The sequence below is a fragment of the Mercurialis annua genome, linkage group LG2 (assembly GCF_937616625.2).
Source record: "Mercurialis annua linkage group LG2, ddMerAnnu1.2, whole genome shotgun sequence".
NCBI classification, from domain to species: Eukaryota; Viridiplantae; Streptophyta; class Magnoliopsida; order Malpighiales; family Euphorbiaceae; genus Mercurialis; species Mercurialis annua.
In genome coordinates this window covers 8,968,915-9,112,620 of record NC_065571.1, presented here as the reverse complement: position 1 = coordinate 9,112,620, position 143,706 = coordinate 8,968,915, and the positions used below count along the sequence as shown (strand labels likewise).

The following is a 143,706-nucleotide window of genomic DNA, read 5'->3' as shown; positions in this document are numbered from 1 at the left end:
AATTATGTATTAAGCCAATTTATAACCATAAAAACAAACAAAATTAAAGAGGAAAATAAACAGTAGAGACTTATTCATAGAAAATAAAACAGTACAGACTTTTTTGATAGACCATAGATGTATGTATTAAAATATGGATAATGTCCTTATATAATTTTCTATAGGGTTAATAATTTTCTATAGGGTTAAAATATCGTATGATTTTTGCCTGAACTACTGCTTTTTTATAAATTTAAGAAATTAATATGTTTTTTTCATATATCAATTTTCTTTAACTAAAATCATTTTTTATAGAAAGTTTTGGTTATTTAGAACATTAAAGAAAAAGAAAAATAGTAATTTTTTAAAATTGAGAAGAGAAACGGTAATAAAAGCCTGAACTTATGGAAGTAATGTAACTAGTAGTATTTTGTGAGCTTTAGATTTTATTTTTCTTGAGATAATTGTGAACTTTATATAAATATAAGGCCCAATTCCTTAAAAAATCTCCGACATTTTAGTCCATTTTCAATCCTATGTTGACGTTAAAAACAGGTTAATTTTATCCTATTTCACATTTTTCGCTCCAATTGTACCCAAAATTTTTCAATTTTTGACAATTGTTTACTAAAAGGATGAAATTAATTAATTAAGTAAATTTAAAGATAAAATTAGATTCATTTCCATTCAAAAAAGTACAAATAAGTCCTTTATTTTTAAAAATTAACAAAAAATTATTATTAAATTAAAATTTATTAAAATTCTTAATTAATTCAACTAAATCCAAATAAATTTTAAAAATATACAATATACTAGACACGGAGAACGTTTTGAATTTTTTCCAAATGAAAGAAACGTCTATTTAATATTTAAGGATACAATTGAAATATATATAAAAAGATATAGGATAAAATTGGTGATTTTTCAACGTCAGGACAAGGGGTTAAAAGATCGAAATTTTTTAAAGGTCTTAATATAATAGGCTTGAATTTGAAGTTGTACTCTTTACCTTACAAACGCAAATCTCATCTCACATATGTAGTTCCATTTTTTTGAAAAATTCCAATAATTAATAGCCTTATTTTTGCATACTTTTCTTCTTCACGTACACCGCTCATTTTTCGGTATTCTGTCAAAGTCAGTTGGTCCTTTAGAGACATAACAATCAATTTAGTCACCCATGAATTGACTTAACTCAATATTATTGGGCTTAATTAATTAAGTAATTTATAAATGTGAATAATTTAAATAGTATTTGATATTTGGTATTCATATTTTGAACCATACAAATTAATATACTATCCAACCATCTAGGCTTTATTATGTGATACGATGTTGAACACATTTATTTTCTTTAGTGGTTGAATAGACAATGACATATGCACACAACATGTTCATCTTATTGCCCCATTGCACTTATTGCAATGTCACTCATCATATGCTTACTTACCACTTTCAATTGTTCACGAATTTTTTAAGTGGGTACTTAGAAAATAAAATGTTCTATACTAATAAATTAGGATCAAAAAAATTCTCCATTCCAATCAATTAGCGTTTATATCATGTCGATTATTTTAGAACATAAAATTTCATCATTTAAAAATTGTTAAAATGGAAAAAATCCAAATTACAAACTAGCACTCTCCCGGTGAAAATGTTTGACACCTTAATGTCTGTTAGTAGTTGTTTGATCGTCTTCCTCCGAGAAAGGGACGAAACATAATCAACTTTTCGGGACAGTTATTTAAAATCTTAATTATGTTTCTCTTAAATTTTGTTTGCCGATATGTTTTAAATTTTAATTAGTTCTATACAATTCTTTTTCATCTATGTTGTAAAATTATAAAATTGTAAATGTGATCAACAAAATCTTTTTTAAATAAGATTTTTTCTAATTCTCAAACTCCAAATATTTAGCAAATTTATGTATTAAAGGCAAAGAAACAAATTAAAAAAAAAAATTCTCAATATCAAAATTTCTAGCCCCATTAACCCTTTAATCTATGCATGCTAAACAAACTACATCACAAACTGAATTTCTGAAAATTCATGGATCTACCAGAAAAAAAATCTAAACGATTAATAAATCGCACTCGGGAATACTCTGCAAATTAGGCTTCCATGATTTTTGATGCGCATTAAAGGATTGATTACTAACACTAATCAACTGACCTAAAACCTGTTCTAATGATAATTCTTCCGTATCAACTCTACCAAGCAATTCTTGAAGCTGTTTCTTCGTAATCTTTATTTTGATTACTGCATTTGATCTCTTAGACTTAGCTGATGAAGATTTTATTAAGTCTCTGTTATAATCTCTGAGAAGCTGTTTGTCTTCTATATTGTCCGGCGCCGGCGTTGGCGATGACCCCCAGTCGTCGCCGCCCCATTTGGCGGAGGATTCGCGGTGCATGCAGTTACCCATTTTGATTTTAGGAGATGGATGTGAAGGTGGTGGGTTAACTTTTTATATTAATGGAGACACGAACTGACAAAGGTGTTTGTTTTCTTTCTTTACTAAATGGGGTGGCACCGAGGAAGATGGGGTCAAACCTAATTATTGCCACATAGGATAACATTGTTGGCTGACTTGGCATTACAATTAGTGTTGACCCCATGTGGACGGTCTTTAATCTTTATGCAATATTTATAAAAGCCGAGATTAAACCGGTTTTACGAAAGTTTAATTTAAATTTTTAATTTTTAAAATTAACAATAAATAAATAAATTTTATATTATATCATATGAAATTGATTTAATAATAAAAATATATTTTATGGTTTTGTTTTTTTTCGTTTATAGTCCAAAGTTTTAAAATTGACAATTTTTTTTCTATTTTTCTATATTTCAGTTTCAATCGTAGTGATTTGTTCAAATTGTAGTGTAAATAATTCAAATGTGTTTTTCGTATTGGTTTATATTGTTTCAATTTGCCTTTTAATCATCAAGAATTACAAGCATGAAAGAAATATTTGAATAATTTTTCATGCCATTTTAAATAAATGTTAAAATTAAAACTGAAAATTAAAAAATTGAAAAGATGAGATATTTTTTAATAATTAAACATATAAAATTATATAAATACTTTTTTTTGTCCAATGGAGCAGAGTAACAAAATTATCCTTTGGCAAATTGGCACCTATTATGATACTCTGCTCCACGCGGAGTGTTTATTATTATTATTCCATTCTAATATATCATGAGGAACAACGCCATGGTCGTAATAACTACACCATTCGTTATATAAAACTATTATAAGTATCTTAAGTAATTTATATATAAAACAATTATCGCGGTGTTTATAACACAAAGTTTTGATTCACAAGATCCTCGATAGAGGCAAGTAAAGAATAATACCTTTATGCCTTTTCTTGCTTATTATAAAGAGAAAAATATATAAAATATGAATTTCTAACATTTAATTACAATAACGGGGTAATAGGATAACTCCTAATAATACATGTATGATTAGCCGAGATCACAATCTCATCGTCAACATTTTATCAACCGTCATATCCTCTTAGTATTTGTTAAAATTTATAGCATTACTCTGACGTTTAGAACACGAGATTTTGATCCACGTAATCCTTAGTAGAGGCAAGTAAAGAGCATATAAATTCTAACATTTTAACTTTAATTTTTAATTACTAACATTTAATTTATTTTTATGATCATTTAAATTCTAATATTTAATTAAATTATAACATTTGAATTCTAAAATTTAAATAATAATTAAAACTTACCTCTTGAAGATCTCATACTCTGTGTAGAAAAATATAATTCAAATTTCTGCTTTAAAAATACGCAGAGTCCTCCAAAATTAAGCAAAATCTTGTTTACACATAAAAAAATTTATAGATTAGTACATAATAATATTAAAAATAAACTATAGAATTAATAATACTAATATTTTATAAAGTTTATAATTGAAATAAAAACGGTAATATTGTTTTTGAAAAACTACAATAGCTATGTGTCTTAGTAGGAGCATTTGAAAGAGGGAGAGAATGTGAAAAATTTTGAAAAACAATTCTCACACCAATAATCCGCGAACAGGTCCAAAATTCCTGCACATTGTAGGATTTTTCTGTCATATGCATGAATCTTTGACTGCCTTTAAGGTTGTTTATGGATCATTTCCGCGAACAACCTTAAAGTTTATGCTCCCACGCTGGCTGGTAGATGACATCTAGTGTGGGGTTTGATATTGTTTGCAGAACTAATTCACGAATAGTATTAAATTTGCGAGTTGTTCGTGGAATAATTTGCGACAGCCCCCCGAATAACATAAATTGAAAATTTGCCAACATACTAACTTAAATTAGGAATTTGTTTCTCTATTTGTGTCAAATAGGAAAATAGCCTAAAAATTCTACTACTCAATCAACTCTTATTACAGAAAGAGAAGAGTATAGTCAGTCACCCTTTTACCATACACATGCATGCATGCAACATAGTCGATTTAAACGTTTACATCATAAATTGCCCTTAATTAACAAATAATTTTATATTGTGGCATGTGAAAAAATTTCATTTAAATTAGAGTGTATTTTGATATTTTATTATATAACCCATTCTAGATTCACAAGCACATAATTTTACTAGAGATATTGACAAAGAAACTAAAAAAAGCTTCAATAATCATGATTTCAAATGCTGATTACAAATTCACTACATTCCATCAACAATGAAGATACTCATTTGATTACCTCAGCAACAAAAGCAAGTTATCCTTTAAAATAGCGAATACTCAGTTTTAACAATTGTGTCACCCACAAAGAAACCAATTACTAAGCCCAATTACGTTGTGAACTCACATAAGCTAAGTTATAACACCATAAAAAATGACACTAGAACCCATCTATCTCTTGGGTGTGTCCTCTCGTTGTTTTCAAGAGTTGTGTGCCTCAAAAAACTAATTGGTAACCAGTCCACTTCTCTTGTTCCAATACTCCATAGTTCTATCAAAATAATAGAACCCACGTCTCAGCTAATTAACTAACAAATTGCCTACTAATATTGACCATCTTAATGAAGTAGAGTGACTGAAAATTGAAAGAAGAAATTTAAAATATGAGATACGCTCAACTTGCTTTATATTTTTACAACCTTTGAGGTTGGACCGTAATAATCAAAATAAGTTGGGCTTTTTTGGTAGTGTTTTCGACCTAATTTCCTGAAAAGTGTTTCTAAGTGGAAGGAACCAGTATGGGTTTGGCAACAAACAGAAAAAAATATATGGGATAGTTGATTGTTCAGGTGCAAGCGTTCAAGCCTTCCTCTTTAGCTTCCGCTTCGACTTCCGCTTAACTTCCTCAACGACTTTGCATAACCAACTTTTTAATTCCTCAAAACATTTAAGATCTTTTAACCATAACTCCTTTGCATTTGTTCTTTCCAAATTACTAAATTTATCGGCCACACTTTTCTCCTTTAAGGCTAGCTCCTTTATATGAATCTTTTTAAATGAATAACAAGGCATGTCATCCAAATATTTGCAACCATACCCCTTGTCTCCACAAATGATGGGAGAGCTAACCTGAAGCAGTGGCAGATGTATGGTCATGGACCCCACCCTTTTTGCAAAACCAAAATTATAATTCAACTACAGAAAAATAGGGAACAATTATATAAAATACTTACCACTCTTACATTTTAAATTGAAAATTTATAAATAACACTTTTAAGTTTTAACTAATCTATCACATTGAAAAGTTTAATGAATGATATATTTTATTTGTTAATATTTATTAAATTTTAAAAGTTTATATTTATTCAATTATATATTTAAGTTTTATTTAATAATTTATAATCTAATATATGTATATATTTTTTATCAGTAAATTTTTAATATTTTTTATGATTATTTTTAGTCAATTATGTTGAGATTTTATAAAAAGATTCATCATCAGTCGAATCTAATAATTTTTTTTAATTATCTTGCTCGACGTATGATACTTATAATTTTGTTATTATATTAATATTATTTAGCTACAATTTATATATATATATATCATAATTTAAATTTTTAATATATATATGGACCCACGATACGGAAGTCCTGGATCCGCCACTGACCTGAAGTCCCTTAAATCACATTCATTATTACTCATATCAATTTGTTTCTCACGAACCATCTTACAGCACGTCGCCTTCTTCTTGTTGATGAGAGACTTGTGTTCTCGTTCTTTTCTTGTGACATACGTGCCAAGCCTCTCCTTGCAAAATTCTTGTAGGGTTTTTCAAGGGTCTCATAATGCACGAGCTTCCCTTTTGAATTGAGGAGATCCATGGGTGACGCATCGGTAGCCGTTATTAGTTGGAATTTCTACAACAGCTCAATTTTTATGGCCTCGCTCATTTTCTTTTTAGACATTACAGCCTCAAAACGCTCAGAATCAATATCTCCACAATTCTTAAATTTCTTGATAAAGGAATCCTTCTTATCCATCCCTTATATTTCTTTAATATAATCAAAAACATTCTCGTAGCAATGAATGAATGTCGTAACTGTTAATTCGGTGATCACCACTTTTGTACTGTTTACTTGCTCAATAACTCCTTTAACAGGATACTTTATTAGACCTATTTGTAATGCATAATATTTTACAATATATTTTTTAAAACCTATATACCAAGGCCGAATAGGTTCCAATTCTTCACCCTTCAACCAACGTCTCGTGTTGGCAATAATGTCTTTTGGATTGATTTTGGGGATATAGAGCTCCACCCGGTGGCAACTCCTATGTCATTCACAAGAACCAAAGGTATAATTGGGGCATACCAAGTAGGCTCAATCAACATGTCATCTTCATCATCTCGACTCTATTACTTTTCTAAACCTATAGTAATAGCTTCCAATCTAGTGGGCGAGCTGCAGCCATTGTACCTTTGTCACTGATCTTTGCATCAGAACCACCACGACCGCCATATTGACCATATGGAATAAGAAGATTAACATAATTATATGCCATTGAAGTGATCGCATTTTAAAGACTTAAAAATCCATGACGGTAACACATAGTTTGGCTTATAGCGCCTTGTAATGCGTCGACTTTACCACTGGTTATGACTTCCTTTAAACAGCAGAGAACTGTCTTTTTTTTAGTTATCTTCAGTCCAACAACAATGCAAGCAGCATATCTTTCTAGAGGATCCAAATAATTTAAAATAAACTTCATAATGAAAAAATCACTAAAGTTTACAGTATTTATCTCATTGTCTAATAAATTTCTAAATTTGATAGTTTTCTCTTTTTTCTTTGGTAGGTGAGTGTCATGGTTATATTTGTGAAGCCATTTTCTCTTTCCCGAGTCTTCTTCCTATTAAAGGCTCGATAAATTGCATAACGACCTTAGAATAGATAGTTCGATAATTTTTTGATTTAATGTTTTTCTTTCGAATTTCAAACTCTCTCGTAGTACGTGAGTTCTCATAACATCTTTTGTTGTTTGTTACTTAGTTCTAAATTTGATAGTTTTTTTATTTTCCTTCAGTCGGTGAATATCATGTTTATATTTGCCAAGCCATTATTTTCTTTCCCGAGTCTTCTTCTTATTAAAGGTCTGATATGTGGCATAACGACCTTAGAATAGGTAATCCGATAATCTTTTAATTTGATGTTTTTCTTTCAAATTTCAAACTCTCTCGTAATATTAAAGTTCTCAAAACATCCTTTGTTGTTTGTTACTTAAACCATCATTTTCCCCATGGGCTGCATCATCTCGACTCTATTAATTTTCTAAGCCTACAGTAGTAGCTACCAACCAAGTAGGCGGCCGTCGCAACTCGCCTCATTGCACCTTTGTCACTGGTCTTTGCATCGAAACCACTATGACTGCCATATTGACCCTCTGAAAAAAGAAGATTAACATAATTTTGTGCTATTGAAGTGATCGCATTTCAAAGACTTAAAGCCCCATGACAGTAACACATATATTGGCTTACAGCGCCTTGTAATACGTCGATTTTACCACTGATTATGACTTCCTTTAAGCAGCAGAAAACAATCTTCTTTTGAGTTATCTTTAGGCCATCAACAATGCGAGTAACATATCTTTCTAGATGAGCCAAATAATTCAAAATAAACTTCATAATGAAGAAATCTCTGAAGTTGACAGTATTTATCTTATTGCCGAATAAATTTCTAATTTTAATAGTTTTCTCCTTTTTCTTATGTAGGTGAATGTCATAGACCGAGGCGTATGCTTATACTAAATTTCTTGAAACTAAGCATCTCCACTTCATTTCCTTCATGACATCCCTCACTTCAGATAAGTAATTTTATTTTTGAGTTAATTATATTTAAATAATAAATTCAAAATATAATTAATCAAAATAAAATATAATTTAGTATTTAATTATATAAAAATTAGTCCATATTTGGAGAGAAAATTTATAAAATTTTCTTTATAATAGCATAAAAACTTATAATATTTTTTGGATAAGAATGTAAAATTTGTATAAAATTTGATAGATAATTTCTTAAGTTTGTATGATTAATTGTCTTTTCAAATTATGAGCTAATTTATTAAGAGATTAAAAAATTTATTTGGTCATAAAAAATAATTACTTTTACAAGAATCTAATGGTTGAAAAAAAAAACCTCAAACTCTTTGTATATTTAGTACAAAACTTTTAAAATTTGTAAATTTATTACATTTTGGTTGTTTCACTATAAAACTATCTAATTTTTGTACAATTAATTCAATTATCTTAATTTTTCACCTCAATTACTTACATTTTTACATCTTTAGTTTATTTTGAATTTTAAACTTACTTTTTTTACTTCAACCAGCGAAAGATATAAATTTTGAAATTGACTTTTTTGTTGTTTTTAAATTATTTTTGGGTTAAGAGTTAGATTTTATGGTTTTTAAAAAAATGAGTTTTTAAACTAAAAATTGGTATAAAACTCAAACTATATATTAGAGTTTAAGAGCTCAAAGACTACTAGTTTGATTGTGCAGCAATGTCAAATCAGAACACTTCTATTGTGGAGAGCTTTGGATAAACTTAAAAAGAAATAAAAAATGTTTAACTTTTTATCGGTTAAGCTCTTTATTTTTTATTTTTTATTTGGATATATTTGGTACTAACTACACAATTACTAACAGTCAGGGTGAGAGATTAGGGAGTTTTTTTTGGCTTTTTGTAGGCATATATGTAGGGGTGTGCAAAAACCGACCGAAACCGAATAACCGAACCGAACCGACAAATTCGGTTCGGTTCGGTTTGAAAAAGTAGAATATTTTCGGTTGGTTGGTTCGGTTCGGTTTTTAGAGTAAAAACATTTCAGTCACTTTTACACGTAAACCGAACCGAAAAACCGAACCGAACCGAAATAACCGACCGAACCGACAGATTCGGTTCGGTTTGAAAAATTAAATTTTTTCAGAATTTCGGTTCGGTTCGGTTTCTTAAAAAACCAAAAATTTCGGTTCGGTCGGTTCGGTTTAACCGAATGCACACCCCTACATATATGGGATCCTGGCATCCTAAAATTTCTTGCTCTAAGAGATGCAATGAATTGGGGGATTTCGAGGGCTTGGAAGGAGGTAGTCTTTTAAGGCGATGTCATTCAGATTACCCACACCTTTTAGTCAGGGTGTTGTCCTGATGCAAAGAGTTTGGGAATTTGTCGGGATACATGGCACATCAAATCGTCTTTCAAGACTTGTAAAGCGGTTTTTATAGGAAGATTGCAGAACAAAACACAGGTTGCTAAAGCGCAGTTCTTCAATCTTTGTTATCTGAATCAAATTAGATTAACACGATTTACTTTTTTATATATATATTAATTATGTATTTTGTTAAATTAAAAAATTAAAGAATAATATTTTGAAAGAAAGATAACAAACTTAATTTGAAATTCGAATTTTTTTTCCTTTTAAAAATAAAATGAAGAGTCTTCACATGTAGATAGCAATTTTTACTCTTTACTCTAAATTCAAATAATACAAAATCAATTAATCTTTTATTTATTGGTAAACTCTTTAAATAAAAGAATTTAATAATTTTAAAAAGTTTATTAAATATTCTCTTAGACTTTTACTTTATTTTCCTATAACAAAAAAATTAATTACTAGTATTATTTTTATTAATTTAAATTTAAAATATTGTTTCTCTCTCCAAAAAAAAGTACTGTTTTTTTCTTCAAAAGATAGATATATAGATGAAAGAAGAGTTATACAGAGACTATAAAGACTGTAAATATAAGTTTTTAACCGATCTACCTAAATTGTGCGCCTCTGTATTAAACCTTTTGTTAACATGGATCACTGAGCAATGAGGAATAGCGGAAATGAGACGCTAAATATCTTGACAAATTTCCCAAGTCTTATAATTGAAAATAATTCTCGAGTTGATAACTTGTGAAACTTGAATAATCGACGAAGTAAAATCCAGTTTGGCGATTCACGTAATGCTAAAAATTCAGGAATACCTGCATCCCAAATATGCTTGAATGTAGCATCAGAACGACCAATGATATGCCCATTAGAATATCTAGTAATAGCCGCTATAAACCCACAAGTATGATCTCTTGAAGTCGAAGCATCATAGTTAACGTTAATAAAACCCATGGACGGAGGCGACCAAGAACTTAAAAATGGCAAGGCAGAATTAGCTGAAACTGAACAGGATGAGCAATATTATATTCATCAAAAGCAGTTATGGCAGCAATGATTACTTCTAGTTTGATTTGTTGCTCATTTTGAAAAAGAGGCTTGTTGCGTCATTTCCAAATGAACCACAAGAGAAAACAACACAAACACAAAAAATTCAAAGAAGAATTCAACTCAGTCAATTCAGATACCAGTCGTTGCCAAAGCAAAGCAAATGAGAGGCGAGGCAATTGATTAGGTTGGAAACCTAATGGTGATAAAAACAAATTTTTCTGAACAAATGGGCAATAGAACAATAAATGCTCCACTAATCTAATATCACCACAATGAATACATGGGAAATTATCACCAGATCTAACAGACAAACCACTACCTGTTGGAAGTGCATTATGAATAGCTCTCCACATGAACATCCTAATCTTTGTATATATATATGCAATAGCCATAAGCATTGCCAATCTTTCTCTGTTAAACTAGTAAGAGATGCTGTCATAAAAGAGGGTTGCAAAATAGATGCTTGAAAGTGGCAAGCTTAACAGAATAGTAATCATTGGGAGCATGCATCCAAACTAATTTATCTGGCCTAGAATTGTATGACAAAGGCATTGATAAAATAGAACAAGCATGAGCAGGCAGAAACAAAATAGCGTACCAGATCATCTTTCCAAGAACCAGTACGTGGATCAAGCAAATCTGAAACGTGCATGGGAACCTCTGCGTGCTGAATACCAGTATTCAACTGAGGATGAAAATCTGGTACATTAGGAACCCTAGGATCATGAAGTGTTAGAAGATCATTTCCTGAATTAACCTGCCACAACAGCCCTAATTTTAACAAGCTATACCCATATAATAAACTCCTCCAACCCCAAGAAGGGTTATGTCCAGCATTTGCTTGAAGAATAGATTTATGAGGGAAATAACGGCCTTTAAGCAACTAAAATCGCAAAGAATTAGGGGATTGAATAAGTTGCCACATTTGCTTTGCTAAGAGAGCCTGGTTAAACAATTTTAAATCGTTAAAATCCAAACCTCCACTCCATTTACTAGTACATAATTTATCCCAAGATACCTAATAAATCTTCCATTCTTGTGCCCTTTGACCCCACCAAAAATTTGATACCAATCGATTAATTTGCTTGCACGGAGATAAAGGCAATTTGAAGCACATCATTAAGTAAATAAGAAGAGCGTAGAAAATAGCTTGTAGTAAAGTTTCCTTACCACTCAAAACAATCGAGATTTGATCCGAGAGATAATTGAAGCAAAAGTAGATGTTTTAGACCTCAATAGAACAATTGGTAACCCCAAATAAGATTTGGAAACATCCATAAAAGGCATTCTAGGTAACATAAGAATAGAAGTAGAAAGGGATGAGGTAACAAAATAGACAGAAGATTTATCATAATTAATAAGTTGTCCACTATTAGTAGCATAAAAATCCAAAGTGATTAGGATCATCTCAGCTGATTGAAGCGAAGCAGATGTGAAAATAATTGCATCATCAGCAAAGAGCAAATGCGAAATAGATGGACAAAATCTATTAACCTTCGTCCCTGTAACTGATGAAGATGAATTGCTCTATCTAGCATAAAGGAGAGCCCTTGAGCACATAACACAAATAAGATCGGAGATAAAGGACCCCCCTAACGTAAACCTCTTGTAGGCCAAATATAACCATAATCAGAAGCACTTATTTGAAAAGAATATGACACTGTAGATACACATTCCAAAATCCAAGCAATAAACCGAGTATCAAAACCGCAACAAGTAAGAATATGTTGCAAATAAGACCACTCCAGTCGATCATAAGCCTTGCTAATGTCTACTTTCAGTGCCATATAACCCTTCCTACCCAGCATTTGATGATTCATAAAATGAAAAAGCTCATGAACCATTAAAATATTGTCTGAGATAGATCTACCCTTAATGAAAGCATTTTGGGAAGTTGGGAATAAAATAGGTAAAAACTTTGAAGCCTCGAAGTCAATATTTTAGAGATAATCTTATAAAACACTAAACATAAAATTAATGCATGAAAAAATCTGTGCATGAAAAAATCTGGTATTCTTATCCCCACATTGTAACCAAGAAACATGTGACTTCTGAGCCCAATAAGTTTCTTCTTGACGATGAGCCTAAAGTAATTGAGCTTCTAAACCTTTAACATAATACCACTGAACTTGAGAACAACGTAACTGAGTAGCAATAGTCAGTTGATCTTTGAAATAAACAATACGCTTTTTTAGAAGTTGACTGAGAGCGCCAAGATAATAGTCGATGTCTAATCATTTTCAGCTTCATAAACACTAACAAAGCTAACAATTGATTAGTTGAGTAAGTGGGGAGCTACTAAGATGACAAAATAAGATATCAGTCCTAATAGAAGTAGGTTGAGCATCTGTACATGCTACCAAAAAGGAGGTGTAATACTCGATAGTAATATTTGTATTTTCGTCCCTTTTATTTAAAAATCAAATGAATTGACGGAATCAAAATTGAGATACCAAATCATTTGATTTTTTAAACAGTGGGTAACAAACTGTGAATTATGACAAATGTGAGGGTCATAGAGTAATTTGCTCAAAAAATAATAATAGCAAAGACGAGTGGAGATGAAAGAAAAATCAAAGATCGTTTCAAAATTAAAATTGGATTTATAAAAAAGAAAAAAATGTATATAAAAATGAAAATTAAATAAAATTATTGTAGTCGGAATAGGAAGGTAAGTCGATGGTTGAATGAATGCCGCCCTCCTTGCTCCTCACTTAGTTCCGCCCATAAATAATATGTTTATATAACTTCATATATTTTTTTTTGTAAATGTAATCAACAATTTTTGTTCAAAATAAATTTTTTATTCTAATTGTCATACCCCTAATAATCAGAAAATTAATGCATGAAAGAAAATTTCTGAAACTCTAAAACCAGTCAATAAACAATTGGCTTTCTATGTATATACACAATGATCAAAACCTATATATATACAGTCTCTAAACAAACAAATTGAATTCTTAAAAATTCCTTAACTAATTAATAAATCACACTCAGGAATACTCTGTAAATGAGGCCTCCATGATTTCTGATGCGCATCAAACGATTGATTACTAACACTAATCAACTGACCTAAAACTTGTTCTATCGATAATTCTTTCATATCAACTCTACCAAGCAATTCCTCAAGCTGCTTCTTCGTAATCTTGATCTTTATTTCCGTATTTGATGTCTTAGACTTAGCTGATAAAGATTTCGTCAAGTCTCTGTTTTGATCTCCGAGAAGCTGTCGCTCTTCCATGTCGTCCGGCGACGGAGACGGTGATGATCCCCATTCGTCTCCGCCCCATTGGGTGGAGGATTCGCGGTGTATGCAGTTACCCATTTTGAATTCTGTTTGGTTTGTTGGCGTAGGTGTAAAGAGATGAGCAATAAGGTTATGGAGATGGAGAGGTGGTGGGTTTTTATATTAGTGGAAAGTGTTTGTTTTTTTTATTGTTTTTTTAATTAATGGAGTGGGACCGGGAGAAGATGGAGTCAAACCTAATAATTGCCACATAGGATAAGGTTGTTGGCTGACTTGGCAATGTAATTAGTGGTGACCCCATGTGATTGCACATGTGGATGACCTTTATGTGCACTATCATCATTGTCTTTCAATATTGGTTGCTTTTTTAAAGTTGTTGATTTTAGATGGCTTGGCTTCAAGTTTTATATTTTGACTTCAAAATTAAAAATTATACTACATCACTGATTTTTAGATTACTATCATGTTGTGTTTTTTTAATTTATTGGAAGGATTCAATATTGTTATCTCGATTAATTAAGTGATTTATAATATTTGAAGAGTGATATCGTTTGTTTATCCAGAGAATTAATAAATTGTGAATATTTAAATAAAATGTACTCCCTCCGTTCTGTTTAAGAAAGGACATATCTCATTTTTATTTGTAACATCTAAGAAGGCCATATCGTGTTTTCTGTGCCAATTTATATTGAACTTCCACTTTTATCCCTTTAGTTATTTCAATATGCATTAAATACAACTCAATTTACAATACATATATTCTATTATTAGAAGAAACCATACTAATTAGGCCAAATGTTGTAAAAAGGCCAAACCTTTCATAAAAATTTCACAAAAGTCCTGACCTTTCAATTTTATCGATTTTGGCCAAAAACAAATTATTTGGTTTCAATTATGGCCAACCCTCAATTTGATTTCAATTTGCCTATGTGACACCTATGTGGTGCCTATGTGGCATGCCAAATATTGAAAGGTCAGGACTTTTGTGAAACCAAATAATCCATTTTTGGCCAAAATCGACCAAATTGAAAGGTCAGGACTTTTGTGAAATCAAATAATCAGTTTTTGGCCAAAATCGACAAAATTGAAAGGTCAGGACTTTTGTGAAACTTTTGTGAAAGGTTTGGCCTTTTTACAACATTTGGCCTACTAATTAATAGGGATAGACATGATAAAATAAACTATTGTCTTATTTTATTAATATTTGTGCAAAATTCATTTGTTCCTTCTTAAACGGGACGGAGGGAGTAATTTATTTTTTACTCTCACAATAAATGTGATAAAATTTTATCTAAATAGATAAATATGGTCTTATAAAGACTCGAGCACAAAGTTCAAAATATTTGATAGATAAGTATGAGATATGATAAATAAGTTAGTATTATATTTTCATCTAAAGTTAGTATTATATTTTGATTGAATTTTTTTATTAAATTATGAATTTTATTTTATTATGAAAAAATCTAATTAAAATTTAATAATATCAAAAATAATTAAATTAACTTGATCATGTTGTCATTCATTGCATATTCTAAACTTTATAAAGCTCCAAGTGAAAACAAAAACATCCAATAAATAAATCCATTCAATAATTTCAAGATTTACTACAAGATTTGATAATTATATATACCTCACTAAACTAATTACTAGTACTAGCTATATTTAGGTGAAAGCCGCACGGCTAGTTAGAGAGAGGTGGTGAGCCATCAAGCTAACAGGCTAAAGACTAATTACGTGGCTTGGCAAGTGTGAACACACTTCTTAACGGAATCTCTGGAATTAAAAGTAGATGTGAACGCAAATTAGGAAAGGAATCTAACAGAATATAGATGCCCGTTATCCATTACTACATTTTCACGTATGGCGCCTTCTCATTATCATCCTAATCATCACCTTAATAATCTATCTTATCCATTAAACTATAGATTCCATCCACACTAACATATACTTAAGGTACTTAAGGAAGGCAGGGGGTGTACGTTGTTAGAGCATTTCCACTCCGGTGCTAAAAATACCTCATAATATTATAATTTACTACTCCCTCCGTCCCATTTTATTTGTCCACTTCCTATTTTCACACATATTAAGAAAACATTCAATACTAACAATTTTTTCTTTTGTATCCATTTTTACTTCTTGAAAATTACTATATTGAAAATAAAAATAGTCAATATAATAATAATAACATTAAATGCCAACACAAATGCAAGAATAATATCCATAAATATTAAGGGTAAAAGAGGAAAATATGTGTATATAATACAATTGTGACGATCATTTTGGGATATCTAAATATAATATAGTGGACAAACAAAATGGGACGGAGGGAGTAGTATTTAGTATAAATCACATCTCTATTGCACTTCTATTTCATGTGCTAAATGTAGCATATGCTAAATTTTGTGCTAAATTTATTAAAAAATTTAGCATATGCCAAATTTTATTATATCTAAATTATTTACAGATTTGCCATCAATAATAATAATTACTTATAAAATTATAAATTTAGCATTTAGTTTAACATTTTGCAATGGAGTAAATTTCAACAATATATGCTATATATATATATATATATATATATATATATATATATCATTTTATCTTATTTTGTGCTAAAAATAGCATAAAAAAATACAACGTGCAATGGAGATGCTTTTAGCGTCATAATATGCTATTATAGGGTAGTATAATCTTTTTCTTTATTGATTAGTTTTACCTATATAAACTTCTTATGTTATAGAGTGTAAAGATTTCTCTTTTATTTTTAGCTTCTATAAAAAAAAAAATTATTGTCATTTTAAATGAGCAAAAGCATTTATCTACCATTTAAAATAAAATACTCGTTATGTCCCGTTTAAGAAGGAACAAATGATTTTTTCATATAAATTAAAAAAGTATTAATTATTATAGTGTTTTTTTATTTTATTTCTATTTATGATAGTGTTGTATCTTATATATGGACTAATAGTCATTAATTATGAAAAGAGGAAAAAGGATAAAAAAAGAAAATTTATATAAATTGATATAAAAATACAATATTTTCTTTTTAAGTGAGACAAATAAAAATAAAATATGTCCTTTTTTAAATGGGACGAAAAGAGTACTTATTAAATTGAAGACACGGCTATTAACTTGTTATGGAGTAGTTTTTAGTTGGTGGGTCTAAGTTGGCTCCTTCTTCACTTTCAGGAACCGCTCCTCTTAATCCACACCCACCATTATGTTTTTCTTCACTTTGATCTTCCACTTGTGGGAGCCGCTACATTTCACGAACCGGCGATTCCAATTTAAAAATATTGGTTTTCAATTCAATATAAAATAAAACTATCTTTTGAGAAATTTCAGGCTAGTTTAAAATAGGCCTATTTTGATTTATAATTTTAATTTGGTGGGTGTATTCTTTAAAATATATATTTTTTTAAAATAGTTTCACTAATAAAATTTATAAAAAATCAAGATTTTATCTATTTCAGATGTATTTAAAAATATGATTATTTATCATATAAATAAGACACACGCACGTAATTTGAGCCATTAATATAATGCACATATTCTTGAATTCAGGGAGTGTATAGCAAATTTTTTATTTTTTGGTAATAATAAGTGCTGGTGCCGGTTTCGAACTGAATTCCCGATTCCGATTTTAAAACTATAAAATTGATTAAAACCGTGAGACCTGTGATTTCAAAATTGATTTTTGTTCCAATTTTAATTAGTCTCGGTTTTGATCGAGTCGGTTTTGGTTTAAAACTGGCCCGTGGCCAGGGCTACTTCTTTGACGCTTCTTCATTTTTAAAAAAACTCGAGAATAACAAAAGTTAAAAATATCTATTATCTATTTGTACTCAATACGTTCTTTACATGTGTCACTCCCACTTTGAGAGGGAAAGGCATAATTTTGGTGCATTTTTAGTGCTCACGTGTATTGCAAAGTGTCCCTCACTATTTGTTTTGGTAATATTATGAGGTGTTTTGAACGTGTCTCAACTATAAAACGACATCTTAAATTTTTTATGTTCAGATTAATTTCTATTCAAGTCGGATAGATTTTTTGCGGGAGATAAAATTTTAACTTTATATTTTAAACAACTAGAAAAGCGCCTTAACAACTCACATGTATTTTGAGGTTAGTGTCCCCCACTTACTAAAATACTCCGTCCGTCTTAAAAATAGAGGTCATTTGGACAAATAAAAGAAAATAATTAAATTTATTAAAATTAATTTTATTATTCACCTTTTCATTTTTATTTTTTTATGTATATTAATAATATATCAATAACTAATTTTTTTATTTGTGATTCTTGTATTAGAATATGGAAAGATTAATTCATCTTATATTAGGGACATAAAACTTTCGGTGTTTAAGTTGTTTACTAATTAATTTAGAAAATGACCTATAATTTAGGACATCGAAAATAAAAAGATAACCTATTATTTTGAGACGGAAAAAATATTTTTTTTATTAACTTTCACTTATAATAGAGGAAAATAATAAAAAAATACAATGGCTAATAGAGATTATAGATAAATTTGTAAAGTTGTCTAACATACAACTCAACAACAACAAAAATAATAATAAAAAAGATTATGAATCGAAGTTAAATGGAATAACTCAACGAGCTAATATAGAATATGACATTGTCTCAATAATATAAATTTAAAGTTAGCCAAAAGCGCATTTTGTATGACATTGTGCATATACTTTGCGAAGTTTATATACATTCGATAAAAAATAATTAAATTTTAATAATATCATACTAAAACTATTTTTCAAATATAATACTTCCTCTGTCTCAATATAGTTGTCCACTTTAAATAATGTTTTTGTCCTAAAACTCTTGTCCACTTTCAAAAAGTAACTAACCTTTACACTCAATTTTCCTATATCATCCCTATTTAAAATCCACTAAGACCATCTCCAACTCATACTCACTTTTGGGTATGGGTCTTGTTTTTCAACTCCAACACATACCTACTTCGCACCTCATTTCTTTGTTTGTGAATAGTAGCAACATGCTTCTTGGTATGCACTATTCACACAAACCCATTTTTGATTAATTGAATATTTGCTTTTAATTACAATTTATATAGCTAACTTTATAAATATTCATTTTGGTCCAATTTTTCATTAAATACCAATTAAAATTTTAATAATGTAATCCAAATTATTTTTATTGAAAATAAAACAAATAAATTAAATTATTTAAATTAAATACATAAAATTTAAACAACATATTTTTTATTTAAACATAAAAATTACGTTAACAACACCATAAAGCAAGAAGCGTGTAGAAAAAATGTTGAGCAAGCATTTGGAGTTCTACAAGCACGATTTGCAATTATTGTAGGACTGGCCCGTTTTTGGAAAAAAGATGTATTACATGATATAATAACATCTTGCATAATAATGCACAATATGATAATCGAGGATGAACGCGATTTAAATGCAACAATAATAAATTCAATAGAAGGAGAAATACCGCAAGTTGAAATGGTATTAAATGATGATGCTCGATTTGAAGAATTTCTTGCTCGCCACAGACAAATCAAGAATAAAAATGCACACCTTACACTTCGTAATGACTTGATTGATCATTTATAGAGAAAATATACTAATCCGAAGGCATGAAGAAGATTGTTTTAATTGTAGTTTTAGTATTAATATTTGAATGTAATGTGTTGTTTTATTATTAACATTTAAATATAATTTGTTATTTTAATTTTAATTTTATTGTTTCAATTTTAATTATTATTTGTTTTATTTTTTATAATTGGACATTAAATAATATTAAAAAATATATTTAATTTAATATTATTTAAGCATTATTAAATAAATGAATAGATGAGGATGTATGTGTTTAAAATATAAATATAGATGTGAAATGGTAAATGGTTAAATGTAAGAGAATATATAGAGAATATTCTTTTGGTGTTAAAAATAGGGTAATGGGTTGGAGTAATAACACTATAGCAAATCTAAAAGTGAGTAAATTGAAACTCAAAAATGGATTTTGGGTTGGAAATGTCTAATGAATAAATTGAAAGTAAATTGCAAGTGGACCCTATTTTGAATAAGGTTATGACAAAAAAAGTAAGATAAATTTTACAAAACTTATAACCAATAATTGCTTTTCTTAAACTATGTGATAAAAGTAAAATGGATAATTTTATTTGGACGTAGGGAGTAGTATAGTATAATATATCAACTAAGAGTAGAATCTACGAACACTCTTTTACTCTTTTATTGACAGTCATCTGTTTATTTTATTGTCTTTCTATTACTCCATCCATCCTATTTTAAAAATGTCATACTTTATTTTGTGATGTTTTATTTTAAAAGTCCCACTTTTATTTCTAGAATATTTTTACATAAAATTTCTTTTTTTACTCTTTTTTAAATCACCATTAAATAGTTAATATAGAAAAGTCCACTATCATTAATAATAAGAGAAAAATAAAAAAAAATTATGAAAAGAGGTAGGATGAAATTGAATATAATGCATCATTTGAGGAAGGCACTACAAAAGATATTAAACTCTCAAATTATACAAAAAATGTAAAATGGATACTAAACAATTTTTCGTTATAAAATGGATACTAAATTTAGAAAAACTTTACAAATTAAAGCCTTTATCGGAAAACTCAGACGTGTTGCTGATATGGTAGCCCAATTTTATCCCCTCACATATTTTATGCCACTCATCCCAAAAAAAACCCACATCACTTAGCCACGTAACTCGTCATATTATCATAAAAAATATAATTTCTTCATCTTTTCCACTTCTCTCTTCCCTCCACCAACTTCCATAACCACCACCTTCATCTCAATCAGCCACCCCTTTCAGCCGCCGCCGCAGCCTATGCTCCGCCGCTACCCCTACTCAGCCGCCAGATCTGCCGGTTTCGTTTGTGACAAAGCTCAGACGGAGAGCTTTTTGGAATGATGTGGTATTTATGGTGGGTGATGTGACATTAAATGAATGATAGAAAAAAATTACGACTGCCACATCAGCAGAAGTGGCCGATTTCCGGTGGAAGATCTCATTTTGTAACGATTCGTTAACTTTAGATATTCATTTTGTAAAAAAAAAAAAAATATTTAATATTCATTTCGCATCTTTCGCGTAGTTCAATATCCACCTAAGTTTATTATCCCAATACTAAGGGACATGTCATAGTTTCAACAACTTGTCCGGTTCATGAAGCTTATGAAGTTATGATGTGGAGTAAGAAGAGGTGTTGTATTGCTTAATGTTTTGCATTTAGATTAGGATTATGCATTTAATTAACTGCGGAATGTGACTCATGCATTTTGGTCAAAGAATCGAGCAATATGCTGCAGAACAATCTCACTAGTGTGGCTTATATATGAAAAATCGTCTTTTAACTTGGTATTTTGACAACATTTGTTTTCTTTTGTGAGTATGACTAAGAATAAAGTAGCACATATGCTTGCTAAGTGAGCGTTAAACTTATTTATTATTCGAGTGATTACAGATAATGCCCTGATCATATTTCACCTCTCTTTGAAATGACAAGAATTGCATTTTGATGATACAATTAGGTCTTTCAAAATTAGGGTGTTAACTTTGAATCAACAAAATATATAAAAGTAGTTTAAAATTATGAATATGAACATTTTGGCATTGAATTAAATAATTTATATTATAAGATTATGAATGGTTTAAAATAAAATGAACGAAGGATCATTTTACCCCCTCAACTTGGCACAAAGTATCAAAAAAGGCCAAAGCTGGAAAACCGGATCACTTCTACCCTGAACTTGTCAAAACCGTCTCAAAAACACCCCTCCTTGTGTGTTTGTGTTGCACTTGCTGAAAAAGGAGAGTGAATTCATACTCTAATTAATCATAAGTAAATCCTAATCAAACAGTAATTAAAGAGTGAAAATTCAAATTTTAAAAATTAATTTTAATTAATTATACTACTTAATCTTAATAAACTATTATTAATCTAACATTATTAAACACCTAATCTAATTAATCTAAAATCATAACCAATAAATTCATCGGATTTGTTTTCCACCGCCCAAAAACGACCAGCCACCGCCCAAAAACGACCAGCCACCGCCCAAAACCGACCAGCCACCGCCCAAAACCGACGAACCACCGCCGCTCAAGAACCCATCTGTCCAACATGTCCGATCTGTTGGAGACGAACTGGGTTCGTCTTCAACAGATCGTATCTGTTGAAGACGAACCCAGACGGGTTCGTCTTCAACAGTTCGTCTCTGTTGAAGACGAATCCAGACAGATTCGTCTTCAACAGAGACGTTTTGTCTCTGTGAGAGACGAAGATCTCGTCTCTCTCAGAGACGAGCTCGTCGTCTCTAACAGAGACGACGAGGAGCAGCTGCCGGAGAAGAATCCGGCAGCTGCTCTGTTTTAAAAAAAAAATTGATTTTTTTTTATAAAAAGTGCAAAAAGGTTCCTTATATTTTTAATTAATATAATTTTGATATGTAAAGTTTTAAAATTAAATTATTTTTTCTAATTATTATGGACTAATTTATACAATGTTAAAAGAATTAGGATTATTTTAAACCATTTACCATTAAAAACCACCTATGAGAAAAAAACCACCTCTAAAAACCAGAGAGTGTGCTTCACTCTCTTAGGTGAGAGTGGGGAGGGGGGTTTTTGTACTAAATTTGACAAGTTCAGGGTAAAAGTGATCCTGTTTCGCTAATTTGGACGTTTTTGATACTTTGCGCCAAGTTCGGGGGGTAAAATGATCCTTTGTTCAAAATAAAATTAATTAGAAATAGATTTATAATAGGCATCTTTCTTTCTCTCCTCTCTCTTCCCCATAATTCCAAACTCTAGCGACGCCGCACACACCAAAAGAAGGTGATTGTTTAGCTATTTTTTTTGCCTAAAATCACCTCTTACTATACAAGTTTTCTCATCTCATACTAAATGAATGAGTTTCTTAATATCATATATTGTTAGTTTCGGTATTGTTCTCTTCCCCTTTTTGGTTTTGCTATTCTATATGAGTTTTTTCTTCTTCAAACACGAAGCATCTACTAAATATCGTCTAGAAATAATTCCAATTGTTGGAGCAATGATTCTAGAATATCTCGCGTTCAATTTTTAAGGTTAGTTTATGAGTTTGAAAAATTTACAATTTGATTTATGTTTTTAGATTTATTATAGATTTAGAATTTTCTTATTGTTTTTTTATTTTTGAAATTTGAGTATTTGACGCTAAAAGTATCCAAACTCTTAGCATATATTATTTTGGTGACCAAATTTTATTTTATTTTAATTTGGTTACTATATTTTAGCTTTGTCTCAACAGGAGGTTTTTCGGCAAAAAATACATATGTGACAGTCAATTTTTTTATAACTAAAACCTTGATACGTATGCAGGGACGAAGCCAAGATTTTTTTAGAGGGGGGGGGGCTAAATTTAATTTTACTAATAAAAATAATTGAGTCTAATTCAATATAAAAAAAATTAAATTTCAAACGAGAAATTTCAATCTTTTTTTAATTAATTATGCTAGCGAATCACGTAATGTGCGAATCCAGTTTATGTCTTTGGGTAATGTCCAAAATATTCTAATAATATTTGTAAAAAAATTATAGACTAAGAGAAAAATCAAACAAAAACTTTTAGAAATTAATAAGCTATTTTATGTGGAATGAGATGTTTTAAAAGAAGAGAGTGAGCTTTATTTTGTAGGTAAAAAAAAAACTTTCCACTCTCTAAGCAATGTGGGATAAATGACATTACAAATTTATCTATTTTAATATTTTATTTTAATAATTGACAACAAATATTTTATTCTAATAAAACTCTTAAATAAATAAATTAAAATTTGACTTACTAATTAATTTAATATATAAATATAAAAAATTACATTACATGTTACTAAAAATCAAATTAAGTTTCAAATAAAGTTATATTACTTTATTAGTTTTTACTCAAAATTATACAACTTAACTAAATTAGGTCTCAAAATTAGACCTAATATTAACTTTGGGGGGAGGGGGGGATATGGGGGGAGGGCAAGTGCCATTGCATGGGCCCACTGCCTCTGTCCTTGTACGTATGTATAACTTGGTCTGAATGTATAATTTGAATTTATGCATAAGTGACTATGGTTCAGAAAAATACAAGTAAAAACAATTGCGTTGTGGTAAAATCCGGCTACCACTTTATTATTTTGACCGGAAACTCTCTATTCAAATAAAATTGAAGTTCGGTAATTAAAAAAAAAAACAAAGAAAAGTTCAGCCATCAATGAAATATAGCTATAATTTAGATACCTATAAAATCTAATTTCTCCATTTGTCTAAATTTGATTATAGATTCTGTTTTTTTGGGTTTGATGTAATAGATTGCTTTAAGGGGTACCTTAGGTAGTTGAAATGTTCTATTTTGTTAAACTCATCCGACTCAATGTGGTGGCTGGATTTAAAAAACAATTATACTTGATTTGGGATTATTATATCAAGATTTAGAGTAAAAGCAGAAATTTTCATTAAATAAAATCATGATTACAGCTTTGTTTATATAGAGGTATAGAGTGACACATGTCCTCTTTCTATTCCCTCAATCACTCAACGGCTACATTGCCTATTTAACCGACTTTATCCTTTAACTAACTCCTAACTGTCTCTAACTAACTTGGCTAATTCATTTCTTTAATCCCTATATTTAATATCCCCCCTCAAGCTGGAATGTACAAACTTTGTACACCAAGCTTGCCCAGAAAGTTGAGAAATGTTGCTGGAGGTAAAGGTTTTGTGAAGAAGTCAGCCAACTGGTTTTCTGAAGAGATGGGAAATAAGTGAATAAGTCCAGATTGTACTTGTTGTCTGACAATGTGACAATCTATTTCTATGTGCTTGGTTCTCTCATGGAACACAGGATTGTGAGCAAGATAGACTGCTGCTTGATTATCACAGTACACCATTGCTGGAATATAGTCTTGAATCTGCAGATCTTGTAGTAAAAATGCCAGCCACTGGATCTCACAGGTTACATTTGCTAGAGCCCTATACTCAGCTTCTGAGCTGGATTTGGACACTGTTGGCTGTTTCTTTGTTTTCCATGATACTAAGGACTCTCCAAGAAAGATACAGTGACCAGAAATGGACCTTCTTGTTTCTGGACATGTTGCCCAGTCAGAATCAGAAAATGCTTTTAACTTTATCTTATTATCTGCTGGAAAAAATAAGCCTTGTCCTGGAGATTTCTTCAAATACCTCATGATCCTTCCTATGGCTGAATAATGCACTTCTGTTGGACAATCAAGGAATTGAGATATTTGTTGAACTGAGAAGGTGATGTCTGGTCTTGTACTGCATAGGTAAATTAACTTGCCTACTAGTCTCCTATAAGCCTTGATGTCAGTGTATAATGGTCCATCATTCTTGACTAACTTGGTTGATGGAATCATAGGGGTAGATGCAGGTTTAGATCCCAAGTAACCTGTGTCTGTTAACAGATCCATTACATACTTCTTTTGACACAAATTAATGCCAGCTTTTGATCTAGCCACTTCCAAGCCTAGAAAAAACTTCAGAGGACCTAAATCTTTTATCTTGAACTCTTTGTGTAAATATGTCATTACTGATGTGATTTCTTCAATGTCATTCCCTGAAAGTATCACATCATCTACATAGACTAGTAGAGCTGTAAATTTGTTGTCTTTCTTCTTGGTGAATAAAGATGAATCTGATGTAGCTTGTTTGTATCCTTGAGATATTAAAGCTTCTGTCAGCTTTACATTCCATTGTCTACTGGCTTGTTTAAGACCATAGAGTGATTTGTTTAACCTGCATACTAAGTTAGTATCTTCACAAGAAAGACCAAGAGGAATATCCATGTATACCTCTTCATGTAAGTCCCCATGTAAAAAGGCATTGTTAATATCCAATTGCTGCAGTATCCAGTTGTTAGAGGCTGCAACAGTTAATAAGACCCTAATAGTTGTCATCTTTGCTACAGGTGAAAAAGTGTCTACATAATCAATTCCATTCTGTTGTGTGTATCCCTTAGCTACTAACCTAGCCTTATGTCTCTCTAATGACCCATCACTATGATACTTGGTTTTAAAAACCCACTTACAACCTATTGGTACCTTTCCAGTAGGTAACTTTGTTAGAGTCCAAGTATTATTTAACTGTAAAGCCTCTATCTCTTTATGCATTGCTACTTTCCAACAATCAAATTTTATAGCCTCATTATATGTCTTAGGTTCTTTATTTAAATCTACTGCAATAGAAAAAACTTTATGTTTTGAATTTAGATTATTGTAAGTAAAGACTTTATCTATAGTATGTGGTGTGGACTTAGTTACAGAACAAACAAAATCATTTAAGAAAGATGGTTTTTGTCTAATTCTAGTAGACCTTCTATTTTGAGCTAACTGATCAAGTTCAGAATGATATTCAGACTGTGGTTGGTTCTGTGTAGGTAATAAAACTTCAGTTTGTGAATTAGTCCTTGAGGACAATGTATTATCCAATGTACTAACCACATCATCTATAACAGAGTCAACAAAGCATGGTAACACAGATGACTTTGAATCAAAACATGAAGAAATAGCAGAATCTTTGAATGGAAAAATATGTTCATAAAACCTAACATCCCTAGAAACAAACACCTGTTTTGACTGAATGCTATACAACCTGTAACCTTTGGTATTTTCAGGATATCCCAAAAAAAGACATTGAGTTGCCCTTGGTGTGAATTTATGTCTATTATGAGCTATAGTTGATGCATAAGCAAGACATCCAAACACCTTTAAAAAATCAAACACAGGTAACTTGTTATGTATTATCTCATAAGGTGTTTTATTATCAATAACAGGTGATGGTGTTCTATTAATCAGAAAAACAGCATGATGAACACAGTCAGACCAAAAAACTAAAGGCAAAGAAGACTGAAACTTTAAAGCTCTAGCCACATTCAATATATGTTGATGTTTCCTCTCAACAATTGAATTTTGTTGAGGTGTATAGACACAAGTTGTTTGGTGTATTATTCCTTTAGAATTATAAAAATCATACATGTTAAACTCAAGTCCATTATCTGTTCTTATAACTTTAATGTTAGCACTAAACTGAGTCTGCACAAAACTGTAAAAATTCATGATTATGGACCTTGCTTCAGACTTTGACTTCATCAAAAATAACCATGTAAATCTACTTTTATCATCCACAATAGTCAAAAAATACCTATGATTATACATAGAATGTGATCTTGCTGGTCCCCATATATCAATATGCATTAAATCAAAACAATTCTTGGAAACAGAATGACTTAAAGGAAAAGGATTTCTTTTCTGTTTTGCCAAATGACAAACTTTACAATGACTGTTTACAGGTATTTTAATGTTTGAATCAATACATTGTAAATTCTTTAAACTACAACTAGCCAAATGACCTAGTCTATAATGCCACAAATTGCTAGAATTTACTGTGTCAACTAAACAATTGTTCTCAGAATCACAAAATTTTTCAGACAAATCAGCAGAATCATTTGCAGGCATATCAGCATTTGCAGACATATCATCAGAAACAGACACATCAGCAGACACATTTGCAGCTATTCTACTGTCATGAAACTGATCTTTATCTAGATGATAAAGACCTTGAATCTCCTTAGCTAATCCAATCATCATCCACCTCATAGGATCCTGTATAATGCAAAAATTCCCATGAAGAATAAAGCAATAATTATATTGCTTAATCAACTTAATAGTTGACATCAAATTAAAGGAAAATTGAGGTACATATAAAACATTATTAAGTATTAGATCATTACTAAACCTAACTCTACCTATATGTGTAACATGAAGTTTTTGAGAATTTGGTAAAGTAACAAAAATATTATCTACTAAGTCATATGATGTAAAAGCACTTAATGAACATACAATATGATCAGTAGCCCCTGAGTCTATAATTCAAGTCACATGAGTTGATTTACTCTTAAAAGCACAAGCAGTGTAATTTCTAAAATAAGAATAAGTTTGAGAAAGTGTACCTGTCTCCTCTGGAATAAAAGAAGTAGAAACAATATTCACTTTTGGTGAAGCACAAACAGCTTTTTGAGATCCATTTTGTTGTAAAAGAGACATCAAATGTGCATATTGTTCTTGAGTTATTGGAGGAGCAGAAACACTTGAACCAGCATTTTGATTGTTAAAATTAGATTTATCTTGATTCATATTCTTCTCATGTTCAAAAGACTGATTTTCATAAGAATCATTCCCTTCATATGCATAATCCTCATAACTAGTATTTTGATCTAAACCATAAGCTTCTTCTTGCTGATTCATTGTTACTAGTTCACCAACTTGATTCACATATGTCTGAGGTCTATACTTAGGTCTATATCCAGGAGGATAACCATGTTTCTTGAAACATATATCAACAGTATGACCAGATATACCACAATGACTGCATAAAGGTTTTCCATTATTAGGTGCAACATAAAACCTTTTCTGTCCCCCCTGAGGCCTAAAAACATTCTGTCCAGGATTATTAGGCCTAAAATCTCTGTTGTTTGAAAACCTATTATTACCATAAGACTGTCTATTAAAAGAGCCTGTTTGAGCAGCAAAAACATGAGGATCAACTATCTGATTAACATTCAAACCACTACCTAATTCCCTTTCATGTTGTAAAGTTAAAGAAAAAACCTTATTAATCTTTGGTAATGGTTCCATCATCAATACCTGAGTCCTAATAACAGAATATCCTTCATTCAACCCTTTTAAAAACCTGATTATACAATCAGCTTCCTGATAATCTTTTACAAGAGTTAAGGCATTACAATGACACTGAGGAATGCACATACACACAGGCACCATTCTAAGATTGGACAATTCATCCCAGAGCATTTTTAAATGTGTGAAATAATCAGTCACAGAAAGATTATTTTGCTTAAAAGCATAAATCTCTTCCTGTAAATCAGACACTCTTGTTATATTTCCATGTGAAAATTTATCATGCAAATCCTTCCACACATCTAAGGCACTATCAATCCACAATATACTCTGAGCAATAGAAGGAGATAAAGATCTTAAGATCCAAGAAAGTACCATGGTATTACATCGTTCCCAGAAAGGATAAATTGCTTCCATTTTAGCTGGAACTGAAATACTGCCATCTACAAACTTCAACTTATTCTTTGATAAAAGACACATACGCATAGAACGCGCCCATGTGTGATAATTTTGCCCATTCATAACTGGAGAAACTAATATCAATGATGGATTTTCATTAGGATGCAAATAAAAAGGACTTGAGGGTAACTCATATTCTGAAATTGAAGCAAACGCCATTTGAAAAAGAAGAGTCTGTTTAATACGAACAGATTATAAAGAAAATGATGAAATCAATAAGATCAATGAAGAATCAGAATCAAGAAACTTGAAATAAAGAATCAAGAAACAAGAAAATCAAAGGAAAAACAAGAAAGTATTCTGTTTGGTTACTGAGAATTTCAACTGAGAATAGAAAAGAGAAGAAAATAACCGTTTTTTCTTCTTAGAAAAACAAGAATCAAGAAATTTCAGAGATTTAAGCTTTGAGCGTGATTAATTGCGTGTTTAATATTGCTCTGATACCATATCAAGATTTAGAGTAAAAGCAGAAATTTTCATTAAATAAAATCATGATTACAGCTTTGTTTATATAAAGGTATAGAGTGACACATGTCCTCTTTCTATTCCCTCAATCACTCAACGGCTACATTGCCTATTTAACAGACTTTATCCTTTAACTAACTCCTAACTGTCTCTAACTAACTTGGCTAATTCATTTCTTTAATCCCTATATTTAATATATTATAGCGATATTATCATTAGTGATATTTTATTTTTGTCAAAAATTTATGTATTTTGCTTACTTCATTATTTAACATGATTATGTGGCCTGGTCAATTGACCTTTGGTTAACCAATCGAGCTATATTTAATTTTAATACATACACACAGTGATAACGGCAATTTTAAGTTTTTTTTAGAAGTTAACATATATACTGCTAAACAACACTTGTGGCCAGAATTTTTGGTTTGTTTTACAATCATCTCTTTTTATATCTCTAATGTAGGTGTAGCAAGTATTAATTTTAAAATTCTTAATAAGTTAATTCTGTTTTTATCAACTAATTCAAAGTTAGTTTAAGGATTATAATACTAATCAATTACATGCATATACTTAATTGGTTTCTTTTCTTTTTATATCACGAGTACAATTCATAAACAATTACAACCATTTAAATGTCTAATGATAAAAAAAATAATTAAAAAAACCACATTTTTTTTAAATCTAACCGATTTTTTTTTTTTGAATTTTCATTAATTGAAGGTATTGATAATAATTTAAATTCAATTCCACTAATTTTTCACTCTATATATATTTTTAGTATTTGCAATGATAAATTAAGAGAATCCACATATACGTTTTTTTGAAATTTGACTTTATTTTTATAATCTTACACAAATTATTTTTAAATATTATTTTGTAATGCAACATTTTTATGTCAATTACATCCTTTTTAACTGTATTAAAACATATTATTAATTTTTAAAATTAGACTAAAATTCCAAAAAAGAAATAATCTTTTTTGGTTGACTAGGCCCCATTTAAAACACTAAAAATTGAAGGAGTATGTTTCAAATAGAGGAAAGTAGAAAGAAGCCCCATAATGGTAGAAATTGAACTAGTTCAAGTCTTCATAAAGTTTTGTACAATTATGGCTGGCTAAAATATATTTTAAAGTAAAATCGAAAGATTTGCATCACATGGTTCCCAACTTAGTCTTTACCTAATTATTTGATTAAGTAGTTAATTTAAACTGGTCAATCATTATGACATGGTCTAGTTTAACTTCCAAAAAGATTAATAGTAGTTAGCCCCAAGATTGTATAAATTCCCAAAAAGTATATACTATGTAATTATCTATCTAGATATAGGCAATTTGCACCCTTTTAATTATATACTGAAAAGGACTTGCAAGGAAGAACACATTTATTTATACTTATTATTGTTTTTTTTTAAATCACTTACTATTGTTAATTAAGTGAAAAAAGTCACCACTTAATTAATTGGCATACAATAATTAAATTAAATTAAGGCTAAATAATCTTGAAATCTTATCCAACAATATGGCTAGTAATCCTGGATCGATGTATATATATTATTAAATTAAGTTGCTATCTCAATATGAGTATTTTTTTTGATAAAATATCTCAATATGAGTATTAGTCTGTGTTTTATTATAAAACTGTAAAATTCAAGACCATACATCACAATATAAAGTATATTTTAATTAGGATAAGACATTTTTTTAAGTCAGCTAGCTATATACAAAAAAAGAAATCAAATCCACAATCTTCCAAGTTTAAGCTAAAAATGTTGTAATTATATTTTTTTTTAAATATGGCAAAAAAAATTGCCTACTTGTATATTCCAAGTGATAGTAATATTATATTTCAACCGGAAGTTCAGATTTGATTTTTTTTTCCATTTGAGGTCTAACCTTTCCAGAAATAAATTAAACAATTGAATTTTGATCAATAATTGGAGCCGATAACCTATGATAAACACTTTATATATTGACATAAGATTCTATATATGAATAATTTATCTTATGCAACTGATTTGTCACGTTAATATATAACATATCTCGTTTGGAAGTGAATAAAATTAATAAATTTTTAGAATAAAGATTAACATATTTATAAATGTGAAAAATGTTCGCTTGACACATCACTTTGTATGAGATAATTGTTCTCCAAATATCATTCATACGCTGATGTTATAGTATCACTCTGAACTTGTAAAAGTAGTGCGAGTTTGTTTATGCAATGGGCTTCATTTTAACAAGATTTCATATTCTATATGGTCCATTTGTACGGGCTTGAACTTATTCTAATAAATGGGCTTATGGAAATACTTGAAGGTTTTTTTTTTTTTTTAAATAATCAAAGTTTTAATTGATACTAACTTTTCTATAGCTAAACTACAATATAGGGAACTAAAATAACATAAACTCAATTCAGTCTTGTATAAAATCAACTACTAAATAGAACTGAAATAATAAAAAATGAACTCGTTAATGATTTGGGTTAGATCTAAACTTATCGTAAAAATAATCAAATTTAATTTGGTCCGATTGAATACCCCGAATCCGGCTGGCCGGTGAATAAGTACATTGTCAACGAAGAGTACCCTATAATCCACCCGATTCAAGTAAAAAGAAAAAAGAAACTTCTGCCCTTCATTCATGCAATAGATGAATATAAAAATAAAGAGGAGATGTGCATTGCAATACTATTCCACACATGAACCCTAATTAATAATCACAATTCACAACTACTCTAAATTTCATAAAGCTAGGCATGCACATCTAACTTTGTTTCTGACTACACAATATTCAGGTAATTAATGAATTTTAAGATCACCTTTACATCATTGTTCTACTTAATGCCAATTATTAGGTGGGTACGTAATAAAAGTGGTCCTTGAGAATGTTCTTTTTCTTCATAATTTCTCTTCTAATTAAACTCTAGCATTTTTCATAATAGAAATATGTTGATAGAGAGTACGTACATAGAAACACCTTGGTGCATTCGTTTAGTAAAAACTAGAACGAATTGAAAATTTACATTTTACAAAATTAAACCAAACTAAAATTTCAAAAAACTAAAAAAGTTTACATCAAATCATATCAAACTAAACTAGTCGATTTGATTAGTTTTTTTTTTTAGTTCAATGAGATCTATTAAAATTTAACAAATAAAATAATACTAGCGTCATCATTTCAGTCCACTAATAACGTGGTAGGCTGGGTGTATCTAAGAAGTTTTTATAGAATCAAATACTTTCTAAGTATAGGATCAAATACTTTCTAAGTGACTAACTTTTTAAGTTATTTCAAAAAGAATACTGATTTTTAATTTAATTTGAATATGAATACTAACTTATGCGGTGTATAAATGGATTGTCGACGTGACAAATGTTTTTTAAGTATTCTAATTTGAATGGTCACATCATTAAAATTAAATCATAAAGAAAATAAGTTAAAGTCCGTATCATTTTTAAAAGGTTTTATCATCCAAAAATTTCATAATATTTTTTTATTTATGACCAAAACTTTTAAAATCGTCAATTTTAGCAATTTTAGTTTTTAATTTCAAATGTAGCGATTTGTTCAAATTAGAGTGAATGAAAGTTCAAATATGCTCTTCATATATGTTTTATATTGTTTCAATTTACCTTTTTATCATAAAAATTTCCAAATATGAAGAGAATATTGAAATGGTTTTAAAACTGAAAATTGAAAAATGAGATAAATTGACAATTTTAAAAGTTTGGACTATAAACAAACAAAATGAAATATTTTTCAATAATTAACCTTTATTAATAAATAGAGAAGAAGAACGCTTGTGGACGGAGTTGAACACCGACAGATTACTGTCTAACGCTTATATCATTCGACTACTAGACCTATAGCTCTTCTAAAATAGCTTAAAACTTTAGTGGTCCTCAATGTATTTAATCCAATGTCTATGTATCTTCTACATAAAATGTGTTTGTATAATAAATATGTGTTTTGGTGTTAAAAGAAATAATGAATCATCCTATGTAAGGTAGAGAAAGCTCATTTATTGATTCCACAAAAAGTGGTTATTGAAGAAGGTATGGGTCATGGGAGTTCTTCAAACTTTCTGGTTTTTGTTGCCTTTTCAATTAATCAACTTGGTTCATCTCTTACATTTTATTTCTATTCAGTTTTTAGTATTATTATTATTGATTGTATTCTTGTTCCATAAATAAAAAAGTAAATTTGACTTTTTCCTATCAGTTAAAATAACATTGGAGTTTTCCATGTATGCTGGTTAATGCATCTATTTGAATTTTGACGCATGAATTCGGAGTCGATGGCGGTACTGGAATGTGTAAAAACGGAACTAAATTAAAAAAAATTAGAAAAAAAATTAAAAATTTATTTATAAGCCCTATATAAACAAAATCGTGTGCCTTTTGAGGATTGATATTTTTAAAATAGTATCCAAATTTCATGACGGTATTATTGTATGAAAAAATACGTATAATATCCAAATCGTCGATATAGATTGTTTTTTTAAAAATGAATTTTTATAAAACTTTTTTCAAAATTTGACTAAAAAAACACTACCATCCAATATTATTGTATGAAAAATTATGTATTGTACTGTGGGGTCCATACTTGTGTATATGGCGATTGAAGTGGAGGTCCACATGTGATGACGTGGACAAAACATGTCTGTGTAATGGGTGGCCAGATTCTTCATCAAAATAACAAAACGACATCTCAGCAAATTAGCACATCAATTCAAATCATATCACGCATCCAATCCAATGGTTAAGATCACCACATCAGGCTAAGTTTTCTGTTAACATTAATTTTTTGGCTTAATACATTATTTGACTCCTAAACTATACACTTTTATTCTCTGAGACTCTTAAACTAATTTGATATTCTATTGGATCTTTTAACTTTATTTTTTGTTCTATTTAACCCGTCAATTGTAATTTTTTTGCCGATCTGACCTTTTTCATCCAACGTGGCAAAAACGCGTGTTTTCAAACGCGTTGAAGCGCATGAAGGATAATTAAAATGCATAACTTGTTCTATTGAAACCCCGAACTACACTATTTTGTTCTATTTGACCCCTGAACTTATTTTATTTTCCTATTGCACCTTCAAACTTTTAATTTTTACCCATTAACCTTCTCAAAAATACAATTATTTAACTTTTATCCATTTAATCTTCTAGAAAAATAAAAAAATATTGAAATTTAGTCAAATAATTACATAATATAACTTCTTGTACATGTAAATATTTGTTTACATTTCAATAATGATAAAAGAAGTTTTGTCTGTTTAACGATATTATAAAATATATAAATTTACTATACTGTGATAATATTAAAAAAAAGACTGATTTTTTTAAAAAATTATAATTTTTAGTGTATTTCACGAATTTCCAATTATAAAAAATTTAATACACCAGCTTTTAATTTTTTGCAATTTCAAACTTTTCAAATCAATTCTGAATTTTTAAAATTTGTGTTAAAATTGGAAAACACGCTAAATTTCATGACTTTTAAAGCCTTAAATGATTTTTTCAAATAATATGTAAAGTACATCATTTTTTATTTTAAATTAAAAAAAATATTTAGACTTAATATATTTTTTGACCTCTAACCTTACCTTTTTATTTCCTATGACCTCTAAACTATTTTAGTGTTCCATTGGACCTCTTAACTACTTTTTTTATTCTATTTAACCCCATGTCAGCAAAGGCATGTCAGCAATTTTATCCACGTCATCGCGCGTGGTGTGCACATTCCGAATGAGGGGTTAAATAGAACAAAAAAAAGAGTTAAGAGGTCCAAAAGAATACGAAATTAGTCTAGAGGTCGCAGAGAATAAAATGGTATAGTTTAGGGGTCAAATGATGTATTAAGCCTTAATTTTTTTGAGAGATGTTAACATTATAAAACCATTTTTCAATATATATGCGTGAGTAATTTTTTGGCCAAACCTATCTAGAGGCCCTTGTATTTTATATATTTTTTTCATAAGTCCTTATACTTTATTTTTATATTATCTCATCTCTCTACTTACCTATTTTTATTTTTCAGGTCCTTATTGAGTTTTTTCCAGTCATTTTGTGTGACTGGAGAAAAAAGATCCTAAATATAGGAACTGGAGGAAAAAACATTTGTAAGTAGAGGGACTGGAAAAAACTCAAAAAGGACCTGAAAATCGAAAATAGATAAGTAAAAGGACCAGATAATACAAAAATGAAGTATAAGGACCTACGGAAAAAAAGTGTAAAGTACAGGGGTCTCTAGATGGGTTAAGCCTAATTTTTTTGTAAAAGATGACTAGAACTGTAAAAACAATCATCGATCAAAGCTTATCTAACTATCAAATAGGTCACTTAATATGTATGGTTTAAATATTAAAAATACGATTTTCAAACCGTTCTATTCTTAAAACTTTAAAACTTTAAGTTTTATTTTCAATCTAAATTGAAAAATTAGATCAAATATTAAAAAACAACCATACTTTTACTTATATATATTCTGAAATTAAATAAATAAACTTAGTACTTAATCTATATAAGTTTAATTTGGATTATTGAAAAAGGCAGTCTAGTAATAAATACTTGTATTTAAGGGTGGCCATATTTCATAAATCGGCAATTTCGGTTTAAGAAATATTTGAACCGGTCCTAAATCGCCTCTCGGATGGTTTTAAGCTGATTCAGAATCGGCTGATTAAAAAAATCAATTAGATACTTAAAATTAAAAGTTAAAATTATGTTAAGTGATTAATTATATTTAAAATTAAAAAATTCATCTAATTTATCATAAATTTCGATAACTAATTATTTATATATATAGTTGATATAGTCATATATTGTTATAAAAAAATTCATAATTTTATTTTTTAAAAAAAATAGGATACATAAAAAATAAATGAACAAAGGGTTAACGCGCCCCCTAAATTTCTGATACGGGGTCATATAATCCAGCTTTTTTAAACAACCAAGCAAAAACTCTTCATTTTTGGATCAAATTATCTCATAATTTATATTTTTATTGCAAAAATTAGGTTTAGAATAATTTTATCGCAACAATTAAGGAACTTTCTATGTTTTTTTCGGATCACTCACTTCCGATTTGTATTTCATGCATTTTTAAAATACATTTATGGGATAATTTGATCTAAAAATGAAGAGTTTTGGGATTAGTTGCTCAAAAAAATAAAAACTGGATTAAATGATCATGTGTCACAAGTTTAAAGGTCGCGTTGACTTTTTATTCAAAAATAAATAGATAATACTATATGTATGTATAGATGTAAAAATTATAAACACACACACACACACACACACACACACACATATATATATATATATATATATATATATATATATATATATATATATATATATCAATAATTAATTATACACATATATATAATTAATAATTTAAAATATTTATTTTATAAATCATAAGGCTCATAACTGAAATAATCAGTTTGAAACCGGAACACGCAATATTAGAAATATTGGTGGGAGTAATTAATTATTAATTGGTGAGAATGTGACAATCCATCCACATGCTTATGAGAGTGTTTAGGTTCAAACATGACCTAATATCTAGAATTAGTTAATAGAAGGTTGAACCTTTACACTTATAAACTCATTTATATTTGTTCTTCTAAGCAATGTGGGATTATTTTTAACATGCAATTTCAATTTAAAAAATATTGACCGATCTGAATTCAATCGCAATACAGTTTTTAACTGATTTGAACCGAGTATAAAATTTGACTGATTTTAAACCGAATTTAACCGAATTGATTTACTGTTCGACTCAGTACTTGGCCACCTGTACTTGTATTTGTATAGAAAGCGACCGACGCCGAGCAATATTCTTTATTTAAAGGAAATAAGTAATTGTTAGTCTTTGGATGCTAATAAGAAGAATGGAACTAATAAGTTTATTAGTAAGAGATTAAGAAGCATCAAATCTAAGATGACAAAAATTAATAGATTGAGATTCTCTTAAGTTCATTTTAAATTTGAGGGGGGCATGTTGACGATCTACACCATTTATTGTGAAATGAACGGTGTAGATAAAAAAGTATAATTTTAATCAAATTAATCTCTACCGTTCATTGTACAATGAACAGTGTAAATCGTGAACATAACCTCCTCAAGTTTATTTGAACTTGAGAGAATCCCAATTTAAAATTTATATATCTTATGGTTGATAATAATAATATAGTATTTACTTTAGATGGCTCATAAATCAAGTAAGAGCATGTAACTTAGTGGTATATTTTATAGAAAGGCCAACCCCCCATGTGGGTACTTTTCTGTCGCATTGGAAAATGCCATCCCTATCGAACCATAACATTACATCTAGGTAGGTTTAGTTCAAAATCATAAACGAATTTCATATTTAGAATTAATTTGACAAAAAAATACTATGTAAATAAATAATTTTAAATGTCGTTTGATTCGGTAATGAATTGATGGTGGTGAACTATAGAGTTTCACTATAATTCCCCCTCTCCCTTGTTATCTCACTCAAATTTTCTGTGAAGTTTGATTTTGAAAAGTGGTGGTTTTTGGCTATAGACTACAGATTCATCGGGTTTTTTCCCGTCATAATGTTTACGTTCTCCTTAATTTAGCGTCGAAAAAATTGTTCTATTTGGAGATCCGGTTGTTTTTTGGTGTTTTTATTGTGTTTTTAATAATTTTAGTTTGTTTTATTTAAGTTGACTTATAATTAGATAAAGACCGTTTAATATTTGATCGAACTCTAGCTTCAAGTTTCTCAACGAATTGAAACTATTGTCCTATCATTAAAGTATTTGGAACTTATAATACATAGAATTTGAATGTACTAAAAGTTTAAATGGTGCACATAAATTTTCGACGCTTGAATTTTTCGAATATTTAGAATTTTATTTTCTCATTTTTTTTTTAAATTTTAGTTAATCTATTGTTTGGTTTAGTTTGTTTTTAGATATTCTATAGCCAATTATTATGATATTTTAAGTATTTATTTTAATATAATCTAATTTTTAATAAAAGAATTAAAGTCTGCATTGAAAGAGAGAGTAAATCTATCAACATCTTACTTAAAAAAAATACTTTCGCACATTACGAATTATCATGATAATCATTTATTAATTTTCGTACTGTTATTAATTTAAATTCACAGAACGAGTGATTTATAGTTCAAATGATATGTGCGTTGGATATATTTTTAATCGTAGATTCAACTCTTTCCACAAATTCTGAAAATTTCTCTTCTTGAACGAAATGAAATAATTTAAAAAATGAATTTAAAAAAGTTTAATTATTATCACATTCATGAGATTTGGTCTGAAATATTATTTTTTTCATGAATTTAAAAAAAATATTATTTACTCAATTATATTCGAGTTTTCTTTAACTAAAATCCTCTTTTATAATGGGTTTTAGTTAGCTGAAAAATAAAGTTGAGGGAAGAAACAATGATTTTTTAAAACTAAAAGGGGAATAATATTTCAAATCTAAACTCATGAAGGTAGTAATAATTATCCCTTTAAAATAAATTCCAAAACTCATTCAATTTCTTTTCTAGCAAACACCGTTTTTTTTAGAGGAAGAGTATGACCATTATTCAAGTAAGTTAACTTTCATGAAAATAAAATTAAAAATGAGTCATGTCCATTTAAAAAAAAATTATTTTCATTTTCATACAATAGTTTCTACTTAAATATAAGAGCATTTCCGATATAATGCTAAAATGGAGCGATATGTTATAATTTAACACTAAATTTTAAATTGCAACTCCAATACAATGCTATATGTGTTAAATCTAGCATATGCTATACCATGTGCTAAATTTAACACTGACTATAACTATACTAAAATACAACATCAAATAGCAATCATTATTAATTACAATTTTACTATGGTTATTTTTTAAAATTTATTTATTTTAACATTTATTTTTCCTTTTTTTCATCTTAAATTTTATGGTTTTTTTTTAATTTAAAGATCTCGATGGATTGATTTTTTAATAGTAGACTATACACAAATATAATAAAAAAATCTAATAATTTATTTATATATAGGTCAGTGAGTCTCTTAATAATTTAATTTTTTTTAAAAGCTCATTATTATATTAAGAAAAAAGATAGCATTAATTTTTGTTTAAAATATACAATTTAAAAAATTATTAAATAATAAAATTAATAAACTAAAATATAATTATTATAGTAAGTAATTATAACACTTTTTTTAATATTTTGCATCGGAGAAAAAATTAAAATCCTATACTATTGCATTTTACTATTTTTTTATATTAAATTTAGCATAAAAGTTAGCATTGCGTCAAAAATACTCTAAGTATTTCATTTAGCATAAGGATTAGTATATAATCTAGTATCGAACAAAGGGCCAATGCGCCTCTAAAACTTATGACACAAAGTTAATTAATCTAGTTTTTATTTTTTTGAGCAACTAATCTCAAAACTCTTTATTTTTGGGTCAGATTATGCCATAATATATATTTTTATTAAAAAATAATTTAAGATAATTTTATCGCAAAAATTATGAAATTTTCTATTTTTTCGTATTTTTCACCTCCGATTTATTTTTCATGCGTTTTAAAAATATAATTGTGGGTAATTTGACCAAAATATAAAGAGTTTTGATGTTAGTTGCGAAAAAAAATAAAAATTGAATTAAATTATCCGCTGCCATAAGCTAAGGAGACACGTCGATTCTTTTTTCATTTAGTATCAAACTGCCACGTGGAATATCTACCTCGGATGCCTTTTAGAGTGGGACTAAATAATGCAGAGAAGAAAGAAGAAGAGATCTCCTTGCATGTTCACATAATGTGCAATATAATTGTTATTTTCTTGTTTTTTAATTTGCGCTTTTATTCTTTGTATTTGGTCTCTTATAAAATTATTTAGTTATGGAATTCACACATAATATAGCTATATATAGTCAAAACAGATGCAGAACCACTTGATTTAGCTTCGAGACCGCTATGTTTTTTAATAGTTTATGCAAATATCATAAGAAAAATATAGGATAAATGAGAAAAAGAGGAAAACAGATAATGTGTTAAAAAATTAATGATAGTGTATATATGTATATAATATTATGTCAGAATAAAAGGATAAATTATTGTTATATTTCTATATTATAACTTTTTTAACTAACGGTTGACTAATAAAAAAAATTAAGATTTTTTTTCAATATAATGTAAATTTCAGAAATATTTTAATTTATTTTATAAATATTAGTGTTTAACTAGTACAATACATTTTTCTTATATAATTGGCGGAGAGAATATATGTAGAGGAAATAGAACTCATGACTTATCAGATTTCTGCCAAACGCTTATAAAATTTGAGATATATCTTATTAGTAATTAGTACAATATCTTAATAACTTAAAATGAGTGTATTCAATTTTAAAAAAATATATATAGTATGAATTATAATATGCTAACATTTTTATAAAATTTTGTTAGACCGTAATTTGTTAAGGTTTTGAATTAATATAAACTAAAAAAATATTATTAGAAATCAAAATCAAAACAAATAATTCAATTTGATTCTGGTTGAAGCAATACTTTGATTTAATTTGGTTTGATCGGCTTCTTTCAATTCTAAATTAATCGAACCGAATTAACCAATACACAATTCTACGCCCAAGTGCCAAAAATAACAAAAAAATTATATGATACGACATCGTTTGATCATTTAAAAATCAGAAATTACCCAACGTCTCTCTCTGCAGAGAAACACATGTAGAAAGCGCATTTATCTCCTGCTAAATACGGTATCGTATACGAGTATCACGCTCGTAGAATATACGTATATACACTAATACATTTTTCTCCATTACAAAACAAGAAAATTCTTACCCTGTCTTTTTAATTATTTTTAGTTCACATTTTCACACACAGACACTACACATAAACTAACAGTACAAAACAATCTCCCTGTCTTAAAACCCCTCAAATAATTCTCGGGTTTCATTACTAAATGGGTCATTCTTTTTGTAGTGATGATAGTATTACCAGCCACCAAGAGAAATGAAGATCACCGGAAAACCACCGCATTCAGCGCCGACTTTTCCGGCCAACACTGTATCATCCCCTCCTTGTTCAAGAACAGCAGCTCTAAACCCCCAGCCTCATCCAGATCTCACGCAGCCTCGTCGTCATAGGCCCAACGCTAGAAAAAACCGAGTTAAAAGACCCGTAACTCCGGTTTCTAGACGCAGCCGGAGCAGGACCCGACCCGATACTCCTTTCTTGAAGTGGAAGATCCAGGATAAAGAAGCTCGCAAGATAGTTGATGAAGAGGAAGAGGAGGAGTTGGAGAGTAGTGGTGGCCGGAAAAGTGGTCGCCGGAGAAGTTTGAAGCCGGTTTCTGCTAGGAAGCTTGCTGCTGGACTGTGGCGGTTGCAGTTACCGGACTCTGTTGGGAGTGGTGGTGGTAATGGAGATAAAAGAATGGCCAGAGATCGATTAGGGCTTCCGGTAGGGTTTAATTTATTATTTTTTTAATTTTTAGTTTGGGAAGATCTAATTTTATTTTTGGGATTTAGAAATTATTGTCATTAATTGTGCTTTGTTTCCAAAATTTAATTTTTTGAGATAGTAATAAGTAATGCTGATAATTAAAGCTACTATATTTAGTGTTAATTATATTATTAATGCTAATTTTTTTTAGTTAAAATGACATCATTAGTATTTAAAAGTTGAATTTTTGTGATGTTTTTTCCTATTGAGACTATGTGGGGGGTAAAAATGTTGTTTGGCAGTGTGAGTATTTACTTTTTAATGATCTTATAAATGCATTTAATCATTTCTGGGAAATTTGATGTTCATTTTGGTATTATTAATCTGTGCAAATTACAATAAACTAATCTTGGTTGGGCAGTGTATTTGGGTTCTAGACTTGGTAAATTTTTAAGCTGTGGATTTATAACAAATCTTTTGTTATTATCATATGATCTCTGCTTCATTATTTGTATAATGGGTTCTGGCGAATCTCGACTGTGCCCTTTCGGTTAATCTTCATTTAATTAATAATTGCAATATACGGCGATTTTCGTGATTGGCTTTTGGAGATATTGAGTCTTGCCTTTTCCTTTTGTCTTCACAGCCCGGTGCGGGTCATACAGGCATATCATTTATGCCTCATCATGGTGGCAAAGCTCACCTTTCTGAAGTAAGGGATCCGTTACAGAGTCCGAGTTCTGTCTCTGGCGGAAAGAATAGATTCTTTTGTAAGGTAAGTAGGTTGTTAAAGTTTCTTTAACTGAATTGTTGGCTGTTAATGTCTTGTGCATAATGGACAATGTTTAGTGATGCTACTTGTAATCCTGAAACGACGCACTATAGATCATTGTCTTATGTTGTGTATTTGTGTGTCACATGTCTTGGTTTTTGTTCCTTTTGGATGATATTTTTTCAAGGATTGATGTCATGCGACATGGTTATCGACAAATTTTTCTGTTGTGTGATAATCGGATAGCTACATTTCCTCCGTAAGACGATTTTGGAGTTATTTCATGGGCTTTCTTTGCATAGAAGTTTTAGTTATATATATTTGTAGAACTTTTAGATCGTTTCTGAAACTCATGTAAAATCTTACTTGTTCAAGTTGAGTTGATTCTGTCCACATTGAAAAGAGAACATCGTCAATTTTCTAGACAACAAGGGCCATAGTATTTCACTTTTAGATGAGAAAAAATTATCATCCGAAATACTATTCTTATTTTCTCAATATTATCATAATCCCAATGTTTTTCTTCACAACAAAGAAAAGAGCATTCGGCAAATTCTATATTGTTAGTTGTACAATTGGTATGTTTTTTCTTATTTGCATGGTCATGTACTTGTGTTTTTGGACTAAAATAAAAGTTGTGACCAAGATGGTGTTATGAACTTGAAAAAATCTCATCTTGATTAGATAATGTGCCATCTGCAATTTTATTGTTGGTGAAGTCTTAAACGCAGACGTTAATGTTTGTTTTTCTCCATGCCCTTGTTTTTACTGTTCCATACTTTGCTGCCCATGTATTTTTGTATTCAAAATCAAATATTTGCATCCCCATATTGCACGCTTAACTTTTCCTCCCTTGTTATAGGTTGAACCATCATTTCAGTTTACCAACACAAAAATGGAGGGTGCTACTAAGTGGGACCCTGTCTGCTTGGAAACAGTGGATGATGTGCGCCAGATTTACAGCCACATGAAGCGTCTTGATCATCAAGTTAGTGCTGTATCAATGGTCTCTGCACTTGAAACTGAACTAGAACAAGCTCAAGCTCGCATTCACGAGCTTGAGGATGAGCGCCGGTCCTCAAAAAAGAAAATGGAGCACTTCTTGAAGAAAGTCAGCGAAGAAAGGGTTGCATGGAGGAGCAAGGAGCATGATAAAATTCGTGCATTTATCGATGATATTAAAACTGATTTGAACCGTGAAAGAAAAAATCGCCAAAGGATGGAAATTGTAAATTCCAAATTGGTTAATGAGCTGGCTGATGCGAAAGTTTCAGCAAAGCGGTTTATGCAAGATTATGAAAAGGAAAGAAAGGCTAGAGAATTGATCGAGGAAGTATGCGATGAGCTTGCTAAGGAAATTGGGGAAGATAAGGCTGAAGTTGAAGCATTAAAGAGAGAATCCATGAAACTTCGAGAGGAAGTGGATGAGGAAAGGAGAATGTTGCAGATGGCCGAGGTATGGCGTGAAGAGCGCGTTCAAATGAAGCTGGTTGATGCAAAGGTGGCACTTGAATCAAAGTATTCTTTGATGAACAAGCTTGTAGCTGATTTAGAGACTTTTTTAAGGTCTAGAAGTACAGCACCCGATTTGAAGGAAATGAGAGAAGTAGAATCGCTTATACAGGCTGCTGCCTCCGTGGATATCCAGGCCGTGAAGGAATTCAAATATGACCCACCAAACCCAGATGATATTTTCTCTGTCTTTGAAGAAGTAAATTGCGGTGAGCTCAATGAGAGGGAGATCGAACCATGTGTTGCATACAGTCCGACCAGCCATTCCTCACAAATTCATACCGTCAGTCCTGAAATCTGTGTGGGAAAGAAGAATGGAAATCATAGACATTCCGATGTGTATTATGATCAGAATGGTGCTATAGAAGAAGATGAAAGTGGGTGGGAAACTGTGAGCCATCTGGAAGATCAAGGTTCAAGTTATTCACCTGAAGGGAGTGTTCCATCTGTCAACAATAAGAATTACCGGGACAGTAATGTCTCCGGCAGCGGGACTGATTGGGAAGAAAATGCATGTGATGAAACCTCAGTTACTGAAATTAGCGAGCTCTGTTCTGTGCCTACGAGGCAGTATAAGAAGGTATCATCCATCGCAAAGCTTTGGAGGTCGGGTGGGGATAACTACAAAATAATATCAGTCGACGGAATGAATGGAAGGCTTTCAAACGGAAGAAAATCAAATGTGGGCATTTTATCCCCGGATAGAGGGTCAGGTAAAGGCGAACATAGCCCAGATTTGGTGGGGCATTGGAGCTCACCAGACTCTGGTAATCCTCAAATTACGCGAGGAATGAAAGGATGCATCGAATGGCCGCGTGGTGCACAGAAGAATAGCTTGAAGGCAAAGCTAATGGAGGCAAGGATGGAGAGCCAAAAAGTCCAAATACGACACGTTCTCAAACAGAAGATCTAGAAGCAAGGATGCAAATTTTGATTCCCGGTATTGCTGACAGAGCCAGACGGAAATAACATAAGTAAGCATCGTTCTCAACTTCACGAGTAGCCTTATTTCTTGATGTAAATGCTCAACAAGGATAAAAATGGCATCATTTGCAGCCTTCAATTTCATGGACTATGCCCCATTTGGCATACATGTAATGCTTTATTAATTAGTCAAATGTGTTTTTAGAGGAAATTGCATTATCATGTGTACGCTAATGGGAAAACTGAAGTATTGAAGTAAAAGGAAAAGTTCTAAAATATAGTTGTGCACGCTGGTATGCTAGAGCTTATTAACTTTAATCACACAAATTTTATATTTTTAACCTGAGCTTTTTTGGTTCCAACTTTATCTTTTCTTATAACAAAACAATAAACTATTACATTGCAATGCATGGTTTCGTTTGAATTGATTTAGAAAAATTTAACATTAATTATTTTATAAGACATAATAAAAATTAAATCATACTAAATATTTATATAAATTATCAGCTCAATTAATCAAAATTTTTATCTTTTCGACTTGATTCAGATCAAGTTATGGACTAAAATATAGCAATTAAACTAAAACATGTGTGTATATATAATCAAAATCTTATCATTTAAATTTTTATTTTCGATGGGTTTAAAAGAATTTGTCCAAAAATAAAGCTTAATCTGCAAATTAAATATCTTACTCATTATCCAAATCAATCATTTTTAACCATTTAAAATCAAATCACAGTAGAATTCAATCAGATCTACTTCAGAAAAACTGTAATTTTGTACTTGGTCTGCCCTAATCACATCATGATTTTCTATCATTGGCTCAGAAGGGGCACTAAAATTGAGGTCTTACACCCGTGAATATAACTCCAAGTCTGCAATCAAGTTTCATTCTGTTCACCTACATACGTATATGATGGGATGCTTTGCTAGTGAAGCTACAAGCAGATGCCTGCCTGCTAATTGTTGGATTGAAATTCAGTGCTGCTATGATGACTTAACATGCAAGTCTTCTAGATGATTTGATGTTATTCAATAATCAAAATAAAACAATTTCCTCTCACAAAATAATGCAACGTTGACACCAACCATTATACAACAATCTTTAAACAATCCAAATACTTGTTCACTTCCAATCAATGGTCTTTCCGATACGGACGGACTCCAACAGGATTTGGGTTGCTTTCTTCTTCCTATGCAAATTTCATCATCTGAATTCTTGAAAGTTGATATGGCCGGTGGCCTGTGCATGCTCAGCTGCACCCTATAATAATATTCATATTCAAAACAAAAACTAAGAAAAATCATGTATTGACAATGACAGTGAAACCAAAAGTATTAGTTTAGTATCAGGATTAATCACCTTCTCACCAACCACGCCAATTTGGCATACACCACAACGCAGGGTGAAGTTGGCAATATCGGTATAACTTCGTTTCCTGCACGTGATTTGAGTTCATCAATAACACACCAGCAATCGAAATCAAACAACTTCTAAGTCCCAAGAAGACATCAAATAAAAATTAATACCTTTGTTGCTCCTTGACGAGATTAAGGGCAAGCCCCTCGGCAGGTCCAATTGTTCTATCATTTCGAACAGCAAATATTGTCTGATCAAACTCCTCTGGAGCTTCCTCAGCTGGAGACATCTATCAAATGTAATACTAAGGAGTCAAGAAGTTGAATCAAATAAATAAACGTAGCAAACTATTGATGAGGAACAACAAAGAAAGCACCATTTGCACTTAATTTTTTTTTTTTTTTTTTGCAATCCATGAGATTAATAATATGTTTTTCTGATTATAGCATCTAAAAGCTATGCAACTCCTCAATGTAACAACTTGATCTGCCTCAGTTAGGACATTCCATGCATATAAGTTATAATGAGTAGACATTTAGATTTCTAGCTCAAACATATATTATAGTAATAACTTTCTCTTTGATCAAGCCTGCCTGCAATTTGAAAAACAAATACAGAAAAAGAAGATACAAAGTCTAAGAAAGTGTTATGAAGAAAGAATAGTATACCGCTAAAGCATCATAATGAAGCCCATCATAGATCAGCATCACCCTTTCAGAGAACCGTCGGTTCTGTCAAATAGTAACAAATGGAATTCAGAGAGAGAGAGAGAGAAAGGCGGAGGGCAGAATGGGGGGAAAGCATTTTTTTTACCGAGACAAAAAAGTCATTTTCTATATAGGATTGGTATTGCAGCTTGGAAAATGAAGAAAAAAAATAGCTAATACTGACCTGACCATACAGATCACAACGTGTTGTTTGGATGTCATACGCGGCAATTTCCCGTCCATAATGATCTGCTAATATCGAAAGCTCAATAGCACCTACATATACCATGCAGAAAATTAGCAAACAAAAAAATTGATGATTAAAAATTCCTAATTTTTTTACTGGCTGAGAAGTCATTGACCAAAAACTTCATGACAGCAAATACTAATTCCGGAAGACATGCATTAATGCATAACTAATAGTAAACCAATAATTGTTCCGATTCACCAATAACAACCTTTCATGGACTCGAATAGCTTAAATAAAAGGCTGCATATGAGATAAACACACCAGAAAAGCCATTTTTACATCCTAAGTTCCTAACTCTAGGATCAAAACTAAACTTGAACTTTTAGCAATCCTTATATACTAAACCTTTAAGGAAATTTTAGAGGCTTCTCATGAAGTGATGAAAAAATCATGTCTAGAAAATGGAGGCAAAATTATTATCTGAAGAGGGACAATTTTAGCAGAAGCACTGTTTCTCCTAGATATCCTGGAAAAAAGCAGCATGCTTCGAACAGTTAAATTCTTATTTTTTCATAATTTTTTCAGTATACCTCCCCACTTCTCCGAGTCAAGTATCCAAGCACAGTATTCTGCATTTGGTTTCCCAAGAAATGCTTCATTGTACTTCACTGGATCACTTGCCACTGTTGCAGCTATAACCTTCAAAGAAAGTATTGATAGCAAAGAATGTCAAGAAATAATACAGGAACATGTGAAGTTTGGAGCGAAAAATGGAAACATGAATAAACAAAATAGTAATTATCCATTCTCACTTTATATTGAGAATCCCTAAACATATGCACTTAATGAATAATACACAAAATCAATTCATGGTAACCGCTTCTCCAGCAAGAGAAGAGGAAAGAGCGTCACATCAAGAACCTTCTTTCATTTTTTTTCCTCTGGCCATTTGGCATCTTTAAACATTTACCAATAAGATCCTATCCCTATCAGTTATATCAGCTAGTATTATACAGAAGAAATTCTATCTAAACACTAATATAATTAGATATGCTCTTCATAAACAAATTTGGAATTTGCGATCACAAACAAGGTCGGTTCAAGATCATGAAATCCTTTTTCTATCATATAGAACAAGATCAAACACATTTCTTTAAACTAGTGCGTAGGTCTTGTTAATATTAATAGTGGCTACGTTTTTCACAAAGATAAGCATCTTCTCATGCCACTATGATTACACCACACATGCTACATCAAAAGCCAAATCATGGATCACAAATATGCATATTGCCAGAAAGATGTCATAAATGAAAACCTGTCTTAACTCAGGCGCTTTGTTCTTGTTATTGTCCATAACATACCTGAAAAGTTCCGTTAAAAAAAACATATATCACTCAGTTCAACAAATAAAATAGAATGGGAGTTCTAGAATGTAAAATTATACCCAACAGCATTGAAAAGACAACTATTGTCCGACGGAATTACTCGTCTGAAAATGATTCCTTCCATGATTCAGATGATACACACACCTGAAACAATTACACATACAATTAGCTGAATTGAGATCATCAATCAATCAATTCATAAAAGATCCACTCTTTGTGCCTATACCAACCAAACCAACCAAAAAGAAGGTTAATTTACTCATTTGAAGATAAAAGAATCGAAATTTAAAAGAAAAAGATACACATTTTACCAGCTTCTGAATTAAAATCAGCTGAAATAAATAGAAACTCAAAGCAACTGAACAGCTGGTAAGCTTCTACCAACCCGAATAGCTATAATTATAATTGGGAAAAGAATAAAACCGAAAGATCTGTATAGAACAATAAATCAAAATAAATTCTTCAGGAAAAAAACATAAAAAGGAATCAAGAAAGCTTACCGAAATCCTTGGTAAGAAGCAATATAAAGTTAATTAAATATGAAAGTGGAATTAGGTAAAGAATAATAAAAGAAGATGAAGAAGAAGAAGGGTAATATAAATATAAAAGGGAAAATAAAAAGGGTGAGTTTTTGGGATGATTCCCATTTTTGTGGCTTTTCAAGAATGGCAGAGCTCTTATCTTTTCTACTCTTTCTGCGTTTTTTAGTTGCTGCCATTGTCGTTTCTTTTCTTTTTCTTTAAAAATGATTCCGTGCAGCTGGATGTATGTTTTTTTTTGGCACATGGTCATGAGGTTTCCTATACGGTCTCAACTGCTATCTTTTAAGTTTTTCATATTCAGACTAATTCCAATCCGAGTAGTGTAAGTTTTTTTGTGAAAGATTCCAAATTCTAAACCGCTACATACATGACAGCGGGATGTATGGTTGATGTTTAGTGTTGTTCACCTAATCTAGATAATTTTTATTAGTTTTTCAAATTAAATTAAATAGTTATTTTAACTTATTTAATTTTAGGTTTTTTTTTTTGACATTCTTTGTATTAATATTTTAAATTAAACTATTATTTAAATTTATTTTGATTCGGTGCAACTGCACAAGCTAGCAATCAAAATATTGAGTTGATTTTGAACACCTTTTACTTTCCTTGTATATTTTTTAATTATCAAAGGCTAAATGTTGATATATAGTTTGAATGGGGTACGCAAGGAAATTTGGATTTCCATTACCATAGGCAAGTAACACCTCAATGTTTATCAATTACAACATAAAATTCTCATACAACTTCGTTAACTCCTCGATAGTTCTCATCCACTTCTGAGTCCCTAATCGCCATCCTCTAGCTCCAAAATAATGTCTACTACTTGACAATAGTTTCACATTATACAAGCAACATCCGAAAGAGTGAAAACACAGTTTTGTGGTATTGTTTCATCCCACTTTTATTATTAACTTAAATCACTTTCTCAAGGTAGCTAACTAAGTTTCTAAATGAGCCTGGAGATCAGATTTTCAGGGAAGTTGAGCAATGCACTCGATTTCGATCCTCGCGTCCATTGGCAATGCTGCTACCTGATATGTTGAACGAGCTGGAAATGGGGAAGGAAAGTCTGGAACATGAACCGTCTGTTAGTTTTATATTGGAGTAAACATATAGGGCATGTAAAATTCCAAACCAAACACCGATAAAAAAAATGCTTTTTTGACTCCACACAGCAATCCCAGACAGGCCTTAAATGAAGTTTCAGCAATGACATGTCCGGAGATCACAACCTTAATTTTTACTAGGTTATATGCTAATGTAAAATTTTATAACCATTTTGTCATTGATTTCATTAATGCAACGTTGGTGTCCTTAATCTTAGAAGATGTGTTTTAAACTACATGTTTTACATTAAATGCCATTGTCAAATATAATTAGTCCTAGCAAAGAAAGTTCCATGAACTCACATTTTGCATAGATTTCATTCACTTTTTTGAAATCCTTCAAGTCAGCCAACCTGCAATACAAAATAAAAATCCGATGATGACAGCCAAGAGAAAGAAACTACAAAAGAAATGAAGCCAAGCCAAGAGAAAGATTTTTACATAATTGTAGTTTTGACAACAGAAGAATAGTCAGCGCCACTAGTTTTTAGTATTTCACCCATATTTTTTAGCAACTGCAAATTCAATAAGCCAAACTCCATCAATTACAAAAGACTCAAAGACCTGAACCAAATAAAAAGAAAGCACATTCGTCCTTTGGCTAAGCCCTATCAAGTACTAATATGAAAGAACCAGAGCATCAACACGCCCAAAGAAAACACACAATGCATGTATTTATGGAAATTGCTGAGAAAGCACATTCGTCCTTTGGCTAAGCCCTATCAAGTACTAATATGAAAGAACCAGAGCATCAACACGCCCAAAGAAAACACACAATGCATGTATTATGGAAATTGCTGACCATATAGCACTTTCAAGGAATGTAAAGACACACTCACATTCTAAAGGGTATTGTCGGTGGAAAAGACTACTCGCTTCAGATTCAAATTTCATCAAATGTTAAAAGGAAAAACAGATCAAACACTAAAAATGGAGTATGTGCTAAGAGTTAAAAGTAACAGAACCATTTAGCTTGTCTAAATGAGTTAATGAGCTAACTAACAAAGAGGCAAAATTCAATTTTGCTCTCTACATGCACCTAACTTAATAATCCAGAACCTAAACTTCCCCTAATCAGATCCACTAAAGATCATTAATTAACACCGCTTAAGAATTTATTTCTCAGCCAAATTTTCATTATCTATTCAACATTATAGAATATGTTAAAGGGATAACTATACTTTTGGTGTGTGAACTTTTTAAAAAATAACAAGTTAATTTTTGAACAAAAATTTATCACGAATCGGTGTCTGAACTTGTTAGAAAATTACAAATTGGTGTTTTTAGCAGGTCACCAACAAATTACAGGTTACCCTAATATATTGAATTGACATTTTTTCATTTGGAAAAAAGTTCAAAATAATCCTTTATTTTTATCCTATGTACAAATTAGATATTTATGTTATTAATTGTACAAAAAAACCATTTCCATCACAAAATTAAACAATTAATATTTTTTTTATTTAATTTATATTAATTACTAAAATTAAAAATATTCAATACGACCCAACATCGTCTACCGTTTCACGGATCTACCATTATCCGATAAACGGATACACCGCGAACAATAAATAAATAATAAATTTTTTCAATTTATAATAAAAATATTAAAAGCCGAACTACGGATGGATCCGAAATTTGGACCCACTAGACCCACAGGAGAAGGAGCTCCTTCTCCGGTGGTGAGAAGGAGCGAGCTGCTCCTTCTCAGGAGCAGGAGCGAGCTGCTCCTTCTCAAAATGAGGAGTGGCGCTCTTGCTCCTTCTTTGAGAAGGAGCAGGCTGCTCCTTCTCACCGGAGAAGGAGCTGCTGCTCCTTTTCCGGCGGGTCTTCGTGGGTCCGAAACCGTAACTCCGTATTTTAATTTTTTTATATAAAACATTTAAAAAATAATTAATTAATTTTTTATTTAATTAATTTTTTATTTAAGGTTTATTTGAACGTTTTTAAAGATGAAGGACTAAAACTGAAATAACTTAAAAGTTTGAAAACTGGTTAAAGTCAGAAACTAGCAAATACACTGCTTCGTAATTATTCAACAAGTGACAACACCAGTTTGATACAAAATAAAGTTCAAACACCATATCGTCATTTTGTAAAAAGTTAAAACACTAAAAGTATAGCAATCCCTATGTTAAAAGCCATTCGGCCCATAAATTTCTAGCCTAATCAATGATGTTTGCTTATAAAGTATGTTTAATTGAATCTTGCCTTTGCTGAACTTGGCTTTCCAGCCACCATGTTCAGTATGCAAACTCATCTTGAAACTCAACACTAACAGTATTTCAACTTGTTTTCTAGCAAAGTAAAATAGAGCCATACAACACGCAAGGTTAGTTCAAGGTTTGCTAATGTACCTGTTCTGTCTGCTCCTCAACACTATCGGATACAAACTTTCCAGTCTGAATAAGAGTATGAAAGGAACCAATCAGTACAAATGAGAAGGGGCTATAATAAGAGAGAGAAAAATAGGGAAAAGAATTCACTCATCCAATCTCGAAAACTGAAGCATTTGCCTTGATCTCAACATATTTATGAAAAGAATTCAAATGAAAAACTGTTAAATGTCCGTACCTCTGGAATAAGACCCAGAACACCAGAGACAAATACAAGGTTGTTCACTTTAATTGCTTGAGAATATGGCCCCAATGCTGCTGGTGCCTTATCACATTTAACGGCCTCCTTTACAGCTGAAAAACGAATATCAAATTCACATAGCATTAGGCATCATCATCATGGTCATCATGCTGTAATCAGATCACATAACACGAAATAAAAAGTTATACATAACCTAAAAGTTACACAAGACTATAAGTTTCTATGCACACTCTAGATTAAGTTCTTATTTAGTCCTTTCTTTCAACCCTTATCCTTTTGTTTTTCTCTACCCCTCTCTCTGGATGCTGTTACATGTTCTTTTTACTCCTCAATTACGGTTCTCCCTTGTTTGAAAAGCCTAAAAATCGTCAGGAATTCGGTTGCATTACATTCTATAAAATCAATTCCTGCAACTGAAATCATGCCAAAACTAAACAGAAATTCCACAAGAACTTAGACTAATTGAATTTTTAAATATATAGTTTCAATTCCAAACAATGCTTAAAAAAGCATTGCATAATTAATTAAAAATAAAATCAAAAACGGATAATTTTATCTTAAATCTCACATTTCACAAACAAAAGAAAGCTACTCAAAGTATAACAAATTCAAAAAATTATCTAACAGTTCACATAACCTGAAAATTGAACGAATAAATTAAGATTAAAAATAATAAGAGATTAGTTCTTACAAGTAGTAGAAGAAGAAGCAGTGGTCAGTGAAGCGAACGGAGCAAAAGATCGGCTCGAAGTGCGCCATAGAGTTGAGCCGACGATTGAAGCGCAGCCAATAGCTAAAGGAGCGGCGCGAGCTGCCTTCATTGCCGGGACATGGAACGGTTTCATAGCACACCAAGACGCCATTTTCAAACGTTTTTTTCTTCTGATTTTACTTCGATTACTGCGATTTTTGGTTTTTGGATTACTAAGCAGCTGTGAAATTGCAGTGGCTATTTCGTAATAAGAAGGTGGAGTTTGGGGATTTTCGGTATTTTAAGGCATTTGTCGTTTTATCGTTTCCGGTGCTTTGAATGTTTGTTGGTGCGGTCCGTGTGGACGCTCTCTCGCGAAGAAACATGACCCAGGTAGGCTCACCAGGATCCGCAAGTTGACGCCGACGGGGCCGGAGGGGTCCGTAGGAGACAAAATTAATTGAATCATGTTATAATCAAGGCAAAAACTTTGGATCTCTGCATTAATTTTTTTAATTTGGGTCCCTTTATTTTTTTATTTATCAAAATTAAGTCTTTATACGTTTAATTTTGTAGACATTAGAATCTTATGTTACAGAAATAAAGTACGTGTACCCCGTATGTATCGTTAGTGCAGTTGGGATACAAAATTTATCCATTTTTCATATTTTTTAAAAACTAAGTCTTTGTATCTTTATTTTTTTTTTAAAATAAGTCTATTGAATTTTTTTTTCAGTCTAACTGAACCCGTTAATATTTTTATGATTGGGGGGTCCAATGCGGCAAAATAAAATATAAGGATCCAATGTATGAATTATATTAGAAGAAACTAATTCAAAAATGTATAACACTGTAAAAACTCAGATGTATGTAATGGTTTGGTTTATTTGAGTAATGGTTGGTTTAGTGGCTGATTTGTTAGAAGTGTGGATATTTTCTTGTTAACTTAAGCCATTCCCATCGCTGAGATGGCAGTCGGGTGGAGGCTGTGTTGGCAATAAAATCGATTTGGTTTACAAATGGTTTAAAAAAATTAATATATTCAAAAATGGATAAATGTATCGATTTTTAAAATTTTAATTATAATTGACTACACATGCAAAGTTTGAATATTTTATGGTGATTAAACCTTCAGATTATGAGCAAATACATATATTTAAATCTATTCAGCGTCACATTTTTTTAACAGATTCTCCATTATAATTTATACACATTAAGTTTTATATTTTTAATTTTATAGTTATACATTATATATTTTTTCATCATATAAAATATTACTAGTGTCAAGTTATACAAAAAAAACGATTGAGGAATTTATTTTTAAATAAAATAAAAGTAGAATGACCCAATTTTAAAAAGATTAATGTAAAAATGAACAATTTTTTTATTTCAATCACCCAACTATCATTTGAAGTACACACATTTTATTTTTGTGATAAAAAAATCTACCATCTATAAAATAAAAAATATAAAAACTCAATATTCTTATATATTAAAAACAGAGAAATCTAAACTAAGAAATATGATAGTACACAAATCCAAATATGTATTTTTATGATGAAACAAGAATCCTTAAAATGATTTATTTTTCCTATTATAAATTTATTATTTATAAAATTAATTTTTTGAATTTTTATGAGTTTTCAATAAATTATTAGAATTAATATAACAATACAAAATAGATAAAATATTTAATAATTTTGTATTACTGCACATATATACAACTAATTTAATTATATTTGCTAGATAAATTATTGTTTTTTTAGGGGTTTTGTATCTTAATGTTTTAAAATCTATAGTAGTAGTGTCCCTCTTGTGATGTTTAATTTTTCATTATCATATAAATATATGTGGTCGTGTAGAGACTCGAGTTCAAAACTTCTACAATTTTCTCATAATAATAATCAAGCCGCTCCATAAGTGATTGGTTTCGACATGCTTAATTTAATATTATAAATTAAAATTTCTTATCAAGACCGGTTCATATTTTATGTAACATGCTTATGATAGAAATTTTTATTCATTTTATGTTAACTTCATTTTAAACACACGATAACCTGAAACTTTGTCAATTTAGCATTATAGAAATCAAATTATTGTTTTCATAGCTTTTGATTTGCATTTATAATTGCATTGTAATGACTTATGACTAATCACATATATTTTTTTTGTTGAATAATTACATATATTTACATTACACATAATATTAATCATCATCACAAACAGAATTTCTACACATTGGGCAAGACCCATTTCTTGTCAACCATTCATCTAAGCAATCCAAATGAAAAAAGTGCCCACAATTGGGAAGTTTCCTCATTGAGTCTCCATCTCTAAAATCCTGCCAAACAAAAATTACAATTTATTAGAGATACTCTGCAATTAGCAAATAAAATTTACTTTTAAGCAATAAAAAACTTAATTAAATCACATAATTTACCTGCAAGCAAATTGAACAGCAAAATTCATGGGATTGAATGTTGGTAGATTGGAATGTAAATTCAGGGAGGTTTTGAATGAAATTCTTGGACAATCCTCTACTTCCAGTTGTATCATAAATGTCTGAAATCTCTCTGTAAGTAGTTTCCAGTGCACTGACCTAAGAGTTATAAATTACCCGATTTGTTACTTTTCTAAAATCCCCACACAAAAAATATACGAATAAAATCACGGTATTTAAATTTGTGCATTATGTCAATTAACTCACATTTAACCATTAACAATACTTTTTATTTTTAGGTCAATAATAGATATCTAGACCGTATTTCATCGACTCTTCTCATAATTATTATAGTATTCGTTAAATCGTGTAATTAATTCCCTCGTTTAAACTTAATCTATTATGAACTAGTTGCTACAAATATTGGAAGTAAAAGATGATATTCATAAGGAAAATGTTTACTTACTTGCCACTGATAAGCTTTTAGCAATGCAGGACTTACCCATTCCATGAAGACCTTCCCATTCATCAAACTATAAAATAATGCTACCTACAAAACAAATTGTATAATCAACTAACCAATCAATAAATAAATAAATTTCTAATCTTTTTCAAATTTCTCAATCAGAAATTAAAATGACCCACCTTATTAATTAAATTGAAAACAACAATAATTAAGTTGATAGGAACATTTCAATTAAAAAAAAGAAAAGCTACCTTTATAATAAGGCCTAATGACCCACAAGTCCAAACTTTCTAAGACTCTTTATTTAGCTTCCGAAATTGACTTAAATAAAATGTCTGGTTTTTTCTTCAATTTCTAAGGATGGATATATTGAAACTAAATAATGCGAGTTTAACAACAATCGAGACTTTTTAAAGGTTCAATTAGAACCCGTGATTTAAAAATCAGATCGAGCCGATCGGTAGAAACAAAAACCGGCCGGTTGTTTGTAGACTTGAACTTTTTTTTTTGAGGGAAAAAAAAAGTTCAAGTATTTAGTCTAACTGGATTGGATTGAATCATGTCAGCTGACCATAACTAAACCGGTAGTTGAATAGGCAATTGAACCTGTAAGACTATAAACATGTTCAAGGTTTATTTTTGACATATAATTTACTCAGCTGATGGAATCGGTCGAACCGAGAATCGAGTAGCTGTCAGGTCCAATTTAGTAACTTAAAATTAGAAAAGCGGCTAATATATGACCGAATTGTACCAGTTGATCCCAAACTGATCAAATCGGTGGTTGTATTGTAGCCAGTTGAACGGTTAGACGATACATCATTATTCAAAATTATTTTTTACATATAATTTACTCAACCCGTTAAACCAGTTAAACTACTAGCCTCGTTGATTCGACTACCGATTTTATTTAAAAACACTAGTTCGAACAAAGAGTATTTTTACTAAGGTACCATTTGGATTTAGTGATTTTTAATTCCATGGAATGTGGTTTTATATTTATACTTTTTTTGTTGAATTTTTTAGGTTCACTTTCTATTTATAATATATAGTACATAAGCATGCATGCATATATAGAATATATATATATTTGTAGATTGAATATATATAATGTATAAATAAGTATATAAGTATGCGTGTAGGGTTGTTATACCTTGGACAACGGCTCACCATCAGCAACTGATTCAAGCAGCTGAACAGCAGTGATTGCACCAGCAACTGCACCAATTCCTGAGCCTCTAACAAACCCAGTTTCTGTTGTCTGCCCTTTTATGGCTCCTATCACTACTCCCACCACAGCCCCTCCTGCATATATTTATCATATAATATAACAACTAGTATATAAATATCTGCATGCATGTGTTATATATTTTTTCATAAAATTAAATACAATACTATCTTGAAAGTTGAAATGTTTTCCGATGAATACCATCTGCATAACTATATTGTACGGAAGAAGTAGAAAATACTGAAATAAAAAAGATAATGAAAACAATATTCTTTACAAAAAAATAGGTACTGAATTTAAACTTTTGGTGTTTCATGATCATTTTCAAAAACGAAAAAACATAAGATTCATAAATTTCAAATGAAATATATGAACTTTTGTTTTCATGGCAGAATGTTGAAGATATGTATTGAAAACAGTAAAATACTAAAGTAGGAATGCAGAAACAAAAGACGGCGAGACAAAAAAGAATATTAAATTTAAAAGTTTACAAGTTTCATAATCGTTTTTAAAAATGTTGAAACATATTAATAAAACTCGATAAATTTTAATACATACCTAATGCAAAAATGCAGGTGAAAGCAGCAAAAACAGCTTTGTTGATCATTCTAACAATGAAAAGCTGAGTTCCAAATCCGGCCATTGCTTTAAGAACAAACAAAGAAACAATTTCTTGAAATTTCAAACAAAGCTTTAATATAGTAGACATTGAAAAACAGGTTAAGCTCTAGAACATGCAATGCCAAATTTTGAGTGAGCTTAGCTTGCAAGTAATGAAGCAATAGCAATGAAATATTCTAACATTTATAGTAGAATAATTAAATATAAATTGACTATTTTAGCATTAATTTTAAGAGTGGGCCATCCCGACCCAACACAAACATACATATAGATGCAAATAATGTCATCCTACTCCTAGAGATATCTATCAATATCTAGAAATAAGAAGATAAATCTTTGCAATAACTGTAATTTCTAATTAGTAACTTCATTTTCCCTTCAATTTCTATTGTGAATCACTCCCAATTATATATATATATATATATATTATTTATTCTGTTAGAGTGTTTATTGCATAAAACGGTTATACTACGTCATTTTTACGACAAGACAATGACCACCGTTTGTATAATGTTTGTGATATTCGGATATTCAATTACAGCAGTTGTTGTTATCATTAAATAAATTTCTGACTAGTTTATTGCACAAATAACGTGGCACAACCGTCAAAAAAACGGATGTCTTAGTAATGAAAGTTACACAGGGATAGGGCATACTACAATATTGCTCTTCTGTCAATTTAAAGGTTTTAATTAGGCACATTTAATTTTGGATGCCATATCTTTATATTGGAATCCACTACTTTATCTCGAGTAGCAAAAAAACAATCTCTTTCTAGGGTTCCTTAATGCAACTTGATATCATAGGAATGCTGTTTCCCCATCTGGGTAATAAATGCAATAAACAGAAAAGTAAAGGGTGCCAATGCAATGCAAAATAGGACATTGATATTAAGGAAAGTTGTGGAAAACCAGGTGCTATGCCAAACTGGTTGGTTATTGCTTCTGTGGGCTGGATGGATGGAGTAATTACTCGAAACATATGTTGTGCCGTATTATTTATAGTATAATAAATCAATAAAAAGTATGGAATTTAAAACTTTTAAAAGTATAAATGTAATTAAATAAATCAATTTTTAAATATTTTATTAATTTATTGTACAAAATAAGGTGATATAACATGTGTTATATAACTATTGAATAAAAGATAAAAATAGTAGTACTACAGATTAGGAATGAACATTCGGCCGGTTCGGTTAAAAACGAACTAAATTCTCCAAAACCGACTAAAATTATGTTTTAACCAAAACTGAAACGGCAAAAAAAAGTAAAAAAAAAAAACTGAATCAAGCTAAAAACCAAATGAAATTTGAAATATCGGCCCAATCCGGTTAAAGCATATAAAGGTATTAAGCAAATGTTTGTTGTTAGTCGGTTCAATCAATGTTAGTTTTCTAAACTTAAAAAACTAATACCGAAAGGAATAATAAAAAGCATTTGAAGGCTTGGCCTAATGGCCAAGTCTATCAATATGTATGAGGTCGGGAATTCGAACCTCCAATTCTCTTTAGATGGTTTAATGTTAAATAATGCATACTAATTTCCGCTAACAACTAATCTAAAATAGGTCCGTCTATCTCTGATAAGGAAAAAAGTAAAAATCAAAACCAAAGCAATAAAAAATCATTGGTCGAATCGGTTAGGCTTAATCACCAAAAAAAAACCTCACCTTTTAACCCCTTTTCAAATGCACCCTGACGTTGTAATTTTGTCAGTTGCACCCTAATTCGCACCTTTGATTTTCAATTCCACCCTCAAGCATTAAATTGATCTCTTTTTCATTTGAAAAAGTTAAAATAAGTCATCCATTTTTAACTTTTTATGTGGAAAAGAGTTCAAACGAGTACTTTATAAGGGTTTTTATGAATTTTTCCCAAGTGAAAAGAGTCCAATTTAATTTTGAGGGTGGAATTGAAACCCAAAGGTGCGAATTAGGGTGCAACTGACAAAATTGCAACGTCAGGGTGCAACTGAAAAGGGGCTAAAAGGTGAGGGTTTTTTTGGTGATTAAGCCAATCGGTTAAAAGGGTAATTTAGCACATTTTGCTCTGCCGTATTACTAGAGATGGTGGATATTAAGTATTATGGGAAATACGCATGGATATTGTCTTAAGATAGGACATGCAGTGGGCCTTCAACTTCATTTACTCAAACTGCAACTTGATCTCTTTCGATCTTAATTCTGTCCGATTATTTAAGAAAAAGCAAACAGTTTAGATTCTTGAAGATTCAATCTTGACTAACATTACGTTGCTAAATCTCGACGCCACACTCCCCTAATATTCTATATTTATTTTCACATAATGGATACTAATTCTATCTGGAGTTTTTCTTAGAATTTTTCGTAAATTTGAAATTATTTTTTAATTATTAGTAAATAATTTAATTGTTAATACCATTTTTTTTATTTTCCTTAAACTTAAAATCTTAAAATTTCTATTTAATCCATAGAAAATTTCCCGACGGTATATTTTTTTGAGCTTTAAATGGGTTTAGTAAAAAAATGTGAAATCTTTTTATGAATACAATAAGAATTCAAGTTGACTGACATATTAATAAATTGACTATCAAGTGAGGTAATACATCATCAAAAATTACTAATTGACTATCAAGTGAGGTAATACATCATCAAAAATTACGAAAACTAGAAAAAATTTAAAAACATTAATAATTTAAGAATAATTGAAAACTGAATTAAAATTGAAGACGGTTCATCAGAAAGAGATCATATAATTTATGGACGGTTAGTGCAAATCATACTTAATTTTGGCAACATACTTCTATCATCGATAAATTATTCGGGAACATAATTACTTTTCTAAGACAATTTTTTTTCATTCCAAATTCCAGGGGGCAAGTGACAAGGTCCAAAGGGGTGCGTCGCCCCCTGGAATTTAAAAAAGAAAAAAATTGCCTTAGAAAAGTACTTATGCACTGTTATGTAAAGTGTGTGAATATTATGGATGAAAAATTATTTAAAATTACCTATCTAATTTAGATGTAAAATTTAACCCATCCATTTTGACATGCATATAACTAATTACATGATGAGTGAAATTGCTTATTGGCTTTATTTTGTGCAAAACATGTTAATAGATTTTAAATGTTTTAGTATGGCATGTGTTGTTCCAAATATGACTAATATGCTTTTTTTTAATTAAAAAAAAAAGCATATTAGGATTGTTGTATATTAGTTTTTGGTTTATTTGTTTGTGTTTGTCCTTTGTGGACTTTTATCGAACACTTTGTAAGCATGATGCTATATTTCGATTTTAATCTTGAATTTGAGTTCCCTTATTTTCTAAATTGAAACTTTGGTTTATTGAAGTGTTTCCGGACTTTAAACGAATTGTTTTACTCTGGTTGGATGTTTGGGTCGGGTTAGACTTGGCTCACCCGACATGTGAGGTTAAACTTGATAGTTCTGATAATTTGGCTGATTCGCCTCTCTGTGATTTGGAACTTGGTTTTATGATTTTAAACTAAGTTATTTAAAGTGATTCCGGATTATGTTTTCAAAGTGGAAAATCGATTAAACTTGACTATAGCATGACTCTAGTTATGTTGAGTATGTACGAGTACTCTATGTTGTTTATGATTCGGCATTTTGGCTGAATATGTGTGATGAAATTATGATAGCTTGTACTTTGGATTGATTTATAGTACTCTCTAGAGTTAGGGGATGATATTAATTTGATTTATGCTTTGTTCTTAGACACATTGATTGCTCGTGCTTCAGAGTCAGAACAAGTTTAGTTGCTTGCCGAGCCGTGTGGGATTTCGCAAGCAGCGAGTTTTTATTTCTATTCGCCGTTTTATTAAATAAATTGTATATTTTGTATATATATTGTATATGCAGCTTGCAAACGGTTTTTTGATATTATGGATCTGAATTGGAACGGCCTACTCGATGGGCTTCATCAAGACTGCGTGCGTACCGGTATGCTCATTTGGTATTTTAGGTAGGTTGGAGATTTGTCTCGCCTTAGTGAGGGCGCCAGTGGAAGATACGTCTAGTGGAACTCACGTGATTTATTTAAATGACAGTTGAAAATCGGTTATGGAGATACGTTTCATCGGCACGACAATTGGATTTAGATATTTGTGGTTTAGAGTTTCAATACTTATCCATAATGATAAAATATTTTATAAATATTTTAAAAGTTTGTCACTTAATAAATGAAAATGTTAGTATGAACTCATCTCAGTATATCTGACCCCGTTGTTTCTCCATTTCTAGATTTATGGTTTTGAGCGTGTCCGTTAATCTCCAGCTTTCATTATTTCCGTGAAAGTCTCCTTTCGATTTTAAATAAAGATGATCTTTCTTATTTTAAAACTCTTAAACTGCAGTAGTACTAGTATCATCTTTATCGCTTTATAGATATGTTGGTTTGTCATATTGCTCCGACTGTTGCTTATTTATGTGGCTTGCTTTACTGTATACTTTAGATATTATTATTATTATTATTATTATTATTATTATTATTATTATTATTATCATCATCATGTTGTTGGAGTCTCAGAATTGTGCCAAACATTTGATTTATATAAGTTGTTTATATAAACTGTTAGATTAGGTTAGAGTCTCAGTTGTCCTAAGTGTTGGTTTTATGCAAGTTATTTGTTAGTGAATGTTTGTGAGTTATTCGCGAGGCTAGCGATGAGTTTCGAAGCTAGCACTCTCATACCCTAGCGCCGGTCATGATATATGAAATTGGATCCTGACAGAAAATCAACACAATACTAATATTGTAAAATTATAATATTTTAACATCATTATTTGTCCCGCAATGCTAAAATCAATAAAATATCAATCAAAAATCAACACAATATCAACCTAAGATTAACAAATAATTAACATATCATTATACAATCTCAATTTGATTTTAATTGTTTTAGTTCATGTTACATACAATATCGTCTTTTTTATTAATGTTAAAATCAATAAAATATCAACTGAAGATCAACACAGCAATAATATAAAATCAACACAAAATCAACATTGTAACATTACAACAACTCATGAGCAATCAATCATCATACACAAATCATGCTGCATAATACAAAAGACACATAAATACAACAAAACACAATAAAAATACAAATATAATAGAATTTTATTCCATAAAATCATAAAATTATTTTATATAGCATGAAAAATAGTATTATATTATTTAAAGATAAGCTTTATATACATTTAATGGTGAAAAATCATTGTTTACATAAAAATAAAAAAAAAACAAATTGTAGATCTGAAGAAGAAGAAGAACGATAAATCTTTTCGCTTTAAAATCTGATCATATCCTTCAATAAACTTCTTAAAAATTCGTTAAAAACTTCTAATTCACTCCTCTGCTGTTCTTGTTACCCATATTCATATCTAAAAAAGAAGCACGAAGGCAGCAAAATGATGATGAAAGCGGCAACGGAACGATCCCGCGGCATTGAGGCTTAATGAAGGACGCGACGAAAAAGGATGAAGTATAAGTAGTTAATGATGAAGAGAGAGAGAAAATTTATGAAATTATGAGGTTTTGAATGTTATGAAAGGTATTTATAGAAACCGTATAAATGTAAACTTCTTCTCCATGTACCGTAGTTTGAAAAATTGAAAATTGGCATTGTATAAATATAAACATTATAACAATTTTGATTATTTACGAAAAAACCTTAAATATTTTCTTTTTTATGGTTTTTTGAAAAAAAAAATCCTTGTAATTTCCTCAGAACAAAGGATAATTTTAAACAACCCCCACCCCAACTTGACACAAAGTATAGAAAACGTTCAAAGTAGGAAAAACAGATCTTTTACCCCTGAACTTGGCAAAACTGGTACAAAAACACCCCACGCTGACGTCACCCTTTAAATAGAGAGTGAGTTTCTAATTAGTCATTATTTATTCTAATTAATTATAATTAAACTATAATTAAACCTAATTAATCTAGTGGCCTTTTTAGACATTTTTTCATTTTTTTTTAATTTTCGGCGAGGAGGAGAGCTCCTCCTTGCCGGAGAAGAGAAGCTGTTGCTCATCGGAGCAGCAACTCCTTCAAGAACAGACCGTCTGTTCTTGAAACACGTTTTGTTCTTGGGCAAGAACAGGATCGTTGGATCTATTCTTGAAGGAGAGCTGTTGCTCCTCACCGGAGCAGCAGCTCCTCTTCCTCGCCTGAAAACGGAAATTTTTTTGCCCGAAAATAATTTTTTTTTAACTCGAGGGGTCGATTTTAATTTCAGGTGTATAAATTTTAAATGTTTAAAAAAATTTAAGACCATGTTAAATCTTTTTCTACCAAAAATCACCTTGGTAAAATGAAACTACTATCAAAACCGGAGAGCGTATCTCACTCTCTAAGGTGAAATGGGGAGGGGGTTTTTGTACCAAATTTCTCATGCTTAGAGTAAGAGTGGTCCTATTTTTCTACGTTTAACGTTTTTTGATATTTTGCGCCAAGTTTGGGGTAAAATGATCCTTTGTTCAATTGCAATTTCCTCATCTCAATTTGGGCTTGAAATGTTTAGAAATTGGGCCATCTTAGGTATCAAACTGAGACCTAAAAAAGAGCAAGAAAAACTACGTATCCATAGATCCAACAATCAACAACAACATTTGTCTTATTTCTTGAATTTCTCCTGCGTTTTTTTATGAACTGAGCTCCCATTTCTTTCTAATCCACCATTAAACCAAAGGTAATCAAATTTCCATCTTCTTATTCATTTTATTGCTCACGTTTCACTTCTCTCTTTTTTTGTTGTCACTTTTAGCTTCTGTTAAGTTTGTTTTACAATTGTTTGTGTATCGCTGATTATAATTAGGGTAATTTTTTTATTGATTATATAGTTTTAGATGATTTTTTCAATTACTGTAATATTTATAAAGATAATTTCAGCTTGAGGATAGCGGTGGAGCAATTTCAAGTGAAAAATGAGACAGTTTTAGATGTTATGTGCAGTTTAGACAAATGGGTGTTTGTTAGGATATGTTTATATGGCAGCATTTGAATTTTGCGGTTTGAATTGGATTTCTTTGTAAGTAATGTTGTTTTAGCTTCATTTTGGAGTGTTGTTACCTATATTTTTTTCTATGGGATACTTATTTGGTTTACAACACAATTCAATTGCAGTGGAAACTAATAATTTGACAACTTTTGATTGACTTGCAAGTTTGATTGGTTATATTATCTGGTGTAGGTGAAAAGAATCAGATAGTTTTCTAATGACGGCGTGTCAGGTGTTATAGCCTACAGGAATCTATTGAAATTCGTTTTAATTGGTCTGTTTCTTGTTCATGTTCAAGGTTGGATAAAAGGTGCCTCTAATTGTATTAATTTAAAATCTCCAAGGATGGATTTGGATGTTGTTGAGGCAAATGGAGAGGAAACAAGTGATCCTCAGAGAGAATGCGGTTCTGCATCTGCAGTAGAATTGGAGGTTAACTTCATAAGCTGTGGAGAAGCACAAGCTGAGGCCTGTTTCAATGAAAAATTAGTGGCGGGTGATGAAGTGCTAGTAAATTCGAATCAGCTGGGGAGAAAGGGGTCTGCCTCCCCGCCCGATGATTTTCAGAACGTGGAACTCCCTCATGATAAATCCCATTCACTTGCAACTGAATTTACCTATGATCAGGAGAGGATACATCCGGTATTGAAAGATAAAGAGTGCCAAGCTGAGATGGATGAGTTAAGTGGCAATTATTTTCATAAATCGATTTCCCACAGTGAAAGGAGAACTGAGGATTCTGTTCATTCACAGGAGTCTCCCATAAAAGTAGACGACAACCAAACAAAAATGGACGGCAGATCTAACTTAGATGGGTCGAAAAGTACTTCCGCAGGGGAGGAAGTGGATCTCATTGAACAGAACTCATACCGGCTAGGAAATGAACCTAAGAACGAAAATGATGATTCTAAAGAGTTATCAACTGAAAGTGGGGAGATAAATATACTTCATTCACTACCACATTCTACTGAAGCATCACCATTAACAGTAAGGCAAATGTCAGTTTCACCTAAAAGATCCACACGCGTACACCAGTCTCCCGATGATGGCCACAGGCCATTTACTTCTCAAGGAAGTGCACAGGAGCCATCCCATCCACTTACATCAACCAGAAACGGAAAATCTTCTTCACATGAAAGGGCAAGTAGACACAGGTATAGACAGTCGTCATCACCCAAAATGCCTGGAGAGGCTAAAGAAGTTCCGCCTCGAGAGCATGTATCTTCTTCTAGAAAGCAAACATCTGTATCTCCAATAAGATCCCGCGACTCACCTAGAAAATATGGAAGAAGGGAAAGATCGGTATCCAGGTCTCCAGTTAGGCGGAGGGAGTCCTCTTCTGGATATAAGAGAGAACATCGTCACAGATCTCGATCAAGATCCCCATATAAGAGAGAGCAGCAGAGGCCCTCTAGGTAAATGTTCTATTTCTACACTTTGGGTATCTATGAACAACCACATGCACCGACATTGTTTGTTGCTGATTATACTGCTTCTAATGGCATAATGATTTAATTCTTTTGTCTTCAGAGGAAGGTATTCTCCAAGGCAACGATCTCCTCCAGGATATCACTCTAGTCGTCACTCTCCTCGACGTAGACCTTGGGCGCCTCCTCCAGGTAGGAGAACTGGATTAGGGAAACCTGGAAACATTTTATTTGTCGCAGGATTTAGTTTTCCTACCACAGAGAAAGATTTGGAAAGGAAGTTTTCCAGGTTTGGCCGTGTACGAGATGTTCGTATAGTCCGGGATAAGAGGTAAATATTTGAAATTGTTATCCCTGATACTGAAATAATTGAGCTATGTAGTTATGGTCATATGGTTCACTTTTAAACAGTTGTGTTTAGATCGTCGCATAAGGTCACTAAATAATATATAATGCATATGATAAAAGAGGCTTAAGGTAATTTTTGAAGTGCATAACCATAGCGAGGTATAGATATGCTTCGGCTAGCTTGTCATTTATTCCCTTACTCGATTCTACCAATATTTTTGTAGTGGACATTTATGTTATTGATTCAAATAGATGCTCTTCAATATGGATAGTCTCTATATTTAGACTTGTCTTTATACTACCGGTAGAGAGCTAAAATTTGTTTTCTGCATGTAAGGTCTGGGGATTCTCGTGGATTTGGCTTTTTATCACTGGAAAAGGACGAAGATGCAGATGAAGCAATCAGAGCCCTGGATGAGACCGAATGGAATGGTCGGGTTATTCTTGTTGAGAAATCAAAATCTCATTGATAAGTCAGTCACCCTGGCTATGCCAGTTGTTGAGCTTGCCTGTGGCATAATGATCTCATTCAAGCGGTAAACTTTTCGACTTTTTGACAAAGTTAAACTACTTAAAAGCACATGTAAAATCCTTGGAGCTAAAGGTTTCATGTTTCTGGAAGTTTTCTCTATCTTTGAATGCATGATGCCTGCGACTATTTCTTATTCTGCGTTACCTTTTCACATTGATTTATGAATTGCTAGAATTAATTAGTTTGCAACTCATGTTAGCGTGTCATGCTAGAGGAGGCATCTAGTGGCATTTTAACAATTTTAGGCTGCCTGTTATAGCGTATTTTGTTTGTTATACGAGTCTAATTTCACCTGAAAATTCATAGATTTGTGTGTCTGATCGTTTACCTTGATACAATTGCTGCTAGAGCTCATCGTCCAACTTCAGTTACCTGGTGCACTATTTTGTTCAGGTCGTGTTTAGGGGTGTACAGATCGGTTATCAGTCTGTTCGGAAGTGAATTTATCAGAACCAGTCGGTTTTTGAAGGAATAGAAATAGTGCCGCACCAAATTATTGGGGTAAATTTTAGTTTGAGTTGGTTTTGCTCGATTTTACTAAAATTCATTTTTGATTTTTTAATAATAAGAGATACTATTAGAATTAGAAATCAAATCTAGGTTTAAAGGTATAAGCGTTGGGCAGGTCGAGGTTCAATTCCTCCCTAAATGATAAAAAAGAAAATGAAATCTAGGTCAATATTCAAAGGGTGTCTCTACTTTAAAGTCAGAAATAGAAATTGGAATAGATAATAATAATAATTGATTTCATAATAGTATGAGAATGAGTTGTTCTTGTCAATGGGAAATCTCATTTTCATTTTCATAGTAATATTTTTCAATTAAATACAATTAATGGAAATTATTTTTATTCGATATCTTTTTTGGTTATTCACCAACAAGAGCAATGTTAGCCAAAACAAAACCGGGAAGAAAGAAGCTGAAAAGCAGCTACACAAACTACAAAAAGCAAGGCAGAACATTTGCTACTCCTATTATTACAACTCCTTTTGATCTCAACATCTATCTATATCTTCATATACACGTGATCACAATTTATTAATTTCTAATTAAAAATAATCTCATTTCTAGCACACCAAATTTGATAAATTGTTGCATAAAAGAACAATCTCATTTAACTATTTGCACTAGATTGTAATTGCAGCTAAAAGTTAGATGATCGATGCTTTCCGGATATTGATTGCACAAACTAGATTAATTGCTAGTTTAAACTGGATTTTAAGTAAACTTTGGCTTGGGTTTTGATGCATTCCAATATTTTCTTATCATGGTAAAAAACCATTCTAATAACAAATTGTGTAGGATGTGTATATATCCTTTTCCCTTTCAATCCCGGACTTATTTACTTGAGTTTAGAAGTGCATAATGTTGCATCACTATTTGTTATATGGATATTATAATTAAAGCACAAATCAAAATTGATTAGTATATGGAAATTAATACTTGCAAGCAAATACTATATTGCTTCTTAAAAAAGATAGACAAATTATACTATGCAAACATCAAATTACACATTAGACGCACAATCGATTGGATTTTAGCTAACAGAAGTTCCTTTTGGATATTTTGTTAAACAAATCCTCAAAACAGTGAACTGAAAGAAATCTTAAAAAATTTGACAAAAAAAAAAAGAAATTTTAAAAATAAGAAACGTTTACTAGTGTAAAAAAAACATCCTTTTTTTGATTTTTTAAAAATTTATTTAAATCTATCAAAAGTTGTAAATCTATTATATCGAATTGGCATAAACTATAAATTACTACAAATTACATAGCATTCCAATCGGTAATTTCTTTTAGATGCACATTTAAAAATATAATATATTATCAGTAAATTATGATAAATTTACAATTAAGAAAAAGTTGGATACATTTTAAAGAAGGTGAAAAAGATTTGATTTTTTTTCACATTATTATAACAAAAAAGGTCACAAAAGGTTTATTTTGAGTTTGTATGCAGTTTCTGAGAAACTCAAGTTTGTGTTAATAAAACGTGTTGTTTACAATTTATATCACTGATGAAAGCCGCGTGGGCAACTTAAACAAATAAAAAGTCTCCCTATCCCTCTTTCTTTGTCCTTTTTGCCCTTCTACACGTTTTTTCACAAAAAATAAAAACAAAAAAACCTAATGCTTAATACCCACACCAATTAAAAAAAAAAAGTTTTAATAACTATTAATTTTACTAAAAAAAATCGTTTGAAAAAAATAGAGGTATTAATTTAAAGTAATTAATTAATACAAAAAATAGTATTTTATTTGAAATATCAATCCTAAATAATTAAGCCCAAAATATATAATATAGGGTTCAGTTGTGAATTGCTTAATACACTAATGTAAATATATAATTTGTTTTATAATGTAATGTATCTTGTATCTTTATTGAAAAAGAACTCTAAATTTTTGTGTTCTTAATTGAGACATGATTTTAAGAGGCAACTTGGGATGTGCATGACAAGTTACAGACTGAGTAAACATTAACAACCTGAAAAACTTGCTTTACAATTAAGTGATTGTTTCAACATTTGAATAGAAACAATTTGTTCCAAATTTAAAGATAAACTATTTATGACTTTTTGGTCTAATTGTTTTTATCAAATGTCAGTAACTAAAAACAACTGCAACTAATATTTAATGAAAGTATAATATAATCAAGTATATGCATTATATAAATAATTATATATGATTTTTTTTTTTTTGAAACTCATAAAATTTCATTAATCAAAAAGCCATTTGATCGGCCAGAACATGATTTGAAACTTTTGGAGGACGTAATCCTTCCAAACACTGCTCCTAACAATGGTTGCTAAAGCCTCTCTAGCTAAATAATGAACAAACATATTCGTACTCTTATTACAATAAGAAATACTAATACATTTTTCACTACTAACTAGACTTAAGCTGTCTTTCGCTATTAGGCTCACATCAATACACAACACACTGTAAGTGGTAGATGCCTCTATTGCAACTTTTGGGTTCGATATTACCTCAAAAGGAATTAGATTAGCTTCCTTTGCTATGATGATGTCTCCTCGAATGGCAATGTAAAATTTGAATCCAGCATTTTGAACCATTCATGTGGAGTCTCTAAACAGCAGAGTATGCCAGAAAAGACCCCGGAGATGGTTGAAATCATCGGACAAATCTGTGACCGTCGGATCAGACACTACGAACTGCCGGATTGCTGGAATCTGATTCTCTCGAACCGCAAAAACTACTCCAAAAGGTGGAGACATACTAACCTTAAATTAGAGTTGAATAACCCAATTAAGACAAAACTAGAAAAATTTCTAAATCTAAACCAAAAGTGGTTGAGATAGCAAAAAAACTTGAAAAAAACTATAATAAACTGAAGAAATAAACAATACAAGCTAAATAATGAATTTAGGGAGGTGATTTTTAGCCTAAAAAGGCCTAAAAATCACCTCCCATGGCAAAAAGAGGAAGACGGCCGCTACTTGGTATATATGATTATTTTATAAACATAAAGAAATCAATCATTTGATCATAGAATGAATTCTATTTTGTGAGATTTTATAAAAAATGTAAGTAAAAATATTCACATAATTACATACATCTATCTAAGTGAGAATATATTATACTTATAATAAATGTAAAAACATTTTTTTTATTATATATTTCTTTCGTCTCGTTTAACAAAAAACATATTTTATTTTCACATATTCAAACATAAAAGTTCATGTTGCGTTTTGTCAATTTATACTAAATTTCTACTTTTATCCCTTTAATAATTTTATTTTTATATTAAACGCAATTAGTTTGTTAATAAGTGAGATTCCACTAATTAATATGGATAAATAAAATATCATGTTTTGTTAATTTTAGTGCAAAATCATTGGGATAATTAGAAACTTTAATTAGAGGGCAAATCTTGATCGACGATTTCTTCATACCAATTAAAACATAAGTCGTACTTTAATTTGCTTCTAAAAGAACTTGAATTACCTATCAACTCCGCCATGACGAGCTCAATTTGCACTTTCTTAAACGGTATAGAGAGAATAATTCAATCAGAAAAAACAAAATAAAAAAATATAATTAAAATTTATCGTCACATTTAGGTTTTTAATTCACAAATTTACGTTTATCTTATTAAAAATGCTTAAAACATCTTTAATCTAGCAACGAGCTATTGCTCGATAATATAAATGCCGAGCAGTATTCTACTAAAAGCATATATTTAATTTACGCCACAAACGTTTTTTTTCTTCAATCATTGGAAAGAACATCATTTAATCTAATACTAATAAATGTATATTTCGTCAAGGAGATAATACTTTATTTTTTTTTGTCAAAAGGTAGTAATATTGATAGAAACAGATTACATCTTACGGTCGAAGTACATCGTAGATCAAAATAATAAAAATAAAAACAACTGAAACTCTATATCGATCTACAAAAAGAAACGAAACAAAAATAGAAATTTAAAGATACAAATTTAACAGGTGACTAAAACAGGATGAATTCCAGTGTAAAAATTTCATGGCACCAATCATATCCCATAACTTCTATTAACCACTTGTTCCGCTACTAAGATACTTCGAACGATAAAAAAATCTTGAATCTTCAAGAACGTGAAGCTGAAGCTTGAACAAACGCTCAAAAGTCTTGAACGAACCAAGGATCTATAAAAACCACGAACAAAACACACGAAAACACACCAAAACTCCAAAGAACGGAGCAATTTATTCAAACAAACAACAAAACATTGAAAGAAACGAGCTAAGGAACGATGATATCCGGCTAAAAGCCGAAGATCACCGTCCCCTGCTCGAAATCGAAGAAATCGCACTTTCTCTCTCTAGAAATATTTTCTCTCTCTAGATAATACTAACTTTCTTAAAATATCCCTAAACGAAACCCATAATTTCATTTACATATTTTCAAAAATAAAATAAAAAAATGGGTAGAAAATCTTGGATTTATATAACAATGTTGAACTATAATAATAATAATAATAATAGTTTGTTTCTTCCCAATGTTATTTCTTAATTTCTGTTTGTAATGAGAACAACTGAACTTTAAGAGTTTAGAGTCCAAACAGTTGACCAAGCTGTACTCGTTTATTAGTTGCCTCACTTCTCTCATCTTTTCCAAAACGCCTTCCTCCTTTAACCCAACAACTCTCTTCTACTTTTCATTTCAGATTACCATCCTTTTCCCCTCACTAATTTATCATCTTCGATCACAAACCTCTCAATTTTCTTATCTGGGTCCTTTTAAATTTCAATAAAGATTCTTCCTTTTTACTAATTCTGGTATCATACCCCTGTTTTCTGATCTGGGTTGCTCAAATTTGGTGTCAAAGTGGAAAATTTAAGACATGGGTTTCTGTTTAAGCAAAGAAAAAAGGTCTCAGCAATACCAATATAATGGCGCTGCTCGTGGATTACAAGATCATCATCATCCAAAAGAACCTGCGCCTTACCAATCCAAATCCCCTGTTCAACCCTCTTATCAACTACCCTCTGACCAACCTGCTCCGCAAATCCCAAGAAAACCAACTGCGTCAGCTCCAAGCCCCAAGCCAGTCCACAAGCCAGACACAATTCTTGGCAAACCATTCGAAGATGTCAAATTGCATTACACGATAGGAAAGGAATTGGGCAGGGGCCAATTTGGTGTGACTTATCTTTGTACTGAGAATTCTACTGGGAAAAAGTATGCGTGTAAGTCTATTTCCAAGAGGAAACTTGTGACCAAGAATGATAAGGAGGATATGAAGAGGGAGATTCAGATTATGCAGCATTTGAGTGGTCAGCCTAATATTGTTGAGTTTAAAGGGGCTTATGAGGATAAGCAATCTGTGCATTTGGTGATGGAGCTGTGTGCTGGTGGTGAATTGTTTGATAGGATTATTGCTAAGGGTCATTATAGTGAAAAGGAAGCTGCTTCTATTTGTAGGTCTATTGTGAATGTTGTTCATGCCTGTCATTTCATGGGTGTGATGCATAGAGATCTTAAACCTGAGAATTTCTTGCTGTCTAGTAAGGATTCCAATGCCCTTTTGAAGGCTACTGATTTTGGACTTTCAGTTTTCATTGAAGAAGGTATGTTTGATTATAGTTCTTATGGTTCCTTATTCATTTGTTTCGATAAGGATACACTAATGACAGACAGTTTCTCATTATAGGATGAATGTTAGAATTGGTTGGGATGTTCATATAGTATTTCCCCTAATAGTATCTGTCGTTTTGATCCCTTTGCAGATGTGTAAAACCACACTTTAATCCATTTAGTTAAACCATTAAAGGTAAGTTTGACCGCATAATGCAGAATCTGAAACGTTGTAATCAGAAATACCAAGAACGCCAACGTGATATGTTTTTTAAGGAATAGGTTATAGGTTATGAATATTGAGTTTTGGAGTTTGAGCAGTATTTCCATAATTGGAAACGAAATGCCAAATGTAGAGTTCGAGAAGTTTCCATTCAGTATAGGTTCGACCTATAGTGCATAAATTAGCGGGAATGCATTAATAGATAACTTCTCTAGTTGACAAATCGCGTTTTGTTTCCAGAAATGGAAACAAAATGTGAAATATGGAGTTCGAGAAGTTTCCATGCACTTTAGGTTTAACTTATAGATAGTGCATAAATTAATGGGATTGTATCAATATATAGCTTCTCTTGTTTACGAATCGCATTTTGTTTCCTGAAATGGAAACGAAATGCAAAATGGAGAGCTCGAGAAGTTTCCAAATGGTATAGATTTAACCAATACTGCATGAATTAGTGGGATTGCGTCAATATATAGCTTCTCTGGCTGAAAAAAATAATTCTAGCTTGTCTAGACCTTTCTGATAAAGGTTGAAAAACTTCATACATTTCTATATAAGTATCATGCTTGAGTAACTCAGAAGGTTTTCTGCATTTGGTTATGCGTCTTTTGATATTAGACATGTTTTTATGTATCCAGCTTGTAGGTTATATTCTCCTTGACTGCTATGTGAACTTGATAAAATATATGCTTGGTTTTATTTGTTTTCCTTTGTTCCAGACAGCACTTGCTGTCTTATTTTTGAAACTTCCTGGCCTCTTTGTTGTTCGTCTTATTTGATTCGTACTTTGTTTGGTCCTGTGTAACCGGTTGCTTTTCTTTAGGCGTCATTAAGAAGAAGAAAAAAATGAAAATCTCATTTTTACTTTTGATCTCTTATTTTTTTCCGGAATGGCTCTAATATAAAAATAAAAAAGCTGTTTCCGTTGTGAGCAATTTAGGAAGGACGTGCAGGGCTTGACAGAGTATCATACCTAGTTTGTCGTTTGGCGGGTTCTCTACAGATCATATGTTTGCATGTGTATTACAATAGCCTTATCATCTAATATATGATCAATATCTCCAGGAAAAACATATCGGGATATAGTTGGAAGTGCATACTATGTTGCTCCTGAAGTACTGCGTCGTAGATATGGAAAGGATATAGATATCTGGAGTGCAGGAGTCATACTCTATATCTTACTTAGTGGTGTACCTCCATTTTGGGCGGGTAAGAAGCGGAACTAATTACTTTTCAATTCACAGCCTAGAGATCTCTTGTTTAATTTTCAATAAGTTATCTAATAGTCAAATATTTACATTTGTTCTACATCTTATAGTATTAATTACTTCTTTCATTTATTTAATAGTATTCACTTAATAATTGATATATAATTTGCAGAATCGGAGAAGGGTATATTTGATGCCATTTTAAAGGGAGATATTGACTTTGAAAGTCAACCATGGCCTACTATTTCTAGCAGTGCCAAGGACCTAGTCCGCAGGATGCTGACACAGGACCCCAAGAAAAGAATTTCTTCTACACAAGTCCTAGGTGCGCATTTTGCACAATAATGAAAGCTACTCCTTATCGTACAAGTCTTTTTCCGTCAAAACTATTTTGCATAGACTTCACATAGCATTCAGAATGATTAACAATTAAAAGATTCATTGTCAAATTTTCCTTCTACTGGCATGACCTCGTTATTTTTTATTGTTTCCAGAATAAGTACTGGCTTATTATCAAGTAAATGAAAGCTGTGTTTTTCAATAAGTTTAAACATAAATTTTAGGGCCATTTTAGATACAACTGTACAGCCATTCTATCGTTATACATTATCGTATCCCTAACTTAAGTTCACAACTCTCAGAGCATCCATGGCTCAAGGAAGGGGGAGAAGCTTCAGACAAGCCAATAGACAGTGCAGTTCTCTCAAGGATGAAGCAATTTAGAGCAATGAACAAGCTGAAAAAATTGGCACTAAAAGTAAGTGAAAAGAGTAGAAGAATTGGATGTAATCATGTGATATATTGTAGATTGAGTGATTCGTACTTTCATCTGTGTCGTAATTTTGGACCCCTCGATTTCTCTGCAGGTCATTGCAGAAAATCTTTCTTCCGATGAAATCCAAGGGCTGAAGTCCATGTTTGCAAACATTGACACTGATAACAGTGGCACGATCACTTATGAAGAACTGAAGACAGGATTAGCTCGACTTGGATCCAAACTCACGGAAGCTGAAGTCAAGCAGCTTATGGACGCTGTAAGATCTCGTTGATTGCCTTTTTCTTCAATTTCATCCAAACTTTATTGTATCTAGCTGACATGAATGATTCTTCATTTTCAGGCTGATGTTGACGGAAATGGAACGATAGACTATATCGAGTTTATTACTGCTACAATGCATAGACACAGGCTAGAAAGAGACGAGCATATCTATAAAGCATTTCAACACTTTGACAAGGACAATAGCGGGTAAGTTTGTCATGTCATGGATCTCTAGTATAATTGGAAAAACAAGATAACCTAAACTTTGAACTTTTGAAGTTCATTCATTTGTGTGGTGACACAACTAGAGCTGCTTAAGAAATTTCAAAGATATTACTGTTTTGGAACTTTATACATAAATAAGTTGAATTGAGAAGTAACCGCACATTAGCAGGGTTATGCAGAACTAGACTAGGGGTGTGCATTCAGTTCAAAGCGAACTGAAATTTTGATTTTTTTTTGTTTAAATCAAAGCAAACTGATATTTAAATATTTTAACTTTTTAGACAGCACTGAACCAGTTACGGTTGGTATTTTTAGTTCGTTTGGTTTGTACTAAAAATAAACTGAAATCTTTTACTTCCAAAACCGAACCGAACCAAACTAAATAATTTATTTTGTAGTTTCAAATATAACCGAGCTGGTTTAGCTCGGTTCATGCACACTTGTAGGCAGAAGAGCTTGGAAAATTCTAAAGAGCTCCAGAAAGTTACTGAAATTGATTTTTGATTTTTATTTTTAATGGATCTGCAGATTTATTACTAGAGATGAGCTGGAAACAGCTATGAAAGACTACGACATGGGCGATGATGCAACAATCAAGGACATCATCTCTGAAGTCGATACAGATAATGTAAGTCGCTCTTCTTATAATGAAAAAGGAAAAATCAGATCCAGTGTTCTCAGAGTCAAGTTACTACATCCCTACCACTAAAGATCTTTGTGTCCACTCGATATGTCGGTATGCTTACTCTACTTTTGAATTACAGGATGGTAGGATCAACTACCAAGAGTTCCGCACAATGATGAAAACCGGAAACCAGCACCAAGGCAAGCTCTTTTAGCACAACCAACTCATAACAGAGAGTGGATGCTCATCGAGATTTCAAAGACGTCGACAATCTGAAGCTGTTTCTATAGATGCTTTCCTTATTAATGCTTGAAACTGTTCCATTTATCAAATTTTCACCTAGCAAGTGTGAATTTCTTTCCATGTCAGGTTAGAAACGACAAAATTGTGCATACGTTACTTCGATCATTGGCATTTTCCAGAATTAAGGTTTTTTTTTTTCTGTCGATTTTGTAAAGATATATGCAATTTTAAAAAATTATTAAACTTTGATATAATCCGAGCACTCTGCAGATTTCTTCTTTTTGATCTCTTTTCTTTTTGTATGAATTGTGGAATTGCAAATGAATTCTCTCATGAACTGCAGAATCATGGAATTCTGAAGAAGATGTGGATAGTATGATCAATTTTTTTAATTATGTAGCATGAACACAAAAATATTAATAATAATTATCAAAAATAGATTATGACACGATTAAAGTTTAGAATAAAATACTCATCGCATCGAAATGTAAGATTCGATCTCCATTGTTAGAGAAAAACAGAAACTTCAGTAGCTCAAAGTACATTAAAAGGAAAACCAACTAAAACTAAGCAGTGTTAATGAATGCGGACTTGGGATAAATTCCTGAAAGAATTCAGGAACCATGAACCTTGATATTTTCCCTATGAACTAGATTCTTAACAGAGACAAGAAAAGTATGAACATTCTTGCGCTGATCACCGGAGAGCTGGATTATGAGACCGAGTTCCTTATCCTTAATAACATCCCCCCTGCAACGGAATTCCTTCTTCAGATCCCTGAGAATCTTTGAGTAGCTATATTCTTTAGGTAATCCTTGAATTTTAGTCAGCGTCGTCATGTTACTTCTCTCGTATATTCGGATATGCACATAGCTCGTAGATGCTGCAGACGAATCCTTCGACTCAGCGGATGGATCAAAAGCCTCGGAGATATTAAGTTTTAAATCAACCATGGAAGATCACTGGATGAACCAAAAGAAACAGATAATTAGTATACTGTTAACCCTAATTTTAATGATGAAGAGACTTACGTAATCGGGAAGGGAAGGAACGAGTAAAGAGACAATTAAAATCAAAAAATTGGAGTGAGATTTTGTTGTGGTGCAATCAATTGAGAAGGAATTGAGGGAGATGTGTGCTTATATATAGGTTTTGTAAATATCCGTTGGTTACCGTAAAAACGAAAACTATTAGATATCCTTTACTTAGTTGAATTTGGTTTATGATCGGTTATTTAATTTTTTTATTTAAAAAAGTTAAGTAATATTACTAAATTATTAAATTGCCTTATAATATAATTTTTATTTTTATATACCTCAAGAATATAAATTTTTATTAATTAATTTTTTAGACTAACATAAAACTCATAAAAATGAGAGATAGGCCACAAACCGATAGGGGAATGAGCCCAGATGGCCCATTTATATTAAGGTTTATCTTTATTATCTGTACTATATATAAAAGCACAGATGAAAGGAAAGGATAGACACATTTACGTTAATGCCTTTACTATTATTTTAATTAATATTTAATATAATTAGTCAACTAAATTATCTGCAATTGATATAGTAGACTAGCTGAGTTAAACTACTTCTAATAAAATTTGAATTTAAATCAACTTCTTCAATTCTTTAGGAGGCTATCATTGGAGTCCTTGCAAAGAAGTTTCTCTTAACTTTCAAAAATTATAGTAGTCATCACAACCTTATTCTTCTACATGTGCATATAATAATTTGGTAAATTGGTTGGGGACGTTGAAGTTACAGGTGAAAACTCGAGAAAAATACTTGATAAATAAAAATAAATATCAATTTTTTTTTTTGGCTGAGCATAAAGCTAGATTAGATTTTTAAACTTTGAAGTTCTAAAAGTATTATTTATATGCGACTTTGTATTTTTTAAGTGTGATCTTAATTTTCAATTTCTCTTTCAAATTATATATCCTTAATATTAATTTAGTTATTATTTAATAAAATTATTAACCTAAATTACTACTTAGTTAAACTACTCATAATCTATAACAAATATAAAAGTGTATTTGCGGGAAACACTTCTATTCACGGACAAAAATACCTTTTACATATTTTATCCAAGTCGATATTCCTAATAATGACATATAAGAATATTTGTGTTTAACAAATAGAAAGGTGACATTCCTAATTCATAAAGAAAACATATTAAAAAATAGTTATCGCAGTAGCTACCATTATGTATTAAATTCCTAATCCTAAAAGGAATTGTTTAACAACTATCATTATGTGTTAAATTCCTAATCCTAAAAGAATATGACGAGTTTCATTAATATTAAATAATCATATTATAATATTTGTATTAAAGTTTTGATATTTTTGATATTTATTAGTTATTTATTATGAAAATTAATATAAATTTTCTTCAATCATATTATCATTTTTTAATAACAACAATATCAAAAATTAAATCTATTGCTTAATTCTAAATTTTTAACATTTTAATAAAAAAATTAAAATTTTATAAAATAATTAAAAAAATACAAGTCTAATAAAGTTTAAATAATAACATATTATTAAAAAAAATATACAATTATAATATTAAATAACGGGTCATATAGATATCGTTAACGTGCGTAGCACGTGGCAAAAAAACTATTATGATTAAAATAGAATAATGATGACATACGAACTCTTTAGCCGCTATAAATAGTAGTATTTGATAATATATAATTGTTTCTCATTATAATATCAGTTTTTTTTAATTATATAATATTTAAAATATACAAACGTATAAAGAATTAATTTGAGTACTACATTCATAATTTGTTTATTTTTATTATAACCATGGAAGATCATAATTGAATTAATACAGATAAAAAAAATAGGTCAAATTACGAATCATGTGCAAAATTCGTAAAGCAAAACTAGTTTGAATAAAAAAATTAATCTCAATTAGAAAAGATTTGTCGAATTGAAATTTGATTAGAATAGGTTTCCTTATTATGCAGGGTTTGTCTCTATAAAAGCTTAGTTATTTTTATCAATAAAGACACATTTACCAAACAAATACTAAAATTGTTAGGTTCAATGTCAAAAAAAAAATCACGAGTTTTACGCATTTTTTCATTTTAATCACGCACTTTAAATTTTCTCATTTTCATATACGAATTACCAATTTTTCTCAAATTCATGCATGGTACTGAGGTGATTAGTGTAAAATAACTTCCACCTCAGCAAATTACACCAATAGAGCCATGACATCTCAGCACCGTGCATAAATTTGATAAAAAGTGGTAGTTCGTGTATGAAAATGCGAAAATTTAAACTGCGTGATTAAATCAAAAAATATGTAAAATTGGTAAATTTTTATGACATTAGTCCAAATTATATAAAATTTATCATTTAGGACTCAAATCTATCTATATCTATATCTATATCTATACTATATATAAAAGCACGGATGGGGGGGGACAGGCAAATTTACTGAATAATCCTTTTCAGTTTACTACTAAATAAAGGTTTTATAGTCATTAACTAATTAGTTATTTAATTAATCACTATTGTAATTAAAGTCCTAATTAGAATAGGTAGCTAAATTATCTCCAATTTAGTTTTTAATATGTAAAATATAACTAAATTATCTCCAAATTAGTAGTAATACCTATCTTTTAGTTTGATTGAACTACAAAATTAAAATACTGTATTTGATTAATACATTATAATTTAAATTTCTATCTTATTATTTTTAAAGATATTATTAATAAAATTAAATTAATTATTTATTATGGTTATTATAAAACCAAAAGAAGAATAAATTCAGTATGGAAAAAAATTTAATAAATATATTATATTTACTTTTATAAAAATTCTTAACTAATTTAATATTAATTATAAATAAAAAATTAATATAATTATAATAAATTTACTAATATATTCATTGACGAGTTACGTTACGAGCCACGTGCATAGCACGTAATGCGAAACTAGTTATTATAAAATTTTAATGCAATTAATTTTATTTACATATTTATATAGTGATACTTCAATTAATTTAATTTTAATTTTTTGAAACTAACACTATTTTATTTCGTATTATTATAAATAATACTCCCTCTGTCCCGTTTAAGAAGTCTCATATTCCATTTTGGGATGTTCCATTTAAAAAGTCTCATTACTATTTTTGGAATGATTTTTCATTGAATATCCTATTTTACCCTTGTTTTAGTTATCTTAAAAGAATTATATGAAAAATTTCATTATCATTAATAGGGGCAAAACATGAAAAAACATGAAAAGACACAGATAATTAATGTTTTTTTAATCTGTGTATAAAATCAAATGGGACTTCTAAAGTGGGACAGAGGGAGTATAATTTGTAAATGGACTAGGCGGGTTAGATAGGTTGACGAATTAACCCGTGACACGACCCATTTATTGAGGAAATTACACTCTATGTCTCATGTTTTATAAAAGTATACATTAGTGACTCAAGAAAAATAATTGTGCAGAAATCTCTCAATTGGATTTTAAACTTTTCATGTATACCTCATTCTATTTTTATTCCTATTATACCATGTCTCTAATAAATAAAACATATCATTCTCTGTAAGAAAAAAATACAACGTTGGAGGAGCAGCAATGGGCCGCCGCCGCTGGAAGAAGAAGATGACGGACGCAATCCATGGCCTCAGCTCCGATGACCGCCGTTTATGCTCCGACACCACCATTAGTGCAGATCTGGATGATTTGAAATCACATTTCGCTTCAACGTCCACCCGTTCCGTTAGCTTTTTAATGTTGGTCGTTGCCGATTGTATTTTGTCTAAAAACGTTGTTCCCCCTTGATTCATCTCTTTCTTCTCAATTTTTTTTTAGTGTCACTATGATGTGTGAGTATGTTTGTCCAGAGAGAAAAGGCAAATAAAGAAGATGATAATATTAAATCATTTATTTTTTAAATTCATGTTTGTTGGTGATGGGTGGAAGATGTAAAAATCTGGTGGTGATTATGATGTCCTTTCTTGTAACTACTGGATTCCGTGGCGTGGATGGCTTGCATCGCTTACCGGAGAATTTCAGTGTGATACCTTCTATCTGTACATCATTAGAATTGAAAATTGATAAGAAGTCCATGCCAGTATCTTGATTTACTAAAAATGGTCAGCATAAAGCATGTATGAGAATCATTAATATTGGACCTATTTGATTCGCAGATCCATTGTTCACCCAGAATTAATAGTAGAGGAAAGTAGTAGAATCATTTTGTCCTGGAATTACATAATGTATAAGGTTTTGTAATGAATTAAAGAAAGTAGAATTTCGATAGGAAAATAGATTTTTGTACAAGCTAAATAGAAGCAGCTTGTGAATAGATGTAGTAGTTGAAGACAATTAATGATATCAGCAGATTTTATTTTATTGTTTGAGGTTCTCTTTCATCTGACCAACTCGACTGGCCGGTTCAATCGGTTTGTCCGAGAATCGAAGTCTATTCTATTCGGTTCTTCCCTAACACTTTAAGTAAGTTGTTGAAGTTGATTTAAATGAATATCGATTTTCAATGAGAGACGGGTTTTAGAGATTTAGGTGCTAGACATCACTAACATATAATTGCATAGTAAAAATCTAAAGTTGACAATAAATTTATTTATATTTTATAAAAACATGTGATAAACTAATAAATATATATTTAAAATCTAAAGTTGACAATAAGTGGATTTCTAGTTATTTAATCACACGATAAACTTATAATATCTATTTAAAATATAAATTTGACAACAAGCTTGGTAATAAAAAACAAATAATAAATTGATAAATATTTATGTAACCATAAATTCACTTTAGTTTCGATAAAAAACAACCCTAAATAAACACTAAGTCAACTTCTTGATTATTAAATATTTAAAATTAATTAATAATATTTTTACCTTTTTTTTATACTTTAAGTGAAAAATTAATTTTAAACTAACTTTAAAAATGAGTTTTTTTATTAAAGATAAACTAAATATCAACCGGAAATCAACTAAATTTCTACGAAATGTCAACAAAATATCAAAAAATTGACTTTTCATTATCTTCTGCAACACATTTCAAAACCACTATTACCATATTTTTCCTCCTTAATATTGACAAACGTCGATTTCGACTGTTTTAACGAGTTCGCTTTATGTTGAAGCTCTTACTTTATAATTTTACTAAATTTTAAAGATCAACCGAATGTCAACTGAATATCAATAATATAATTTAGTTAACTAAATTTTTTAATAAGGGTTTGGTTAAAAATTTCTCGAAACTACTTTTCTTATGTAATTTCGCTAAATTTATAAAAATAAACTAAATGTAATAGAAAATTAACCATAAATCAACCAAATATAAAAAAAATGACTTTTCACTTGTCTTTTCGCGACACATTTCAAAACTAGCCATTTTTTCCTTAAATGTTGACAAGTATCGACTTTTTTGACGAGTTCGCTTTATGTTGAAGCTCTTACTTTATAATTTTATTAAATTTTAAAGATCAACCAAATGTCAACTGAAGATCAACCAAATATAAACTAAAGATCAACCGAATATCAACCAAAAATCAACTGAATGTCAACTGAATATCAATTATATAATTTAGTTCACTAAATTTTTTGATAAGGGTTTGATTAAGAATTTATCGTAATTACTTTTGTTTTATAATTTTGATAAATTTAAAAAGATAAGCTAAATGCCAACCGGACATTAACTATAAATCAACCCAAAATCAAACAAATGCCAAAAAAAAGATTTTTCATTTGTCTTTCGCGATACATTTCAAAACTAATTATTTTCCCTTTCCTTAATGTTGACAAATAGCGACTGTCTTTTAGGAATTTGCTTTATGTTGAAGCTTTTATTTTTTTAATTTTACCAAATTTTAAAGATCAACCAAAAATCAACAAAAAATCAACCAGATATCAACCAAAAATCAATTGAATATTAACTGAATATCAATAATATCATTTAGTTAACTAACATTTCCTATAAGGAGTTGCTTAATAATTTCTCGTTATTTAGATACTAATTTTACTGCTTAGCAATTTAAATTTGGATAGAAAAAGAAAATAACCGAAGAAAAAAAAACCACCCAAAACTGTTATAAAGGTCAAAAGGTAAATAATTTGTGAATAAAGTCCAACCTTCTTTGGACTCTTCAAGACATACAACAGATAGAGAAGTCATTACTGGCCATTTGCAAATGAACACTATTGACCCTAACCTTAATTTGCTGGATAGTTATTGATATGCAGTAACACCAATGAAAATGTGATTGCATGAGGAGAAGGTATGAAGGGGGTTTCTCATACCCCATTATAATTATGCCATGAAGCTCCCCTTAATTCTCTGTTTCAATGGTTAAGGCATGATTTATTGAGGATTTCTCATAATATAAGTATTGTTCTTAAGCTTGTTGTCACGACCCAAATTATTAAGCCGCGACCGGCGCTAGGGCACGGGAGTGGTAGCTCCGGAACCCGTAGAAAGCCTAAAATCAATATAAATTTTTCGCGATTAAAACATATTATTATATATAATACGTTTTCAGAAATCTTTCTTTAAGTAATATAATTCAAATATCAAAATATCATATTCCTTTCCTCAAAACGTTCGCAGCACAATTCTTAGAAACCAGGGTCTTACCGAGCGATATCTACTATCCAGCACCGCCCTGTTTCTAGTCATAATCATAACCAATTCCTCTCAAGGCAATTGGTACAAAATTCAAACGGATAAAACGTCATCTTTATAAACAACTTATTTATAAAATTATATCAGAGTTTACTTTTCAAATACCGTTTAAAATTGAATCATAAACCTTATACTGACACCTACTAACTACTGCAGCTCTATAAAAGCTCATACTTTGTGTAAGCCAAAAGGCTGTCGACACAAAGGAGATGGTCTGTCTGATCCGACTCCGGTCACCTGAAAGGAAACACTGTGAGGGGGTCAGTATTTTGGGAAATACTGAGTGAGCTTGCAAGTTACTAACGGTATTAGTATAAAAATATAACATCGCATCTCAAGAAGACAATAATATAAAACATATAAACAGGTATTTGATCCGTACGAAACTAATATCCTAGCATGCGACACATCTCACGAATAATCATATATCATTCAACCCAATCGTAAATATCAATTGCGAGTCCAACTCGCTGGTGGCCCAGCCACTAGATACGGGGAACTTCCAGACTACACCGTAGCCGAGTTCACTCTCATATCGAAATCATATACCCAATCGTAAATTTCATAATCATCATCAGCTCCCAGATGTGTCAAATCATTTCTCAAATGCAAACACACTAGACTGACTCAATACTGGTGATCACACAGCCTATTGACACCCAATAGGTAGCTAGTTTCTTCGAATCGTATACTAGTTCTCGTATATAGAAATTAAATAAACGTATAACATTTCAATTAATTATATATAATGTGATGCGTGTAAACAGTATATGTATTTATATAAAATAATTTTAATATATAATACACGAAAGTAAAGTGCAACTCACAGTGACCGCTATCCAAATATGCAATATTATAATCCCGCAAGCGTAAGCTCCATGCGTTGTCCGATCGCGTAGCCACTCAAGCTATACGGCTTGGTAGCTTGCCGGTACGTCAGTTATTTAGTCAAGTTACCTGTACGTTTAATCCATAAACGTAGGCTTAGTACTAAACTCCTAAGTTATAAACTTAAGTTAACACGATCGTATTCCAAATACGACTATTAACTTAGATCGTGTTCTGATACTTACTCGAGATATTTGTTATATCTCTTGTTAATCGATTTCCAATCATATGTTTCTTATACCTCGATATCCTAATCGAACATGTCATGTTCGATATCCAAATTTCACGTTTTCGGGGTTTATGTTTCCTTTTCAATGTCCGACGTACTTGAAATCGGAAAATTAGGTCAAAACGGGACGGAAATGCTCCAACTGTTGGTTGTCTCTGTGCGCGCGCACAACCTAGTGTGCACCCGCACACTTTTGTGTGCGCCCGCACACTTTTATGTGCGATCTTTCGCACCGTCCCGGAATCCATTTCCGGGCATCCCGACGTGTTCCGACATTCCAGAAACACAAATAACAACCTATCTCACAAAACCCGTAATTCCGTTTTCGCCCAAAACATTAAAACGACCTCAAAACGTCGAATTCAACATTAACACGCTAATTCCTCTAAAACAGCCAACTAAAATTCAAATTCCGCACCAATTATCGATCTCTTACCTTGATTCAAAGATTAGGATGGATAGAGCCTTCGATTTTGAAGAGATAGACGCGAAAATCGCTTGAAACGGACTCCGAACGGCGAAACCGTGAAGTAACGACAGGTAGGATCGATGAATTGTGCGTATCCTCTGAATCCTTCTTCCTTCTGATTCATATCTTCTCATATATATAACATGGATAATGTACTCTTTTAATCCTTCATTTCTTTAACTTAAACCAATTCTCTTTCAAACTTTCTAATTTAACCAAATGGTTAAATTATCTTTTTAACTCAATTACTCACGTATTATTTATATCCATATAAATAATACTTAGCCCAAAATTATTATTTTCCGCCAATAATCTTTTAATTACAATTCTCGAGACTTAATTGGTTAATTAACGTTTTGGTCCTTGAACTTTCAAAAATTACAATTTAGCCCAAAACGCATCCGCGTCCAAATTTTAAAAGGTCTCCGATTGACCCGAAACTTTTACCACATATACTATAAATATTTCGCGGACCCTGGCGAAATAATTTTCACTTCGGAATTTATATGGCTAAATTACCATTTTAGTCCTTGTACTTTATTTTGCGACTTTCTTAACATTTTTCTTTTCAATTCCAATTATGTCTTTAGAATTGAAATATATTATTAAATTCCTCGCATATAATCCTTTCCAAAACCGACCTACTAAAACTTATTTATCGGAAAACTTTCCGATTTGGCCACTCTGACAAATCCAGACTGGACAAGTGGTCCAATTAGATAATTTAATATTTTGGGGTATTACACTTGTCAAAGGCAATTGCCACCTTCCCTTGTAAAAACAAAAATGAAAAGACAAACTAAATTCACTTTTTCTGAACGCGATTCTTCATTTCTTTTATTAAAAAATGCAATTCTTCATTTACTCACTCAAACAATGAATAGTCTCCTCCTCTCCTTCACCCTCTTCATTTTTCTATCCATCAATTCACATCTCTCAAGTAAACTCCATCGATCAATCTTTAATCATTAATCTCTAATTTTTAATTTAATCACTAATTTCTCATTAACTTACAGTTGTTAATTCGATTTCTTTCAAATTCATCAACAAATGTCGTTACACCGTCTAGCTTGGCATCCTCTCCGACACTACCTCCTCACTGTCTCCTACCACCGCCTTCACTCTCAAACCCGGAAAATCAAGATCTGTTTCCATTCCACCGTCTTGGTCACTGTTCTCGAGATCCTTACGGTAAATTCTCTTGTCTTACTGTCGATTGCGACACCGATAAGCTCGAGTGGCGGAAGCGCCGCTATTCCACCGGCGACTTTAGCTGAGTTTACTGTTAATAACGCCGAAGGTTTGGATTTCTACGATGTTAGGTAAGTCGGCGGTTAGAATCTCCAGATGCTTGTGATTTTGAAGAAGCTACTGATGAAAGATGTTGTGTTAACGGATGTTTGATGACCTGAAGGAAAGAAGAAGGTGATGTGAAGATTTGGCTGCATGTTTGGGAAGAAGGGGGGTATACTTGTCTTATTTAAATATTAAATTAGCTTATTTTAGGTTTTGAGGTATTTATGAAAACTATTTTTTTTTGTGAGAGATTACTGCATTTATTTATTAGCTGATGTATTTATAAAAAGAAAGGGGTTATTTGGGTGATTTGTGTGCTTAGCCCCCATTTATTTCGTGTCATAAACGGGTTAACACGTTTTTAACACGAACCCGCTAAATCTCAACCCGGATTTCATCAAATTTACGTGTTAGACGAATTGTACTATCGTGTCTTGACCCATTTTGACTAGGGATGGCAATGGGGCGGGGTGGGGACGGGGAAGCCATCCCCATCCCCATCCCCGCGTCTATGGGGAATCCCCATCCCCGTCCCCATTTAATTAATGGGGATAAAATCATCCCCGTCCCCATCCCCATGGATTCCCCATCCCCATGGGGATCCCCGTTCCCCGTACAATTAAATATAATTTATAAATAATTTTATTATTTTCATAAAATATTTGGAAAAAAAATTTATTATAGAAAATACTATTACTTTTTAGGCCTAATCACTGAAAACCCCCTCACCTTTAGACTTTTTTTCAATTCCACCCCGACGTTGAAAAATCATCAATTTTACCCACTTTTGAATTTTCCGTTTTCAATTGTACCCCAATTTTTTAATTTTTGTTAATTTTTTTACTTAAATGATGAAATCATTCAATTAACTAAGTCTAAAGATGAAATTAAATTCTTTTTTCTTCAAAAAAGTACAAATAAGTCCTTTATTATTAAAAACTAACTAAAAACCATAATCAAATTAACACTATTTTAAATTCTTAATTAATTTAACTAAATTTAAATAAATTTTAAAAACATACAATTAATATATGCTAGACATGGAGGATGTTTTTAAATTTTTTTTCAAGTAAAAAAGACGTTAATTTAATATTTCAGGGTACAATTGAAACACAAAAATGCAAAATAGGGTAAAATTGACAAATTTTCAACGTCAGGGTATAATTGAAAAGGGGCTAAAAGGTCGGGGTTTTTTTAAGACATTAGGCCTACTTTTTATAATATTATATATTTATAACTAAATAGAAACTAATAAAAAAAATTATGTTAAATTATTTAAAATTATAAATAACATACTAAAACTTATAATATAATATAAATATACATAAATATAAATCGGATCCCCATGGGGACGGGGATGGGGATCCCCATGGGGTGGGGACTATACTCCCCGTCCCCTCCCCATCTCCGTGGTTGGGGAATGATTTTCCCCCTTCCCCGTACCCATGGGGGTAATTGGTGGGGATTCCCCGCCTCATTAGGGGCGGGTCCCCACGGGGAACGGGGAATCCCCTCCCCATTGCCATCCCTAATTTTGACCCCCTTAATATTAGGTCGTTGGTAAATTAAAAAAGAATTACTAAAAATATGTTTATTGATTATCTTATTATGTAGGAACGTAAATAAAATGGATAGTTCAATCCAAATCTTAGAACAAATCACAAAACCAATCATTACATCAAACCAAGAACACCCCATCTTCATTATTAAATATAAAACTTGAAAAATACATCCAATAACTATAATTTTGCATCAAAATCAAACCAGCCAAACTCAAACTTACAACTCCTATACCCAATAATAATAGATCATCAACACCAGAAGATCACTCAATCAAAAACCATGAATCTTGATAAGATCCTTCCTGACAAGATTAGCACCCACAAGAAAACTCTGAACGTTCTTGCGCTGATCTCCCTGCAGCTGAATCACCTTGCCAAGTTCTTTATCCTGCACAACATTTCCATTGCAGCAAAATTCTTTCTTGAGAGACTTCAGAATTTTCTCCAAGCTGTATTCTCTAGACAAGCCTTGAACTGTCGTCAGGTTTTTCTTTCCATTCCTTTGGTAGATACGGATATGCACATAATCTTTAGCGCCGGAATCTTTGGCCTCGGAGAACGGATCGAAAGTCGTCGGAACCTGAATTTCTAGCTCAACCATGTACTTGATTCACAAAGATCACGAACTGTGTAAAACAATCGGAGAAATAAAGGGGAACTTAGAAAATATGAGAATGAGTTATGAAGAAGCGAGGAGGGGTATTTATAGGGGGGTTTTGTAGAGGAGTGGGGGGGCGGTATTTACTTGTGAAGGAAGGTACTAAACTGTGGTTGAGTTAAGATAACCAGGGGTTGGGTCAAGGATTGGAGGGTGGGGATTGAAGAAGAGGACAGATGGAGGGTTGGGATCATTGATGACGTGGAATTTTTGGGTGGTTGATGCGTTTAGTTGACGCTTTGGGGGACCCAGGCTGGATAGAGAGGAATCCAGAAACAAAACAACAATGAATTGGGTCCGTTCGACTTTTGAAGAGTTGCTTTAGGATCCAATTCTCTTTGTCCTGCTATACTAGCTTCGAGATCAATGCACTAGTAGGATTGTGCAAACTGATTTTTGTTTGGTTGAAAAATAAATTGTTTTTTTTACAGAAAATAAAAATTAAATTTGATTAAATTATTTATTTTTTATTTTTTAATGAAAAATACAAAAATTTAAAATCGGAAATCAAATTTAGACCTAATAATAATACTATTCATTTTAAGTATTTGAATATAAAATTTTTAATATTATTGTTTAAAAACTATTTTATATATTATTATTTATGGAATGATTGATTTTTATGTTTTTTTAATTTTTTTTAAAATTGATAATTTAACACAATTCAGTTTTTTAATTTATTTCTCAATAGTTGTCCTCAGGTATAGACAAATGATCATACTTAAAAAAAGATTCAATGAAGTTTTCTATCGAATCATAATTGAGAATTGGAACTAGAAATATAATTTTAAACTCAAGTCAGAGTTTTGAATTTTAGATTAAAATTGCGATGATTTTTAAACTCTACTCCATTAGTGTTCATCAGCTTAACAATTGTGCTGAAAATGGGGCCTGGCACACATTAAACTACAATCCCTACCACAACATTGCTAATAGCTATACAAAATATCCAGCAGGCTCCTAGCCTCCTTGTTCATACTCACCAAAAAAAAAATTACTTTACAAATATGACAGAAAATTCAAAGGATGACAAAAACAAATCATTGACATTATACAAGATTTTAGGATGCGCATCCAAATCATGAGCTTGGATGATCCGGCAACCGTTTCAGGTCCATTTCAACTTGATGGATAGTCCATTGCATATTTTCCAATTTCTGTGGGATGATAATAATATTAGAGCTACCAAAAGAATTGACAAATCATAAACATCTGTTCCATGCTGATTGTATACCTTTACAATGTCATGATATTGTCTTGCAATTGAGTCGAAATGAGGATCTACTCCTTGATATTCCCGGAGGCGTGTAACCTAGCAACGACATAATTAGATCATCAAAACCAGGAGCAGAACTAACATGTATAACTATGAACTAGAAGTCTATAACTATAAATGTAACATTAATGTGATCCTCAAAGTTTGAGCTATGTTGTATGGAAATTTCTCTAGTATTAGGTTTCTACATTTCATTACCGTTTTCATAAAAAGCTTTTGAAATTCTTAAACTCTATATTTAGAACAATATTCTTGCAAAAAATATTGTTTCGTTATTTTCCGCTTTAGTTTTTCCTATTTCCGCGTTTCCATTTCCATGGTTAGCAATAATGAAGGGAATCTCTAGCAAGATCACAATAAACACTAATCACTAGGAAAGAAACAAACCGCTTTACTGTATGCATTAGAAGCTTCTTCCGTTGCCTCTACAAGGTATTTTCTGTAACAGAAAAACAAGATTGTTTTAAAGGCCAATGCAACCTCTAAACTGAGTACACAACTTAAAAAAAAAAAAATCCATGATCAAGCACCTTATTTTATGAAGGGCTGGTATGGACTCCTCGGTGTAAGTTTCGAGGAGTAGAACATGCTCTAGAACCCTGTATAATCAATTACACTTGTATCAAAGAGTAAACCGGTGGCTTCTCATCACAGCAGTTACTTAATGAGCATGTGCGTTTCTGTCTTCTTCATTTCATTGCAGTAAAAGGATAAAAAAAGGAGTATAAATATAAATAAATAGCAAGCAGCACAACGAACCTTAGTTTTGCACTCATAGTCTCACATCTTTTGCACAACCAAGTTTTTTGTAGGTTATCCTATAAACATTTGGACAAAAAGTTTAACTGTCCATTCATGTAGTAAGGAGAAAAGAATTTATTATCAAACCAAATTCAAAAGATTTGCTCAGTTTCCACAATTGCAAAATAAAATGCTTACATATTTATGCTGATGTTGTAACTTCAGATCTTTTACAAGCTTAATGAGAACTGCCAGTATCTGCTCTAAGACCTTCTCAAGAAACAAGAAAAATCACCTTACAGGTCAATAGGAGGGCTATGATATAATACCACAGAAGAATATATGTAATTTGAAGTTTGGAAACCAAAAAAGAGATGAACATATTATACAGATATAACACATTTCTCAACTTACATTGTAGTATTCTGCAAACTTTCTATCTGCAGAGTAGAGATCCTCCCGCAGTGCAGCTTCTTCCCTTTCAATTTCCTCAATTATTAATTTAACCCTGATAACGCAAAAGATAGGGAGAGCAAAACATATCATAACACAATCTCCTGTTTGGAGCAATTTTGATATGCATCTCACGTCGAGAAAAAGTGCATTGAGAAGACTAACAAGAAAGAATAGTTCAAACCTTTCCGGAAGTCGTGCAGTTGAATTTTGGCCAGCAGAAGAAGAATCTGCAGCAGCAAAACATGGATGAATCTATCCTTTTAATTATAGACACACAAACTACATTCACTTGATCAGCAAATAAAATTCATACATTATGCAAAACACAACTACATTTTTATGTAAGCATCATCCTCTACCGTTTCTAACACAAATGCAACCAAAACAATTGATCACCTAGAATTTCAAGTATTGTCATACTCTAAATTGATATGCCTAGCTCTAGAAGTTGATACATAGATCAAGCTGAAACATGAAATTCCACAGTATGTACTCGAGCCACTTATCTCCCAATACACCAAAAAGAACTACTTATAACCATGGATTTAAATTGTGGTAACAACTGCATAAGACGGAAATGTATAACTCTAACTTACATAACGGTTAACCAAGGTGCAATTTAAAAAAAATGTAAAGCATGTGGAATTAATAGTTTTTAAAGGAGTTAAATGAAATTAAACTATACAAATATCTAATAAAAAGAATTGTAAAATATATAATTCTATAATTCTATATATATATATATATATATATATATAATTCATTATTGTATAGTATAATAAAATAGAATTATCATGTTAATAATAAAATAAGATATGCTCATGAAAGAAATACAAGACAATAAAATATTAACGGTTTCAATAATGGCTGTTACCTTTAGATAACAGCCCTAACCGCCATTACCAGTGCAAAAAATAATAACAGATAGATAACGGTAAAAACGGTAACAAAAAGTTTAAAATCCTTTAAATAGCGGCTTTATGTAACCTAACAGCCTCTATTTAAAACAATGCTTATCACATATACAATGAGGCAAAAGCATTCGTTTACAAGAAAGCATGCAACCACGAGATCAATATAGGGAAAAAAGAATTTATGAGAGAGCAGAGAAATAGAGGAAATGGGAGCAAGTCAAAAGGCTTACCAAAATCATCAATAAAAGCATCAGCTAACTTATCGCATTTATCCTTCAAGCGTGCCTCAATTTCATGTGAAAGTGACATCTGATATTCTGCCATGTCCTACAATTGCAGATAGATTATAAGTTGATGTAAAATGCAAAGCTCATATGTTTTTTCTCTGCAGCAATTATATCAACAGTTCACACGTTATAAGTAGCTTACCATCACTAATGGCATTTGCTGAAGCTGAGTTTGCCATAAATAGGCAGGTGTTATACCAAGGAAGCGATTAGGAACACCACCAACTCCAGGTTCTGCCAAATCAGCAGCACCAAGAGTAGTACTGTTTGCAGAGCTGTTTGTATAATTTATTGAATTAGAGCTTGAGCTGATTGTAGCGCTGGTACTTGTACTATCAAGGGAGCTTCGTGACATTATACTCCATTTTTCTATTTCCTCCTCGTGGATTTCACCATCCTTTGATATAAGAGGAAGCCTCAATTTCTGAGCCGCTTCTGCTACAACTAACCGATGTTCTAGAGTTTCGTAAACCTAAATTTAGAAGACAGGCAACAAAATTCCTCTAAGCAAAAATGCAATTAAAATCCAATACCATCCTTTTGCCAAATCTATATAATACCAATGTGCTTGCTTAAAGAAACTTATATGCAACGCATAACTATATTCAATAGTTATCTTTTTCAACGGAAAGGTGGCATCTTTAGATGCCTATCTACAGTCATACTTGCAATAATAGAACCTTATCTAACATCAACTATATTTCCAGAGGGAAACATAAACAAAGTATAGTATACTTTTTATATAAACCAAGAGTGCAAAAAGTGACGACTGTCATAATCTACTGACTACTATATATAAAATATATATCAGCAATCATCAATATAAATAACAATACCTGAGGAGAGTTCTTCAAGCTAAGTTGGGGATACAATCCTTGAGTATCACGAATGCCCCCACTCCCACCCCCGCCGCCAAGATTACCCACTGAGACAGCTTGTTGATACTCTTCCACCATAGAAATTGCTTCGCAGTAAGTTGCCTACATTTAATTTAACCATTTCCTTATTTAAAAAATAAATAAAAAAATTAACAATAGCACTCAATTAAAATTCACAATTGATAAACCAAAACCCTAATTTAGGTCAAAAATTACCATTGCTTCTAAATAACGCAGCCTTTCTCTACACATTTCCTCTCTAGCCTGAAACCAAAAACATTACCACAATACAAAACAATTATACCAAAGTTTCAATAGTCTGTTTCAATTTTCTCGGGAACCAAGCAGAAAACTAAATGTGAGAGTTGTATAGAGTTGTACAAGTTGAAGGTCGTGGTAAGCAGATTTGGAAATGAGAGATCCATCAGGTGCTAAGCAGTGCCGTTCTAGCTGATCGATCACCTGAATCACATCGGCAGGTAATTTTTGGCTTCCTTGTAGTCCTTTCACCATTTTCCGACGTCGTATTCTTAGCGGTTTTGTTTGCAGATCGTTATCTGTATTACCGGAGAGGTTAATTTTTTTTGAAAAACTTCAGTCTGATGTTTGCCGGCTTTGTTTTCATGCCTGATTTAAAAAGGCAAATTATCAATTCACCCCTTCAATTTGTCAAGAAATATTAAAAAAGTTATTTAGAAAAAGAGTAAAAAACCTACAACTTTACATTTTGGATCATTTGAACCCCTGAGTTGTAATTTGAAAAAAATGCATGTTTAGAAAAAATAAGTTTTTAGCCAAGTTCACAATCGCACACACATTGCAAATATCTCATAGAAATTCCATCAAACACTTCATCTACATTCTAAACAAATTGTATGGAGGCAAACGGCATAAATGAAGGACAATCATTTAGAGGACGAGTTAATTGATCATTTTTTATGGATCTATTTCTTTTCTTTTTTGAAATTTTTGGTACACTATTTTTTTATCTTCTAAATGAAGAAAGAAATGGGTGTCGATTTTTTCTTCACATGCAACAAGAGATCAGCTCAATTGAATATTTAAAAGAAAAAAATGTCTATATAAGCGAAAATAATATAACCGCAAAATGAAAATTTGTTTGTTTTATATATTTTTTTATAACTTGAGCTCCTTGTTGGAATAATGAAACTATAGGGATCTAAATTGAAATGCCAACCCAACTTGAGGGTCCAGCTTGTACCTTTGGCCATACTCCGCATGGGAACAAGATTTTGTATGGCGGCTTGTTCCTCTGGTTCTTTCTTCTACCTCTAAAAATTTGATATAAATCATTTTTCTATCATAGACATTGAGAAGACGATTCAAATCACATCAATTTCAAGCACTTTAATGGAAAAATACAAATCAGCACAAGAGGAAATATCAACTTCATTTAACAAACTCAATTTAAATTCCAATTCCAATTCTATCTCCAAATCTTCTCATCTTACTTCTACCTTCTATTCTTCAAGTAATTGTTATCACCCTTTTCTGTTTTAATCATTAAAGTTTAAATCTTCAATTCCAAATTTTGATTTGTTGGGTTTGACAGGACTGAGTTGCAAGAGGATAAAGCCACCGAGTTTAGTGAGTTTATGTCTCGGAGTTGTTGGGAGACATTTGGAGGATATCATCGGAGAGTTGGATGAGATTGCTGTCGGATTTCCGACCCATATTAAGGTATCTCAGTTCTAATGAATTCAGGGTTTTTTTATTATAATTTGTTAGAATTAGGGTTTTTGTAATGAATTTGGGATTTAAACAGTCTAAGTTTAATGGCAGATGGCAATTGCAGCAATTTCCAGGAGGAGAAAATTGCTGAATGATGATGTTATTATAGCTTTAGCTGATACTTCCTGGGAAATTCTTGATCTTTCTGGCTCAGATGTTACTGATTCTGGTTTGATGAAATTGGCCGAAATCTGCAAGTTTATTCGAGCTGTCGATATAAGGTTTGTGAATTTTAATTTCAGCTATGAAGTTATTAAGGAATAAGGTGCTCGTCTTTCTATTGCATGTCTGCAAATTGCAATAATGCAACTGATAAGGGCTTATTTAAGACTGATTGTATTGAAAAAGTATATGCAAATATAATAACATCAAGTGTTCTTTTCTCAAATTACATCAACTGCCAGTGATCTAGCAGACGCTATTATACTCATACAAGAAAAATACTAAATTGCTTGCTGGTACTTGTACTTTGTAATGAAAAGAAAGAATTAGCTGTCACTGAAGACCGGTAGATTAAAGTAATGCTGGGTTTCTTTGATTTATAATCTATACAATTTACTTTCTTCGCCTTTTTGACAATGTTGGACCTGCATAAAAGTATAGTTTATGTTTTTTTTTTCTTGAGCAACACTTGTTCTATTCTTTTATGCAGTCGGTGCTACAATATTACTGCAACTGGCATGTCTGAACTTCTTCAGCGTTGCAAGTCATTGCAGACATTGAGATGCGGGTACACTTCTAACACACAACATTTTCTCTGAACTCTGAAGCATGTTTCTTTTAACATTTTCATCATCACAAAGCTCTTGAATTGGGATTGTAGTTTTACGTCATGCTAATATTCGTGTCTTGTATGTTCTTAATGAAACATGCGACTTCCAATTTTTTGCATTTCCCTTTATTCAAGTTGAAAATATGCCATTTAAGAACTTTCAAATTTGATATATTTGTCCCTTCAATTTTTTGATATACCTAGTTAGAGTGAATGACATTTCACTCATATATGCTTTCAATTTCCCAAGTTTATTATACAGGAAAACATTTGAATTTTCCATCCAGATTGTGATTACAGTCATATTATTGTTTTTGAAAATTATCCGTGACAAAAATTGAAAATAATCTGCGTTCCAGTTATTTGAGGTTTTGACTAGGGTATAAACTTAATAACAGGCTTGAACCAAAGTTAATGTTGCAGAGGGTGCCCAAGGAGTGATTACACTGCACGCAACTCCTTGTATATGTTGAAACCAAATCTGAATGATATGGAGGGAGATTCGTGGGAGGAGCTTGATACTGCTGAAATTTGTCATGGTGCAGAATCCCTGCGTTGGCTTGTGTGGGTATGAATTTCTGTTTATATATATTAATCTCTTGAATCTTCCGTATCCGTATAATTCGGTCTTTCTTGTTAACATCAACTGAAGTGTGCGCCTAGAGATAGCTTATACATCTTCAGATTTATTTGGAGAAGTTCTGTCACGAAAATGTGGTGCCAGATAAAAGTTTTAATTTGGAGTAGCAATCAAACTAGTTGTAAGTTGCAACATATTTTGAATTAACTACAAAAAAAAATAGTAACAATTGATGTTCAAATGCGAAGGGCAATGTGTCTGAAATGTCATTACTATCCATGTCCTCATGCATATAAAGCATTTCATGTTGTTACAATTAGTTTTGGTTATCTGTAATCACTGTTCTGGGATATGATTTTTCAACTTCAGTGTGTAGTTCAGTGCCCAAATTGTGCGGAACTTGAATTTCGAGTGCATGCCCAAGTTTATGTTTTCGTGTTATATATGCTGCAAATAATTTTATGAAAGAAGCCTATTTTAATGCCTACAATACAATGATGATTTTGTTGTTTTGCATGGATTATCATTTTTTCTAGGAATTTATCTTTTTACATTAGGAGTCGTAACTAGAAATCACTAATCACTTGATTGACGTTAGTGTTTCCTTTTTTCCCTTTTTCAGCCTAAGATTGATAAACATTCATCGGAGATGTTGGCTACCGAGTGCCCACGTATAATAGTAAATCCGAAGCCATCTCCCTTTGGTTTTAGAGGAATAGAGGTTCCTATAGAAGCATTACCCGACATGGCACTCGATGATCCCATTGTCAAGGATCTTGATTCTAAAACATGGGCGACGTCTGGATTTACACCAAAGCCTGCGGCTGCTCCTTCTCTTTCAAGCCCAACAGAGTTGTCTGTTGCAGAAAAATTCCGACTTGCATTTGTGGAAAGAGACACACGCTTAGCACCAAAACGAGCAAAGAATGCGAGGCAACGTCAGCGACGTGCCGAGAAGGAATGGATAACGATGGACACAAAAGCCAAGGCATTAGATTTGGCATCACGAGCAAGCAAGTCGCTTAGGAACTAGAATTTGGGATATTCCCAGCTGTTCGCCTGGTTGTGTACTGTTTTGGTAGTGCCCCGTTGATTGTAAATTATGATTCTGTAAAGTTCTCTGTTTTGATTGAAAGAGAAATGCACTGGAATCAAATTCCAGGTTACAAACTGTATTCATTGGAAGTTATAAAAAGATAATCTGGAACTTGATCAAATTGAGAGCCACATGATTAGGAGTGAGCAAAGGATTTGGTTGAGTTCGATTAAAAATTTCAATTAGTTCATTAGTTTGGACGGTTAGATTAACTTTTATGTTTTTGATTCGGTTGTGGTTAAAAAATTTAAAATTTGTTTAATAAAATAAAAAAGACATTTATATTTTCATCGGTTTAACTGATTAAATTAAATTAACTAGCTAATTCAGTCGGTTAATTTTTTGTTTTGTATTTTTAGGATGTTTATTAATTTGATTAAATTAATTTTGGTTAAAATTATTAATTTAATGGATTTGGTTAAAAAAATAAAGTAATTTAATTCTGTTTTAGTCAAATGAGTTTGTTTTTTATTTTGCACACACCTACATGTGATAAAAGTTGTTTAATTTGAGTAATTTACATAGCTGATTCTCGGCTATTGTCTCTCTTTTGAACTGTTCCTAAATTTAACACATTATTCAGTTGTTTTTAATTTTTTGTCGACTAACTTGGTTGTTTTTGCCATTGCTTCTGCATTATTTTTGTCAGTTTTAATGACGTGACACTCGAGTCCTATATGGACGTTTACAATTTTAGTTTCTATTATACATCACCATGTGTATTTTAAGCGTCTAATAGTATTTTTCATTGTTTTATTATTTAAAAAAAATATGACCATAACACATAGTGTAAGTAGATGTTTTAGCTATTATAAAATCAAAATTAAGAGGTACGTTATTTAAGCTATTTACTTGATATATTAAGTTTAGCAAATTGTGGATTTGAACATTCATCTCTGTAATATGTGATTCCAGCTACTTAATATGTTGAGAAATTTTTGCAGTTAGCGGTTACTGCTGATTAAAATATGTGTTGGGAGTAGAATTATGATATTCAGATAGATATCAGTTGTGTTGGATTACAAGATTAGATAGAGTACAGGAGGAGTTATAGTTCTATACTACTCAAAATAGCTATCTAACCATGTAATTACATATAAGAAATATTATCCTTATCACCCTCCCGCAAGTTGAGCGTGAATTGAAACAATAGTCAACTTGTCTCGAAAATATCTAAAATGATTGCTTGGCAGCGGCTTATCGAGGACATCCGCAATTTGTTCGTTTGAGCTAATAAACTGAACTTCAATTTGCATCGTAGAAACTTGCGCCTTATGTAATGGAAATCAATTTTCAAATGCTTAGAGCGAGAGTGAAAAAATGCAAAAAAGCTCAATTGATAAACATCAAACGAGATTATACCGACTCTCCCTGGGCCAGCCTTATTACAAAAGCCTAAGTCTCCTAAAAGAAACAAAACAAGAAATGACAAAAGCAAAGAGACATATTACAAAAGTCTCAGGACTCCTACAAGAACTAACAACAAACTAGGGGAAAGAACTTCAGCAGGCATACTACAAAAGCTTCAGACCTAGTCAGAACTCATGCCGACCAAAAACCAATCAGCTTGCAAAAGACCTGCTGTAAAAGCCTCAAGCCCGAAAACAGGGAAATGATTTTAATATTTTAATATCCACCAATATCCCATTTCAATCAAAAAAAATATCAACAGTTCAACTGAAAATAACTCTATTGGACACGCATTTGATAATTTTTTTAATTTCATGTTTAACTTTGTGCAGTGTTGCGGATGCATTATGATGATTCTTGAGATGTGAAAAGTTTATGATATAATTCATGAGATATTAAACTTCACATGAACTTGCAAAATAAATGTGAATCAGATTTTTTTTTTCATTTCTTCTCTTCTCCATATTCATATGATAAATAAATAATTAGTAAAGTAATTTTTTTTTTTGAAAAATAAAAATAAAAATAACAGAAATTAAAAAGGACAAGAAACAATACGTTTTTTAAAATCCATGTGAATATAGAATACAACTAATTAAAATGAGCATAGTTTATATTCAAACTTTTCATTCATGGTTGAAATGCAAGATAAACCTTTAAGAATCTCTAAAATGGGTTTAGCCTAAATCTAACTTTGCCAGTAAATCAATAAAATTAACCATTATGTTTAAGATCAAATGGAATTTCCATAAATTAACAGACTTTGCACTCAACAACCAAGTTATTGCATTCTTCGAATATGATCCAAATTCCAATCACTATGTTTTGGCAAAAGTCTAATCTTGAAGCTGAAAGTTCCAAAGCCTTTTCGATAGCAATCAATTATGATTCATTAGAGTCTAGGATCTTTTTATTATTATTATTATAGTCTATTACAATTAGCATGTAAATATAGGCTATTAATCAATGACGGCACTCCAACTTAGAGCCTCCTACCACAAGACCCCCTAAAAAAAAGAAAAAAAAACATTACTAATAAGGGCCTGTTTTGGTTCAGCTGTTTCTTATAGCTGTTAGCTGTTGCTGATAGCTGTTGGCTGGTAGCTGATAGACCATATGTATTTGATGAGATTTGATTAGCTGTTGTTGTTTATATATAAAATGACCATAACGGGCATGTTTTTTGTTTTTATTTATTAAACTATAAATATATAATATTATAGAATATTTAATAAAAATATTAACAATTATTTTTTTATAAGAGGCAATATTTAGTTTAAATTTATTTAGAAATTTTTTTTGATAAATTTATGATTTATTTTAAAAAATTATTAAATTATAGTTGTTTTAATATAAATAAAATATTTATAAACAATTAAAGTATTTAAAAATAGTTTAAATAATTTTATATATTAAAAAAATAATATATTCTAATAGGATAATTTTGTCTAAATAATTAAAAAACTGAAACAGCTACCAGCTGTTGGCAAAAAACTCTAAAATGGAGCTTTTTAAACAGCAGCTGTTTGAGGTTCAAAAAGCTCCAAAAAGCTCATAAAGTAATCTCACCAAACGCTTTGGTGGAGCTATTGAAAAGCAAAAGCAAAAAGTTTCACCAAAAAACTTAACCAAACACCCCCTAAAACTCCTAATTTTTACCTAATGGGCCTGTAAACCCCCTAAGCCCAAAAACGCCCCAAGTCCAAAAATGATTAAAATAATACTTAAGTCAAAAAAAAATCAAATCAACCCCATCTAACCAAGCCTAAACACACACACCCAACCAACCCAAAAAAAATGCAAAAAAGGGTGCTATTAAAAAAAGGCTTAATTTTTTAAAAAACCTCCACCTTGCACTTTTTCTTCGTTTATACCCTGACCTTGTAAAAACACCATTTCTACCCAATTTTGGATTTTTATGTTTCATCACTACCATAAGCATTAAATTGTACTCTTTTCATTTGGAAAAGAGTTCAAAAAATACTTTTTTCTATTTTAAAATATACAAATAAATCCATAAACTTAAAAAATAATCAAATACATCCAAATAATTAATTAATTTTTTTTAATTTTATAAAATGATAAAAAATTAACAAAAATATTATTATTTTTAATTTTTTGTCGGAAATATTTTTTAAAAAAAATTAAAAAATTAAAAAATTAAAAAAAATCGGAAATATTTTATTAAAAAATTAAAAAAAATTATTATTTTTAATTTTTTGAAGAAGATGGTATTTTTGTACTATTAATAACATTAATTTCTAATTAGTATATAAGTTAAAAATGAAGGATTGTTTTGAACTCTTTTTTAAATGAAAATAGTACAATTTAATGCTTTTGAGTAGAAACGAAACATAAAAACTCAAAATTGGGTACAAATGGTGTTTTTACAAGGTCAAGGTATAAACGAAAAAAATGCAAGGTGGGTTTTTTTTAAAGAATTAAGCCTAAAAAAATTACAATATCGGTGTGCTATTGAAAAAAAGTTAAAATATCAGTAGTTTTTAGGACATTAGGCCAAATTAAAAAATACACAAACATCTATATTTAAACTTTTAATTCAAGAAAACAAGCTTGAGATTTGATTTCAATTTATTTTTACAGACGAAGAAACAGATGTAGAATATACAATAGACTGGGAAGCAACTCGCAACTATATACTGGCTGGACGATTATTCTTTAGTCAGGTTCCTGATGACATAAGGGAGTATGCCACCGTTATTGAAATATGCCAACTCAACCTGTTTCATCAACTCCAACAATTTCATCCACGATAACCACCCATAAAAAATCCAAACCACTTCGATTTATTTTGCAAATTAAACCAAAAAAATTTAATTTGGTAATTTTAACTAAATTTTAAAAGTGACAATAATTCTAATTTATTTTAAAATTTATTTAATTAATGTGATACGATGCATTAATAAATTAATTTTTATAGAAATATATTAAAAATTATGAAAATATTTTTTTTTAGAAAAATATTAATTAATTCACCAAAACACTAAATCACATGTTAAATTGAATAATTAGTAAAAATAGACTTAAAATTGCACAAAAGGGTTTGAAAATTTTGTATCACCGGGCCAAGTAAAAATAACAATGTTTAATGAGAAATAATAACAGCGCATTGAATTGAATGCGTGGAATACCTGCGTGTCAAAGCGGACTATGCAAGTGAAAGATTTGCCAGCGTCTGTTGTGACAGTTACATCTTGTCTTGGAGTTAAAGCACTCATCTTTTCTGGAAGGTCAATAGTATAACATTCGTGACCGGTCAATTCCAATGTGTCTGCATCTTCACCGGGCTTGAAACATAACGGAATGATCCCCATTCCGACTAGATTACTACGATGAATTCTCTCAAAGCTCTTGGCTATCACTGCTTTCACTCCCTGGTAAACAAGATTAACACGCGATAATTATTATCATCGGCGCAGAGGAGACTAAATATTAAAAATGAATCAACTTACTAGCAGCATCGGACCCTTGGCCGCCCAATCTCGAGAACTGCCACTGCCATACTCTGCTCCTGCTAGGACAATGGTGTCCTGCCCAGCTTCCTTGTATCTCTGCAGTTAGAATTGCATTTTTTGATATTGGGGAACGCCAAAATAAGTAAAAACGCTATGAAAAATACCATTTAGCAGCATCATCATCAGTAATAAGACAGGAACAGTTTATTTATTCTCTCTTTGCATTTCGTCTTGTCTGCTGGATATATATATATTAAGAGATTACTTTGATGGCAGAGCTCACCATTGCTGCATCGAACACATGAAGCTTTTCTCCTGTAGGAATGTGGATGGTCTTTGGGCCTATTTCTCCATTTAAGAGCTTGTTGACAATGCGAATATTGGCAAATGTGCCTCTTGCCATTATTTCATCATTGCCACGACGGCTACCATAAGAGTTGAATTCATTGGGTTGAACCCCACGCTCAAGGAGATACTTCGCGGCAGGGCTATCTTTGTGAATGCTGCCTGCGGGGGAAATATGATCTGTAGTTATGCTGTCTCCAAATTTTAGCAAGCAATAAGCTTCCTTCACTCCATGAAGACCTGGCGGTTCCATGGTCATGTTCTTGAAATAAGGTGGCTCATGGATGTAAGTTGATTTTGGATCCCAGGAGTAGAGTGTGGAAGCAGGGATTGAGAGCTGATTCCACATGGGGTTTCCTTTCGTGATAGCCTCATAAGTGCTTTTGAACATGCTCGGCAAAACACTGGATTGTACGACCTGTAGCAGCATGAGACTATTAGGTAAATTTTATCAATCTCGATCTTAACAGAAAAATAGATTTATGTAGTTTGAAATTATAGCAGTAACCTCTGCTATTTCATCATTGGAGGGCCAAATATCCTTTAAGTATACACTCTTTCCATCCTTCCCTGTTCCAATTGGCTCCTTCTCAAAGTCAATGTCAACCTAAAAATACAGAAGTAGAACTATGAGCACCTCAAAAATATTATTATTTTGCAGGATTGATATGTCAAAAAAATGGCAGAAGAAAGTTTAAAAGTTTGAGCTTAAGAATCTCCAGACTAAAATTTAGGAAAACCAAAAGCAGGTCAAAGAAAGTAACACCACTCAAAACTCTCAACCAAAATCTTAAAGGTGACAGATTATTGGTGGTGAATTCATAGCACTCGCATGAAACGCAATATTTGTAACGTTTGGATTACACATCATGAGAAGGGTGGTCAAGCAAAATTTTGAAATGTCGACCGATAAATAAACCTTCCACTAAAAGGCCACTGGAAACATAAGATAGTATCACCAAACACGCAGACATACCGTGCCAGCCAATGCATAGGCGACAACTAAGGGAGGCGAAGCAAGGTAATTAGCTCTTGTCAGTGGGTGAACACGCCCTTCGAAGTTGCGATTTCCAGAAAGGACAGCTGCAGCAATAATGTCTACAGAAGTAACAAAGCACGAAATTATGGAAGACCATTGAAGAGTATGCAATCAAAAGAGCCACCAAATCAATTGTGTGCGTGTGTGTCTGTGTGAAAAAAAGATGTTGAAATTTGCAGAACCAGGCCATCCAACGATTAGTTAAAATTAAAAGACCACATGGACTAGATGATTTAAAATTTAAGTTAAGTTTTAAAAATGTCTAGCTTATAGAGAAACTATCGTACCGTTATTTGAAATTGCAGAAGCAACAGATTGATCTAGTTCTCCAGAATTCCCAATACAAGTTGTGCAGCCATAGCCAACTAGGTGAAAGCCCAGCTGATTCAAGTACTGTTGCAGGCCACTGTAGAAATGATAAAAATATCATGCACCTTAAATTAGTGGAAACAACTGACAGCATAAATACAAAGTGGTCTTATGCCTTACCTCTGGTGCAAATATTTCGTTACAACTCCAGAACCTGGAGCAAGACTTGTTTTAATATATGGCTTAACCTGGTCAACCATTGGAAAATGAACATATTAAAGGCGTTAATGCTCAAAAAGAAAGTTAGCATTCAAGCTCGTACTAATACAGAGGGGGACAAGGTGGGTAATTAACTTTCCAAGTATGTTTAATTGGTATCTTTATTTTGTAAGCTAAACTCACCTGCAAACCATGTTCGCAAGCTTTTTTTGCAACAAGACCTGCTCCGAGCATAACACTAGGGTTTGATGTGTTTGTGCAACTTGTTATGGCTGCAATAACAACACTGCCATGTCTAAGTTCCGCAAGTTGTCCATGGAAAGAGAACTTTGCCACCTTATCCTGTTCTTCCTTTGGCACACCAAAGCCCTACAAGAAACATAGAATATTATAGAGCAGCATAAGAATACATTGTCATAATATCCCAGTAACGACAATTTATTTTCAACTCACCTTAAACCCAACTCGGTTATCAAGACACGCATACCAGTCAGCCTTCATTTCTTTCAAGGGAACCCGATCATGAGGCCTATCATTAATATAAATGAACAATTACTTGATATACCAATGTTCTAAAATTTGTATCATAAGGAAATATGAGATGTTTACCTCTTTGGTCCTGAAACACAAGGTTCAACATCTGCTAGGTCCAATTGCAAGTATGATGTATAAACTCTCTCTTGTTGAGGCTGTTTTGAATTAACAGTTCCATTATGTCTAGCTTAACTTTCTAGGAGGCTAGATGAGTGGAAAAAAGATTTACCTCATTATAGTCGACAAACATTTTGTTTGCGCGCAAGTATGCTTCGATAATTGCCACCTAATATGAAAACCATGCTGTTGGTCACAAATCAATCTAACTAATTCTTGAGCCCTATTAATGAGAAAAATCTTACAGTCTCATCACTTCGTCCAGTTAATTTAAGATAATGCAAGGTAGCATGATCAACGGGAAAGAAACCCATGGTGGCTCCATACTCGGGAGACATATTTGCAATAGTGGCTCTATCAGCCAATGATAGTTCACCCATACCATCACCTATATGGATACGCATGTTCATCAGAGCTACCATAAAACAGGCATAGATTTTAAGGATTAAATATTTCGCCTTTTTAGCGCCCATTAGGCTTACCGTAAAACTCAACAAATTTGCCAACAACTCCATGCTTTCTCAGCATTTGGGTTACAGTCAAAACCAAGTCAGTTGCTGTGACACCGTCACGCAACTTCCCAGATAATTTGAACCCCACAACACCTGGCAACACCATGCTCATAGGCTGCGCCATTTAGCAAAGCCTGAGATACAAAGACGAGGTCAAACACAAATAATAAGCAAGTATGCAGGGATATTTACCTGGCCAAGCATTGTTGCTTCTGCCTCAATTCCTCCTACACCCCAACCAGCAACTCCTAACCCATCAATCATAGTAGTGTGTGAGTCAGTACCAACCAGGCTATCAGGGTAGAGAAGGCCATCAGTATTAAAGACAACTCGTCCCAAATACTCCAAATTAACCTTGCGAGTTCAATCCAGACATCATATGTAATACAAATCCAAAAGAAAGTACTTGGATATAGAAGAAAAGGAAAATGTGCACAAAATCATATAGACAATGCCCTATGTTGGTACCTGGTGAACAATTCCTGATCCAGGAGGAACAACAAGCACGTTCTGGAAAGCAGAAGCACCCCATCTGAGAAAAGCAAATCTCTCTTTGTTCCTCTGAAACTCAAATTCCATATTTGCTTGAAGCGCATTTTCAGATCTTGCAACATCTACCTGAACTGAATGATCAATAACAAGGTCTACTGGAACCTGGAAAATAAATATCTTCATGTTATCATAGTAATGAAACTTGCAAGTAGTACTGGATAGGCTAACCTTTTACTGTTACAAACCCAATAAGATAAATAAATTATTCCCAACCGATTCAATACAATCAAATAAGAAGATAGACTACAGACCAACGGATTAATTCTTTTGGGATCACTTCCCAGGTTTTTCATAGCATCGCGCATACAAGCTAGGTCCACCACTGCCGGCACACCAGTGAAATCCTGAGCAATACAATGAAAACTTTAATTACCAAACAAACTCCCAAAATCAAAACTACCATCATCAAATAAAAAATTAATTAGTGCATTTATGGTCTAAACACAATGAATCAATAGCACAAACCTGTAACAGAACACGAGCAGGCTTGAAAGGGATCTCAACTCGCTTAAGTGATGTACTTTCCCAGTCAATGATTTTTTCAACGTCTTCCTTTGTAACTTGGAAGTTATCGCAATTACGTATTGCAGACTCCAAAAGTATCTTTATAGAAAATGGCAATCTATCTGCACATATAAAAAGATTGAATTTTTTCTGCACATATATATTAAAAAAGTTTTTCTTTTTTTCTTTTGTATCCTTTCACAAACAAAGTGCTGGGCATAAGGGGCATCACTTGACGTCATCCTCACCTTCCTCCGGCTTATCACCGGCAGTCTGCTCAGAGTTCCAAACTCAACCTAGCTCTACCTATCTTTTGTTTCATTTCTTCTGGAACAATCACAAACACTTTTTTGATTATGGATCTACTGAGGATCCTTATTTGATTTATCATTTAGTACCCTCCAATAATTGAATTCGGTAAAAGTGACCAACAAATCAAAATCCATTGAAAGGCTTCAACATGTACGGCGCATGTCAAGTAAACTGATGAGCAGAAAAGTCAATACTAAGAAGAAATAACTGTAGTTTGAAGTTCATACCTATTCTTGGGTCATCCAAAGCAAGCAAGCTATAAAATTTTCCAAAATCTCCACCGCCAGGTCTAGGCAAGTTGGTCAATATCCCCTTGAAAGGATGTTCAGAAGCTGATAGATTTTATCAAAAATATATGCTTACAGTAAGAATTTGTTCAACCAAACAAAATCATATATAGCTCCACCTCCATTCAAAATATGCAGCTTGAACATAGCGTAAACAACAAAATAAAATACTCGCATAACCTGAACAAATTTTAAATATGCCATATAAGTAAATAGACACTTTAGAAACAATTTTCTTGATGATTTATATAAAATAGACTCCATAAAAATAATTATGTTCACTAAGATACAGGCACATGATTATGAAAGCTGCTATCTGTTCCAAATTATCAAGCAAATATATTATCAAGCAAATATAGAACACAAACACATTACATCATAATCATCAGCAGCAGCAATATGAAGTCTAATGATATCAAAAACTATAATCATTAGCCTACAACATTGTATAATTAAATTAAATACAACAAATACTAAATGTAACGACAAATAAAAAAATCACATTTTCGAATTAACATGTCAATTTTTTCACGTCTGGAAAAAATAAAATAGCGAAAGACGACAAAATAACGTAGAAATGAATAAAACAAAACAAACCGAACAGAAAAATTATTACTAATTACCGACAGTAGAAAGTTTGCGACGGAGCAGCTCCATGACAGAAGCGGCGCGTCGATCGTGAGAGTGAAGGCTCGTCGGAGAGCGCCGATCAAGTCCTCCATGGCTCCAGCGTGGAGCAGAGCAACGCAAAGACCGTAAAGCTGAAGATGAGCTAAAAGAGCGATGACAGCTGTAATTGCAGAGGAGCGGAAATGAAGAAGAAGAAGAAGGAAACGACGTCGCAGAAGAAACTCTACAAAAGGAAGATGAAACTCTAGCTGCGGCAGAAAAAGAAACGAAGCGAGAGCGAAGCAGTAGTGAAGCAGAAGTTGATATGTTCATTTTTGTTAAAACTAAAGTTAGTTTTGGATTAAAATCATAAGCTTTTTATTTCTCTGCCGTTATTTACGTAAAAGGACAAGAATTGGTTTTTTGAAATCTGTCTCCTTATAAAGACGCCAACTCAACCCTTTTAATATTTTTTATTTTTTATGGCACCAATCACACCTTTATAACTTTAATTTCTAACTTGTTCCGATACACATATGCTTCGGTGATTGAACTAGAACCTTAATTCGTCCAAAATTTTAAATTTGAAGTTCAAACAAATACTAGTTTAACCATAGATTGACATGGCAAAATTTAATTTACATCATACAACCACATTAAAATTACTCACAAATTTCCATAAGATAGCAGTTTATTTGGAAAACAAAAAAACATAAAAAAAAACAAATTAAGAGCAATGATATTCGGCCATCCTTTACCCCTCAAAACTGGAGAAAAAGAACACTCTCTTTAGAAAGTTTTTTCTCCATAGATATCTCCAAAGAGGTGAGGAAGATTAATTAGACTATTTATAATATTTTGTATACTTTCTACTTCTTAAACATATTTTAACCTATTTTAATGAAATTTACAACCAACTACTAAAAATAAAAACAGCATGAAAATGGATTGAGATTCCCTCAAGTTCAAATGAACTTGAGGGGGTCATGTTTACGATATACATCATTCATTATAAAATGAACGGTGTAAATTAATTTAATTAAAATTGTGCTTTTTTGATCTACACTGTTCATTTTGTAACGAACGTTGTAAATCGTGAACATGACCCCCTCAAGTTCATTTTAAATTTGAGGGAATTTCAATCCCATGAAAATACATCATATATTCTACTATTTACACAAAATATACATAATTAATGTGCATCCAGGTTCCACCACATACATTCATCATACACCTTATACCTTCCCCATATATAACTTCCATTGCGACAAAGGCCACTTGAATATATTTTCCATACACAATTATTGCAATCATTTTTATAATTTGGTCTATAAATGTCAATCCAATGTGTCTTGCCTTTCCACGTCACCCCACAATAATACAATGTAGTCCCAAAAATATTAGGTCGAAATTGAAATTCAAAAGAGTCTCCATAATGTAGCAATATATTCCCAAAATCAGTATCTCCTGATTTACAATGAAGATTAACATTAAATTTCCCCTCTAATGAATTTACTAGTGTAATATGAATTTTGTCTGGAAATATATTTCCATTGACATTATAACATGTTCTTGTCATTACAAGCAACACAAACATCATTAAACCATATTGTCTGATTAAACAATCCATAATTACTATTATTATTGCACTATATTCTAATTGCGTAATGAATATAATTATGTTTATTGTGGTTTAATAAGTGAATTAATTAGTGCTTGTTTATGTTAACAAATTAAGAGTTGCAAAATCTAATCAATGAGTGGTAATATTTTGCTTAATTGACTGTTTACTTATAACCAATAGTTTTTGCTTTCACTCATTATTTACTTACTAATTAACTTTTGTTGGTTAAAACAATTTTTTTCATTTAATTTTCTAATTTGGGTTTATTAAAAATCACTTGTCTTATTATTTGTTTTACCATTCTTTTGGGAGTCATGCATAATATTATCAACCATAGAAATGATCATTATTTTAACGTAATAAAGTGGATTTCTATCAATTTCACTATATTAGTTATGTAGAGAAATATAAGTTTTAACAATGTAACTATTTACATCAATAATTAGGAATATTTGATACTCTAATTTAGAACTTAAATTAATTTCATTTATAAATTTTGAGTTGATTTGATATTATAAAATAATTTCAGCTTATATTTTTAGTTTAAGTCAAAAATATCATTAAAAATGAAAACATAAAATAATTGCACAAGATTAATCACCAATTGGTTTTTGTAACATAATATATTTATTCATTGTTTGTCATGAAATAATTATATAGAATGCAAAAAAAATCAATTTTTATAAATTTAAAACTACCGAATAACAAAAATGATAAATTAAAAAAAATGAATTTTACCTCAATAAGACCCACTCAAAAAACCCTAAACCCAATTATTAAAAAATAAATTAAAATTTTAACAGATATCAAAATATAAAACAGCATAATATACTTATTGTTGTTTAATCAAATTTATTATTTATCGTTTTTAAATCAATATAACTAATTTACATGTAAAAGTTAAAATCAAGTTTTTATTTTATAGATTAATAAAGAACATATTTATTAATATATTGATTTTTAGGATATAGAAGTTATTTTGTCAATTAAATAATAATTTAAAAATATTTTTAATATACATATTTTTTTTTTTGAGGGAGTACATATATATTTTGTTAAAAATGAATAATTATTTAAAACAGAAGGAATATGTGTTAGGTAGATTGCTTTCATGTCCAATTGTCCATTATATTTAGCTTTATTACGTATTATACATGACTCCAAATAATTATAGTCTAACATGTTGTTATGCATGATATATATACACACATCATCTACCTGGCATGTATATATGGCATGCATATTTTGTTAGATGAAAATACTTAATTTGCGACTTAGCTTTTAATTTTAAATATGTTAATGTCTATTATAACAAAAAAGAGTCTATGATAAAAATATTGGAGGAAACTTAAAAAGTAACTTTACAATAACAATGGGTGAGTTGTTGATCATTTGTGGGGAAGCGAAATGCACGTCTAAAATTTTAACAATATAAAAATATCACTGACTAAAACTTGAGACGACATATCAATTATAAGAATAAATATACAACTTACGGGGACGTCCCCGATGAATCGTGACCCTTTTCTTTATTTTTGGATGGTAATTCGATTTTATCATGAATTACTAGTTCTATGCCAATCGAAATTTCAAAAAATGGATAATAATATGTCATAAGTTGTGTATAGATTTAAAAAAAAAATAGATCCAAGGATTTTTAAAAAATTGCAATCCTTGTGTTTCCATGGATTTAGTTTCTGTTTTTCAATTCTGTGTTGATATGAGATTCTACTACGTTTTTACGAGATAGTTTGAGTTTGTAAATTTCTGGCAAAGAAGATGAACCCATTGGTTACTGTTAATGAATGAGTTTTATCTTCTTTCAATCGTGACCCTTCAACAGCAAAATGTCACGACCAAATTTCCACCCTGAAACTCGAGCCGAGACCGGTACTAGGGAATGGGAATGGGAATGGGAATGGTTGTTCCGAAACCCGTAGCAAGCGTAAAACCTCTATAAATTTTTCGCAATTATAAATCTAGATCGTACCTCGCATACGACTTGTTTTCAGAAAACACCGTTAAAATATTCTTCTGTTTAATGTAGAAACAATTATTGAAAGTATTCATAAGCGAAATCACGTTTTTCAGAAATGCTGGTTGAATAACCTTAGTTATTCTAACCCACGCCAAATTCTGAAAACTTGTGCGGTGGTCCAGGGACTTAGCTCACATTGCCTTGCATCACAGGCAGCCCTGACTCACAAGCAGCCCTGACTCAAACCACGCATCCGAATAATATATTTAATAAAATATATCGAACACTTTCCGTTTCAAAGCATTATATCAAACATATTAAAAATTTGCATAGCATGCAAACAAACGTAAGACCGGCAGAAATATAAACAGTGTCTTTGCATATCAAAGACACAAAGACTGCCTAACCGCAGAGGGACACAATTAATTACCATATGCCAAGTACCTAGCCACCTAGTAGAGATAGACAAATCAGGTTCCTATCAGAGTATATCAACAGAGAAACCCTGACGTGGCCACTGGCATAGCACTCTTATATACACTACTGCAGCATTTAAGAGTTTAAAGTGTTATTTACATATTAACAATGAAAAGCTTCCCTGACAAAGAAAGTTGGAAGCTCGAACAGATCCGATAGCTAGGTACCTGAGATGATGAACAACGACGGAGTCAGAAATATAAATATTTCCGAGTGAGTAAATAAGTTTACAATTAAATACCAAAATCGCGTATAGTTAAAACATCGGTATATAAAAATATTATCAGTCCTCGATCCAAATAAAACTCTAGTCCTGTTACGTTATGATACTATCATATATAGTGGATATGCTAAGATCTTGTTTAATACAGGATAAGCTGTATATAAAAGTATCACAACCATCTTAACTCTGTATAGGGTTGTTGGGCTGGAACCATACGTCACTGCCACCTCAGGACTACATGTTAGGTTTAAGCCGCTTTGCAAGCATTTGGCTTCAAAACCTAATCTCTAACATATATACTTATATAACCTAATATTTTATCCCTAAAATTTCCGGGTTATTACAAAATAATAGCAATTATTGTCTTCTTAATTTATGTGTAAAAGAGATATGTCCTTTCTTAAATGGGACAGAGAGAGTAGTATATCAGAAGAAAACATAAGTGAAATACTATGAGGAGGAACAAACGCCCACTGATGTCTGGCTAGCATAGAAATAGATGACCTAACTAAAGTTTGAGCCACTATATTTGCATCACGCCTAATAAAACATAATTGCAAGCTAACAAAGTTTTGCTTAAAAGACAGACAGTCCTAAATGATCATACCAGTAATAGAATTATCAAGAAAGACAAAATTCAGACTATTAATAATTGATACAATATCAGATTCGATGATCACTCGACACCAATTCTTTGTCTCCACCCAACTAAGAGCTTCACGGGTGGTAAGAACCTCAGAAATTTTTTGATCAAGGAGTCCTGGAGTAGTGCCTGAGCTAGCACCTAAAAATGTCCCTCATGATTTCTAACCACCCATACCAAGCCCGTACAGTTACATGGTTCGAACGTAGTAGCATCATAATTAATCTTAACAGTCTCAATGAAAAGTGGATTCTGACTAGGATGTGGCTGCATTGAGTGCACTCCTATATTATTAGTTGTCCTCGTATAGTAAACTTGAGCTTGAGTCCATTCATATCTCATGGATTCACATAACTGCAACATGGAATCAAAAGAAAGGTTTGTTACCTAAACAAACAAGACCATTTATGATTTTCCAAATTCCCCAACATGTAAAAAAAATATAAGGATTCGTTGGTCTTGGTCTAGGGTAAGGAACGCGAGCTGGAGCCAATCTCTGAAGTTCCCTGATGTGAAAACAGCCATAGACATACGTCGACATAACCAGCATTCGTGTGCAAATGGACATTGTAAAAAAAGATGTTCAATCGACTCTGGCGCTTTTTCACAAAGCAGACAAACATCTTCAATCGGAACATAACGTTTAACCAACATGAAACATACATAACGTTTAACCAACATGAAACATACACATGGTCTCCAAATTAGATGACGCATTTTAAAAGGAACTCGAACTTGCCAGTTTTGATTCCAGATAGGGGTGGAAATGCCTTGGGCAAATTCTACAAGATGAATACAAGCTGACTTTACTAAAAACACCTCTCTAGTATCAAGTTTCCACATCCAAATATCATTCAAATGTTGCATACTAAAGGGAATAGAAAGGATGTAGTCTCCATCACGGGTGTTAAAATAAGAATAAAAAAATGAAACATTCCAATTCTTGCCATTTTAACTTTGAAGATCGTTAACTTTTATTTCCTTCATGCCTGATGCAGAAATAGTGGTGATAAAAGGGTTCACATCAAGCAACCAAGGACCATGAAAAATTGTTTTGTCAATGCCAGCTCCAACACGGCGGACACTTTCATTTCTAATCAGTGATTGAGTAGCCACGATATCTTTCCAAACATAACTTGGAGAAGATCCAAGTTGGGCACCAATGAACAAACATTGTTAAAAATATATTGCCTTAAAAATCTGCGGATAATGTGTCTTAGTGACAAAGGAGTCTTCATCCCTGCTTACCTAAGAAAGCAATGTCGAACTCAGGTATACGATAAAAAACCAAACCTCATGCGCATTTACCATGGAAAATTTATCCCATGAGAACTAATGCAAGCCATGTTTAAGCATCATTTCTAGCTCGGCACATGTATTTAGTGGAAGCAAATACACACTTGTAGCATAGTTAGGAAGCGCATGTGCCTTAATTTTCAACAAAATTTTCTTACCAGCTTTTGAAAGCATACGCCGATTCCAGCCCTTTAACTTCTTTTGCTAAACTTGTAGAGGATATTACAGAGTGAAATCGGTCGAAGATCACCCATAACTTCTAATTGTGACTTCTTGGGCATTAGCACTATATTTGTATCATTTAGACCAGCCGACATAACACATTAAGTAATGATTTATTGACATGCATGAGTAATATCACGTACAAAATTCATTATTAAGTCCTTGTACTATTATTTTTATTTTAGTTAATCCCTATCAAAAAAATTGCATTTAAATTTTCCTTGTACCACTATTTAATTGCGAATAATTTTATAAAAATAAGTTTAAATAGTTTTATAAAATTTTAAATTACTTTAAAAGCCCCTACTTTGAATTAACCATATTTAAATATACATGTTGATATAATCCATATTTAATTTGTTTAAATAAAAAAACTAAACGCACAGTTTTGTATAAATAATGTTCATCTTATTTAAAATAATTAAATTAAAATATGGATCGAATAATTAATTGTGTATCACCCATAATTGACCTACTAAATTAAACGATTTATATATTATAACACACTTATTAATTTTCATATTATATGCGTGCAATTATATTATCACATCTAGATTTTGTAATCGAATTGGTTTGTAAATCGAAGTAGGGGTTTGTAAATCGAAGTAGGGGTTTTTAAAATCGTTGTTTGGGTTTACAATCGAAGTTAGAGTTTGTGATTCACAATGTGGATTTTAATTTGAAGTCGGGGTTTATAAAATTATTCGCAATTAAATAGTGATACAATGAATAATTAAATGCAAAAAAATTGATTATGACTAATCAAAATAAGAAGTAATAATACAAGGACTTAAGAATGAGTTTCGTACGTAAAATTAGCGTCGTTAAACACGTTTGTGCACACTCTCTAACGAAAGGACCACATAAATGTAAAATTAATAGTACAAGGATTACTTAAATGCAAAAAATTTGACAGGGACTAACTAAAATAAAAAGGAGGGTTAATTGCATATAAAATCATGACCCTTGCACCAAGTTTTAAAAATAACATTACCTTTATAACGTGTCAATTATAGACACCACCTTTCATTTTTTTTCAATTTCATCATGGACATATTTTTTGGTGAAATTTTGTTGACTTGGACAGCTGATGGGTCTGCCACGTGTCATGTCACGTCAGCAAAAATGCCACTAAAAATTACCGATATTATTTTTGAAAAAAAATGAAAGATGGTGTCTATAATTGACACGTTTCAAAGGTTATGTTATTTTTAAAACTTGGTGCAAAGTTCATGATTTTATATGTAATTAACCCTAAAAAGTAATAGTACACTAAACTTTAGAATGGGTTTGGCCTATCAACTGCACCATTTAGAGAAACGGCCATAAAGTTCATTTCCTTTTTGCCAAATTTATTTGATCAAATATTATGTAATCCTTTTTATACTCGATAAACCATTAGAAACATGCTATTCTTTTGGAATTTTCGGAAGTAAAAATCAAATTTGTAATTTAGATAATGTTCAAAACTTTTACTATATATAATCGTTAAAAACATTATTAGTTTTTTCATATTTTTGTGTTTCCATTTCCATGCAATCCAATTATGTCCTTCCTTACAAGAGAATTGTGCTAAGCAACCCATTGGCAGTCTCATCAACAGAGGTGATCAGAAAGACAGAAACAATGATGCAGTGATCTTTTATCCATATCTAGCATTGCCATACAAGAGTGAATGTTCGTAGAAAATCTGTAATGACTATTGTTAATGGCGTAGATTGAGTAACCAAAATTACGACATTTACTTATTGCGGTTAAAACTAGCAGAAAACTTGGTGTTAACCTCGATTATAAATAGTCGAGTCATTTGTGTTAAATAAGGGCCGCCTCCTAAAATTCTCGATATCGCAAAAAAAGAGGATAGGATAAAGAATGGATGTGATAGAAAATTTGATGGCAAACCAGGATCCTGTTGCAAATTCCTATGACTATTGTATGAGAGGCTAGTAGTGTCCGGAAAAATGTTAAGTCGGTGGCTGCCATGTCCCTGGCCTGTAAGTTGAACCAGATCCTGAAGGTTCTGAAGACCTGAAAAAAGAAGTCATGTTGTTATGGGGAATAATAGCACTTCTTGTTTTCTTTAAAACAGTTCATTATAGCATTGGACAATAACTAATTATGCATTTCTCAGGAAGCTAACAATATTTGCACTCCAATACTTCAGTATTGCAAAATAATGTTTGCAAATGATACGTTGCAGCCTGAGATCAATAGTATATCGTGTTAGTTTTTATGCATGCAAATTCTTACGATGGCAGAGGATCTTCTTCTGCATTTTCAGGCTCTCTATCTCTTTTCCTGCAAAATACCAATTCATCTTGAATAACCTTATCCTCAATTCAACAAGAAGGAACTACCAATTCTATCTGAGAATAAGAAACAACTGACACGAGCACACGGGCATAACCACAAATGTATAGATAGAAACAGTACATAGTCCCGGACAACATCGAATATAATACTATATCAAATGAGTCATCGTGTTTTATTTTTTTAAGTTACACACTCAAACATTAGAGAGATTTTTAGTCATTCATCCTTTCATTCGCTATATTTATCTTGAAACGAAGGAACAAGAAAATTAAGCGACAGTATTGACTACATCAGCTGCCTAACAAAAATAAAACCACCACAGGCTTCAAGCTAGTTCGAAAACAGAGAGGGATTTATGCTTAACTAGTAGATACATGATCTCTTAATTATGTCAAAGCAAGTAAACACACTTCAAATCTATCAAACACAAAAAACTAGACAAAATTGAGCTGAGATGACTGACCTTGCTCTGTCTGTTGCTTTTGATTCTTCCTTGAACTTGAGACCTATGAGAACAAAAAAAAATAAAGCTGATCTTTCAGCAGAATACTTATTAAGCGAATCTACTGCGGAACCATAGCAATGAGATAATTTTTCAAGCAATTTTATCATGTTCAAGTGCCCGTGCCATTGCTTGACCATATTTATCATTCAAACTCACTAATACTGCAATTCACATTTATGCTTGCAGAATATAAAAGTTAATGTAAAGCACATGTTGGTGCGGTATACTGATATAGAATTTAAACTTTTGCAAGTCTCTTTGATGCAATGAAATTTTTTATAGGTTTCAAAATTCATTTCAATACATGTATTGCAGCAAATTATTCAAATACCTTTTGAATCACTGGGAAACTGTTGAATGAAACTTTTCAAGTCTGGACCTCCAACTTTACCTATACATACGGGAAATAAGTATCACATTTTACCAAACCATAATAAAGCAGTTAAAAAGCATATCTTTTGGTTAGCAGCTGACCAGTGCTACTGACTTTGCGAGAACCACCTTCTCTAGCTCTCCTTTCCTCTTCTTCTTTCTTGCGAACTTAACAAAGTGACATAAATGAATATAATGAGCAGTGACTCATATCGATGCCTTTCAATAAGATTTTATAAAAGAACATATAGAACTGAAGACCTTGGAATTGAGGTTAACTAAGACACTACCAAGCTTAGTGTGCCTAGATATAGGGATAAACTCCTGTACACATTATTGGCCAATGTTTTTGCAAATATAAACTTAATATATTTTGCATTCACTAATGCAAAAAAGCTCTCTAAAATGATTTAAACATTATACATCATATCACAGAAATGTCCATATATGATGTGTCATCAAGAAGAAACATTGGAGGTATTGAAACAAAAACAAGAGTCCAGTGAAAATAAATACATACGAGCTATGTTTTGTCTTACAAGCTCACGTCTTGCTTCAAGTTCAATCATTTCCTGAAAGTAGAATAAAAAATAATGTGAACCATCAGAATAAAAACAAATACATGAGGATGCACACATCGAATTTATTCACATTCAAAACTCAAACTTTCATTCATAACATGGAAATGCTAAAACAAAAAGCATAGACACAGACAAATACAATTGCATCAGCTATGAAGGGGGGTTCTTCTTATATTAACTGGTTTTGTGCGTATAAGTCCAAATAAACGGTCCATGAAAAGAGACAGGGATGGTGTTTCTAAAATACCTCAGGAGTAGGAGCCTTTTTACGCTGCCCATTCAACCAGCAAATCCATTCAACTACAGCAGTCAAATTATGAGCACCATTAGTATATAAAACAGATCTCACGTGCATACAACAAAACATTATAGTCAAGTCGGCCTAATTTTTTTCTAAGTTCAACGACAATTCATAATGTGATATGCTTGGACTAAGGTAAATGTAGAGTATATCAGAAAAATCGCAATTTGCTCCATCAAGACACCAGTGATTACAAGTTCAAAATGCGCTATGCGAAGAAACTGAAATATATTAAACACGAAAAACACGGATTATCTTGAACAGCTTACCTGGAATGGAGGTTGGATCATCCTCGACCCCTTTGAAGACTACCCATCTTTTCTCTTTCACTATAATAAGTTAAAAATCTGAACTGTAAGACCAAAAATAGACAAACTTCTCTATTCTATAACACAACAAGTAAAATTGCACTATAATAATCCATAAACAATACATCTCAGAGTGTGACCAAACTCATCTTGAAGCTTTAAAGCAACAACTCCATACTATAATCTGAGCTATTAAATCAGTTAAAAAATGAAACTTCATCTCATTTTATTCATATAAACACACTGAATTGTATCAAACTACATTAAATTTAACATTAAATTAATGAACACAGCCCAAATTTAATTTTGAAAGAAAAGGAGAGAGACCCACTTACTGATACCATCAATCTCTTCTGTTCTTGTGAAATAGCGGTTCCCTGCTTTGTCTTGACCCACATGATTTCGGGTTTTAAAGAATTCGGAAACCCTTCTAAATATCTTTGACATCTTCTTTACTCTAATTCTTTCATTAATTCAGTTGACACCCATTATTACAGAAACTGCAGGAAATGAAACTGATCCGATTTGATGGTCGTGTTTTTGTAATCGTACTGGATTTCTTTTAATCGGTTAATTCGAACGGGTCGGGTTTCAACTGACCCGGGTTGTCTGACTGCCATTGTGATTATGTGAGATTAAACATTTTCAAAACAATTAGGCATTGTTAATGTATTTTTCTTCTTTACTTAGTTCACTTCACAAATTAGTGCAAATGTCTAAACAAACAAACATAGCGCAAATCAGTGTTTTAAAAATCGGACCGGGCGAGGGTAATTAAGCCGGTAATTGAACTATTGGTCAACCGAATAATGAGAATTAGCGACAAATCTAATATTTGTTGCTATTCTATATTTTTTTATTTCGAAAAATTTCACCCAAACGGTGGCACTGATTAAACCGAAAATCAACAGCCTTACCGGTTTGTTTGCTTGTTCGGCTTCTAAAACACTGACGCAAATATCTTTAATATTTAAACTACTAATATAAAATATTATATAGCTAATTTAAATTTAAAATAAAAGGTTATGACATGTTTGGTTATAAACTACCAAACAAAAAAATTATATCAAATTACTATTGTTATTTTGATTTTTAAATAAAAATATTTTCAAATAAAATAAAATAAAATAAATATAAAACGTGGAAAGTAGGAGTGCAATTGAGACTGTTTTCTATGGATCGGAAAAAGGAAATAGTCAATATTTTATCTCAACGAATAGCAAGAAAAGGGGGACTTCAATCTTAAAATTTGATCTCTCGTCACGTTAGCACTATTTTTATGTCTCGTACACTTAACTTTATTTCGTAGAATTGTTGAGGTAGTGCGAATCATGTAGGAAAGCAAATATGTTTCTGTTTTTTTTTTCTTGCATAGCTTAGCAATTTGAAACAAAACAAGAGTATACGAATGACTTCATGGTTAGAAAAATAAGGCCTTATTTGGATTTCGGTTATTGTTTTTTTGGATTCGCTTGATTCCTCCGGTGATTTGGCATGTATTTGGAACTATACTTTAATCTCCCCTATTATAATTTTTGGTTTCGCTTGAATCCTCTAGAGGGTTGGCATGTTTCAAGAGATTTTGATTGGTTATTTAATTCAATTCATTTTACTCTTTTCAATGCCCCTAACTATCATATCGCGAGATTTGCCATTTGGACGAATTTAATGCTAGAGTTTTCTTGCGATAGATTGTGCATTCTTTATGGGGACTTCAATGAGATTTTCAATCCTATGAAAAAAACTACGAACATATTTTCATTTTTCATCGTCAGTGCTTGAATTTTATAGCTTCATTAATTCTGCAGGTTTATTTGAGGTTTCGCTTCACGAGCACTTTTTTACGTGGCAAAACAGAATTTCCAAGTCAAAAATTGACAAATGCTTTATAACTCCTTCTTCTTTCAACATTTGGCTAAATATTCATTTGAAACATTAGCTCGTTCTTTCTCATATCATGTTTTTCTTATCTTCTCCTCTCATAGCCAGGTTGATTGGGGCCCTCGTCCTTCCCGTTCTATAAATGCGTGGTGGTTTTATAGAGAGTTTTCTTCTTTCGTTGAGGTCTCTTGGTGATCTCTTTATGCTCACTATTCCATGGCCATTAAGCTTCGTGAGCTTCCAGAATTAATCAAATCTTGGAATACCACTATGTTTGGTGATTTGAACAACATTATGGAAAATTTCCATCAGCGTGTAACTGATATTGAAGTCATTTCTGACTCTAGAATTTTAACAGAAGACGATCAGTCATCTCTTTCAACATTTCAGACTAAGCATTTAGTTGTTTCCAAGTAGCTCGAGTCGTTGCGACTTCATAAATCTCGCCTAAAATGGAGTTTAATGGGCGATAAGAACACTTCCGTTTTCCATACAACTGCTTCTATTCACGCGAAGAACAATTATATTGCCAAAACATTTGTGGATAAGATTAGCTATTATTTACCTGATGATATTAAGAAAAGTATCGACTTTTACTATCATAATCTTTTCATTTAGAACAGATCAGTCAAATTTAGGCTCAACGCTTTAGCTTCCAAGCATCTTAACTCTGACCAAACAGCTGGCCTCATGTCTTTATTCAACTCGGGCGAGATATTTTCTACTTTAATGACCTATGACGATAAAAAAGCCTCGGGACCCGACGACTTCAATAGTTGTTTCTATAAACGGGCTTGGATGTTTTTAAAATATGATTTCCTGCACTTGCTCCTAATTTCCACCATCTTGGGTACTTTTTGAAAGAGTTTAACACTGCTTCCTTTATTTTATTACCAAAATTCAAAAAGGCTAATAACATTAAAAGATTTCCATCTTATCAGTCTCATCAACGGGATTTTTAAAGTGCTTTTGAAGCTTTAGGCAAATCGATTGGCTCCTCTTTTACCTGCCATTACTTTTAAAAATCAGTTTGGATTCATCAAAGTAGAGCTGGCCATAGGCCGGGTCAGCCCATGAACCGGCCCGTTCAAACCCGGTCTGGAACCGGTCAAATCCGGAAACGGACTAAAACCGGCCCGGAACCGTAGAAAGGGCGGTTCCAGGCCGATTCCAAATATGTTGAACCGTGAACCGGCGGTTTCGGGTTGAAACCGACAGTTCAAGGGTCGACCCGTTGATAACAAATATATATTATATCGTTATCATATAATGTATTTATTTTTGCAATAACATATATGTTATATATGTTTTTGTTAAATTTTTTGTTAATATTTTATTTTCAAACAAAAAATTATTTTATTGTAATATTATCTCAGTGAGTTATTTTATTTTTAAATTACATTTTTTAGTAATTAAATTTTAATTTTATTTTCAACTTTTTCTAAACCATCCTAAACCGGAACCGAAACCGTCATGGAACCGTCTCTTAGACTGTTCCGGGCCGGTTCCACTTTTCTTGAACCGCGATCCGGCAGTTTTGAACCGGAACCGTCGGGTTATGAACTATGGCTACCTCTACATCGAAGGTCGTAACATTCATGACTGCCATTCCATTGCATGTGAAATTATGCATCTCTCCCTTAGAGGAAAAGATCATAATTTTATTATCAAACTTGTTTTGTATAAGGCGTTTGATAGCGTTTCTTGGAATCTTATCTTGTAAATTATGGGTAAAATGTGTTTTGACGTGAAAATGGCTCCAGTGGATTTCTTCTTTATTTAGCTCATCTCAGTTATATGTTCTTATTAATGGGAGTCCTTCATGCAATTTTTTTATGGAAAAGGGTGTGCGTCAATGTGATCCTCTTTCTCCGATTTTCTTTGTCATTGCGGATGAAGGATTTAAAATTCTTATAGGCAAAGCTAAAACCTTGAGTTTTTTTGAAGATATTTTTATCGACGGTTACCATCATTCCATTTCTCTATTGCAGTTTGCGAATGATACACTTTTATTTCTCCCGAGTAATACAGATATGGTTAGGAACTTACTCGTAAATTTTTGTTGTTTTTAGATCATCTCTGGTCTTTGTATCAATTTTCAAATGAGTGATATCATCGGTTTAAATGTGGATGGTGATAGTATTAATAAAGCTGCAGGTATTCTTAAGTGAATTTCAAGGTAAGAGTTTCATGAATAAGTTAGGTTATTCAACTCCAAACTGCTTGATTCCTGTCTCTATATATACTTAAAAATGTTATCTAAAAATCTTAAAGTTGATAGTTTGATTAAGTTTGTAATTGGTTATATTCAATTTATTCTATAGCTTTATATGTCTTAACAGTTTGAACCTTGTTTATGAGAAATTGTAAAAATTGTTGCACAAACCTTGGATCGATCAAATTATTTTTGGAAATGATTCTCGACTCATATATGTACATTTCTACCAAATAATTTTCTTTAATTAAGTTTCTACTGAATTATTAGAGGATTTATGTTATAACTATAAGACATAATTGGTGTCATGTTCGTAATCATGCATAATTCATATGGAATCAAGTCTAAATATTTATGTTTTTTCTTTTATTCTTTTATATCGTCATTATTTGTTCCTCGTCATACTGAAATATATGTGTTCTTGTGTAATAAAATAAACTTTAAATCTCGTGTGTATAAGTGTGTTTGTTTTTTTATGTTTTGAAAACGCACAGAAAATTTATTTTTCTCCTTCTGCAGATTGAATAATCGATTATATAAATATATTTATAATTTAATTAAATAAATAAATGTACACATGTCATCTTAAACAAGTTGACATTGACATGTTTATTAACGTGTTTATACTTATTGTATCGAGTAACCCAAGCAATATATGTGTCATGTTTATGTTTCACATTTCAAGTATAATTATTAATTACGTCGAATTTGTATTTAAACTGATAGTATTTTGTACTTAGACAGACACAATACTTTCAGGTTGTTTTCTTAACCGTCGTCTTTGATGTTTGAGCATTTTATCACTGATACCCTAAAATTTATTTCAGTGTGTAAACCCCTCGAGTTATGCTTTGACAATCAGCAAAATTCTTTCCATCTAAATTCCGAGTCATGCCGTTAACTGACGCTTCTGTGGCGCTTAAAAAATAACCCCACGACACGTCATCAAAACACCTTAAATATACAAAATACTCAAAATAACCTAAAAATAAAAATAAAACTCTAAAAAATAAACCTCAAACTATTTACCAACTGCCACCACTCTTAATCCCAGCTACCCCCAACTCATGTCAATGTTGCTCCAACCAGGCCTCCTCACCCTTACTGATAGCCGCCTCCACCCCTGACCGTCTCCTTAGACGAACGATTTGTTCGTTTGAGGAGATCGCTGGGAGTGGGTGACTTGGGTTATTAGTTTTAGAAGTTTAAGGATATGTTAGGTATTTTAATTTTTTAGAGTGTTTTGATGACGTGTCAAATGATGTGTCATGTACTTTCATTTTCATTTTTATTTTGTAGGAGCCACATCTTTGAAATTAACAGCGTCAACCAAAAATTGGACGGAAAGATTTTTACTGATCGTTAACTGAAACTCACGAGATTTATCGGCCGAAAATGAAATTTAAGGACGTTAGTGATGAAAGGGTTAAATGTTAGTGATGACGGGTGAATATAAGCCATATTTTCATGACCCACAAACATGACTTGCTAGGTCTAGCCTTTGTTGATGAATAAGATGAAAAAGGGGCTAAAGGGTAAACTAGATAAAATTACAAGGACTAGAAAGGTAAATAAGAGGCAAGAAAACAAAAATGGTAAGGCGGTATTTGATACAAAGATCCCGCCCATTCTATTTCCTTTAAAAAAACAAGTCACCATGGAACCAAAAAACCCTATCTACAACCCTCCTTTTTCCCTCCCACATTTTCCCGCCCCCCAAACACTCTTCTTCTTAAAACCCTAATCATTTTCCCCAATTTCCTCTCTTCCAGTCACTTCCCACTCTTCAATTCTCGCCATCAGCAATGAAACCCACTTCAAGATCCTCCCTCGCAAGAGCAAGAAACACCGACTGCTTCCAAAGATATTTAAAACCAGGAGCTTTGGCCCAACTCAGAAACTCCAAGATCAGCGCCAGATCTCCCAAACCCATCAATTTTATCTCCTTAATTCACCACCCAGTTGAAGAATCTCATCATCAGATGTCCATGGATGACCAAGTTGTTGTTCCGAATTTCTTGGTCAGCAGCAAGATCTATGGCGGCGGTTTTAAAAGAAAAAAGCTTATGGCGGCTAGAAGATCTGTTTTCTTTCTGAATTTGGAGTCGAATAATAATAATGACGGGTCTTCAATTGTTGTGTATAATAATGATGCTCTTGTTGCTCATTGATTGTAACTGTTTGATTAGATATTGATCTACTGTACTGTAGATTTGATTTGTAATTTCGTATACAGTTGAGTAATTGGGATTATAGTGTAATAAATTATACTCGTTAGTTACAAATTATATTGAATATGTTTCCGTTTATGTTGATCTGATTAAGTTTTATGATTACGTAAATTTCTACAGAGTTCATTGCTGCCAGATTTTCATCATCAAACGTTTTTCAGTGGAATTCATTTACATATACAGGTAAAATCTTTACAATTTTTTATTATGATGGGGAGTTTTAAATTAAGAGTAACTGAGTGAGTTTAATAAGTGTTGATAGCAGAATTATCTTGATGGTTGCTTCATCAATTAGACTCTAATTGAATGCAAGTGAAATTAGAACACTCTAGTTGCTTTGTTTAGACAATTTCTTTCATAATGTGGACATGGTTAGACCTTTTACGAGGTAATGATTTGTCGAGTTGAGTTTTGAGCTTTTGTACATTGGAATCGAGTGGGATTAGAGTTGAACAGTTTTCGACTCGACTGGACTTGATGATTACACTTCTGTGTTTTCCGATCCTTATTGTAATGAATTGATTGTTCCTTAATGGTTTTTTACTGCAACAAATCATAAGTTTGATGTGTCCTGGCAATAAATGGAATGCTATGTTTGTTGGACGATCGTCCATGGTTTTCAGACATGATTCACTACTACTTGAGGGGTAAGTAGCATGAACACTTCATAAGGTTAACATTTTGGAAATATATTGGTAACTTGGCGTTGCAGACACAGAACTTCATTTTAACATAGGAAAACTTAAGATAATATACCATTTTGCCGTCTACATGTTCAAGTGTTTTCTTTCCTTGTATCTATGTCCGTGCTACATAGTTGAGGCACTTCATAGTAGTGGCGCCGGCTTATAGATTTGCTCTCCTATCTAACTGATGTTTTTATAAAGTTTGATGAGCCTAGTTGAGTTGCTGTACACTAATCTTGAAGATTAAGTTTGTAAGCATTGCGCTTCTCTTTGTTGAATCATTGGAAATGAAGTTCTTTTTGAACTGATTTATTTTCTACTTTTGCTGAAATAAATTGCCATTTATCAGTTTACCTTAAATTCAAGAGTAGTCAGTATCGCCGTGAAATGCTCTGGTCGTGTAGGACAGAGGTTATAGTATAGACTATAGAGAAGGGAAGTTTATTTTCACCGTAATCTCTATAATGACCATTAACTCTGCGGTTAGCTTTTCCTCTCATTAATGATTTCTATTGCAATTATGATTTTTTTAATAAAAAATATTATGCAGAGTTTTTCTTTATCTTTTGAGTGGGGTTGACAATTCATGTTACCTTGCTATGAACGTGTCGTATATTTATTTAAATATTTTTTCAATATATATATGACCTGTTTAACAAATTGTGTCAAAATATCTAATCTAAATACGGCATTTTTATTAAACAGGTTAACTCGTGTCAAATTGTCTAATCAGTTCATTAAAAAATTTCATAACTGCTCTCATGTTCAACCAGTTTAATATATTTATTAATAATCTGTTTAACTCATTTAACAATTTCTTAATCAAATTAGTATAATCAAACAAATGATGTCCAAAATAATTATAAATTTTAATAAAGCAAATAATAGTTAATGGATTATATGTTTTATAAGTATTGATCATGTACAATAATTAAACTAATTAATAAATAGATTTAAATCATGTTTTAATGTATGTTAAACGGGTGAGACGGATTTAACCTATTTAACTGTGTTATAATTGTGTTGATCATATTTATGATCCGTACCCATATGAAGTCAACCCAAATTCTCTAAATAATATTAACCTAAACTTGATGTCGAATTTGTTACTAAATATAACATCTTCCATGTAATTTTATTTAATACTCCATTATTTTTAATGTAAATGCTAAAAGATAACATAATTAATTATTATAACATTTACCTTATTGATTTTATGTATTGTTATCTTCATCATCTTATAATTAAGGTTGTAGATTTATCCACATTTGACATCATGCAAATTTATCGAGTAGCCTTTTCTCGTTTATTGCTAATTAATTATTTAACTAAAGTTTTGTAGTTATTAAATAATTAATTATAAATTAATATTTATTTAATTATTAAAAGTGTAGTGGGAAATTTGAATAAAATACCACAACAATTTCCAGCCCCATTAGATTCATTTGTTGGTGCATTAAAAATATTGAGTTATCTAAAGTTGGTTATAGGAAGAATAATTAAGTGGATCTTTTTTCTTATCTGTGATGATGAGGCAGCCATAAGAGGCGCTCTGTGACTCTGTGTGATTCTAGAGAATTGTTTTCTCTTTTGCAATAGCTCATGCTGTAGACTAGACATGATAGTTCAATGTAATTTGTCGCAGATTTGGATTGAATCTGCTTCATCTCGTGTGGTTAATATGCTAAAGACTTGGTTCCTTAGCGTATTAGACCATCTTGGCGCAAAAAATTAGAAAGAATTATTCGATAATTATGAGTTTAAAAAAAGTAGCTAACTGTAAGAATGTAACTCTTTGAAAAGTAAGCATGATCATGACGAAATTAATTGGGACCAACATGTCGCTCACTCATAAAAAGACGACTTAAATGTCATCTAAGATATCAGTCTCAACATGTATAATTGAGGTGGTCACTAATCTATAAGCACAATTCATAATATGACACATTTTGTTTAAAAAATTGTTATACATTTGATGCTATAAACAGGAATCTTATCTATTTAAATGTATTATTGGTAATTAATGTAGTACAACTATAGAATTAATTTTTTTTTTGATAATAATTTGTTAAAAATTAAAAAAATTCTATCATATATGGTTGTTGACATGCAGTAGATTGACATGAAGTAATAGTTGTGTGAGGTAAACTCTTTCCGTGAATAGGTCCTTCGTTCCGTCTTTCTACGAATAAACTCATAATATGAGTTGATATTATAGACGAGTAGATTTTTGGACTTCTTTAGCTGTCTTTAAAAAATACTAAAGTTTAAGGACCAAAGTTGAAAAACTGAAAAATCATGAAAACCTAAAACCGCAAATTAGCCGGATAGAAAAAGGAAAGAAAAGAGCTAGGGGGCAATTAGTGAAAATTGGTGCAAGTATAGGGAGAACAGTTGAACATTACCCAGTCCTATTTCTTCCGATTCAATGTTCGCCGGTGCAACCATGATCATGGGTTATAAGAAGATTGGCACGTGAGCATCTCTTAGCCGGGCGGATCAGTCGAGTTCTGCTGTCCAATTTTCTTTTCAATTTTACCACCAACTAAACTTCAATTGCAAGCTCAATCAGAACTCAGAAGCCAGTCATTAATCCAAATCACAAGTTTTTTTTCTTTCACCCACAACAGAAAAGATTCTCTCTTTGATCTCTGCAAAACCCTAATTTTACTAGGGTTTTGCAGAAATTTTATTTGTTTGCTAGCTTAACACCTTATACAATAATTCCCATCAGCAAAAACCATGTCTTCTTTCAATCTAAACATGTGGGTCAATCCAAAAACTTCAAAGCTTCAAGCTTTTCCTCACCCTCTTCAACTCCAAGCAAACCCATTTCGCCAATTAATCCAAATTTCCTATCTCAATAACAGAACTAAGAACAACACTTTATCTCAGATTACAGTTCAATGCGGTCTACGTGAGCTAAGAGAACGTATTCGTACAGTCAAAAGCACTCAAAAGATCACTGAGGCAATGAAGCTGGTTGCAGCTGCCAAGATTAGAAAAGCTCAAGAAGCTGTTATTAATGGTAGACCCTTTGCTCAATCACTTATTGAAATGCTTTATCATATTAATGAACAGCTTCAGTTAGAGGATGTTGATGTTCCTTTAACTAATATTAGGCCGGTAAAGAAGGTGGCTTTAGTTGTTATTACTGGTGATAGAGGTCTTTGTGGTGGGTTCAATAATGCTGTGTTGAAAAAAGCCGAGATTAGAATGATGGAATTGAAAAAAATGGGGTTGGATTTTTTTGTTATTAGTGTTGGGAAGAAGGGTAATGCTTATTTTAAGAGAAGGCCGAGTGTTTGTGTTGATAAGTTTATCGAGGGGGATAGTTTTCCAACTTCGAAAGAGGCTCAACTGATTGCTGATGAAGTATTTTCGTTGTTTGTTAGTGAAGACGTTGATAAGGTTGAGTTGGTGTATACTAAGTTTGTTTCTTTGGTGAAGTCTGACCCTGTAATTTGTACATTGTTGCCATTGTCGCCTAGAGGAGGAGTTCCTGATGTGAATGGGAACTGTGTTGATGCTGCAGATGATGAGTTTTTTAGGTTGACGAGTAAGGAGGGAAAGTTGGCTGTTGAGAGGGAGGGTGTGAAGGCAAAGAAGGATGGTATTATGCCTCTTATGGAGTTTGAGCAAGACCCGGCTCAAATTCTTGATGCTATGATGCCTCTTTATTTAAACAGTCAGATTTTGAGGGCGTTACAGGAGTCGCTGGCTAGTGAGCTTGCAGCAAGGATGAATGCCATGAGTAATGCCACAGATAATGCAGTTGATTTGCATAAGAATTTGTCTATGGTATACAATCGAGAACGGCAAACGAAAATTACAGGAGAGATATTGGAGATTGTTGCTGGAGCTGAGGCACTAAGAGAGAGAGATTAATTTTAGGTCCCATGTTTTTACTCTGTGCTGTGCTCGTCTCTCCTAGTCTTTTTGGTAAGGATTTTGTGATTAACATCAGAAATATGTGACAACAGCTTTTCATCTTTTTGAACAAATTTTTCTGTAACCATAGCCTTAGTCCGTATTCATACTCTAATGCCAATTTAAAAAAAGAGCAAGATTTAACCTTCAGAATCATTCTTTATCAATTAGGGCCTATCAAGTTCTATTTCAGAATCTAGTAAGAATCATTATCCTCTTCCTCTTAATTGCATGAAAATTATGATGCTTATATTGCTCAATGCATAAAATGATTGATTATGTAGAATAGCTCTCATGTTTCTGAGTTTTCTAGTAAATATTATGCTGTTGATCGTAGCATCTGCTTCTATTGAAGCACTTGATTTATTAGTGTTGTTAGACCGATAAACAAAAGGTACATGGATCTTCAGTTAATATTTGTGTTTGACGTGAGTTGCTATCTGCAAAACAGTTCTGCTAAACTTAGTTATTTTTTTGGCCTTTTGTTATACTCTCTCACTATAATTTGAGAGATTAACTTGGGAAGTTGTAAAGTTTGAACAGAGATTAATTAATACTTTAGTCGCTTATTCTTGAGAGTGTTACTAGTATTTCATATCTTATTTATCTGTTTAGGTAAGATTTATTTGTTATTTTTTCAGTGCCCATATTCGCTACTTGGTTCCGTGCATTATATGCTAAACAGGGAAAAAACCCCAAAGAAATGAAGTTTGCGAACTTGGCGATTGTCATTATCTCAGTGTCACCATTAATTCTCTGGTTGCAGCAACAGATTGGCAAGAAGTGTGCTGCTTAACTAAATCTCTGTATCAGATATTTTCTTACGTATAGCTGCAATTTAAACCTAAGTATCATAAATTTCTGTAGATACTACCTTGTTTATATATATCCATGCAGAGTAAGTGCACAATTATGTACTTATTGTTCTTCGAACATGTATCAAACTGCAATAGTTTACTGATTTCCTTTGGTGTTCAGCCATATCATATCCTTGTCTTTGCTTTCTAGTCATTTGTAACTTTTATCAAACAGCTAAAAATTGGCGATCAGACAAACCTGTAGATTGCGGTCATATTCATTACCGTAATAGAGCTTAACCAGATTGGTTAGGCCTCTTTTTTCATACGTAACTATCTAATCTCAATTTCAAAACAACGAACTGTTCATAGTCGTTCTGCTCTGGAGTTAATTTTGTGCATATTTCTCTAATTAATTAACTATACCCTCATTTCTTTAATTTCCTTGCATGCAACTAAAATTTTACGCAATTAGTTATTATAGATAATAATGATAAAATTACACGACATGAACAGTTTGTGCCCGCAGGCTGCAGAATGTAAATGTGCTCAATTTTTGCTAGATATTTTACATAATCGTTTATTGGTCAATGTAGAGGTTCGGAGATAGCTGCCCTTTTGTCCAGAATCAAACATGAAGAACCAACTTATCAGTGGTCCCTAATTCAGAAGGCTCCCTCCTCACATGGCGACGAAATGATGTCTGTAAGTATGTGATTATTTATGGAGTTCTAAGTTATCATTGGAGCTCTTCCTCCATATTGTTTGGATTTGGTGAGCATTATGTATAGGGGTGCAAAAAAAAAAGAACCGAACCGAATAACCAAATCGAACCTGCAAATCTGATTCACCATCGTTTTGTTTGCTATTACATTTTTTGATATTTCAGTTCGGTTTGGGAAGTAAAGAACTTTCAGTTCGATTTTGGTTTAAACAAAACTGAAAAGCTAATCGAATCAGTTCTGTTTAGATTTGAAAAATTCAAAATTCCATATCGAACTGATTGCGACCAAATAAGCAGAATACAGTGTATGGAATCTGCTGTTGCTACTTTTGGATGGTACTTGCCACATCCTGGGATGTGTCCTGTGTTCTTTGGTAAAACACATTTTAGAATTCTTGCACTTTTCCACTTTTTGACATTGAATCCCTACACTTCTATTTGTCAACGTTGAGTCCCTACACTTTTGGTTTTATAGACATTAGGTCCATCCGTTACTGAAATGAGGGCATGTATTTCACGTGCCGTCAGTGCGAGTGAGATTAATTTTTTACTTTGATTTTGAATAAATTTAGTCCATGCACTTCTATTTTTATAGACATAAAGTTTTTAAATTGTTTTTTTTTCCAACATGAATTGACACCGCTAATAATTTTGTGATGGAGCTCAATGTCTATAAAATTTAAATTAAAGGTGTAATGTTGACAAATAGAACCGAAGAGATCCGATGCAAAAAATAGAACAAGTACAGGGATCCAATAATGTATTATGACGTATTCTTTTGACAATTAGACATTAGATTACACATCAAGCATGTGATGTGAATAATGTATAGCACTAATTTGATTGATTTGCTCGTGATGAATCTGCTAACTGATCTATTTAATGTATAGAACGAGATGAAAAAAATATGAGACAAAGTTTGTTTGCTGAATTGTCATTGTCCCTTTAGCATCAAACTTCATTTGCTTGTCTGGCTTCTTCATCACAAACAACTGAATAACTTTTTTCTTTATCTGTTTTTTAGTTTAGGTTCATTTCCTTTTTTTTGGAAATATATTCTATCTATAGAAAGCAATAATCACAAAATAAATGTGATTTCATATCATATAAAGCTAAATTATCTTGTTAGACAAAAGAATCACATAGGCCCCTTTAGAAAAACTCTATTTATCTAATGGAAGTTATTTACAAATGAATTCTATCGTTTCGAATGAACGAACGAATTCAAATTATAGGACTGAAATGAATTTTGGATATTTATATTTGGAATATTATAGAACTCGATTCTTTTAACTTTATTTCTACCTTAATCTTCTGATTAGTTTTCTAAGAATTAGAAACTATACAAAAATGGATTTTATACAAATAAACTTTATTTATAGTAAAAGTAACCAACTACTCTAATTTTATAATGTAAATTTATTATATACTATATTATAAAAATTAATAATATTAAAGTTGCTAATACTATAGTTAATATATATAAAGAATAATTCATTGTTAATGTTAAAAAAGTTAATACTATAACTATAATTGAAACCTATTGTTGTAGATATTGTTATGGCTAGGTATGAAAAAGATTAAAAAAAATAAAGAAGAGAAAGTGAGAAGAAAAGTGACGACAATGAGAATAAAAAAGGTGGGAGAAAGGGAATAAAAAATTCTTAAAAAATGATATCAATTTAGTCAAAATACATCTGTTAGCTTTGATAGGATTTGCAAATTTTCAGATTATAACTAAGTTGAATTCTTGAATATTATATTACTTCATTCGTTTGTAGCAAATATAAAATCTGAAATAGCAAAGGTAAAAAGTGTTAAAATGTGTAGTGCCTCATGAATTTTGAATTTTTAAAAATATTCTGTTTTGAAAACGTATTAAAAAGACAAAAAAATTATGTTTACATCATATAAGTTTTTTTACTTTTTGACGCATTTTCAGAACGTTACGGTCGTTTTGAAAATTCGAAATACATAAGGTGCTTATAAGATGCGAACTATACATTAGGGTCGTTTCGGAACCTTCTCCCAACTGCCAAACATAATTTTGAAAAATTTATTTGTTCGCACGTTTTTTACAACATAGCTACTAATGGAATTAAAACTCTAATATATTTAATGATAGTGCTATAATAAAATTGATAGACATTAAAATTCTAACATATAAGAATTTTTCTGTGATATAAATAAAATTGTGGACCGAACAGTGAGAAGACCCTACAGCAGCACACTTGACGGCTGCAATTTAGCTTATGTGGCATACATACGACAATCATGAATGTAGTCAAATTCCTTAAAATGCCAAAGGAAAAAAAAGTACAACAAAGAAAACAAAAGTACTGAATTGATATTTTACCATATCTTTTCTATGGTAGCAAAGAAGCCAAGTTCAAAAAAGTGATTTTGCCCAAGAAATATTTTGATTGGCTGATCATAAATACTGATAAAAAAAATAAAAGTTTGTATTTCTTGTGGTCAAATTTAATTTAATTTGAGTGATTTGATGACCAAATACTGTGGATGACGGCTAACCAATTGCTGCATGTGGGTCACATTTACTATTAAGATAACATTTAGAATAATTTCTTTTAAGAATTTAATTTCACTATCAATCAAGGTCAATTTTGTACTTACATTGATTATTTTCTCCTCCTTTTGTTTAGCTTATGAAATTACTTTTCTTTAAAGAAGAAGAAAAACCATATGTATAAAATTTATTTCTAAATAATATTTGAAATAAGTTTATATGTTTAATATTTAAAATTATTTCACTTAAAATACAATAAATTGAATGTTTTATTTAGTGTAATTCTACTTAATCAAATATTTTATTTTATTAAAAATATTACTTAGTATGAAACATAGTTTTTATTATTTCAGAAAATTCCTCACACTAAAATTATTTGAAAATTTCTATTTTTAAATAAAACTATATGTAATCAATTTCATTAAATTTATAAATTTAACATAAATATTTAAATAAATCATAAAATATTATGACATTTCTTTAAATGTTATTAAGTCTATAACTTTTATAATTTAAAATAAATTAATTTTTCTAACAAATGTTCTCCTTTTCAATTCTAAAAAATAATTAAAAAACATTAACTTATAAAAAGCAATGCCTAAAGACTCCTATGCTTTCCGTTGGTCAACAACCAACCACAGCTCCCTATAATTCTTCACTACTCGTATATGCTTGACGGAGTTAAGCTGTCTGAAGGGAATTCTTTTTTTCTCGATTAAGAATGCTTCAACTGGATAAATTCACTTATTTTACATAATTCTTCTGATTATTTCTTTTCTTCTTTACTTTCTATATTCCCATATGCAATGATGGAGATGGAATATTTGGGATTAGCAGAATTCTAAAACTACGGAATCAACTGTTTTCATACCGGGGGAACAAAATCCGGAGCAACGACCCCAATTTCACTAAAATATACAAAAATTATTTACAAAAATTACATTTAAAAAATAAAAAATAACTGGAAGGGAGAATTAACAAAATAATTGGATTGAAGAATTTAATTAAGTTTTTCATGTAGTCAAAGTCGGTTGATGATTTACTCAAGATTATTCGTTTTGACAAATAAAACCTTGTGTTTAATTTTTTAATCCTATATTCCTATATACTAAACTTGTTTCTCCTTTTCATTTTTACTATGTTTCTCCTTGTTTTGACTTTATTAGTAAAAAATCTATGTACTGAGATTAAAGGGGAAAAGAAGTAATCTATGTGCTAAAATGGTGAGGAAATTGGCGTGCTATCATTATGCCATTGCATTTTTTATTAAGGAAATTTCCATTTTTAATATTATAATGGCACGCGCCTATAGAAATATCTCAAATTAGACATTTTTGTAACGTTGATTAAATACTATTCCCTCCGTCCCGTTTAAAAAGTCTCATATTCTATTTTGGGATGTCCCATTTAAAAAGTCTCATTACTATTTTTAGAATACTTTTCCATTGAATATCCCATTTTACCCTTATTTTAGTTATCTTAAAAGAGTTTTATGGAAAATTCCACTATCATTAATAGGGGCAAAACATGAAAAAACATGAAAAGACAAGAATAATTAATGTTTTCTTAATCTGAGTGTAAAGTCAAATGAGACTTTTAAAGTGGGACGGAGGGAGTATAATTTTTATATATATAAATATATATAGTTACAGTTATTTGAAAATACATGTAAACTACTGCAATAATAAGTTAGTTATATTAAAATTATAAAAGATGCTAAAATGTGTTATTTTTAAAACAATTAAGCTTTATCTTTGACTCTTAGGAATTTGCAAATTTTGATCTTCAAGTGACAACTTTTATGTACATAATACACACACTATGTGCTCACATTATTGTATGTGGACAATATATATACAAGTCTGCCACAAGCAAATAAAAATAAAAATGAAAATGAATAACACTTACTTGAAAGGTATATTCCCATATAAGTTATACAATTACATTATCTATTAATTAAATTAAAATTAAAATCTTAATTTAATAAAGGTTTTTTTATGTAATAATTTAAGAGTGCATTTCTATGTTCTTTTTTATTTGAATGTTATCTTTAAATTATTAATTACAACCATAAGCACAATGGATGCCCTACCAACTTAGGTCTTATATTTTATCGTCTGAAGTACCTATCTTTAGATGGCGATCTATAAACGTTTTTTTATTTGAAAGAAAAAATTGAACTTTATTAATAAAAAAGCATTAATAAATTTATTGACCGGGAAAAAAATTTCACCGCCCGAAACATGTAAATTGTAAGATATTTGTAGATAAACTAAAGCAAGACTTTAGCCAAATTAATCATCTTGTTATTTATTACGGTTAAATGCATAAAAAAATCTCCAAGTTTCGCATGTTCTTGGTATCTGACATGAACTTTTATTTGGCATATAAATACACGAACTATCAATTTTTTTGCATATATGACCAAGTTTCCGTTTTAGGTGAAAAACGGTGTCGTTTTAGGTATAAAACATTGCCGTTTTAGGAAAAAAAACGGTGTCGTTTTATGTCAAAAATGGTGCCCGTGTTATATATGCAAAAAATTGATAGTTTGTGTATTTATATGCCAAAATTAAAAGTTCGTGTCAAATATAAAAAAATAAGCGAAAGTTGGTGATTTTTGAAGCTATTAAGCCTATTTATTACAAAGGAAAGTACTCCTGTGTGGTATATATTTGTAAATATATTACACTTTAAAATTAACATTTTATATTTTTTGTATATATATCATTTAAGGTATGCAATGAAATTATGCAATTTTTAATATATATCAACCAAGAGGAGAGGTTGATGGATTTTTTTTGTAAGATTACTAGTTTTGAATTTAATAATAACCTAAAATTAAAATGATACAAATCATACTTATTTTAATAATAACCTATTACATATAATAAAATTATAATTTGCATATTAATATTATAATTATGTAAATTCTAAGATAATATAATTATAATACACATAAATATTACGTATAAATATTTAAAATAAATTATTATTTGCAAGCTTATACAATGTATTAATTCAAATAAAAATATCACCTGATTTGTAAATTTGTAACTCGCAATCAAATAACTCACTCCCAACTATTTAATAATAGATCTTAAACTATCTAAAATCAAGTTAAGTAAATAAAACTCGGACTTGATGTACTGAATATACTTGTCGGAATGAGTTATTTGATTTTAGAAAATTTAAAATTTAATTAGTTTAAATGGTTGAAGAAGGTGAATTATTAGACTTGAAATGACTCGTTTTAACCCTTCACTCGATGTATCTTTACATAAGTGAGAAGTAAATGTTGTCATTTCTGACTCACCATGGGAAAGATCCTAGAAGGACCAAAAAAGTTAAAAATGAAAGTCAGTGAAAACACCAGAAATTTTAAGCTCAATATAAATTTACTTGTGTTTTTTGCATTGTAAAAAATGTCAGGCTTTCAAGTGTTTTTTTCAAGTGAAAAAAGAACCCATCAAAGGCTGTGTCTTTAAAGACAAAATTTATATTTGTCTCATTCTGACCTCAATTATCCCCACTTCTCTTCTAGTATTCTATTTTTTAAGCCTTCCAATAAACCACACCAATTCTCTCAAGTTGAAATCAAGAATTTCAATATTAAAGTAACTAAGATTCTCTTGAATCAATCACTTTTGTTTTATATTATGCACATGATTTTTAGATTCTTGAATAAAACCAAGAAAGTTTGCTCTTGAATTTTGATCTTTTGTTGATTATTTGCAGATTACAAGGAGGGTGTTTCATATCAGCAAAGAGGTAGAATCTTTATCATCAAAACTTTGAAAAATTCTTGTGTTTCTTGATGAATTCTTGAATTTTGAGGACTACCCTTATGGAAATTTTTATTTAGTAAAATGATTCTTGAATCTTGATTGTGTAGGTTATATAATTATCAAATGGATAACAATAGGTATGGTATAATGAGACAAGGAAGTGGAATATGGAGATCATTAAGAGATTCAGATTTTGAAGAAGAAGATATTTGGGATGTTTTAAGAGACCAAAAAGATTCAGATTCCAAGAATTTTGGAAAATCAACAGATTCTTCAATTTCATTTTCAATTTCAAGAAACCTTTCTGCTGCAAGAATGATACCACCAAGAGCTAATAGTAGTGGCAGCAGCAGCAGCAACCATTCTTCTCATGAAACCAATTTTGGAGTATCAGTACACCAGCAATCAGCACCAGTCAACATTCCTGATTGGTCCAAGATTTCTAAGAAGAAATCTTCCAAAAATGTTGATTCTTGGCAAGATCCTAATGATTATGATGATGATGGTGGTGGTGATTATGAGTCTAATAATCAAGATAATTATGTTGATGGTGATTATGATGATGGGGATAATAGCTATAGATTGCCTCCACATGAGGTGATTTCAAGAAGATTAGCAAGAAGTCAGATTTCTTCATTTTCTGTTTTTGAAGGTGTTGGGAGGAAACTCAAAGGGAGAGATTTAAGTAAAGTTAGAAATGCGGTTTTGACCAGAACTGGATTTCTCGAATCACCTTGATCGCAAGATTCTTATCTAAACTCGATTTCATGAAAAGATGTATTTATCCGACCAAAGTTAGCGAAAAAATTGTAGGATTTTCTAATATTGATTGGTCAGGTTCATACATTTTTTTACGGTCTCGGTCTATTTAAGAATTTTTTATTTTTCTAGTGTCACATTGTAAAGGAATGTGATGATCTTGATGATTCACCTTCTTGTATAAATTATATATGTAGACTGTGTTTGTGGTGGCTGATTTTTTTTTGCTTTGGGTGTTTATTATAGTAGCTAGTGGTGATCCATTTTTATGTAAAAAATAACAAGGATTAAGTGCAAGTTATGTCTATTTAGAAATTGGATTTGATTGCTTTGAGATGTTGTTCACTCTAGCTCTTTTTGTTTTGTAATGAGTTAAAAAAGGATTATTCATGTCTTTGCACTTGTAATATAAATTAAATAATTCGCTTCCAATCATTTTGATCACTTAAGAATAATATTTTTAATATTTAGATCAAGAATAGTACTTTTTATTTTTAAACTAATTAGGGACAAAATAAGGTTATTTTGAACTTGTTTATGTTATATAACTTTATTTTATTTAAAATTTTATTATCTTTAATTGATCAAAATGATCGAAAGTGATTCAATAGTAGAGTTGATCTTTCGCTTGTTTTGTAATACACATGAAAATGAGAATGGTTTAATTTTTTTTTTTCATATTTCAGACCAGATAATAAATTTAAGAATTTTTATTCAAGACATGTAGAGCATGTCAAGCTACCTCTTGAAAAGGCTAATTATAAAAATACATTTATTATTCCATATGTTTTAATCAATTTAGTATACATTCGCTTTTATAACCAATACAATATTATAGACCGCACTACATTTTAGTTTTAATTTCAATTTCAATACTTTCTCTCCGGAATTACTTTTTTGAGGAGGTATAAATTAGAGTATTTTGCAAATTACATTCTGGTTTATATATAATTAACTATTAATCAGATAATTAAACCACAAATAAAAAAAAGCAAATGCATGAGTCAAAAAAAGACTAATCACCAAAACTTAGTAAGGAGATTTCTCTCATCATGAAAGACGTTTTGAGAAGATTAGAGAAAGCAGATGATAAACAGTTGGATTGATGTCTATGATAATAGTAAACAAGAAACCAAGCAGAAGGAAAAATCAAATGAAAAGTGAAAATTGTGTGACATTGCTCATAGACATAACAATCTATGCACTTGCAAGTATACCTCATCGATACTCGATTTGATCGAAGAATAGAAATCGTTAAAGTGAAAAAGATAATTTTTTAAAGATTTAGTAATTAGTATATATTAATTTGAAAGTTTTCAGATATTTTTTTACATTTTTTTCTTTGTGACATATGTTTTATAAATATATTTAATTAATTTTAATTTTTTTGAGCAAATTACTATGAGACCCCTCAGATATACCATAATTCACATTTTTAAATCCTTATTTGAATTATGTTAACGACTAGAGGCTTTCGTTAATATTTTATGTTAAATTACACAAAAAAAAACTTAGTCAAAGCTTAATAAAATATTTAAACCCAAAAATATTTTGAATCATACTAAAATTTAAATAAAAATTAGGAACTAATTAGCATTTTTTCTTTTGTTCCTCTTCTTCTTCACCCTTTCATTTCCTTTGATGACAACCACCCTAGCACCACCACCCCCGTCACCTGCCGCCACCCTTTTGCCAAAAACCACCCTAACCACCACTATTTAGACAAACGTAAATACATCTGGAATTGTCTCAGGTAACCTCTGTTCACCGGAGGTGGATTTATTTTGTAATTTTTTTTTTCGTAAAACGACGTCGTTTATAGCAAGAGTATTTTTTGTCTTTTTATCCGTATTTAATGGAAAAAATGTAAAAGATTAGAAGAAATTCCTAATTGTTTACATAGTTGAAAATGAAAGGACCATTGAATAAATTTAAGAAAAGGGATATGCAATTGTAAATTATACTTCCTCCGTCCCAATAGAGTTGTCTACTTTGAGAAATTTTTTTATCCCAAAATTCTTGTCCACTTTCAAAAAGTTACTAATTTTTACACTCAATTTATATATATTACCCCTATTTAAAATCCAATAATGAGTAAATTGAAAGTAAATTGCAAGTGGACTCTATATTAAATAGGGGTATAACAAGAAAAGTAAGGAAAATTTTACAAAATTCATAAACAATAATTGTTTTTCCTAAACTGTGTGATAAAGGTAAAGTGGACAACTCTATTGGAACGGAGGGAGTAGTATATATGAGGTGTCTCAGAGTAATTTGCTTTTCTGTATATATGACTAAAACTCAATTCGAATTAAATCTAATTTTATATATAAAGGTGTTAGATCGAGTTGAATTGTTCTGATATGTTCAAGTGGGACCAGTAGCGTAGCCAGAAAATAAGTCAAGGGAAACGAATTTGATTCAGGTTGTTATAACAAACTTGAATTAAAATTCATAGACATAGATTTAAAAAAACTTAGTTATTATTTTTTGCGGTAAAAAAATTATTTCAACAAAATCCCACAAATATACTAATTTAGAACACAATTTTATTAATTTAAAATCAATAAAATATAATAAAATTTACTTGTAGTCTAATATTAATTTTAGATGTTTACAAAGATTACCAATAAACTAATATTGTTCGACAACTATTAACAATAAAAATTAAAATGCTAAATATCAGCTTATACTATCAAAAAAAATTACAAATTACTTTTTTATTTTAAATTAAACACCAATAATAATTTCTAATATGATATAACATATCAATATTTATTTTTAAAATTAAACAGTTAAGCACCAATTATAAAATTTTAAACATTGAAAACATTTTGTTTAACATTTAATGGAAGAAAAAGAGAAATATTGTGAAACAAATTATAAGAGCTTGGAGTGATGATAAGAATTCAATGTAAAATTTAAGATTAAACGGTAAACTAAGGAATTTAATTTATTTTGATTATTAATTTGTTAAAATATAAGAAATTTGACTTGAAAATTAAAGAAATAAGGATAATTATCTGGGTGCAAAACAACCTGCTACTTTAATTAGAAGATATGCTGCAAATTTTTTCCTTTTTTGATTGGGTCCATTTTAACCCATTTTAAAAAGAATAAAAATTGCTTAACACGATGTGAATTAATAAAAAAAAATAAAAAATTACAGCAAATCTTTTTCCTCACTCAAAAATTGCCAGGAACTAGCCCTAATCAATAGTTCAACGGCTAATCAGCGGAGCGGTGGATTAGGGAGGAGTAGTTAGAGGATCAGTAGTCTCTAAAAAAACCGACGACGGAGGTGGACGCCCTGCTCCACCTTGCTGTGGCTCCGCCTTTGAGCGGGACCCATCATTATATCTACTTGCAAGTTGAGTAAAAAGACATGCAAATGCAATAGCCAATAATTGATAGTCCAAGAATCGAGCAGGTGAAAAAATCACAGCTTTTTAGAGCAACCTTTAAATTACTTTTTCTCTTTCAGAAGTGGGCATGTTACAGTCATCTTTGTCACATAAATTAGCTTAAGTACCAATCATGGTGGTCCATCACAAGATTTTTCATTTCCTTTTTTTTCTTCAATATTAACGTGAATCATGATTTTTTTTTAACAAAATTCCAAAATAAATTTGAATCACATTTTTTACAAGACTTAAGTAGCAATTTTCCCCTTCAACTTATAAGCAATGGGCAATTAACACATAAATTAATTCTGTTGGTAAATCAATACACGAACTTGGTGATTATGGGCAATTAGTCAATTTTGACAAATTTATTTACAAGTTAAGGGGCAAATTGCCAATTTAAAAGATAATTAATTTACAAATTGAGGGGGCAAATTGTCAAAATGGGATAAATTGCCCATAATCATCAAGTTCGTATATTGATTTGCCCACAAAATTAATTTATATGTTAATTGCCCATTACTTACAAATTTAGGGGGTATAATATTGCCACTTAAGTTTTTTTTACAACTACTCCTGGCCCTCATGGGCTTATAATCTTGCACATTAGGAAATAACCAAAAGCTAACAGGCTAGGCTAAAATGGACTCAAATCC

At 31.3% G+C, this 143,706-nt stretch overlaps 16 protein-coding genes across 22 annotated transcripts; 7 read left to right on the top strand and 9 right to left on the bottom strand.

The window, feature by feature from the left end:
* Nucleotides 1–13,603: 13,603 nt before the first annotated feature.
* Nucleotides 13,604–14,041, bottom strand: LOC126669591 (uncharacterized). The gene has a single exon (XM_050363098.2). The coding sequence runs from the start codon at nt 13,981–13,983 to the stop codon at nt 13,630–13,632; it is 354 nt and encodes a 117-aa protein (XP_050219055.1). The 5' UTR covers nt 13,984–14,041; the 3' UTR covers nt 13,604–13,629.
* A 27,385-nt stretch (nt 14,042–41,426) lies between these two features.
* On the top strand, nt 41,427–45,494 carry LOC126668966 (uncharacterized). The gene is made up of 3 exons (XM_050362229.2): nt 41,427–42,028; nt 42,657–42,785; nt 43,645–45,494. The coding sequence occupies exons 1-3, from the start codon at nt 41,579–41,581 to the stop codon at nt 45,205–45,207; spliced, it is 2,142 nt and encodes a 713-aa protein (XP_050218186.1). The 5' UTR covers nt 41,427–41,578; the 3' UTR covers nt 45,208–45,494.
* A 721-nt stretch (nt 45,495–46,215) lies between these two features.
* LOC126670338 (OVARIAN TUMOR DOMAIN-containing deubiquitinating enzyme 2) lies at nt 46,216–49,569 on the bottom strand. 2 transcript variants are annotated; one of them, XM_056104794.1, is made up of 10 exons: nt 49,361–49,569; nt 49,172–49,291; nt 48,920–49,004; nt 48,791–48,836; nt 48,066–48,174; nt 47,470–47,561; nt 47,247–47,309; nt 46,749–46,867; nt 46,582–46,657; nt 46,216–46,482 (listed from the first exon to the last, which is right to left on the bottom strand). In XM_056104794.1, exons 3-10 carry the CDS (start codon nt 48,982–48,984, stop codon nt 46,426–46,428), a joined length of 627 nt encoding a protein of 208 aa, XP_055960769.1. In that variant the 5' UTR covers nt 48,985–49,004; nt 49,172–49,291; nt 49,361–49,569; the 3' UTR covers nt 46,216–46,425. The 2 variants fall into 2 exon arrangements, with proteins under 2 accessions (XP_055960769.1, XP_050219997.1); XM_050364040.2 differs by lacking the exon at nt 49,172–49,291 and having other exon boundaries at nt 49,361–49,568.
* Nucleotides 49,570–50,062: 493 nt separating this feature from the next.
* On the bottom strand, nt 50,063–54,029 carry LOC126670399 (reactive Intermediate Deaminase A, chloroplastic). Its single transcript, XM_050364112.2, has 6 exons — nt 53,798–54,029; nt 53,083–53,198; nt 52,866–52,910; nt 50,950–51,023; nt 50,812–50,861; nt 50,063–50,471 (listed from the first exon to the last, which is right to left on the bottom strand). The coding sequence occupies exons 1-6, from the start codon at nt 53,967–53,969 to the stop codon at nt 50,374–50,376; spliced, it is 555 nt and encodes a 184-aa protein (XP_050220069.1). The 5' UTR covers nt 53,970–54,029; the 3' UTR covers nt 50,063–50,373.
* A 1,821-nt stretch (nt 54,030–55,850) lies between these two features.
* Nucleotides 55,851–58,685, bottom strand: LOC126669978 (NEP1-interacting protein 2). Of its 2 annotated transcripts, none has more exons than XM_050363632.1 (5): nt 58,490–58,685; nt 57,857–58,008; nt 56,704–56,787; nt 56,238–56,396; nt 55,851–56,138 (listed from the first exon to the last, which is right to left on the bottom strand). In XM_050363632.1, the coding sequence occupies exons 1-5, from the start codon at nt 58,638–58,640 to the stop codon at nt 56,004–56,006; spliced, it is 681 nt and encodes a 226-aa protein (XP_050219589.1). In that variant the 5' UTR covers nt 58,641–58,685; the 3' UTR covers nt 55,851–56,003. The 2 variants fall into 2 exon arrangements, with proteins under 2 accessions (XP_050219589.1, XP_050219590.1); XM_050363633.1 differs by having other exon boundaries at nt 56,740–56,787.
* A 6,452-nt stretch (nt 58,686–65,137) lies between these two features.
* Nucleotides 65,138–67,994, top strand: LOC126670066 (uncharacterized). Of its 2 annotated transcripts, none has more exons than XM_050363722.2 (4): nt 65,138–65,245; nt 65,853–66,969; nt 67,085–67,312; nt 67,667–67,994. In XM_050363722.2, exons 2-4 carry the CDS (start codon nt 65,900–65,902, stop codon nt 67,797–67,799), a joined length of 1,431 nt encoding a protein of 476 aa, XP_050219679.1. In that variant the 5' UTR covers nt 65,138–65,245; nt 65,853–65,899; the 3' UTR covers nt 67,800–67,994. The 2 variants fall into 2 exon arrangements, with proteins under 2 accessions (XP_050219679.1, XP_050219678.1); XM_050363721.2 differs by having other exon boundaries at nt 65,747–66,969.
* A 4,905-nt stretch (nt 67,995–72,899) lies between these two features.
* LOC126669059 (calcium-dependent protein kinase 33) lies at nt 72,900–77,779 on the top strand. Its single transcript, XM_050362368.1, has 8 exons — nt 72,900–73,931; nt 75,227–75,370; nt 75,542–75,694; nt 76,011–76,126; nt 76,236–76,403; nt 76,488–76,615; nt 77,162–77,261; nt 77,398–77,779. The coding sequence occupies exons 1-8, from the start codon at nt 73,205–73,207 to the stop codon at nt 77,470–77,472; spliced, it is 1,611 nt and encodes a 536-aa protein (XP_050218325.1). The 5' UTR covers nt 72,900–73,204; the 3' UTR covers nt 77,473–77,779.
* A 185-nt stretch (nt 77,780–77,964) lies between these two features.
* On the bottom strand, nt 77,965–78,727 carry LOC126669957 (protein translation factor SUI1 homolog 2-like). The gene is made up of 2 exons (XM_050363607.2): nt 78,533–78,727; nt 77,965–78,463 (listed from the first exon to the last, which is right to left on the bottom strand). The coding sequence occupies exon 2, from the start codon at nt 78,452–78,454 to the stop codon at nt 78,116–78,118; it is 339 nt and encodes a 112-aa protein (XP_050219564.1). The 5' UTR covers nt 78,455–78,463; nt 78,533–78,727; the 3' UTR covers nt 77,965–78,115.
* An 11,014-nt stretch (nt 78,728–89,741) lies between these two features.
* On the bottom strand, nt 89,742–90,302 carry LOC126666843 (protein translation factor SUI1 homolog 2-like). The gene has a single exon (XM_050359724.2). The coding sequence runs from the start codon at nt 90,229–90,231 to the stop codon at nt 89,902–89,904; it is 330 nt and encodes a 109-aa protein (XP_050215681.1). The 5' UTR covers nt 90,232–90,302; the 3' UTR covers nt 89,742–89,901.
* Nucleotides 90,303–91,073: 771 nt separating this feature from the next.
* On the bottom strand, nt 91,074–95,465 carry LOC126670678 (AUGMIN subunit 4). Its single transcript, XM_050364485.2, has 13 exons — nt 95,222–95,465; nt 95,057–95,104; nt 94,799–94,942; nt 94,105–94,434; nt 93,906–94,002; nt 92,943–92,988; nt 92,720–92,813; nt 92,504–92,575; nt 92,324–92,382; nt 92,095–92,163; nt 91,952–92,003; nt 91,523–91,600; nt 91,074–91,445 (listed from the first exon to the last, which is right to left on the bottom strand). Exons 1-13 carry the CDS (start codon nt 95,351–95,353, stop codon nt 91,368–91,370), a joined length of 1,299 nt encoding a protein of 432 aa, XP_050220442.1. The 5' UTR covers nt 95,354–95,465; the 3' UTR covers nt 91,074–91,367.
* Nucleotides 95,466–96,096: 631 nt separating this feature from the next.
* Nucleotides 96,097–99,161, top strand: LOC126670785 (uncharacterized). Its single transcript, XM_050364611.2, has 6 exons — nt 96,097–96,332; nt 96,414–96,541; nt 96,644–96,813; nt 97,245–97,322; nt 97,788–97,932; nt 98,567–99,161. The coding sequence occupies exons 1-6, from the start codon at nt 96,212–96,214 to the stop codon at nt 98,975–98,977; spliced, it is 1,053 nt and encodes a 350-aa protein (XP_050220568.1). The 5' UTR covers nt 96,097–96,211; the 3' UTR covers nt 98,978–99,161.
* A 3,811-nt stretch (nt 99,162–102,972) lies between these two features.
* LOC126669437 (aconitate hydratase, cytoplasmic-like) lies at nt 102,973–109,629 on the bottom strand. Its single transcript, XM_050362901.2, has 20 exons — nt 109,280–109,629; nt 108,597–108,701; nt 108,019–108,179; nt 107,805–107,897; nt 107,470–107,655; nt 107,194–107,355; nt 106,972–107,116; nt 106,735–106,877; nt 106,602–106,658; nt 106,448–106,527; nt 106,292–106,367; nt 106,022–106,207; nt 105,800–105,867; nt 105,598–105,716; nt 105,248–105,369; nt 104,780–104,878; nt 104,210–104,689; nt 103,924–104,022; nt 103,603–103,845; nt 102,973–103,191 (listed from the first exon to the last, which is right to left on the bottom strand). The coding sequence occupies exons 1-20, from the start codon at nt 109,596–109,598 to the stop codon at nt 103,123–103,125; spliced, it is 3,012 nt and encodes a 1,003-aa protein (XP_050218858.1). The 5' UTR covers nt 109,599–109,629; the 3' UTR covers nt 102,973–103,122.
* A 7,719-nt stretch (nt 109,630–117,348) lies between these two features.
* Nucleotides 117,349–120,753, bottom strand: LOC126669434 (uncharacterized). 3 transcript variants are annotated; one of them, XM_050362898.2, is made up of 9 exons: nt 120,440–120,752; nt 120,070–120,129; nt 119,747–119,799; nt 119,439–119,490; nt 119,021–119,086; nt 118,878–118,937; nt 118,505–118,547; nt 117,979–118,026; nt 117,349–117,756 (listed from the first exon to the last, which is right to left on the bottom strand). In XM_050362898.2, exons 1-9 carry the CDS (start codon nt 120,504–120,506, stop codon nt 117,693–117,695), a joined length of 513 nt encoding a protein of 170 aa, XP_050218855.1. In that variant the 5' UTR covers nt 120,507–120,752; the 3' UTR covers nt 117,349–117,692. The 3 variants fall into 3 exon arrangements, with proteins under 3 accessions (XP_050218855.1, XP_050218854.1, XP_055960561.1); XM_050362897.2 differs by having other exon boundaries at nt 120,444–120,749; XM_056104586.1 differs by lacking the exon at nt 117,979–118,026 and having other exon boundaries at nt 120,444–120,753.
* Nucleotides 120,754–125,828: 5,075 nt separating this feature from the next.
* LOC126669435 (uncharacterized) lies at nt 125,829–126,513 on the top strand. Its single transcript, XM_050362899.2, has one exon. The coding sequence runs from the start codon at nt 126,010–126,012 to the stop codon at nt 126,373–126,375; it is 366 nt and encodes a 121-aa protein (XP_050218856.1). The 5' UTR covers nt 125,829–126,009; the 3' UTR covers nt 126,376–126,513.
* A 3,032-nt stretch (nt 126,514–129,545) lies between these two features.
* On the top strand, nt 129,546–133,503 carry LOC126669433 (ATP synthase gamma chain, chloroplastic-like). 2 transcript variants are annotated; one of them, XM_050362896.2, is made up of 2 exons: nt 129,546–131,063; nt 132,445–133,503. In XM_050362896.2, exon 1 carries the CDS (start codon nt 129,864–129,866, stop codon nt 131,007–131,009), a length of 1,146 nt encoding a protein of 381 aa, XP_050218853.1. In that variant the 5' UTR covers nt 129,546–129,863; the 3' UTR covers nt 131,010–131,063; nt 132,445–133,503. The 2 variants fall into 2 exon arrangements, with proteins under 2 accessions (XP_050218853.1, XP_050218852.1); XM_050362895.2 differs by lacking the exon at nt 132,445–133,503 and adding an exon at nt 131,693–132,037 and having other exon boundaries at nt 129,547–131,063.
* A 5,019-nt stretch (nt 133,504–138,522) lies between these two features.
* LOC126669436 (protein S40-4) lies at nt 138,523–139,982 on the top strand. Its single transcript, XM_050362900.1, has 3 exons — nt 138,523–138,716; nt 138,838–138,870; nt 138,995–139,982. The coding sequence occupies exon 3, from the start codon at nt 139,011–139,013 to the stop codon at nt 139,623–139,625; it is 615 nt and encodes a 204-aa protein (XP_050218857.1). The 5' UTR covers nt 138,523–138,716; nt 138,838–138,870; nt 138,995–139,010; the 3' UTR covers nt 139,626–139,982.
* The last annotated feature ends 3,724 nt before the right edge of the window (nt 139,983–143,706 follow it).

Coding starts and splice junctions, on each gene's coding strand:
- LOC126669591 (XM_050363098.2), bottom strand. CDS start 13,983: ATGGGTAACTGCATACACCGCGAATCCTCCACCCAATGGGGCGGAGAC.
- LOC126668966 (XM_050362229.2), top strand. CDS start 41,579: ATGAAGATCACCGGAAAACCACCGCATTCAGCGCCGACTTTTCCGGCC. Junction 42,029..42,656: donor GAGATCGATTAGGGCTTCCG/GTAGGGTTTAAT, acceptor TTGTCTTCACAG/CCCGGTGCGGGTCATACAGG. Junction 42,786..43,644: donor AGAATAGATTCTTTTGTAAG/GTAAGTAGGTTG, acceptor CCCTTGTTATAG/GTTGAACCATCATTTCAGTT.
- LOC126670399 (XM_050364112.2), bottom strand. CDS start 53,969: ATGGCGTCTTGGTGTGCTATGAAACCGTTCCATGTCCCGGCAATGAAG. Junction 52,911..53,082: donor TTCTGGGTCTTATTCCAGAG/GTACGGACATTT, acceptor ACTCTTATTCAG/ACTGGAAAGTTTGTATCCGA. Junction 50,862..50,949: donor GTTGTCAAAACTACAATTAT/GTAAAAATCTTT, acceptor TTTGTATTGCAG/GTTGGCTGACTTGAAGGATT.
- LOC126669434 (XM_050362897.2), bottom strand. CDS start 120,555: ATGTCAAAGATATTTAGAAGGGTTTCCGAATTCTTTAAAACCCGAAAT. Junction 118,938..119,020: donor TCGCAAAGTCAGTAGCACTG/GTCAGCTGCTAA, acceptor CCGTATGTATAG/GTAAAGTTGGAGGTCCAGAC. Junction 118,548..118,877: donor GTTTCCCAGTGATTCAAAAG/GTATTTGAATAA, acceptor TTGTTCTCATAG/GTCTCAAGTTCAAGGAAGAA.
- LOC126670338 (XM_056104794.1), bottom strand. CDS start 48,984: ATGGAAGGAATCATTTTCAGACGAGTAATTCCGTCGGACAATAGTTGT. Junction 47,562..48,065: donor TGACTCGGAGAAGTGGGGAG/GTATACTGAAAA, acceptor TGGTATATGTAG/GTGCTATTGAGCTTTCGATA. Junction 46,483..46,581: donor TTGGCGTGGTTGGTGAGAAG/GTGATTAATCCT, acceptor ATATTATTATAG/GGTGCAGCTGAGCATGCACA.
- LOC126669437 (XM_050362901.2), bottom strand. CDS start 109,598: ATGAACATATCAACTTCTGCTTCACTACTGCTTCGCTCTCGCTTCGTT. Junction 107,656..107,804: donor CCAAAAGAATTAATCCGTTG/GTCTGTAGTCTA, acceptor TTTATTTTCCAG/GTTCCAGTAGACCTTGTTAT. Junction 104,879..105,247: donor CCTATGCATTGGCTGGCACG/GTATGTCTGCGT, acceptor CTGTATTTTTAG/GTTGACATTGACTTTGAGAA.
- LOC126666843 (XM_050359724.2), bottom strand. CDS start 90,231: ATGGTTGAGCTAGAAATTCAGGTTCCGACGACTTTCGATCCGTTCTCC.
- LOC126669436 (XM_050362900.1), top strand. CDS start 139,011: ATGGATAACAATAGGTATGGTATAATGAGACAAGGAAGTGGAATATGG.
- LOC126669433 (XM_050362896.2), top strand. CDS start 129,864: ATGTCTTCTTTCAATCTAAACATGTGGGTCAATCCAAAAACTTCAAAG.
- LOC126670066 (XM_050363722.2), top strand. CDS start 65,900: ATGGATTTGGATGTTGTTGAGGCAAATGGAGAGGAAACAAGTGATCCT. Junction 66,970..67,084: donor GAGCAGCAGAGGCCCTCTAG/GTAAATGTTCTA, acceptor TTTTGTCTTCAG/AGGAAGGTATTCTCCAAGGC. Junction 67,313..67,666: donor CGTATAGTCCGGGATAAGAG/GTAAATATTTGA, acceptor TCTGCATGTAAG/GTCTGGGGATTCTCGTGGAT.
- LOC126669978 (XM_050363632.1), bottom strand. CDS start 58,640: ATGTCTACTATATTAAAGCTTTGTTTGAAATTTCAAGAAATTGTTTCT. Junction 56,788..57,856: donor ATGGTGAGCCGTTGTCCAAG/GTATAACAACCC, acceptor TTTGTTTTGTAG/GTAGCATTATTTTATAGTTT. Junction 56,397..56,703: donor TAAAAGCTTATCAGTGGCAA/GTAAGTAAACAT, acceptor TATAACTCTTAG/GTCAGTGCACTGGAAACTAC.
- LOC126670678 (XM_050364485.2), bottom strand. CDS start 95,353: ATGGTGAAAGGACTACAAGGAAGCCAAAAATTACCTGCCGATGTGATT. Junction 92,814..92,942: donor ACTGCACGACTTCCGGAAAG/GTTTGAACTATT, acceptor TTGCGTTATCAG/GGTTAAATTAATAATTGAGG. Junction 92,383..92,503: donor TACAACATCAGCATAAATAT/GTAAGCATTTTA, acceptor AAATGTTTATAG/GATAACCTACAAAAAACTTG.
- LOC126669059 (XM_050362368.1), top strand. CDS start 73,205: ATGGGTTTCTGTTTAAGCAAAGAAAAAAGGTCTCAGCAATACCAATAT. Junction 75,371..75,541: donor TGTACCTCCATTTTGGGCGG/GTAAGAAGCGGA, acceptor TATAATTTGCAG/AATCGGAGAAGGGTATATTT. Junction 76,404..76,487: donor TCAAGCAGCTTATGGACGCT/GTAAGATCTCGT, acceptor CTTCATTTTCAG/GCTGATGTTGACGGAAATGG.
- LOC126670785 (XM_050364611.2), top strand. CDS start 96,212: ATGGAAAAATACAAATCAGCACAAGAGGAAATATCAACTTCATTTAAC. Junction 96,333..96,413: donor TTCTACCTTCTATTCTTCAA/GTAATTGTTATC, acceptor TGGGTTTGACAG/GACTGAGTTGCAAGAGGATA. Junction 96,814..97,244: donor ATTCGAGCTGTCGATATAAG/GTTTGTGAATTT, acceptor TCTTTTATGCAG/TCGGTGCTACAATATTACTG.
- LOC126669957 (XM_050363607.2), bottom strand. CDS start 78,454: ATGGTTGATTTAAAACTTAATATCTCCGAGGCTTTTGATCCATCCGCT.
- LOC126669435 (XM_050362899.2), top strand. CDS start 126,010: ATGAAACCCACTTCAAGATCCTCCCTCGCAAGAGCAAGAAACACCGAC.